The sequence below is a fragment of the Anabrus simplex genome, chromosome 1 (genome assembly GCF_040414725.1).
Source record: "Anabrus simplex isolate iqAnaSimp1 chromosome 1, ASM4041472v1, whole genome shotgun sequence".
In the NCBI taxonomy this organism is placed as follows: Eukaryota; Metazoa; Arthropoda; class Insecta; order Orthoptera; family Tettigoniidae; genus Anabrus; species Anabrus simplex.
This window is the reverse complement of record NC_090265.1, coordinates 1,616,771,959-1,616,916,137: the sequence shown is the minus strand read 5'-3', so window position 1 is coordinate 1,616,916,137 and position 144,179 is coordinate 1,616,771,959.

Genomic DNA, 144,179 nt, shown 5'->3' with positions numbered 1-144,179 from the left:
CAGAATTCTACTGGCTGATTTAACTGAATTTTATTTGGATAACACTGAGTGAATATCCGGAGATTCTTAACCTGCCAACACAAATATTATTGAATGCCAGAAATTTTGATCGTCCTTCAAGGGATCATGAATATGGTACTCCTTCACTAGCCTAGTTAGGTAGGTTGATAAGGTGGTGATTATTCAAAAGAAAATGCAAATCTACAGCCTGTTACCAGTCACTCGACTGGATCAGGAATGGAATGAATGAAGCCCTCATCTAGTGGCGAGGATAGGAACTGTGCCGGATCCCGAAGCCTGGTGCACTGCTATGGATCTGAGATTAATGTCTGAAATATGAAATGATATTGGAGAGTATTGCTGGAACAGAGGATGACAGGGAAAACGGGAGTACCCGAAGAAAAACCTGTCACGCCTCCGCTTTGTCCATCGCAAATCTCACATGGAGTGACCTGGATTTAAACCACGAAATCCAGCGGTGGGAGGGTCAGCAAGGCAACTATATCGTCTTATCTATGACCAAAATTTAAAAGTTCCTATAGTTCGAAGAACGAAGGTATAGGCAAAGATGAGGAAGGGTCACAAATAGCGTGAAATAAGAGACTCTCCAGGTCTCCCTAACCTAATGTCATTGGGTTGAATGAGAGAAACTATTGGCCAAGGGAGGTCAGAGAGGAAATATGAAAGTGAAGAGCCTGGTAAAAACAAGTGGAAGCAATGTCAGACACATGCTTGCCAAGCCATGTGTTCAATAAGAGTTCCCTAGGTCTAGTATCAGGGAAACCTTTCTGGACAAAAGTAAGGAATCTTAGGAAAGGAGGGTAAAAGAGTTGAGCAGTGTTTTGGGTAATTCAGGTTAACTCATAATTGATCCCAGGGAATCACTGAACGGGTGGAGGGAATATTTTAAAAATCTTCTCAACGTAAAAGGAAATCTTCCAGGTGGCGTCGCGAACAACCGAGCTCATGGGAAGGAGGAAAATTTTGTTGGTGATATTACGCTTGGGAAGTGGAAAAGCTGGTAAATTAATTCCATTGTCATAAAGCAGCAGACATACATGAAATTAGACATGAAATGGTGAAGTAAAGTGGGAAGGCAGGGATTGCATAGCTTCATAGAGTAATAAGATTAGAATGGATTGTTGGTAAGGTAAGATTGGACAAAAGCAGTAATTGCATCTACCTGCAAGCAAAGAAACAGGAAGGATTGTGAGAACTATCGAGGGATCACTTTGATAGGTATACCAGGTAAAGTATTCACTGGCGTTTGGAAGGGACGGTGCGATCAGTGTTGAGAGTGAAGTTGGATTGAAACCACTGTGGTTTCAGACCACAGAGGAGCTGTCAGGATCAGATTATAAAATATTACGAGAGGAATAAACAGTTATGTTTCGTAGATCTCGAGAAAGCGTATGACAGGGTACGGAGGGAAAAATGGTCGCCATACTGGTGGACTATGGGTTTAAGGGTAGATTATTAAAATCAATCAAAGGCATTTATGCTGACAATTGGCTGCAGTGAGAATTGATGGCAGAATGAATGTTTCGTTCAGGGTACTTACAGGGGTTAGAAAAGACTGCAATATTTCACCCTTATTGTTCGTAGTTTACACGGATCATATACTGAAAGGTATAATGTGGAAGGAAGGGATTCAGGCAGGTGGAAATGTTGTAAGCAGTCTGGCCTCTGCTGACGACTTGGTCTTAATGGCAGATTGTGCCGAAGGCCTGCAGTCTAATATCTTGGAACCTGAAAATAGGTGCAATGAGTATGGTATGAAAATTAGCCTTTCGAAGTCTAAATAAGATGTCAATAGGTAAGAAATCAAAAGAATTGAATGTCAGATTGGTGATACAAAGCTGATGTAGGAAGTTAATTTCAAGTATTAAGGATGTTTGTTCTCCCAGTTTGCTAATATATGTATAAAAACCAGAACACCTTGAATTACTAGAGGTAGGAATTTAATGTTCACAGGACATGTGCATTGGTATGTTCTGAAGAAATGACTAGCATTTGAACTAAGTCGGCCCTCAGGTTTAAGGTCCACATCTATCTCGACACACTGCCACCGACTGGTAAAATGTGCCTGCGGCTCTCGTTGTCGTTGTGAACTGAAGGTAACGGATCAGTGTGACTTGAGCAGACGTACAAGATATCTCGTAGACATATGCGACATATGAGAGAACCTGATGCATCTATCCTAGGAACTGTTGCTCGTGTGGGACGAATTGTGTCGGCAGTGCAACGGGTGTGTACAGAATGGTTCACAGAAAGCCGTAGAACAAGACGAGATGGGTCTGGTCGCACCACTCAGAAAGAGTCCTACAAGGTCGACACCTCTTCCGTATGGCATTGCAGGACAGCTCTGTGTCCTCATCAGTTCTGGCGCAACAGTAGAACAGTGTAACACATTGTACACTGTCAGGAGTGACAGTCAGTCACCGTTTATTGCAGTGTGGTTTACTAGCGCGTCGTACACTCCTCCGCCTACATTTTACTAATGTGGATAAACAAGCTTGACTGCAATGGTGTATGGAACGACTTCACTGGGAACAGGAATGGCAGCAGATAGTGTTTTCGAACGAATCCAGTTCTGTTTGTTTGAAAATGGTGGTCGCATTTCGATTCGCCTCAGACAGATGGAGAGGCATCACTTTGACTGCATTCGCACAAGACATACAGTGCCAACACAAGGCCTTATGGTGTGGAGTGCTATTGGGTACAACCACAAGTCACAGTTGGTGTGTTCAGGGCACTGTGACCAGTTTGAGCTATGTGAATGACAACCTGCGACCCGTAGCCATACCCTTTCTGCACGACACAGCAGACGCCATATTTCAGCTGGACCATGCGCGACCATATGTTGCTGCACGAACACGTGCCTTCTTGTTGTCACAGGATGTCAGACTGTTGCCCTGGCCCACCCGATCTATCTATAGTTTTTCAAGGTGTTTTTTATGTACATGAGTGTAGTAAGTGAAATTGAATCAAGGTGCAGTAAAGCGAATGCAGTGATCTCGCAGTTGCGATCAACAGTATTCTGTAAGAAGGAAGTCAGCTTCCGAACGAAACTATCTTTACATCGGTCTGTTTGTGATGAAGGCTAAGTTAGGAATGAAATCGATTGACGAAGCTGTGCACTTAAACCGGCTTTTTTGGTGAGTTCATGTGAGGCGAATGGATGAGGATAGGTTGCCTAGGAGTATAATGGACTCTGTTGTGGAAGGTAAGTGAAGTATAGGGAGACCAAGACGACGATGTATAGACGCAGTTTCTAGCAATTTAAAGACAAAAGGTAGAGAACTAAATGAGGCCACAGCCGTAGTTGCAAATAGGGGTTTGTGGAGGCGTTTAGTAAATTCACAAAGGCTTGCAGACCGAACGCTGAAAGGCATATCGGTCTTTTTTTTTGCTAGTGACTTTACGTCGCACCGACACAGATACCTCTTATGGTGTCGATGGGACAGGAAAGGTCTAGGACTGGGAAGAAAGCGGCTGTGGCCTTAATTAAGGTACAGCCCTAGCATTTGCCTGGTGTGAAAATGGAAAACCACGGAGAACCATCTTCAGGGCTCCCGACAGTGGGGTTCGAACCCACTATCTTCCGAATACTGGATACTGGCCGCACTTGAGCGTCTGCAGTAATCGAGCTCGGTACATATCGGTCTATAATCATGTATGTATGTATGTATGTATGTATGTATGTATGTATGTATGTATGTATGTATGTATGTATGTATGTATGTATGTATGTATGTATGTACGTATGTATGTATTGTACTGTAATTCTTAAAGAATGATTCCTGTTGAGCTCTATTTATGTCTCTAAAGCAGAGGTGAAACTCTACACTCCTGTTTATTTGGCTGTTGCTAGGCTTCCTCGTGGGCAATAGGAATTGAATCTGAGCATGGGGCTGACAGACACACGCGCTGTTCTAGTGAAACCAGTCTCAAGTATAATCGGTCATAAACATGAATAGTCCATGACCATCAGGGTATCTACATATTCAGTGCGTAATGCAATCTGATTAAGATGGATTCATGCTATGAACTTAAATAGGAGGTCCATTAACCGGCGTAACAAAGTCTATGACTTTAATGAACAATATATTTTAAAGCCTGAACTATGCATGCATGCCCAATATTTCATTACTTTTGTTAATTTTATCACCACATACATAATCCGCTCCTATCTGTTCATTAAATAACAGATAAACCTTTCCATTAAGCAAATGGAAACTGGACAAAGTGTATTCTGGCGTATCGAAATCCCACTATTTGAATAAAAAGACAGCAGTATAAAACCAAATCCAAACAAAGATAAACGGAGATAATATATAATAATTACATTTAAGAACCCAATTTGAGTGGCAATAGCACTTTTTAGGTACTATTGCTTAAATAATTAAAATAACGGAGCACCGGACGTCAATTTTATACGTAATACAAGAATAATCAGAATTATGAAGGGGAAGGATTTCCGATATAACTTCAATTCAAGTGACAGTACAATGTTCAAGGGAATGTAGCGTACTTTACACAGTTAATACCATAAAACGCCAGCCGTTTTTCTTGTACGTAATAAGTAATCAGAATTATAAAGAATAAGAATAGCAGCTATAAACTCAACTCCTGCCTGATAGGTAGAACATTTTTTATTGTGTTAATTTTCCTATCCTTAAGAAAAAAGGAAAATTAACCTTTCTTTAGCGCACGGGGATGTGCCTTGCATGACGTATTTACGCACTCTTGCAGTATAATGTATTTATAAGGTTCATTATCTTTTACACAATAGCACAGAAAAATGAACACAACGAAAAATACAGTATTTTAATGGACAGAATATCGTCGCTGCGTGAACAATACCTCGTATCCCACAATGCTCTTCCTATCCATTATCCTCCTTAAGACTGGCCACGCTTCCCAGCCATGCAAGGATATGCAATCCATCAGAACAACGTTCGTTGTGTTCATTTATGTATAAAGGAGAATTACACTGTAGAAGTGCGTAAATACAGTACACTACAAATTGGCGATGGTATAGTGTTTTCTTTCGATATTTCTATTCTGATTCTATTTAAACAACTTCATCTTTCGTTTCACCCTGTTTGGAATATGTTGAATCAATCATTTCTCTGTGTGTTGCCCTCTCCTTTGTGCCCAGTATTGTTTCATTCTTTCTGATCTTCCCTTCATCTCGTCTTCCTAGATAATATGCTTGTCTTTTAATGCAGATATATCTTCGAACATGATATATTTTCTTACTTATTATTTTAGCTGTTCTATCGAACAGTGAATTTTCTGTAATTTCTAATTCTACTAGGTCTTTTTCACTTTATTTCAGTTGGGTTTTGTTTTTCCCTTATGGAAGAAGTCAAAGATATCGTTGTATAATCTGTTACAATTTATTGTGAGAAGATGACCGTAAAAGTTATTTATCCTATTTCGCATAGTATCTGAGAGTTTTTTATTTATCTTGAAGTGTGTGTTGTTCTGGATGTATATAAAATTATTATCCTGAAATATTGGTCCTATGATCTATTTTAAAATTTTCCTTTCTTTTAGCCCGAGTTTCTCTATTTGTCCTTTGAAATACATGTTGAGAGTATAATGCTTCTGGTTTAATCACTGTTTTATTATGCTTCACTTTGGATCCCCATGAAAGGGAATTCTTCTTGCATGTAGGCTTTTGTTAGTTGGAAGGCCAGCTCAATTTTCTTCCCTCGATCACATTGCTGTGTATTCCACGGCATTCCAACTAATCCATTATCCAAGAGATTTAAATTATTTTACTATCTCAAACTTTTGTTCTTGGACTTTGAGATATTAATATAATTTTGGTATTAAATTATTATAGAGTATTATGAACTAAACATAATATATCTATATATAGAAAGCACATCACGTTTTATGTCCAGTCATCAACCCCCTGCTAACCTTAATTTGGGCACTACCACGAATCTAACTTGGGTCTCCGAGGAGAGCTGCCAAAGGCGTTAACCGTTATATTACGGAGATGGTCAGAACGAATATTGCAACCGCCTGATAGGGAAGGGCACTCGCATTAGCTGCAGAGTAAGGTGGCGATATAACGGAACGGTAATATACTCAGATATTTTGCCTATTATTTAAGAATTTTCGTTAAATTTCCAGAAGTTTTAATATGTTTCATTAAAATTGAAATGTACAGACAATAAGTGCGAATATTTTCAACTTCCCAGCTCGTACGTCAGACCACAGACACATGTTACACACAAATCTTTCTTTCTTTTGATTGCTTGTCTATGTTGGATTTTATGTACCTAATTATTATTATTTAGATGAATGGTACAGCTATATTGCGTAATGGATCCTAATAATAGAGATACAACATTTAGCAACAAGAAATTGCATTAACATTTGCTTAGCACAAAATCCAGCTAGTTCCATGAATCATTAAATTTAATTACAGAAAACGATGAATTATTTAATGTGATGACTCATGATATAAAATACGTCAGGAATTACACTGTGGTCTCGCAAATCAACACTATGCTGTGTGCACTCTAAGAACATACAGCTGATTGATTTAGTCTTGTTCAGCGTTATGAATCAGCCCATTGTTGGTATATGACGCTTAAATATTATGCTTACTGTTTTGTAACTGCAAGGATGAGCCTGTAAGGTTTTAATATTTATTTTAGTGAGCCTTCAACATTGACTAGGCCTATTTTTATATTCCTGCATGCAGGAAAATTTTATGTTACTCAATATAAAAGATAATGTAGTACACCATTTCAGGTAACATTGTTCTTAAAGGCAAATTTCACTCATTTTACCCTCCTATTAGTAACTTGGGTGGTTTCTGAACATAAGTTGTCTTGTTGCTACTGGTTTAACGTCGCTCTAGCACATCGAAAGTTTTAGGCGACGGTGGGTTTGGAAAGAGGTAGTATTGGGATAGTAGCTGTCGTGCCTTCATTAAGGTACAGCTCCAGTATTTGTCTGGTGCGAAAATGGGAAACCACGGAAAACCATCTTCAGGGCAGCCGATGGTGGAATTCGATCCCACCATCTCTTGAATATAAGCTCACAGCTGTGCGACCCTAACCGCATGGCCAACTCAGTCGGTCATAATGTGCATTCTTCTCTCGACTGATACTGATAACCGAAAATATAATATGACCTAAATGCTATGAAAGAGTTAGAAGTTCGACACTTAAGTGACATTTTCTTAAGTGATTGTGAATTCAGGTACGAAAAACTACAAAATAATTAAATGCAAGACAGAGGTAAGTGATATTTGATATAGAGTAGTTATAAATTAAATATATTATTGACCATGATTAGTTGTGTGCTACTTTTAAAAGTTTGGACTCAATTGTCAGATTTAAGAGAAGGTAATTTTTCAGTTTTCCTTTGTATTAAAAAAGAATTAACACTTTAAGTACCGCGCGTCAGTGAGCTCGCATCCGTGAGATAGTGGGTTCGAACCCCACTGTCGGCAGCTCTGAAGATGGTTTTCCGTGCTTTTCCATCTTCAACCAGGCAAATTCTGGGGCTGTACCTTAATTAAGGCCACGGGCGCTTTCTTCCTATTCCTAGACCTTTCCTGTCCCATCGTCGCCATGAGACCTATCTGTGTCAGTACGACGTAAAGCAACTAGCAAAAAGAAAAACACTTTAAGTACTGATAGCCCAATTTAGGTGTGACGTTCTCTGAAACAGCCTGGTCCCGAAAACTGGATCGTAAGAACTTCGATGGTGTCTAGATATTCATTGAGATATTAGCTCACTTTGTACTCATTGACCTAAGCGTTTAGTTAGTTACAGTATTCCTGTTTCGTGAAGTACGTCGTACACAGTTTGAGAGGGACGGGTTATAAATTATTGCTCCGTAGTCTTTGATTTGCATAGGAGCTGTGAAATTCGTAGGTTTTACTTTCCTCTAAGAGGGATTTGGCATATAGTGTGAACATAGTAAATTTTGAAGGAGTGATATACGAGATAACGGGCCACATTGTACCCTAAACATGTTATTCAACGCAGCAATATTAGCATATACCAATTCATGCACAATACTTTCCCAGTCTACATCACGCACTTCTCCTGAAATAACAATGTTTTTCTTTTATAGTCAGTTCTATAGGCTTCGTAATTGTCTTTTAAGCATTTTAAAATTGAATCGTTCAGCAAAGCTATTGCAGTGAGCTCATAGATACGACCAGCGGTATTGTGATAGAAGTGAGTTATTGGATGAAACTACATTTACATCGGTTTGTTTTCAGGACAACTTTGGTATACGAGAGTGACAGCTGGACGGTTGCAGGGCATCTCATTCAAAAGTCAGAAATAACTGACGTTAAAGGATCGAGGATGATTGCTGGTACGAACAGTTGTGAACAATGGCAGGAAGGGACTTGAAATGATGGATATAGTGGTTCCCCTGAATAGGTACACAGACTAGAATTTCCTGCATTGAACGGACCATCAGCAACCCGGAAATAAATTAAGGAGAAATATGATGATAAAAATGGTAATTTTCAGCGCCAAAACTGACAATAATTTCAATCATTATTGTAAGAGTAAGTCAGATGTGCCATGACCAGGAATATGACCTAATATGCAATCAGGGAACTCACCGAGATTTGAACCTTCGCCGTCCAAAAAAGTTTAGTTATTGAACATCCCCATCGACAATATGGCAGTACTATCTTTGCCAAACTTAGCATCCAGGTCCTCTCCACGGGAATTTGAGTACCAGATAACATTGAAACTCTCACAGTAAAACTCAGTAATTGTTAAAGACACCAGGTACTATATTTATATTTGCAGAGCCCAGTAACGTCCAGCAGCAACATGTCAAGTTTGTGGTTGGTGATTTCAAAAATAATGTATATATATATATATAAAATAACTTATCTTGACTGACTGTCTGACTGACTGACTGACTCATCATCGCCGAGTCAAAACTACTGGACATACAGAACTAAAATTTTGGGGATACATTCATATTAACGTGTAGGTGCTCGATAAGAGAGGATTTTTTGTTATACCGTCGGTACAGGGGTGAAAAACACGTAATTTTTGTTTTCGGAAAATCGCATTAAGTGGGGTGAAAATGGGGGGAAAGGGGTTGAACACCTTTTATGAGGAGACTTATATCTCAAAAACTGAAGGTGTTAAAGACATAAAAAATGAATTCGGAATCACCTTTGAAAATAAAGAAACACGTATTCTTGTGTTTTTGTATAATCCGATGAATAGGGGGTGAACAGGAATGACAAACGGGGTGAATTTAAAAAAATACTACATCTGAAAGTTATATCAGACACGTAACATATTACAGATTTGAAAACTGGTATTTGGAATTTTCTGTAAAAGTAAAGAAACATAAATATTTTTTCGGAAAATCCACTTAAGGGGAACTGAAAAAGTGGGTGAATATTTAAAATTAGCGTATCTACAGTATATCTCAAAAACTTAATATGTTGCAGAGGTGAAAATAGGTATCTGAAATCTCCGTTAAAAATAAGGAAACACGTATTCCTTGCTTTTCGGAAAAGACCTTAACGGCGGGGGAGGGAGGTGTGAAAGGATTGAAAAATAAATTCAATTATTTGTAGGAGAATGCATATATACATACCAAAAAGTCTAAAGATGTTAAAAGCGTGAAAACTGGTATTTGGAATCTGCTTTAAAAATAAGGAAAGACGCAAGCACTCATTTGCGGCGGGAGGGGGGGAATCAACTTGGTAGAAGGGGGATGAAAATGGAGATGAATTCCCATTACGAGGATACATACATCTCAAAAACTGAAGATGTTACAGACATGAAAATTTGCATTTGGAATTTTCTTTCAAACTAAAGAAACACGTAATCTTTTGTCTTTGGAAAATCCACTTAAGAGGGGTGAATGAATTGAAAAATTACTTGAATTCTTTGTGCGAGGATACTTATATATCAAAAAATTAAATTTTTTGTCTGGATCCATGGCTAAATGGTTAGCGTGCTGGCCTTTGGTCACAGGGGTCCCGAGTTCGATTCCTGGCAGGGTCGGGAATTTTAACCATCATTGGTTAATTTCCCTGGCACGGGGCTGGGTGTATGTGTTGTCCTCATCATCATTTCATCCTCATCACTACGCCGAGGTCACCTATGGGCGTCAAAGCAAAAGACATGCACCTGGCGAGCCGAACCCGTCCTGGCACCTCACCGCACTAAAAGCCATACGCCATTTCATTTCAACAAAAAATGTTGAAGTCGTAAACACTGGTATTTGGAATCTCTTTTAAAAATAAAGAAGCACGCACTTTTGGGGAGGGGGAATCAACTTAACGGGTAGGAAGTGGGGTAAAAAGGAGTTGAATTACTTTCATAAGTATAATTATATCACAAAAACTGAAGCTGTTACAGACGTGAAAGTTGGTATTTTGAATTTCCTTTCAAAATAAAGAAACAAATAATTTTTGTTTTCGGAAAATCCACTTAAGGCGAGAGAGGGTGAAAAAATTTGAGGAAGAAGAAATTGAATAATTCTTATGAGTATACATTTATCTCAAAGACTGAAGGTGTTACAGACGTACAGGCATGAAAACTGGTATTTGAATATCATTTAAAAATAATGAAACACGTATTTCTTTGCTTTAGAAAAATCCAATTGAGGGGCTGAAAAGTATTGGAAAAGCGGGTGAATTTTTAAAATCGGTACCGTTATATCTATATTATATGTCGTCCGGCTCCATGGCTAGATGGTTAGCGTGCTGACTTTTGGTCACAGGGGTCCCAGGTTCAATGCCCGGCATGGTCGGGAATTTTAACCATCATTGGTTCATTTCCCTGGCACTGAGGCTGAGTGTATATCTTGTCTTCGTCATCATTTCATCTTCTTCACGACGCGCAGGTCACCTGCGGGTGCCAAATCAAAAGACCTGCACCTGGCAAGCCGAACCCGTCCTGGGGTCTCCCGTCACTAAAAGCCATACGCCATTTCATTTTACATTATATGTCAATCACAAAACATGTTGGAAACAAGAAACTTGGTATTTGAAAAGTCTTTTAAAAAGACAGGAACCTGTACGTTTTTTTGGAGAGGGCATTTAACAGAGGGTGAAAAATAGTGAAAAATAGTTGAATGATTTTTTATGAGGGTACTCATATCTTAAAATCTGAAAATGTTACAGACGTGAAAATTGTTATTTGGAATCTCCTTTAAAAATAAGGAAACATGTACTTTCCTTTTCAGAAAATACACTGAGGTAGGGGAAGGACTGAACAAGAGGTTGAATTCTTTTATAGGGATACTTATGTATATCTCAAAAACGGTCTATTGTTCAGAACCTGTCGCTACAACAGACTACATTCCAACAACGCCTGGATCAGCTCGAGTCATACGACGACACATCTCAGCACGACCACGACGAAACAGTGATGGAAAACGTCGACCCAGCACAGCAGCCTCCTCGCCAACAACAGCAGCCACAGCCCTCCATCTGGCGCCAATTGAGACCTCGCGAAGTGACAGCAGGATGGCTGAACCCAGATCCAGCCAAAGTACTTCAGCTAGCACGGCACCTAGACCAGCAACTCCTGCTTCTGCCGGCGGGAAGGGACCGCCACGACATCGAATCGGTTCTTTGAGGACTGTCGGCATGGGATTCTCTCGACGGCCCGCAACGGACATACTTTGCCACCAGGGCAAATCTTCTCTACGTAGCCACCAGCCGCGGATGGGCACACGCCATCCAACTAGATCAAGCTACATCAGAGACTCTGGCATGGATGCCGGAGGGATTTTCGTTTCAACCTACGACTCGGCCGACCCCGGTCAGTCGCGGACGAGGAAAAGGACGGGGCCGCGGCACACGGGGAGCCAAGTCTACAACAGCACCAACATGAAGCCCAGGACCCGGGAGAGGAAGCGCCGCCGCAACCAACGGGACCCGTCTCCGTCGCCGGCCGGCATCCTCACACGTTCCCTGACGGGCCTTCCAGCCCCAGTGAACACCCGGACCTTGGCAATACCTGTGGCAACACCAAGTTCCACCAGTGGGAACAAGCAGCAGCAGACCAGGTTACTTATCTGAATTTAGCCTGTTTTCTAATTTTCTTTGTGTTTTCTATTGTTATATCCTTTGTATTCTTACTCTATGTATTTAGGCCACATGTATAGTCCATGTAACCCCTCAAATGTATATATATATATATATATATATATATATATATATATATATATATATATATATATATATTACTATAATAATAAAGCACTGACGGAGCCAGGCCTCACCGACTCCGCCGCCTTTATCCCTCACTGGCTCGCGGGCTTCGCCCGGTGCTTTCTCTCCACCACACACCCGCCAAGCTCGGCTATAAAAGGCGAGTGGAGAGCGAGCTCCGGGACAGTCTGCAGCCAGGGAGGGAGAAGGCTTTGAAACTCGAAAAATTACAGGAGTAGCCTTCATAGATCTCAATGCTGCTTATGAAACTGTCAACCACCGTGCATTGTCACATAAGATGTATGGGATTACGAAGAATTACGGTTTCAGCAAAGTCTACTTCAACACATGAAATTTTATGCGGATTTCCAGGAATAACGTAGTCGATGGAGATGTCAAAGAAATGGTTTACCACAAGAAAGTGCTCTATCACCAATGTTATTTAACATCTACACCAATGAAAAACCAGTTCCGGTGAACACGAGAAGTTTCCTTTATGCCGGCGATCTGGCATTAGCAAGCCAAGATGTTGAAACCCTCCTTAGAGAGACGTTCAGAGAATTGGATACCTATTCTTATAACAAATAACTTCGCCCAATTCCAGCAAAAGCCGTACTGTGTGCATTTAATCTTAAGGACAATCAGGCACGTCGCGAGCTTAACATTTTATGGCAAGGATTACGTTTCGTAAACACGTCTCATCCAAAATATCTGGGAGTCAATCTCGATCGTACTCTGACTTAATGGCAGCATTGGCGTACTACAAGGCTAAAGGTCGAAGCTAGGAATAACATCCTTCGTAAAATCACTGGTATCACGTGTGGCTCTGACCCAGTAACCCTGAGAGCGACAGCTCTTGCATTAGGTTACAGTACTGCATAATATGTGTGCCCAGTTTAGTACAAATCCACCGAAGCAAACAAAGTTTACAAAGCTGTCAATGAAATATATGGGCTTGTTACCTCCTATAGAACTCTACCAGCTTGCAGAGATACAGCCATCAGATATTCATCGTAGGGTAGCTGCAAACGCAGAGAGAACTAAGCAGGTCCATCAGCAATTCCATCCACTATATGGTTATGTACCAGCTAACTATAGATTGAGGTCCAGGAGCAGCTAACTGAAAACCAATGTGTCTTACAAAAAACATTAGACACAGCAAGAAAACAAATGTGGTTTTCACGATTTGAGAATTCCGGTAACTCTTCGGAAAGCCTGCCACCAGGGTATAAACAACCTTGGATTGGGTGGAGATCACTCAGTCGTCGTTGTTCTGGAGTTGGATGATCCAAAAGCATTCTACAGAAATGGCACTTCCTGTCGACAACGTTAACTGCGACTGCGGACCACCCCAGTCCAAGGGACATCTACTGGTTCGCACGCTGAGCCCTGCACCTTGTACATTAGAAGAAACTCTCCTGGCGTCACCAAACGCCGTTGAAGTTGTGACTTAATTTAAGGTTGTTTTTTGTATATCTAATATTTTGTTTCTGACTAGAAAAATTAAATGGATGAAACTGTAAGCAAAGCCGGCTTCGGAGGTGGGATTTTATGGGATTAATAGAGGAGTATAAATTACTTAGGAGAATAATGTACTCGGCCGTGATGGGGGAGGGTATGAGAGGTAAAGGGAGACCAAGGTAACGATAGCTGGACTCAGTAGCATTAGGCGTGGAACTAAATGATACTTAAATGCATCACGTGTTGGGACCTAGAGAAAGCATACTCTGTAACGAAATGAATTAGATTTGTAAACGGAGGATTTTGGAGGCATTTAGTTCGTTCATACGGACTTGCTAATTGAACGTTATATGGCATAAAAACCATAATGAAGACATATGATGGATGGATGGATGGATGGATGGATGGATGGATGGATGGATGGATGGATGGATGGATGGATGGATGGATGGATGGATGGAGTACAAGTGATTTAATACCAACCTAAGACCATTCTCTAAATGTTAATTGCGGATTAGATACTCAATAATTGTTCATTATTGTACATTCAAACACAACGTCGCGGCACGAGCAGTAGCTCGTATTTCACAATGCACGTCCTATCCATTATTCTCCTTGAGACTGGTCGCGCCCCTCAGCCACACATGGTTATGGAGTCGGTGCGTTCATTTTCCTACGCCAATTTGTAAAGGAAAATGAACTTTCTTGTTGCGTACTGTAGGAATGTGTACTGTATTTTCATAAAGCATTTACGCACTCTTGCATTATGATACATTTAAGATGGATATTAGATAGGAAGAGCATTGTGGGATACGAGGTATTGCTCGGGCAGCGACAACAGTTGCCTGCTTGTTAATAGATTTCCCTTCGTTTCAAATCTTAGGTCCTGTGATCCTAGTCTTGGATGTTACAATGGAGTGATTTCAATACTAGGGTTCAGGTATAACATGATATTATATGACTCAGATATTAAGAGTACTTCAGTGCATGCCGTGCTAAGGACCAAGAGAAAGCGTTCTCTGTAATGAAAATAAGTAGAGCAGTAAGTCTCCCGTTTAAGTCGCTGAACGAATATTTACGACTGCTCTTGCTTACAATGAGCCCGTTATACTTCCACCTTACTGTCAAAAGGCATTGTTTATGGGTGATCTCTCTTAATATATATTCTCGAGTTGAATGCGAAATTAAAACGTATGGCGTGATTTAGAATACTGTGTATATCTGAGAGTTCGCTTCTTCTGCTAGCAAAGTCAAGATGCAAATGAGTTCCTTCGTTATGTGATCGCAGAAGTTATTTAGAAAACCACTGTTGTGTAAACCAATGCATACATGCAACATTTTAAATATAATTTATTCTAGAAACATAGTGTTGGATTGCATGTAGGGATCTCAGTAACACGCGTTCGTAACGCAGAGAGGTCTACACGATTTTACACTGAATTTAACATAGTAATTTGATTTTATGATGACATTATATTGTTTTAGTTTAATAAGTAGTAAAATGAGGTACATATAGAAGGGAAAGAACATACGTATCCAGACGGTCATATCTGAAAGAGAGAAGAATTGCAGATAATGTAATATTATTTATTCGTTCCAATAACTATGTTTACGGAGTAGCTAAGGTACAGACATATTTAGATCTACCGACACAAAGCTGGCATATTTGAGTACCTTGAATTACTACCAGACGATGGTATTCACAGACAAACTGTACATCTCAGAAAAACTCTCTTTGTAAATACCCAATGTACACACTATATGGTATATTATGATAAAAATGACGGGATAAAGAGCAGGATAACCAGATTTTATTGTTTACCTTAATTGAATAATCAATAGTTTGCACTAGAATAAGGCATTGTGATAAAAATATAAAATAACGGTAACAAAGGTATTGAACACGATTCGCAATTACCAAGGAACATCCTTTTTTAACAACTGAATGGCCATTGTTTCATCACAACTGAACAGACTAGGACAATGGAAAGGGCACAAGGGATGTTGGCCGAACAAAAAGCACAAGCTGTTAGCTAAGCTATACAACTGTTCCCAGTAATTTCCACCTCTGTGGTTAAAGGTAAATGTCACAAGAACGGAACAATGCCTATCAAAGCTCATCTAAAGCCCCATACTTCTAATAACAGAACGAACACACGTTGCAATTTTATTAAGAAGATATTTTACAGTTTTCTTTTACTTCAGTAGCTAAAGACGATTATCTACAATGTGCTGAATGCAGCCAGAATTATCTGATGCCAATGAAAAGCAAAATAGGAATAAAATTAAATGAACTGTAACATATCATTATGTTCTAAATTTTTAGAGACCCCTCAAGATCCCTGTGTTACACATATGTAACACAGAACTTTAATAGCTCTACCTCCACTATACATCCTTCGTTTCACCGGGCGAGTTGGCCGAGCGCGTAGAGGCGCGCGGCTGTGAGCTTGCATCCGGGAGATAGTAGGTTCGAATCCCACTATCAGCAGCCCTGAAAATGGTTTTCCGTGGTTTCCCATTTTCACACCAGGCAAATGCTGGGGCTGTACCTTAATTAAGGCCACGGCCACTTCCTTCCAACTCCCAGGCCTTTCCTATCCCATCGTCGCCATAAGACCTATCTGTGTCGGTGCGACGTAAAGCCCCTAGCAAAAAAAAAAAATCCTTCGTTTCCACGAATACCCCGTGTTCTTTCTTTCTTTCTTAATCTGTTTACCCTCCAGGGACGGTTTTTCCCTGGGACTGAGTGAGCGATCCCACCTCTACCGCCTCAAAAGCAGTGTCCTGGAGCTTTAGACATTGGGTCGTGGGATACAAGTGGGGAGGATGACGAGTACCTCGCCCAGGCGGCCTCACCTGCTATGCTGAACAGGGACCTTACGGGGGGATGGGAAGATTGGAAGGGATGGACAAGGAAGAGGGAAGGAAGCAGCCGTGGCCTTAAGTTAGGAACCATCCCGGCATTTGCCTGGAGAAGAAGTGGGAAACCACGGAAAACCACTTCCAGGACGGCTGAGGTGGGAATCGAACCCACCTTTATTCAGTTGACCTCCCCAGGCTGAGTGGACCCCGTTCCACCCCTCGTACCACTTTTCAAATTTCGTGGCAGAGCCGGAAATCGAACTCGGGCCTCCGGGCGTGGCAGCTAATTCCACTAACCACTACACCACACAGGCAGAAATATCCCGTGTTACTCATCAGTAATAGTATCTTGCACACACCTTGGTCTCCATCCTTTAAACTGAATCACCCTGCAGTTGGTAGTATAGCACTTCAGTTCAGCTGTTTACCAGAAAACAAAGCACGGCTTCGAAGGTACGGTATAATTTATATTTTCTAAACAAAAATGTGTTTGTGTACTTAATTGTACTTTACACTGGTTCTATAAGAGTTAGTAGTAGTTGTAGAGCTAACAATTACTTCCGAAATCATGAAAATCAGCCAACAGCCTTGTTGAACAGTATACGTTATACCTTTGCAACAATGGGCAATAATGTTTTTCAAGTTCACGACAGATGATATTCTGGAACTCGTTGTAGAAGAGATTAATCATTACAGCAAAAAGAAGACTGACATATGCATTGAAACTAACTAGGAAGAACTTTTTTTTTGCTAGGGGCTTTACGTCGCACCGACACAGATAGGTCTTATGGCGACGATGGGATAGGAAAGGCCTAGGATTTGGAAGGAAGCGGCCATGGCCTTAATTAAGGTACAGCCCCAGCATTTGCCTGGTGTGAAAATGGTAAACAACGGAAAACCATTTTCAGGACTGCCGATAGTGGGATTCAAACCTACTATCTCCCGGATGCAAGCTCACAGCCGCGCGCCTCTACGCGCACGGCCAACTCGCCCGGTCTAGGAAGAACTGGAAGTACTTCTACGAATATACGTAATGATGGGCTTTACCAAGATTCTCATTGATAGCAGATACTGAGAAGTCGATTTTACCGTACACAATAGTGTCCGAAATCATGTCTCATAACAGATTTGAAAAAAATTAAGTTCTTTCCATTTCAAAAAACAATTTGACTGTGACAGAAAACGAAGATAATGCCAGTTTATGAAAAATTAGACCAAAGTAGGAGTTGTTTAGCCCATATCTGCCCAAATTATTTTTCTGTGGAATATTGCGGTATATTTCGTAATTACAGTTGTTTGTAACCTGAATGCAAGGGTTATGATGATTTTAGGTTTCATTAACATATTTTCGCGGAGATCTACCGTGTCGACATATGTCGACAGTGAGCATGGACGGGTAGGGTAAATAACATGCACAATAAAGGAACTTTTTCTCGCATTTTACACTAATATGAATGTAATAATTAATCAATTAGTAAATATTAGTCACACAAGTGATGAATTAGCACCAAATATTACAAAAAAAAATTCAAAATATAAATGAGGAACAGTTTTGTCTCAATTTAGAATGCACACTGTTTCGAAAAGAAAGGACAATATTCGTATGTTTGTAGTACTTGTTATACACACAATACCAAATTTTGAGCAAGTATGATCACTGAAAATAGTAAAAAAAAACGAGTAGAACTTCGAAACAGTTTAATCTGTGTTTTGAGGTTACATTCTGCTTTTCGTCATCCAGTCTGGTTTAGCGTGAGTGAAATGCCCCGAAGCAAAGGACGTGGCAGCTAACGTGACATTTTTTTGCACTGCTTCCTGGCACCTTTGCCACATTGAGCGCAGAGAACTTGCTTCTTTCTTGTTTCGAGGTAGTGGGATACCCCATCGAAACGCACTTCTGGCAACACGCCTGAAGATACTTTCGTACTCGGTCTTCCTGCGTTAGGACGCATAGCGGCACAAGATTGGATATATGCTCTAATGATGTACGGTGTGAAGCCGAGAAGGTCTAAATTTTTCCTCTTCGTCCTTTGGGGTCAAACAGAAAAGTTCACTTATTTTTGTACACACCAGTTCAGCACCAGCTCGGAGTTGATTACCAGAGAGTTTGTTTATATCTCGGTATGACTCATCATCATCGCTATCCCCACCACTGCGGAAAGCATTTTCAGGTGGTTCTATGTATATATTAGCATCTAGGATATCTTATGATTCCTCCAGTATGCTTACGGTCTGCTCAACGGTCAATCTGAGAAGAATAAATGAAAATCCTATATTATCAGTACTGAGGCAATCCCATTCGCGCCCACTGTCGACATATGTCGACGTGGAACTTTTGTGCTGTGCTAGACAAAAGCAACTATAAATCAGCCATAAATGGATTCAAAATCTGTTAAAGGCATGTTTCGTTATTACGTTTAACACAACAGTCCGATCTTACTTTCAACTGTAACAATATTGAAAATATTACTCACCGCGATGGAAGCGTCATCCTCTTGAGGGTATATGGAATGATATTTTATACGCAGCCACACGATAAGGCGCGAAGCAGAGTGTTTCTTGTTTTCGTGCTGTGCAGTATCATACAATGAACTGTAAACAATGCACCTCAAAAATTTTCTCGACAATATTCACTTATTAACGTCGACAAATGTGGACAGTGAGCACATATGGGTTAGGAATGTTGTCTGGTGGAGAAACCGGTGTAAAATCACAGGGCAGATGAAACAATATGCAACTGATCTGTAAATACAGAAAATTATGAAACAATAATAAATTTCAAGTTTATCCCATAATATTTCTCAGAAAAGACATTTTATCCTAAAGTGGCATTTTCATTGTAAAAGGTACTTCACCATTTAATGCACAGTGTTTTATACACTCATGTTCATAAAAAACAGAATATCTTCAAAGACTAGTGATAAGAAGTTCATATTCACAGGACATGCGCACTAGTATGTTCTGAAGAAATGATTAGTGTTTGAACCATTTCGGACCTCGGTTTCAATGTCATCATCGATATTCGAGCGCACCAACACCGACAGGTAAAATGTGCCTGCGGCTCTCGTTGTCACTGTACACCGAACGTAATGGATCAGTGTGACTTGAGCAGACGTGTAGGATGTCTCTCAGACGTATGCCTGAACCGTACCGTCAAATGAGTGAGTTTGAAATAGGTCCCATCATTGGCATAAGAAAACGTGATGCATCCATCCGAGGAAGTGCTACTCGTGTGGGACGAAGTGTGTCTGAAGTGCAATGCATGTGTACAGAATGGTTCACAGAATGTCGTAGAATGTGACGAGATGGGTCTGGTCGCACCACACAGACCACCCCCCGAGAAGATCAACACCTCAAACTAATGGCATTGCAGGACAGATCTGCGTTCTCCTCGGCTCTGGCGCAACAGTGGAACAGTGTAACACATCGTACATTATCAGGAGTGACAGTCCGTCGCCGTTTATTACGGTCTAGGTTACCGGCGCGTCGTGCAATTCTCCGCCTACATTTTAATAAGGCATAAAACGCCTAGATTGCAATTGTGTATGGAACGACGTCACTGGGGACAGGAATGGCAGCAGATAATGTTTTCGGACAAGTCTAGGTTCTGTTTGTTTGAAAATGATGGTCGCATTTCGGTTCGCCGCAGACAAGGGTAGAGGCATCACATTGATTGCATTCGCACAAGACATACAGTGCCAACACAAGGCCTCATGGTATGGGGTGCTATAGGGTACAACCACAAGTCAGTGTTCGTGCGTGTCCGGGGTGCTGTGACCAGTTTGACCTACGTTAATGGCATCCTGCGATCCGTAGCCATACCCTTTCTGCACGACATCCCAGATGCCATATTTCAACAGAACAATGCGCGACCACATGTTGCTGCACGAACACCTGCCTTCTTGTTTTCACAGGAAGTCAAGCCGATCACCGGACTTTTCGCCAATCGAAAATGTGTGTAATGGGGTGAAACGACGGGTGCGGCGCTGTGACCCGATGCCAACCACCAAAGATGATCCGTGGACCCAGGTGAATGCAGCATGCATGGCTATACACCAGGGTACCATTAGCGCCTTATGCGCGTCGATGCCATCACGCATGGAACAAGTTATCTGTGCCAATGGAGGACCCAGTGCCTACTAGGCAACAGGACACATGCTGAACCTAGGTGACTGAAATGCTAATCGTTTATGCACAACATAGTAATATACATGTCCTGTGAATATGAACTTTCTATCTCTAGTCTTTCAAGGTGTTATGCTTTTATGATCATGTGTGTATATCTTCGCCTAAGAAGGAATACCTTGCATCTCACTATGCTCTTCCTATCCATTATGTTCCCTAAGACTGGTCACGCCTCCCATCCCCGTTTGGATATGCAGTCCATCAGAACAATTTCCGGTGTGTTCATTTTGGTATGCCTGAGTATGAAGGAAAATGAAGCTTACATACAGTGTATTCTAGGAGTGCGTAAATACGTCATGCAAACGAACATCCCTACAGGGCTGTAAGGTAAGGTTCATTTTCCTTTACACGTTAACGAAGGAAATTAAACACAAGGAAAATTGTTCTGAAAGACTGCATATCCACAAGTGGCTGGGGTAGCGTGACCTGTCTCAAGGAGCACAATAGGTAGAAAGTGCATTGTGATATACGAATATTGCTTCTTAGGTGTCGATATATGCGGACGATTCATGTGTTATAGTAATATAAAAGAATTATTACTCAATATTTTTCCAAATTAGCTGGTGTAGTTGCATGACGTTACCACAAGATGATAGTCGCCTTTGGCAGTCGAAAGTCGTTTACCACATGGTGTAGCTTAGCATGTAAGTGTCACATAGAGACGAGTACTATGTAATTTGATGTGAGTCTATGAAATCTATTAGAAAGCACTAGAAAAATTTAAATAAGATTGAAGTTTTTGTCACGGAAATTGACGGATATTTGGCTTAGGTACTTTAAAAATATGTCCGAATACATTAATATTAAGTGGATGATTGTCTGTGCAAAACGTATGCATGAGAAAACTAGACTAAATAGGGAATCTATGTAGACCAAAAGTGCACCTACAGAACGAATCAGATGGCTACAGGAGCATCGCCTACAATAGCCTGCAGTGCTGTCTGCTTGTAAAAATAAACGACAAGGAACATCTAAGTGGGAAATTGGGAATAAGCGGCTCGTGTAAGTGGTTGACTTTTTATTTTATATGATTAATAAATTGCTCTTGTTGTTTTACTTTTTATTTTAATCTACAGAATGCTGTATAATAATAGCTTTCTGAAGAAATGACACAGTTAACCCACAATTTTCAGCTGCATAATAATTTTATAGGTTGAGATTTGGTATCATATAATAACATTTAATATTACAATCATACATAATATATAGTGCAAAAATGTACCCCTTAATCAATATCAGCAACTCTACGTTATATGGTTCTGTATGTTATAAGATAATAACAATATGTACAATTTCCTCAACCACCTGAGTGTTGGTCAGCCATATTTCTTTGAAGGTGTTGTAGGTTCGTATTGTACAGTCTAGATGACCGTACCAGTGTCAAAATGTGGCCTATCTGATGCGCTAAATTGTGAACAACACATCTTGAGGCCCCCAAAATTACCTCAATAGCCAAATAGAAGCTCAAAAATATGGATGGTACATAATCATACAGGTGGGTTTCGAGGGTTTAAGTCCAGCTCCTTGTGTGAATCATCAGCGTAGTGGCCACAGGTTCAGAGCGTCCTGGGCATCATTTACGTTCGTATCAGGGGAATTGAACATTACCTGTTTAGCTCGGCGGTTGTGTGGTTGTGAGCGTCTTAATATACATCTTCTTTTATATTCAACATAGCACAATACACACAACCAATAGTGAATAGATCCCTCCACATAAGTTTAGCGTCAAGAGAGGCACCAGACCGTAAAACTGGGCCAATTATATACAAAATTTCGACCCAAGCCAACTGGAAAAAGTTCAGAAAGAAGAAGTCTCAATGGCAAATTTTAAGTGGAAATGATACTGTATATTGTGTAGAATTAATAATGGCGGTCAGAAAAAAGGTGAATCACCAAAAACCGAGCTCAATAGCTGCAGGCGCTTAAATGCGGCCAGTATCCAGTATTCGGGAGATAGTGGGTTCGAATCCCACTGTCGGCAGCCCTGAAGAAGATTTTCCGTGGTTTCCCATTTTCACACCAAGTAAATGCTGGGACTGTACCTTAATTAAGGTCACGACCGCTTCCTTCCCACTCCTATTCCTTTCCTGCCCATCGTCGCCGTAAGACCTATATGTGTCGGTGCGACGTAAAGCAACTTGAAAAAAAAAATCCAAAATGACGGATTTGGTCTTCTACTGTTAAAGGACCGCATCTTCTTTATTCAGAAGACTTTTTCAGCCCTCGTTCTCGTTGACTGAAAAATTCTACTCATAAAAATAAAAGCCCTAACATTGCAATGCACACTTAATATCACATGAAGCTTACGCTATGAACAGAGTGAGAGTTAGGCAAATGTTTCCTCATCTAGTTTTAGCGATTATTGTTTCCCCTCTAATCTACCAAATTGGCCCCTAACAAAATCAAATGTGCTCTATTGAATAATTCAGCTTTATTACATTAAGAGTAACGGGTGGGGCAATCCCACAGTGAATGTTCATTTCCATTTCGAAGAGAGAAAAATGTATTTGATTTCTAATTTCCTTCCCATGAATTTTCATTCGTGATGACATTAATTCTGTGATGGTTAACACACAAAAACTGTTACCGGGTTCTCATTGTTTAATAAAGACACGTTACGACAACACACATATTAGCACACACATTTGAAGAGTAATTTCAGGTTTATAAAAACTGACGGTGGTAATAAACGCCTGTTAAAGACACACTGTTCCAGTCAATTACGAATTAGAGTTAGGAATTATATCCATATGGATAATGTAAGTTAAACATGCCATACTTATACCTTATTTTAGGGAGGAGCCGATGAAATAAAATACTGTAATATCGGATTAATATGATCATGAAAATCAGCATGGCCTAATGCTCAATTTCCTGGACGAAACGTTTTACCAGGAGGTCCTTGGTCCAAATCGTTCCTCTAAATAATGTCCTTCTACAGTTCCAGATACCTAATTCTTATTCTCATTGGTTGTCTTGTTCTCTGCTATTCTGAACTACCTGTTGCTCAGATGTTTCATGTTTGAGATCCAGCGACGTCCTGAAATTCACATCCCGAAGATTAATTTTTGATATTGTTTTAGACTACGTCGCACCAACACAGACAGATTTTATGTTGACGACATAGGACAAGGCTAGAAATGAGAAGGAAACGAACGTGCTTAAAAGGTACAAACCAAGCATTTCACTGGTATGAAAATTGGAAACCACGGAAACCATCTTCCAGGCTGCCGACAGTGGGGTTCGAAACCACCATCTTCCGAACGCAAATATCATAACGATTTGATATAGTGGTGCGTGGTAATCTGCCCACAGACTTATATGATGTCACCCTATCTTCCGCTAACATTTTTATGTCTGTTTAAGTACTTGTCTACTCTAATCCGTTTGTCACATTCATTTTCTTGGGCTACTCGTGCCATTCTTCCCTCAGAACGTAATTGCGGAAGTTCCTGGTGTCTCAATATATCGTGGCTGCAGAGCCAAAACCACGAATTCTGCAATGCTCCTCCTATCCATCATTTTCCTTAAGACTGGTCGCGCCTCCCAGCCGCATACGTATATGCAGTCCATCAGAAGAACTTTCGTTGTGTTCATTTTCCTATGCTGATGTGTAAATAAAAATGAACCTTACCGTACCGTATTGTAGCAATGTATGTTTGCATGATATATTTATGCACTTCTGGAGTAGGATGTATTTCATGTTAATTTTCCTCGTCGTCAATAGTCAGAAATACGCTTGATTTATAAAGTCAGTGTGATAATACGAGTGGATTTTTTCTTTGCTCCTGAAGACACCGAGGTGCCCGAACTTTATCCGGTGAGGGTTCCTTCACGTGCCGGTAAATCTACCGAAACAGGGCTGACGCATTTGAGCAATTTCGAGCACCACCGGACGGAGCCAAGACCAAACCTGCCAACTTGGGCTCAGAAAGCCATTTAGCCCGGCAATAGCTTAATCACTGATCTGTGTTTGCTTATTTCTTGGAAATAAGTATCTTTTCGCCTGCTTTGCACCTCCTAAAACAGAGAAATGTTACAGAGTGGGACATAGCCTACATAATGCACTACACTCAAGTCACCCTACCCCTCAAATTACTTTTTTTCACTGAGTCTGGAAATTCATAGGGAATATCAAGTATGACGTATGCTCGGATTTCGGCCAACTATTATCAAATATTTACTCTTTACCTAATCATATACGTATTGTAATGAAGTTAGGTCACTGAAAATCCCTCTTCTCGCTGGTCGAGTATTACTACCAGTCAGGAGGAGACAGAGCGGCACACAGACCCAGCTCCTGTAATGTTGCTATTTATAAGCGCTTTCTGACAACTGAACCAATGTTTCCGAAATTGAGCTTCAGATCAATACTACTTGGTATTCAAGAGGACGGCGGTTCACATCACCGCCTGGGCAGAGAGAATTCTCACCCAGGGATGGCAGCGTCATCTCGGCATGGAGACACGCAACCTTATTGATTAGAGATCTCTAACTAGAATATAAACCTTACCACTGCAGAGTCCTTGACACTGATAGACATCGCTGAAATTCGATGAGAATTCCTTTTACTGATACTCCTCCAAAATGTAGATGGCTTCGAAACGGCATTCGACAGAGTTTGATGTACGAATATGATGACGATACTGAAAGGGAGTGGTTGACAAGTATAGCCACATAATTACAAATCTATGCTGGGAACAGAATGCCTGTGTTCGAGCAGGATACGGACTCACGAATGAAGTTACAACCAAATGAGGCATGAGGCAAGACTGAATTCCGTTCCAGCTCCTGCTTAACCTATACTCAAATACCTTCTCCAGGGAAGCTCTACATGGTATAGATGTTGGCATCAAAGTGTATGGAGTGATGGTTAAAAAATTTACTTATGCTGACGGCAATTTATTCGTAGCCTACAGTTCGGATAATCTGTACCAGATCCTGTCAAAAACGGTGGAGGCATTTAAAAATGTGAACTAATCTTGAAAACGAAGAAGACCGAATGAAGAATTATGAGGAAGCGTCCTGTCGTAGATTCACACCTATGGGTCACAGTATGTCGCTGGTCGAGGAGATCACGTACCTAGACAGTAAATAATAATAATAATAATAATAATAATAATAATAATAATAATAATAATAATAATAATAATAATAATAATAATAATAATAATAATAATAATAATAATAATAATAATAATAATCTACAATAAAAGACGCCTATCCAAAAATGCAAAAATAAGGCATTACAACACAGTAGTGAAGCCAGAATGCCTATATGCAAGCGAATGTCTGGCATTAAACTATAATTTAGATAAACTAGAAATACTAGAAAGGCGAATCATGAGGAAAGTATTAGGCCCACAAAACACAGCAGAAGGTTGGAAATTACGAAGTAATGCTGAAATATATCATAAAATAGAAAATATATCAGATGTAATGAGGAAAATGAGACATATTTTTTGGACATTTATATCGAATGCAAGATAGTAGATTAACCAGTAAGATTTTCAGATATTTGTGGGGTAAGAAATCAACGACAAGCTGGGCCAATGAAGTAAGAAAGGATTTAGAAAAAAAACAATATAACACCAGAAGAAATAAATAATAGAAAAGGCTTTCGGGAAAAAGTATTGAAAACAGAAGGATTCCAAGGTAGGAAAGTAAAAAAGACTGGTTCAAAGTGGTCTGAAGACAGAAAGAAGAAACATAGTGAACATATGAAAGCGTACTGGAAGAAAAGGAAAGAACAAAGAAGAAGGAATTGAAATTGGCACGTGGTTCTCTGGTGGCCCATTCGAAAGAAGAATAATAATAATAGTTGGAGTAGGTTTGCGGCGACCCCATCGCCCAGTGGAAAGCCACTGCAGTCAGCCACCCGAGTATTGGCGGGAAAACCATAACCTTTTGGGTTAGGAGGAAATGCCTGCCCACAGCCACGAACATCCAGAGGCAACCCTCGATCTCAACAATTGAGTTGTATTTTCGTGATCTTTCCCAAAAGATCACCACTAGTTGTATTTTCAACTTGTAACCCTAGCATGATGGAACACTCGCTACCAATGCAACTACCTCAGGCCCCGGACGTTGGTCCGGTTTCTTCCGATCGTCGGATTCTGGGGGATCGGGAACATCATGCTTCATAGAAGGATCGGAGCTTCTCAAAATCTCTTCGCCCCAAAAAAGGAACTTCCTTGGTGCTATAAACATCAACGCCCTGCTGAAAACGGGAAAGCTTAAACAACTGACTGACACCCTGGACAAATTTGATATTCAAATCCTAGCGATCCAAGAAACCAGATTCCAAGATGAGAACCACTTTGAATCTGAAGACCTCAGGCTATTTAAGGGTAAACCAGCCATAAATTTTAAAGGGAATTTATCAATACTTGGGACGGCCTTTGAAGTAAAGAAAACCATCTTAGATTCAGTCATCGACTTTACATCACCAAGTGAAGGAATCTCAGTGCTTACAGTGAAATCAAGCAACAAAGCATATGCCTTGATAAATGCTCATGCCCCCACTAACATAGACAATAAGAAAAATCCTCAGAAAGTAGAAGACTTTTGGGAACTGCTTGAAGAAACTACTGGCAAGATCCCTAAACATCACGTGAAAATATTATTAGGGGATTTCAATGCACAGGTTGGCAGAGAGAAGAAATACAGATCAATCGCAGGACTTCATCCTGCACATCGGCAGACTAATAAGAATGGGGAACGTCTAGTAAGCTTTTGTACATCATTCATGCTGAGACTCAAGTCAACGCACTTTATGAGACCCTTACATAAAAAGGAAACTTGGAGATCACCTAACCCATTCCTAGGGTAATTCCCGATTTATCATGTTGCTATTTCCGTAAAGAATATACTTGAGATTCAGAATGTTAAAGTACGGAAGGGATTTATCGAATCAGACCACTACCTTACGCAAATCAAGGTTAGGTTCCAACCAAACAGATCCAGACCTAAAGGCAGTCGATTTCCAAGAGTTGATGCCGACTGCCTGAGGAAGAACGCTGACGTTTTCGTACGTGACATACACGATCAAGATCCTAAGGTATGGCCAGATATTCGCAACACATTACAGTCATCAGCAATGAAATTCGGACAGTCGCCCAGGAAACGTAAACACAGATGGTGGAACACAGCCTGTGATGAAGCTATCAATGACAGAATGAAAGCATGGAATCAATGGAATGGACATAGAACAGTCAACAGATGGCATAATTTCCTTAAGACTCAAAAACTGGCCTCAAAAACAATCCGCCGAGGAAAACGTACATACGAGAAAAACAGACTCGCAGAGCTAGAACAGGATTTCTAGAAAAACAACAGTCGGAGTTCCTATCGGGGTACAAACCACCAACATTAAGTTTTCGTCGACCTAAAGGATCACTAGAGACAAACAGTAAAGAAAATAGCAAGATACTGGCTTACTATTTCCAAAATCTACTAAACTGCGATCCACCAATTGAAAGACTACATTTTGAAAAACCTCCACCAAACCCAGACCCACAGCCCCCAATAACTCAAAAAATAAAAGAGATAATCCAGTCGCTCAAAAATAATAAAGCCCCTGGGAACGATGGCATAACTGCAGAAATGTTGAAGAAAGGAGGAGATAACCTCATCAGAAGAATTCATACGCTCTTAATATAAATATGAGAGACCATGATGATTCCGAAGGACTGGAAGAATGCCATTATCCATCCGTTACATAAGAAAGGCTATCGAGCGGACCCCAACAACAACACAGGCATATCCCTTTTAACAGTTATATACAAGGTTATATCTAAAGCACTATTAAAGGGAGTAGAACAAGAAACATATCATTTGTTTGGTGAATAACAAGCAGGCTTCAGAAAAGGTGGATCGTGTTCTGAGCAAATTTGGAGTCTGAAGACTATATTAAGGACACGCCGCAGTACCACCACATTTGTCACCTTTGTGGACTTTAAGAAGGCGTATGACTCTATCGACAGACAAACTGTTGTGGACATCCTTGGAGAGCTCATTGTGGACAAGAATACCATAGAAATAATCCACCAGACTCTCACAGACACAACATCTCAAGTGAAGTTTCTAGGTGAACTATCAGAGCCTTTCGAAGTGCATACAGGAGTTCGACACGGAGATGGCCTCTCCCCAATCCTTTTTAACTTAGTGTTAGACAAAGTCATCAGGGAAAGGTGAAAAGAAATCGAAGGTATAAACATTGGTGCTCGGGGACAAAGAATTAACGTGAAGTGCCTAGCTTTTGCTGATGATCTAGCTATCATTACCAAGGCTAGTGAAAGAAACCAGGTATGCCATAGAGAAGTTGCATGAGATAGCATCAAGAACAGGCCTCCCAGTATCGTATGAGAAGACTCATGTCATGGCTAATGGACACCAGAATATTCAAAGATCCCCACTAGAGACAAATTATGGAATAATCACACAGGTCCCTTCCTTCAAATATCTAGGAGAAATCATTGTACCATCCGGATTGGACAGGAAAGCTAATTTAGAAAGAGCCACCAAACTCCTGAAAGCATACCGAATAACATGGAACCACTACAATAAAATAATGATGTCACAAAATGCGAAACTTCGGCATTACAAGACTGTTGTTCTTCCGGAAGCCTTGTATGCCTCAGAAACCACATCTCTAGGAGGCCACTCGAAAATTGATGAAATTCAAAAACAAGAACGAAAAATTCTGAGGAAAATTTATGGCCCCGTTCATGTAAATGGTATATGGATCAAAAGGAAAACTGTAGATTTGTACAAAGCAATCGACAAGTTCACCAATACCGTACGTAGGAGACGATTGAAATTCTATGGCCATATCTGTAAAATTGATGACGCTAGATATGCAATAAAACTGCTTGGTATAATTAATTCGAAGAAGGTCTAAATAAGCTGGTTTGAGGAAGTAAAGCAGGACTTAAGAAAATGAACATCACAGAAGATATCAACTGGGATCGCAAGGCTTTTGGGAATCTGGTTGCAAAGCACACGTTCAGGAAAAAGGCTAAAAGAACCACAGGGAAACAATGGACAAAAGAAGGAACTAAACAGCATAGCGAGTTCATGAAGAGATTTTGGGAGGAGAAGAAGAAAGAAGAACCATCATCAAGCTAACAAGTTCCAACGCGCTCTGTAAACGGGCATAACGAAGAAAGAATAATAATAATAATAATAATAATAATAATAATAATAATAATAATAATAATAATAATAATAATAATAATAATATTTTTACGTCCCCAGACTACTTTTACGGTATTCGGAAGCACCGAGGTTCAGGAATTTTGTCCCGCAGGAGTTTATTTACGTTGCGGTCAATCTACAGACACGGGGATGACATATTTGAGAGTCTTCAAATATCATCGGACTGAGCCACGATCAAATCTGACAACTTGAGCTCAGAACGCCAGCATCCTAATCGTCTGATCCACTCAGCTCGGCCTGTTAAGATCAAGAGGCTCTCATTTTTTGATCACATCCTGCAAATGATTGTAATAGGAAAGATCGAGGTCAGAGGAGGTCTTGGAGACCCCGCAGGTCTTGGTTTGAGAAACTGAAAGGGTAGTTGGGAAAAACAACCATCTCACTATTCTGCACAGAAACCATAAAACTGGGCGAGTCAGAATGATCGCCAACCTCCAATGACAGCTCTGAAACAGGAAAACGGGGAAATGATGAACTGGGACAGCTGAACTTTGCAGTTGGTTTGCTGTTTGTTTTCTCTGTCCAAAATTGGGAGATGATAGTAAGCAAGCTTGTAATTTTACGTGAATGTTTATATCGCCATCATAGTCACGGGACATTCAATTTTACGTGGAATCTGAATCAATGGAACGTGAATATTCATTTCTAACGTGCAGGAATTTGAGTTGCAGCCATCTTGCTGAGAAGCCAGTTCCGACGCCAGTCGGCTACCACGCCCCTATTGCAACATCAAATCATTATTCAGTGTCATTTCTAGTAGCTATGACATCAAGTGTTGAATACCACATGATTATGGCAGGCAAAAATCAAGGCGAATATCTTTCAAATATTTGAGGGTTTTTGAAATTGTAAGACGTGTCTGATTGTTTCTATGTTGTAGCTGAGTCTGGCACAGCCTCCTCCATCTCGGGCTACTCTCAGTCATTCATGTCTCATAAATGCCCTTTCAAGGTTAATTCTTGTTTCTCTCCAGCCTCAATTATATTAGATTTATGTGGTCTATATAATTCTCATTCTACCACTCATGGCTGTTGCGTTTCTGCAGCTAGTATCCTACATGTTTTTGTGGGTTAAAAACTTTGTGCCGGGCTGAGTGGCTGAGACGGTTCAGACGGTGGCCTTCTAACTCCAAATTGGCAGGTTCGAATCTGGCCCAGTCTGATGGTGTTTGAAGGTGCTCAAATACGTCAGCCTCGTGTCGGTATATTTACTGACACGCAACTCTGGTACATCGGCGTCTCCGAAAGCCGTTAAAGTAGTTAGTGGGACGTAAAGCAAATAAACATTATTATTATCATTATCATCATTATTATTACTATTAACAACTTTGTGGGGAGAACGTGGAAGTAAGATACACGATCACATAGATCGTATTAGTGAGTAAAGGACTATTTTCTATCCCATGAAACATATGTGTTAAGTTGGTTGTATGCAGCATTGTTAGAATAAACAAAGGTAGATGCAAGCTTAAGTTCGCGCTTCGCACTAGAAGCATTCTTAAAGCTATTTCGTGAAACAATTTATTGTGTAAGGAAATATTATGTTCAGCATTACGATAGTCGAACACATTGAATCCACGTTGTCCCCCCACAAACTCCTTTCCCTTTTGTAATTGCTAACGGTGTCAAAACTGAGTGATCCGGGATTAGATTCCCAACCGTGGTTGTAAAAATAAACGGTTAAACGTCCCTCAATTGCTTTAGCTTTTAACACATATGAGAGTGTTTATTGTGTCTCCCACAGGAGTTATTAACATGCTAGAAACGAACGAACCGAATTTGTTGTATTTAAACTCAATGTAATAGCAGTGAGCTGAGCGAGGATCAATTATTGTCCTATCTTGATAACGAAAGGACAACGGCTAACCTACTATAGTACGGCAGTGTGGTCGGGCCTTTAGCCTAAGAAAGCAAAGACTGGTTTCGTTATTCTTACAAAGCGCTCATAAGTTTATTGCACCGTCTTTTCACGCAGATGTTTTATTTAAACAGCCCGCGTAATGCCGCATACACAGCAGTAAAAAACTTGCCGAATCGAGCGGTACGCGAGAAATACCGCGATCCTGCATTATCACTCGGCAACAAACTCTCCTCTTACTATTATTACCATCACCACCACCACCACCACCGAGAGAGTTGGCTGTGCGGTTAGGGGCGCGCAGCTGTGAGCTTGCGTTCGGGAGATAGTGGGTTCAAACCCCACTTTCGGCAGCCCTGAAGATGATCTTCCGTGGTTTCCTATTTTCACACCAGGCATATGCTGGGGCTGTATCTTAATTAAGCCACGGCCGCTTCCTTTCAACTCTGGGCTTTTTCCTATTCTATCGTCTCCGTATGGCCTTTCTGTGTCGGTGCGATACAAAATCAGTTGTATAAAACTACTACTACAAGTTTTCATGCCATTCCTGAAGGGGACGGTGGGCTTCCTGGACGATAATGCATTTTCTCAGGCCAGGGAATTTGCCTTAGTGCAGGAAAATTGAAAACCCACGAAAAACTATTCTCACGGCAGTCGATGGTGGGGAACAGTCCCTCTCCTTCCCCAGAATGCAGAAGTGTAGAGCCGTGGCCACCGATACTCGATCGGAGTGCAGAGCTTTCGGACCACGGTCCATCCGTGGCCACTTTTACCCCTAAGCCTACTCTGCATCTGCCGACCCCAATCCGCTGAGTGTCAATGCACCACCCAAGGACAATCCGCGCGCAAGTTTGAACTAGTGTGAACGGCGTTCGCGATGTCAGTGTCCTGTTGAGTCCAGGACAGAGCAGTCGTACTTAATTACCAAATGTATGTTTATCTGTTTTCAATTTTTCTGTCCATAGTGCAATGCAGTGGTCAAAAGAATTGACGGTTAAACTGATGAAACTCTACAGGAGCGTGGAAAGTATCTGAAATCGGAAAGATAAGGGCCATATTAACAAAATTATAAATACTGACTCTTGGAATGGAAGAGCGACAAAAATATCGTCGACGCATCGTGTGGAATACCAGTCGATGAATGCAACAAGAAAATGGAAAATCCTTTATCTACATGTAGAAAAGAGCGGAAAAAGAGAAAATATCTAGGAACCGGAAAGAGTGTGCATAAAAATTAATAGTAGGCCATACTAATTCTTTATTTTCTTATTGATTTAGTTGGTTAATGCAAAAATACAAATATAATTAAATAGCAATAATTAAGGTGATGGTTTTCTCTTTAAAGGTCAGACGATATTTACCCATCGACATGATTTGCATTTGATAGTCTGCCGTTTCCACTTCATAAAGGAAAGGATTCAATTCACAAATAATGATGAAACTGCCCTCTCATTCCTCGTGCTGTCTTCCTCATAATATTGTTCTACTTGCATATTGTTCAATTTGCTACCATCTTGTTTTGTTCCTTAGTCATATCGTCGCTGCCAGGACAAAACCTCCTCCAGCAAAATTTGGTCATCGCTTAATCGGATCAGAACTCAACATGGCAGATGCAACTTCTGGAAACACAAGTGGAAGATTATCAGCGACCCTTATTGCAACTGCTCTGACGTGCCTCAGACAGTTCAACATATCGTCACAGAGTGCCCACTCCGAAGATTCAGTGGGACAATAAAGGACATTCACGAGGCCAGTGATGAAGCTGTGAGTTTCATAACAAAACTGGACATTCAGCTTTAGCAGCAATGCAGATATTGATGAGCTCAAATGTACCAATATTGTTTGTTTTTATTACGTACTTCAGTGTGTATAAATGAAACATTTTTTAAATCCTGTAATTGTACACATTTGTAAATAACCAAATTGTGACAATGTATCCTATTGCCATACGAAATATGTATATTTGGAGATATTCTGACCCGTAGCACATACATTACGAAGAGCGAGAATGCCTTGACGAAAGGTTATTCCACTGAGGCTCCACTTGTAGGATTCCAGCAAGATATAGCAGATATCTTGGATTCTGGAGGTCAAATGGACTGTACAGCGATTGACCTGTCTAAAGCATTTGATAGGGTGGATCATGGGAGACTACTGGCAAAAATGCGTGCAATTAGACTAGACAAAAGAGTGACTGAATGGGTTGCTATATTTCTAGAAAATATATCTCAAAGAATTAGAGTAGGTGAAACTTTATCTGACCCTGTAATAATTAAGAGGGGAATTCCTCAAGGCAGTATTATCGGACCTTTATGTTTTCTTATATATATATAAATGATATGAGTAAAGGAGTGGAATCGGAGGTAAGGCTTTTTGCGGATGATGTTATTCTCTATAGAGTGATAAATAAGTTACAAGATTGTGAGCAACTGCAACGTGAGCTCGAAAATGTTGTGAGATGGACAGCAGGCAATGGTATGTTGATAAACGGGGTTAAAAGTCAGGTTGTCAGTTTCACAAATAGGAAAAGTCCTCTCAGTTTTAATTACTGCGTTGATGGGGTGAAAGTTCCTTTTGGGGATCATTGTAAGTATCTAGGTGTTAATATAAGGAAAGATCTTCATTGGGGTAATCACATAAATGGGATTGTAAATAAAGGGTACAGATCTCTGAACATGGTTATGAGGGTGTTTAGGGGTTGTAGTAAGGATGTAAAGGAGAGGGCATATAAGTCTCTGGTAAGACCCCAACTAGGGTATGGTTCCTGTGTATGGGACCCTCACCAGGATTACCTGATTCAAGAACTGGAAAAAATCCAAAGAAAAGCAGCTCGATTTGTTCTGGGTTATTTCCGACAAAAGAGTAGCGTTACAAAAATGTTGCAATGTTTGAGTTGGGAAGAATTGAGAGAAAGAAGAAGAGCTGCTCGACTAAGTGGTATGTTCCGAGCTGTCAGCGGAGAGATGGCGTGGAATGACATTAGTAGACGAATAAGTTTGAATGGCTTTTATAAAAATAGGAAAGATCACAATATGAAGATAAAGTTGGAATTCAAGAGGACAAACTGGGGCAAATATTCGTTTATAGGAAGGGGAGTTAGGGATTGGAATAACTTACCAAGGGAGACGTTCAATAAATTTCCAATTTCTCTGAAATCATTTAGGAAAAGGCTAGGAAAGCAACAGATAGGGAATCTGCCACCTAGGCGACTGCCCTAAATGCAGACCAGTATTGATTGATTGATTGATTGATTGATTGATTGATTGATTGATTGATTGATTGATTGATTGATTGATTGATTGATTGATTGATTGATTGATTGATTGATTGATTGATTATTCACAAAATATTGCACCTTAGATGGCACAACCTTACGGGCCAAAGTTGTAAGCGAAAATATTTGACGTAGGAGGTTTTGTCCCGACAGCGACGATATGTTTCTTCTTCAAGGTTCAGCGAATATATGCTGTGGCTCCCAGGGACATGTCCACTCGGTACAATGGCTAAGATGGACTAAATGTAAAATAGACGAACCCCACGCCAAACATATCCCTAACTACCGTCCTTAGCTCGCCGTACCGCTTGGCGTGCGACTCTGTGTTTCGTACGCTGGTGTGTTTGCAGCTTAACACAGAGTTCACTTCGGGTCTTGACCTGCTTAGACTACTGCAAACCAACAAATTTGCCTTCACATATTAGAGTACATGTAACAAAGCTAATGCATTAAGTTCACGGTTATGATCAACGGTAATCTGTAAGAAAGAAGTCAGTTCTCGGACGAAATGACACTTGCGTCGGTCTGTTTACAGAAAACAGAATGGACACAGGATATTTTATTCATAAGTTGGAAATAATAGTATGAAGATAGTGAGAATGATTGCTAGCACAAACATATTGGAATAATAGCAGGATGAACGAGATTATAAATATTAATTTAGGAATGAATTCGATATATAGAGCTCTCTGTATACAACATCTCAGTTGGTGGGGTCATTTGAGGTGAATGAAGGGGGATAGGTTAAATAAGAGAATAACAGACTCAGTTTCACAGTATAAGAGAAGTAGAGGGAGGCCAAAGTAACAAGAGTTAGACTCGGTTTTCAATTATTCAAATAAGTTTGGAACTAAACCAAGCCACAGAGCTAGTTGCAAATAGGTAATGAACACTTTCAACATTATATTATTCACGAAATAGGGGATTATCGAGACTCATACATAATTCGCAGTGAATTGCAGACTGAACATCGAAAGTCATAAGAGTCTACAAAGCATGTATGCAATAAATTCAACACCTATTTCGCAGTGGAGCTCTACAAACGAGTGTGTTATCCTCATGAAAACATCAACCTCTCTCCACCTCTACACAAACTTGGTGCATTGGCATCCAACAGACCACTACTCAGGCCAAGGACCTGCAATTTAAAGGATGAAATAAAATGAAATGAAATGGCGTATGGCTTTTAGTGCCGGGAGTGCCCGAGGACATGTTCGGCTCGCCAGGTGCAGGTCTTCTGATTTGACGCCCGTAGGTTACCTGCGCGTCGTGATGAGGTGAAAATGATGATGAAGACGACACATACACCCAGTCCCCGTGCCAGCGAAATAAACCAGTGATGGTTAATATTCCCGACCCTGCCGGATATCGAACCCTGGTCCATTGTGACCAAAGGCCAGCACGCTAACCATTTAGCCATGGAGCCGGACATTGAAGGGATGACGAGTGGCGTCGAATAATTTCGGCTGATATTCTTGCCTTTCTACACTGAAGCCGCTGTATCACATATCTCCTTAATTGTTCTCAGGTAGTCTTAGTGTACCTCGTACTAGACTTTAGGTCCAGGTAAAAATCCCTGACCAGCCCGGAGTCGAACCCGGAGTATCCGTGTACAAGGCAGATTCGCTACTCCTAGACCGCGTATTATTTTAATGAAAATTAGCATTACTTAAACCAGATTAAAAACTAATATGAACTACGATGCAAAATCCCCAATGTGTACTTTACATATGTGATTTAGAATTTTAGTATCTGCAAGCGGTATATGAAACGATTAACTTTCTGGTTTTAAATTATTTCCCACACGTTCACAGTTTTTCACAGGGGCGGAGTGTTGTGAAATGGGAGTCATAATTTTACGTTATCTTAAGAGAAAGCCAGATAATTTAAAAGGTTTCTTTTCCCATATTTTTGAAAGCAACGTTCTATGCAGATTAAACTTTTGAAGTGGGTGAATTAATGAAGTTTTCATCTGTTTTCATGCTTCCATGATTCACGTTATTTAATGAGCGGAGTGAAGTATTTAATGAGTTTAGCAAATATTGGTTTAAGTTACAGCAGCATTTTATCGTTCTACATAGTTAAATAATACGATTAAACGGTCAATTTAAAATTCAGAGGGTGGGATGCGATGTGGGCAAGTGATTACAAAGCACGGTTTCTCCAACGTAAAATCTGGAAAGCAAAGCAGGTAAGGCTCGTGATTTCTTCTCGAGTTTGAGTTTGAGGGACGGTCTTCGGACAACACTGTTTCATTTTTAGTATTACGCAGTTCTCCAGTTTATGCAGGAAAGCAAAAGTAAATTTTATGGCGTTGCAGCCCTAATGAAATTCAGCATGCCTAGAGACTTCTGCTCAGCCTGAAAACCTGTAGTTTACGAGATAACACGTGGTCAGCATGATTAATTCTCTCGACAGTTACTCTGGCGTTTGTAGACAGGGACCCTTATTTCAACATCATGTTATGACGTAGGATGAGCGGATCCTGACTCAGCACTGAGATCGAGATAAAACTCCCTATCCTGGCCGGGAATCGCACCGTGAATCCGCAGTTAAAAGATAGTTTTACAAAGGAGAACATGTCATGAAATCTTCTATACAGTGGGATACTCATTATAAGGTCTGTGGATTGTGATTTAATATTTAAGAAAGTTTACTTGCATTTAACGTAACATATTAGACGCACAGAAAGAAACTTGCACTCACTTTAAAGAGGACTGGCAAAGTGTTGCCGACGGTGGAAGCAACCAAAGAATAGATATAATCGCAATTGACCGAGAAAAGACTTGGCATATATTCAGGAAACCACCATTACATGTAAGGTCAACTCCAGTTAGCCAGCAGACGTAGACGCGGAGAAGCGATCATTGTATGAACCAACCATCAACTACGTCAAAGAATTATACAACATCTCCTGTATAAGGTTTCTAGGACTTCCCATCGGATGAAGAGGAGCCATTATCAAAGTTATTAGTAGAGTTTCTCAAATGTGTGGGCATTCCCAATAATCTGTACGTTACAGCCATTACAGGCTCCGTCCAAATTGTTAAAAATCACCTCTATAGTAATGCATACGACTACGATTAATTCCATAAAACCCTTCATCGTTAAACATAAATTGAATATTTAAGTGTTATGGTATACTTTGTCAGATCTAGGTACCCTGTACTTGTAGGAAGTACAAATAAATAAATATATAAATAGATAAATAAATAAATAAATAAATAAATAAATAAATAAATATTACTTTAAGTTTTAACTACCTGCGTTTTCCGTACTGCGAGGAAATTCGTAATTTATACGTTCACCAGTTTATACTCGTTAATTTAAAATTGGTTGCTTCCCTTCTTGGGGGTCACTCATCTGACAGTAATTTTGTATCTAAATTAAGCCTTCAACGAAAAAATATATACGATTACCATATGCCTTATGGTAATGAAGTGATATATAATTAGCTTTTCTTGATAATCCTATGACTGCAAGTTATTCAATAATCCACTAGTTATGAACAGTACAGCGGGTGTTAAAAACACTCACACACACACACACACACGCGTTGAGAGAGAGAGAAAGAGTTTTATGTACAGAACATTTAACCTCTAGTTGAATTTACATCCAAAAATATGAACTACATTTTTTCCATAAATTATCTTTTAAAGAAAACCTGTGTCAAATCTTATCCCCCAAGCTCCTATACAAAAATTTCAAAATATGTGAGGAAAAGCTTCAAAATCAAGATTGTATACTTTTCTACCTTTAATAGCACGCACAGAAAATGTCGGCAAATTTATCGTATCATATTACATTCCTTGATTTCTGAGACCCACATTTCACTTTCCTTAGAGAAAGATAATTAACACATATAACATAGGCTTTTCAATTATATGTAATTGTTGTGTGTTTTTCTGGATTGTATTGATATTATCATTACAGTGTTCGTTTTATTTTCATTCCACAATGGAAACAGTAAGCCTGTATGAAGGTCCGTTTCCGCGGTGTAGGGGGAAACGCGTCCGCCTCACACACAGCATCCCAGGGTTCGATTCCCGGTCGGGTCATGAGTTTTTAATTGTAAATGATTAATATCCCTGGCCTGGGGACTGGAAGTTTGTGTCGTCCTTAACGTTCCTTTCCTCACATTCAACACTCTACACTTCCGCCATTTACAAAATACACGCAGGTTCATCACATATAGTGCAAGAAGGGGCAAAAGATCTTTCTAGGTCGACGCATTTTTCTTTTTTCTAGCCCTATGTGAATCCTTTTAGTTTCGGCAGTTGAATAAATCTATGTTTGCCAAATTTATGGGGCCTTAAATGATATCTAAAAACAAATATAAAATTACTATGACGAGGCAAAACTGCCACAAAAACACGTGCCTACATAACAAGTGTGTAGAAATGCAACGTGTATTTAACACAAGTGCGCTGGGATTTCAATTCGTGAAGTGTTTGTAAAACTGTTCAAGTAAATTTACATTTATAGGAAGACTCCCAAAGATTTGTGAAAGCAGTCAGTACCCTGCTTTGAAGTCGAAACCATAGTGCTTTCAAAGTACATTTTAGTACATGAAAATGGGTCAAATTTAATTAATATATTCTCATAATGTGTTAATATCACCGTATAAAAGCGAAAGGCCTCACTCACTCACTCACTCACTCACTAATTCTCACACTTTTCACGAAGCTGGAGGCTGAAATTTGGCACGGCTCTACCTTGCAATGTAATTAGGAGAAGGAAGAATTGTTTACGAATTTTTGTGGTTTTTTGCTACTTATTCTTAACATGGAACTAACACATGATAGGTCTTCGGTGATGGAAGGATTGGGAAGGTAAAGGTAGTGGCCTTAATTAAGGTACAGACAAAGCATTTGCCTTTTGTGAAAATGGTAGTAAACAACGGAAAACCATCATCAGGACTGCGTTCAAGCTCAGAGCTGTGCGAGCCTCTCCACATGGTCAGTACACTCGGCTTTTGTGGTAAAGGAAGAGTAAAATTGGAGTAACTCTACTAAAAACAATATCATTAAGTCACTCGCATCTCACGAAGCTATAGAGCTACAGTTTGCCACGCATGTTTCTTTTAAGGCAAAATTAAGAAAGGTATATATCGATGGCTTTCTTGTCTCAATGCTCTTCCTACCCATTATATTCCTTAAGACAGGTAACGCCTCTCAGTCACATATTTATGTGCAGTCCATCAGAATAATTTACGTTGTGTTCATTTTCCTATGCAGAAGTGTAGAGGAAAATAAACCTTAAATACGTTATACTGCAGGAGTGCGTAAGTTAGGCATGCAAACATCATCCCTACAATACGATATGGTAAGGTCCATTTTCCTTTATACCTCAAAGAAAAAAGCCAAGCATATTCATCTCCGTGACAGGCCATGAAGGCCCTGGGAATGGTGGAAGGTAAAGGTAAGGGCATACGCATCTCCGGAAGTGGAAATCTCATTTCTTAAATTTTACGGCTTCCTGATGGGGATTCGAACCCACGTCCTTCCGGGTGAACCAAGTACGCCTTTACCGCCTCGGTCAGGTAGCCTCTCCTTTATACCTCAGCATAGGAAAATTAACACAACGAATATTATTCTGTTGGACAGGATATAAATGTCTGGCTGGAAGGCGTGACCAGTCTTAGGGAATATAATGAGTAGGAAGAGAATTCGGACATGCGAGGTCTTAAAAGAAAACCATCGATATGTTTCATTCCGATATTTTGTAATAAACGGGTAGAAAATGGGGTAACCATCCAGCACAAAATATCAATAAATGGTACACTTTACCCAAAAGGTAGAGGACTTCAATTTGGCACAAGAGTTTCTTCTAAACTAATTTATATTTTATTGGGAGGTTTATAGTTATAGGGTTTGATATTTGGGTTTGTATCGTAAACACAGTATCACTAACTTGCACAATTACCACAACACTACAAGGGATATCATCGGGCACAAGTAATACTTAAAAGTCAATGAAGGATGTAAAGAAGATTGATTTCGATGTTTTGTGGTTAGGTGCACTAAACGTGGATAACTATCAAAAGTGCAATATCATTCAATTTCACACTTCCCACAGAGGTAGAGGACTGGAATTTGGCACAAGTGTTTCCTTTAAGCTATTAATAAAATAAACATTATTTTATTACGATATTTTGTGAGTATTAAATAAACGATGACTTATTATGCCATGCAAACAACGGGCATTCAGCTAGTAAGTAACTAAATTTCTAAGACTGTTATTATCCTGTTCTGCATATTATCGTCTTTATAACTGTAAAGGAATGAAAGACCTATTTTTAATAGTTTGTTCATAATATTTTTGTAAAAAGTTGAGTGTCGGAAAAATATATCTTATTCAACCTTTCATTCAGTGATGATTCTTGAATGGAGAGTCCGACTCGTTGGCTGAGCGGTCAGTGTACTGGCCTTCGGTTCAGAGGGTCCCGGGTTCGATTCCCGGCCGGGTCGGGGATTTTAACCTTAATTGGTTAATTCCAACGGCACGGGGACTGGGTGTATGTGTTGTCTTCATCATCATTTCATCCTCATCAGGACGCGCAGGTCTCCTACGGGAGTCAAATAGAAAGACCTGCACCTGGCGTGCCGAGCCCGTCCTAGGGATATCCCGGCACTAAAAGCCATACGACATTATTGAATGGAGAAAGATGATATGGTTCTGAAATGAATAATTCGTCGTTGCCGGGACAAAACCTCCCATGTGATAATATTTTTCGAGATATACTGACCCGCAATACATACTTTATGAAGAGCGAGAATGCTTTGACGATATTCACACAATATTGCACCTTAGATGACAGAACCTTACCTGCCAAAGTTCTAAGCTAAAATATTTCACATAGGAGGTTTTTTGTCCCGGCAGCGACGATAACTCAAACCACTTTATTTTTCTAAAATATTTACAATAATTATTAAAATTCCTACATATTTAGCTATTCGGTTTCCCTCTGAATGTATCATACAGATTTAGGTAAGCTGCGCCCGATCCTGGTACGTTTTTGCCGGTTCTTTGTGATTATGAGCGAGATATGTATCAGGCATGTAACATCCCACAATGGTGTACCATTTTTAAGAGAAGCTAACTAAATGCCAATTGTTGTAAATTCACCCTTCATACGTGGTGTAGCAATCACCATAATATATTTAATCTATTTCAGATACTGCAAGATATCTAGTCATATATATATCATTAACAAATTTAGGAAAATGGAGAAGTGTTATGTGAAAGGAAGCGTTTCTGCAGAAGCCAATGCTTGCTTTTCAGCAACGACAAAACCTTTCAAGATTCCAGTGTGTCGTAGTTCTTATGTTCGCCAGCTCATAGTGCGTCATTCTGAAACCGATGTTGCTCAGTGTAACTGCATTTAAGCCCTTTCCAAAATAATTCAAATGTAGCCCAATCATTTCTGAAAGCAGTGCTCATGAGTTACACATATATTTGAACACAATACTGCATTATATCAATATTTTAAACGTATCACGGATATTGAAAAAGCTTGTCGGTATTTCAATACTAAACCCGAAAATGTTAGTGAGAAAATTTGCTTATAATTTGGAAAATTTTCTTAGTACACTCATTTTACACATGTTCAATATATCTATAAAATGTTAATTTTAAGTGATACAGCATGTTATTATACATACGAAATACAGTTCATTAATGTGTATGGACAGCCCTTAATACTAGAGAGCTACGAGACGCATCAACGTACGTACCGATTAAGTAAACACTTATTTAATTTACTTGGGGCACAGCTTATTTTTTCCCGATATATACGGCGAGAACCAGGAAGCCAAATACTCTTGAACAACAGTAGGCCCTACTATCTAATTTGTAGCTGACTAAGTCAATAAGAACGTCAACGCTGAGCTTTATTTAAATTTGCATCTTTTTTGATTTTTCTTATCCTTTATGTACGTTTTCTTCCTTATTTTCCATTTTAAGCATCACACACACACACAGGGTCCCGGAGTCGATAGGAATAACCAAATAAGGTTACAATCCCCGACCTGGCCGGGAATGGAACCTGGGGCCCTTTAACCAAAGGCCAGCACGCTAACCATTTGGCCATGGAGCCGGACAGGCTGAGTGACTCAGATAGTAGAATCGCTGGCGATCTGAACCGTAGTTGGCGGTTTCGACCTCGACTCAGTCTGGTGGTATTTGAAGGGGTGGCTCTTTTATGTTAAATATGCATTGTTAGACTTACCAGTATATAAACAAACTCCTGCTGGACAAAACTCTGACTCCTTGTTGTATCCGAAAATCGTATAATAAATTAATGGAATATTAAACCAGAAATATTGTTAATATTAAGAATATTCCCCTGAAGTTTCTCCTCAACAACTATAGGTATTGATATTCCCTTTTAAATACGGTTCGCAAAATAATAGTGTCCCCTAATTTCTGTGTGATTGTTAATAACAGATGTATCTATAATGACTCTTTTTCAATAAAACTGTGTGCAGTAGATTCCACCCACCAGCACAGCAGTTCTAAATTAAACAAATCCATCGGTGTTCTAGATTTAAACACGTCTTTTTTAAGCAAAGCAGTATTCCAAACTATGTGACTTCAGAAGTGGTGCGTATGTTGAATATTTCTCATACGCGCTGCCTCTTGCAATCTCTGATCACACAAAGTTTACAGCCTCGGTTTTTACTGCGGGACTTGTCGAATACCAAACATATCTGAACAAACTACATGCACAATTTTATAAATGCAATCAATCAATCAATCAATCAATCAATCAATCAATCAATCAATCAATCAATCAATCAATCAATCAATCAATCAATCAATCAATCAATCAATCAATCAATCAATCAATCAATCAATCAATCAATCAATCAATCAATCAATCAATCAATCAACCAATCAATCAATCAATCAATCAATCAATCAATCAATCAATCAATCAATCAATCAATCAATCAATCAATCAATCAATCGATCAATCAATCAATCAATCAATCAGCTTTACATGACTTCCGACGTCATGATCATATCGACAGATCTTCAGAAAAGTGACTTTCAATTCGAAAACCCTACATGTACAGTGTAGACTAGAAACACAACCGTCTTGCTGAGAAGACAGTGACTATGCCTCTCATCTATTACGCGTTTCGCACATTCCTTGTAACTTAAATTCGTTTTCAATTAGCTGGCGTTACATTCAAAAAGTCGTAGAATACTTCGTACTGTACAATGGCGTAACGCATATACCCATAGTTAGGTGAGTTCGATGGAACATATCCCATTCTTATCACTACAGCACGACTCATACATGCCCGCTACGACCTCTTGGTATTAAGTAACATCCAACATACGCGCCATGATTGTGAGAGTACCATTTGTAATACTGATACGTTGAAAACCAATTTATCACTAAAGTACGTAATTTAACTCGGCATTGCTGTCGGAAAAAAACTTTGTAAGTTTTCATTAAGAATTCAAAGTTGTTATGAACATCTCCATTTTTTATAATCCATTAATGCCGTTTAAAATACAAGGTGTATAACTTTGCTTCCGCCGTTTGCCGATGGATGGCGACGACGGTACGTAGCGGTCGAACGAAACAGATCGCAGACGTCAGGCAATTAGCTTGGACCTCGGTCAACATAAACCCATTCAAACTTAGTCGATGTGTGTCTGCATCATTAAGTTGTTCTCGATTGAACATGGCAGTGCACGAGCCAAATTCTCGGCATTTGCGGGAGGTGTTACTGTTTTGTTTCAATATGAAGAAAACAGCGCCTGAGTCTCATCGAATCCTCTCACGTACGTATGGTGAGGACGCTATTAGTGGAAGAACGTGTCGTGAGTGGTTTCAACGCTTCAAGAACGGTGATTTTAACAAAGACCGGCGTCGTGGTGGAAGAGAGATAGTTTTCGAAGATGCAGAATTCGAGACATTGCTGAGTGAAGACTCACGTCAAACTCAAGAAGAATTGGCACGATCAGTGGGAGTAACACAGCAAGCCATTTCAGAACGTCTCAAGACCATGGGCACGATTCAGAAAGAAGGATACTGGGTCCCGTATGAGTTGAAACCAAGAGACGTTGAACCAGGACGAAAAATGGGGCCATTACGATAACCTTACACGCAAAAAAATAATTGGAATATCCCGGCCATGCTTCAACGTCGACGGCAAAACCGAATATTCATGGCTCCAAGATCATGCTCTGCATTTGGTGGGACCAGCTCGGCGTCGTGTACTATGAGGTGTTAAAACGCGGTGAAACAATCACAGGTGCTCGTTATCGAACGCAATTAATACGTTTCACTGGAGCATTGAAAGGCAAACGGCCGCAATACAGCGAGAGGCACGATAAAGTGATGTTGCAACAAGACAACGCTCGACCCCACGTTGCAAAAGAGGTCAAAACATACCTGGGAATATTAAAATGGGACGTCCTACCCCACCCGCTGTATTCTCCAGACATTGCTCCCTCTGATTATCACCTGTTTCGATCAATGGCGCATGGCCTGGCTGACCGACACTTCCGATCTCATGAAGAAGTCACAAATTCGATCGATTCGTGGATCGCTTCAAAAGATGAACATTTTTTTTTCGACACGGGATTCGAGCACAGCCCGAAAGATGTGAGAAAGTCGTGGCCAGCGATGGACACTACTTTGAATGATACACTTGTATCTGTTTCATTAAAGCCTCCAATGTTGGGGACAAAACGGCGGAAGCAAATCTGTACACCTTGTATGAAATGAGAATGTCGATGACTTCAACAAAGCTGTTGACATTTGAGGTAGCCGTTCTGTTAGACTCTCTGTATATCCTCTTGCATCACTGATTCAAAGAGTTTTATGCCCGTAAGGATATTCTATCACTGTACAGTGTGTTGTAAATTAGCTTCTCTCTTTTTAGTACTGTAGTGTATTATCAGTCCTTAAAACTTAAATAATTGCAGAGAAAGGTGGTATGTTTTAGTATACACTACACGTATTAAACATTATTTACATTTCAATACACATTCACTTCCGTTTGAGTTTTGCACACAACACAATTCTTACTCACTATCGTAAGAGGCACACTAACACTCAAACACAAGAGTCTAATGTGGCACGTCGAACTGTTATGTTCCAACACGACTTCTCACAGAGGAGCCTCATTCCAGAACAGTTCTCTTCAGAAGTGGCAGTCTTTGTTGAACTACGCGCAGCTATCTGACGTACCCACTCCCAATTGCGATTGTCTTGTTCACTTGCAACTAACGTACTCGACTGACTCATTAGAGACTGACTGGCGTGCGCCAGTCGGACCCACAGACGGTTCTAGAAGTTTCCAATTCTAAATCAATTTAAGCAACTGGCTCTTGGTTATCAACTTCCAGTTTCTTCCAGAACATGCCTTATAGCGAGCCTGAACAATTTACCGATTCTGTTGTGTCGCTCACTGCTGGCTCCATACATATTGTCGCCACTGAACTCCATTTATTTTTCTCCTAGGCATTATTGCCGGCCACTCCGCACTAGGCTTCGATTGTCACAGTGGTTTTATTTGATACTAACAACTGAGAAATATCCGACTCGTTGGCTGAATGGTCAGCGTGCCGGTTCCGAGGGTCCCGGCTTCGATTCCCGGCCGGGTCGGGGATTTTAGCCTTCATTGATTAATTCCAATGGCCCGGGGGCTGGGTGTTTGTGCTGTCTCCATAATCCCTGCAACTCACACACCACACATAACACTATCCTCCACCACAATAACACCCAGTTACCTACCCACGGCAGATGCCGCCCACACTCATCGGAGGGTCTGCCTTACAAGGACTGCACTCGGCTAGAAATAGCCACACGAAATTATTATTAATATTAATTGAAAAATTTGTCCCTAATTCCACTTCCAATTGATTGACGGATTTATTTAAACGTAGCACATTCTGTTTAAATTATCACCGTCCCTTTTATTTTATATCCAATCTACGCATCCAGCATATGGCTAGTAAATATCTATATTTTAATGTATTTCAACTACGGTGACATCAGAAGATAACGACTAATATCTTCAAACACACATCCTCTTGGCCATTGGAAGAGTTCGAATTAGAAACCAAACAGAATCATTCCAAAAAGACCTAGAGCTTGATCACACCTCTATCCAGAAATAAATAGTAACCACAGCAATCAGCACTTCGACACTCCCAGCTATGCGGCCTGTGTTTGTATGTGGGAGTAGAAATTTTAAAACATTAATAGCAATGACTAATGGATGTAATGAGCAATAATGCAACACAGACCGCAGTAGAAATACATAAAATTGCATTGCTCGTAATATTTATGGGATAGTGTAACGATGGCGAGTTCTGGGCTCTCCTGCTATTTGAAACGTAGTAATGTTTGGAAGTAGAGTGTTTAATAATATTTCAATTTCAGTTTCTTATCTGCTTAAGGGCAGTGGTTTTTGACAGTAATTACTTAAATACTGATAATATATTTTCTCTCTGTGAGTTATCATGATGTACGGGTTCTGACAGAAAAAACGATCGCTGGAATATTTCTCCCCCTGAATACAAGCTCGACTGGAAGGATGGTGAACATTGTCCGACATTTCTTGACTGGAGAATATGTAAAGATATTGACCGGAAAATATATAACTTGGCAAGTTATTTTCAAATATGAGTACCGTAATAGTTTAAAATTAGGTGGAAATTTTTGGCATATATATGTCTTTTGGCCGGAGGCCATCTGAAAATTTGAGTCTCGAAATTAACGATACGAAATATATATACTTCGATACATTGAGGGAATGTTTAAAAGTTTTATTCATTGTATTTGGAAGCTATTTTTCGACCATTTCCTCTTCCAGCAGCTGGAAAATCCACAAATACCACTTGAGCTGTGGAATTGTCATGGAAAACGACACCGTACAAAAAATGCCATTGACGGATGGAATTCATAGTTCATCCGTCTGATAAAATGACTTCATACCCACTTCAAGGTGCTGTTACCTTGTTTGAAAAATACGATAAAACATCTAACTTTCAAATAGTCAGGATGAATATGTACTTCGAATGTTAGAAAAGAAAGAAATACTACATTTTATACGGCAAAATAAAAATATACAGCTATATATGAGAAACTGGAGACATCGACATTTATTTAGAACAATTTCTTACGTCATCGAAATGGACTGAAGGGCAACATTAATAAGAAAAACTTTTCATAGTAAAACATACTAATGTTGTACGTTTAAGACAAATAAAAAGCTGCATTAAAAGATGGGACCAGGTCTAACTTTTCGCGGATTAACGCCGAGCATAGGTCAACTAAACTCCTGTCGTATATGTTAGTACGACTCTATACGGTTGGTCCACCTCAAGATTGCATACAATTTTCCGAAGAGGGCACGCAGGCGATCTTCAGTCACGTACAAATTTAGAAAAACCTCCTCGAAAAGCCAATATTAAGTTGCCCGCGAAGCCATCTTATTCGCTAATTTCAGCAGCTGATAAAATTACAACTACAGCACGAGGTATCGATATTTTCCAATTATTTATCACAGCAAGCGCCTGGTTGCAGGCTTTGAAAAACACCTCAGCATGACCGACTGCCAACATACTGCGTGTGCGATGTTTATTTTGTAGTTCACTGAATATAGATCACTGAAGATTACGTTCCTAATATTATCATTTTAATATTTAAGGTATTTTTAAATGTATGTTGCCTGTGCTTATTCGTATATGTTTATTCAGTTATGCTATCTATGTTTAGTCTCCAATGGTTCATCAGTGTATGTTGTTTATGCTTAGTCTGAAATGTTTCTTCAATATGTGTTGTTTATGCTAAGTCTTAAATGTTTCTTCAATATGTGTTATTTTTCCTTAGCCTGAAATGTATCTTCAATATGTGTTGTTTATGCTAAGTCTTAAATGTTTCTTCAATATGTGTTGTTTATGCTTAGTCTGAAATGTTTCTTCAATATGTGTTGTTAATGCTTAGTCTGAAATGTTTATTCAATATGTGTTGTTTATGCTTAGTCTGAAATGTTTCTTCAATATGTGTTGTTTATGCTTAGCCTGAAATGTTTCTTCAATATGTGTTGTTTATGCTAAGTCTTAAATGTTTCTTCAATATGTGTTGTTTATGCTTAGTCTGAAATGTTTCTCCAATATGTGTTGTTAATTCTTAGTCTGAAATGTTTCTTCAATATGTGTTGTTTATGCCTAGCCTGAAATGTTTCTTCAATATGTGTTTTTTATGCTTAGCCTGAAATGTTTCTTCAATATGTATTGTTTATGCTAAGTCTTAAATGTTTCTTCAATATGTGTTGTTTATGCTTAGCCTGAAATGTTTCTTCAATATGTGTTGTTTATGCTTAGCCTGAAATGTTTCTTCAATATGTGTTGTTTATGCTTAGCCTGAAATGTTTCTTCAATATGTGTTGTTTATGCTAAGTCTTAAATGTTTCTGCAATATGTGTTGTTTATGCTTGGTCTGAAATGTGTATTCAATGTGTGTTTTTTATGCTTAGTCTGAAATGTTTCTTCAATATGTGTTGTTTATGCTTAGACTGAAATGTTTCTTCAATATGTGTTGTTTATGCTAAGTCTTAAATGTTTCTTCAATATGTGTTGTTTATGCTTAGTCTGAAATGTTTCTTCAATATGTGTTGTTTATGCTTAGCCTGAAATGTTTCTTCAATATGTGTTGTTTATGCTTAGACTGAAATGTTTCTTCAATATGTGTTGTTTATGCTTAGTCTAAAAATGTTTCTTCAATATGTGTTGTTTATGCTTAGCCTGAAATGTTTCTTCAATATGTGTTGTTTATGCTAAGTCTTAAATGTTTCTTCAATATGTGTTGTTTATGCTTAGTCTGAAATGTTTCTTCAATATGTGTTGTTTATGCTTAGCCTGAAATGTTTCTTCAATATGTGTTGTTTATGCTTAGTCTGAAATGTTTCTTCAATATGTGTTGTTTATGCTTAGTCTGAGAAGTTTCTTCAATATGTGTTGTTTATGCTTTGTCTGAAATGTTTCTTCAATATGTGTTGTTTATGCTTAGTCTGACATGTTTCTTCAATATGTGTTGTTTATGCTTAGTCTGACATGTTTCTTCAATATGTGTTGTTTATGCTTAGCCTGAAATGCTTCTTCAATGTGTTGTTTATGCTTAGTCTGAAATGTTTCTTCAATATGTGTTGTTTATGCTTAGCCTGAAATGTTTCTTCAATATGTGTTGTTTATGCTAAGTCTTAAATGTTTCTGCAATATGTGTTGTTTATGCTTGGTCTGAAATGTGTATTCAATGTGTGTTTTTTATGCTTAGTCTGAAATGTTTCTTCAATATGTGTTGTTTATGCTTAGACTGAAATGTTTCTTCAATATGTGTTGTTTATGCTAAGTCTTAAATGTTTCTTCAATATGTGTTGTTTATGCTTAGTCTGAAATGTTTCTTCAATATGTGTTGTTTATGCTTAGCCTGAAATGTTTCTTCAATATGTGTTGTTTATGCTTAGACTGAAATGTTTCTTCAATATGTGTTGTTTATGCTTAGTCTAAAAATGTTTCTTCAATATGTGTTGTTTATGCTTAGCCTGAAATGTTTCTTCAATATGTGTTGTTTATGCTAAGTCTTAAATGTTTCTTCAATATGTGTTGTTTATGCTTAGTCTGAAATGTTTCTTCAATATGTGTTGTTTATGCTTAGCCTGAAATGTTTCTTCAATATGTGTTGTTTATGCTTAGTCTGAAATGTTTCTTCAATATGTGTTGTTTATGCTTAGTCTGAGAAGTTTCTTCAATATGTGTTGTTTATGCTTTGTCTGAAATGTTTCTTCAATATGTGTTGTTTATGCTTAGTCTGACATGTTTCTTCAATATGTGTTGTTTATGCTTAGTCTGACATGTTTCTTCAATATGTGTTGTTTATGCTTAGCCTGAAATGCTTCTTCAATGTGTTGTTTATGCTTAGTCTGAAATGTTTCTTCAATATGTGTTTTTTATGCTTAGCCTGAAATGTTTCTTCAATATGTATTGTTTATGCTAAGTCTTAAATGTTTCTTCAATATGTGTTTATGCTTAGCCTGAAATGTTTCTTCAATATGTGTTGTTTATGTAGCCTGAAATGTTTCTTCAATATGTGTTGTTTATGCTTAGCCTGAAATGTTTCTTCAATATGTGTTGTTTATGCTAAGTCTTAAATGTTTCTGCAATATGTGTTGTTTATGCTTGGTCTGAAATGTGTATTCAATGTGTGTTTTTTATGCTTAGTCTGAAATGTTTCTGCAATATGTGTTGTTTATGCTTAGACTGAAATGTTTCTTCAATATGTGTTGTTTATGCTTAGTCTAAAAATGTTTCTTCAATATGTGTTGTTTATGCTTAGCCTGAAATGTTTCTTCAATATGTGTTGTTTATGCTAAGTCTTAAATGTTTCTTCAATATGTGTTGTTTATGCTTAGTCTGAAATGTTTCTTCAATATGTGTTGTTTATGCTTAGCCTGAAATGTTTCTTCAATATGTGTTGTTTATGCTTAGTCTGAAATGTTTCTTCAATATGTGTTGTTTATGCTTAGTCTGAGAAGTTTCTTCAATATGTGTTGTTTATGCTTTGTCTGAAATGTTTCTTCAATATGTGTTGTTTATGCTTAGTCTGACATGTTTCTTCAATATGTGTTGTTTATGCTTAGTCTGACATGTTTCTTCAATATGTGTTGTTTATGCTTAGCCTGAAATGCTTCTTCAATGTGTTGTTTATGCTTAGTCTGAAATGTTTCTTCAATATGTGTTGTTTATGCTTAGTCTGAAATATTTCTTCTATATGTGTTGTTTATGCTTAGCCTGAAACGTTTCTTCATTGCATGTTGTTTATGCTTAGTCTGAAGATTTTCTTCCAGGTATATTGTTTATGCTTAGTCTGAAATATTTCTTCAATATGTGTTGTTTATGCGTAGTCTGAAATGTTTCTTCAATATGTGTTGTTTATGCTTAGTATGAAATGCTTCTTCAGTATATTTACTTTGTATATTAAAATACTCATTCTTCTCAGGCGATCACATAATTATAGGCTTATACACTGACTGACAGAGCAAATGCAACACCACGGAGGAGTGGTTCGAAAGGGATGAAAGTTGGGGAAAAAACAGAGACGGCACGGACGAATAATTGATGTTTATTTCAAACCGATATGCAGGTTACACAACGCGCACGGCATCGACTCAGTAGGATGTAGGACCACCGCGAGCGGCGATGCACGCAAAAACACGTCGAGGTACAGAGTCAATAAGAGTGCGGATGGTGTCCTGAGGGATGGTTCTCCATTCTCTGTCAACCATTTGCCACAGTTGGTCGTCCGTACGAGGCTGGGGCAGAGTTTGCAAACGGCGTCCAATGAGATCCCACACGTGTTCGATTGGTGAGAGATCCGGAGAGTACGCTGGCCACGGAAGCATCTGTACACCTCGTAGAGCCTGTTGGGAGATGCGAGCAGTGTGTGGGCGGGCATTATCCTGCTGAAACAGAGCATTGGGCAGCCCCTGAAGGTACGGGAGTGCCACCGGCCGCAGCACATGCTGCACGTAGCGGTGGGCATTTAACGTGCCTTGAATATGCACTAGAGGTGACGTGGAATCATACGCAATAGCGCCCCAAACCATGATGCCGCGTTGTCTAGCGGTAGGGCGCTCCACAGTTACTGCCGGATTTGACCTTTCTCCACGCCGACGCCACACTCGTCTGTGGTGACTATCACTGACAGAACAGAAGCGTGACTCATCGGAGAACACGACGTTCCGCCATTCCCTCATCCAAGTCGCTCTAGCCCGGCACCATGCCAGGCGTGCACGTCTATGCTGTGGAGTCAATGGTAGTCTTCTGAGCGAACGCCGGGAGTGCAGGCCTCCTTCAACCAATCGACGGGAAATTGTTCTGGTCGATATTGGAACAGCCAGGGTGTCTTGCACATGCTGAAGAATGGCGGTTGACGTGGCGTGCGGGGCTGCCACCGCTTGGCGGCGGATGCGCCGATCCTCGCGTGCTGACGTCACTCGGGCTGCGCCTGGACCCCTCGCACGTGCCACATGTCCCTGCGCCAACCATCTTCGCCACAGGCGCTGCACCGTGGACACATCCCTATGGGTATCGGCTGCGATTTGACGAAGCGACCAACCTGCCCTTCTCAGCCCGATCACCATACCCCTCGTAAAGTCGTCTGTCTGCTGGAAATGCCTCCGTTGACGGCGGCCTGGCATTCTTAGCTATACACGTGTCCTGTGGCACACGACAACACGTTCTACAATGACTGTCGGCTGAGAAATCACGGTACGAAGTGGGCCATTCGCCAACGCCGTGTCCCATTTATCGTTCGCTACGTGCGCAGCACAGCGGCGCATTTCACATCATGAGCATACCTCAGTGACGTCAGTCTACCCTGCAATTGGCATAAAGTTCTGACCACTCCTTCTTCGTGTTGCATTTGCTCTGTCATTCAGTGTAGTAAAAATATAACGTTGAATTCGACGAGCAAGCAGACAAATTAATATGCCTGCACGCGGTAGTTGAGACCATATTATCATTATTTTTACATCCATTTAGGAAGGTTCAGCTTGTGCCCGTAATATAATGCGCTGACTCGGCTTCATCAAGGAGTTAGCCGTTTTGATTATGAAACTATACCGATGTCTACAAATATTTACAACATATATGCAACAAACGTGCACACATGATGTCCCTGAACACTTTTACATCAATCCTATTTGGGAATCTGCCCTTTAGTATCATCGAAATGGGGCCTGGATATTCATGATGTTCAGTGTAACTCAAAGGAAAAGTCGTTCCAAGAAACTTTCTCACGATGTGGCAGGTGCTCAAGAGAATGGCTTCCTGCAGTTCAACGTAGGTGTGGTGATGCATGTTTAATACAGCCGGTGTGCTGTGAAAGCTTTTTTTGGAATAACACCAATAATGATATCACTATTAGAACTGTGATGACTGATTCCAGTTCCAACACTCGTTCGTTTTTCTATTGCTAGTTCTGTGTACTTTATACCTTTGTAGCTATTCTTGTTTGCGGATTGGAGGTATTTGGACAAGCAGCTTCTATAAGGGATTCCTGAAAGTGACATCGATTATAATATCTCGGTCCCGTAGGAGCTTGCAGGAGGAGTTTTCGAGAACGGGTGTAGGTATGTATTTCCAATATGCAGTTGATGACTGAAGAAACCCAGATTTTACAGATTGATTTGCTGAATGACTCTTAGCTATCTGATCAGATCGGTGCTTATAATCAGCGATGGTCAAGTTTGGGCAATCAGAGATGATGTGCTGAATACTATCTGTATTTCTGGAACAGCGGCGGTATTTGTCTGTGACAACAGTTGAATCATTCATGATGAATCTACAGTAGTTACGTGTAGCAATTTGTTGAACATGGATGGTGTAAACAAATATTTCTGCTTCAGGGAAAGGACCATTGTAGGCCAGCCAATCGTGTGACGCAGGCTTGTCGATATGAGATGATCCAGTTCGTGAGAGTATTTCCCGTCAAGAAGATTTTGCTTCCAAGCGGCCGTATTAATCTCGTTTGTAGATACAGGCATTTCCATCCACGATACATTGAGAGGTGTGCAGCTTATATCAGCTCTGCAAACAGCTTGATGAAGATACGATGTTTCAGCTCTGGAGTGGAAATATTGTTATAGATTTGATATCTGATTGTTGTGTAAATATACAATGGATGAGAAGCCCCTACCACCTTCTAATTTCGGATGTATAGTCGTTCGGTTGCAAATTTAAGATGCTGCGCATGGTACCGGATTAATGAGACTGCTGTTTGCGTTTGTATCTGCTGAAGTTCTGTTCGGGTCCAATTTATGACGCAAGAGGAGTATGTAAGGAGTGGTAGGCGTATGGCGTACAGAGTGACTGCTTTCGTAAGGTGTTCAGCCCTCAGTTTCGATGATAGTACTTCGGTGAAGCGTGCCAGGTATTACTGTGTGACTTTTCTCTTGATATCGTCATGTTTCACACGAGTGCCCTCATGAAATCCGAGATATTTGAACATTTATTCTTCCCCCAGCTTTTGTATGATTCCGTAGTTTTAACTAGAATGTCCCTTGTGCTGAGTAGGATCCTATCACGCCAGTTTGGGCTCTATAGGGTTTTGGTAGAGGCATACAGCTTAACGTCATCCATATAGAGTAGGTGGCTGATTCTTTATAACTCTCCTCGCTTGTTCATAATATTAAATCCATATGCACTGATGTTCAACAGCTTGGATAGTGAATTTAATTATATGTGATTATTATTATTATTATTATTATTATTATTATTATTATTATTATTATTATTATTATTATTATTATTATTATTATTATTATTATTATTATTGAACAGATTATCTATCTTATCCACGTCCTCTGCAATGTTCACATTACGTTTCCTTCGTACGAGAGTCTGTTCATTGTTTGTACACTCTTCAATTTTTATTGCTGATGATCTATTGAAAAGAGGATTCCAAGCTGATAATATTCAATGTCCATCATTGCTGTGGTGTATTAATTTAATATATTACGGAGAGTTTAATTATTCAACACAACTTGCATTAACATTCGTGTCTGGCGCATTGATCAATATGGTTCTAAATGCAGCACGCTAATAATAATGCAAAGTGTACCGAGCACTAAAGAGGTCACTTGGACCATCTGGGTATTGTGTTGTGTTCGTGATTTCATTCAATTACAGTTTCAATTTATTTATCGATGGCAAAATAATTGACTTTATCGTCCAAAACTGGTCGTTGGCCTCCTTATGTAGCCCATTAATAGAAGATTAAAAATAAAAGACCGAGACTAAGCTCGATAGCTGCAGTCACTTAAGTGCGGCCAGTATCCAGTATTCGGGAGATAGTGGGTTCAAATTCCACTGTCGGCAGCCGTTAAGATCGTTTTCCGTGGTTTCCCATTTTCATACCAGGAAAATGCTGGGGCTGTACCTTTATTAAGGACACGGCCGCTCCTTCCCACTCCTGGCCCTTTCCTATCCCATCGTCGCCATAAGACCTATCTGTGTCGGTGCGACGTAAAGCAACTGGTAAAAAAAGTTATCCAATTCTTTGGTGACTGTTTTTGGTGGATAAACACATTCCTGTTTTTATATCAGGAGGTTGTAAACATTATTTTCAATTACAGTACATAATTATATACCATGCCTTTGCTGGCGAGATGTAGTGTTTACAGTGCACTATGTCTTCTGGTATGGGCTATATCAAATTTGTTACTTTCATTGATCTGTCTCAGTCTCATCCTTGGCTTTGACAATATGAAAGTGACTGAGGTACGAGTGATGCTAGTAATACCATTCCTTATGCAGCCAGTCCCTGTTATGAATGGTGTGAAAATATCGCTCATAGGGTCGGTTGGTGCATGCATTTCAGTGGGCTTGGCAGACTGATATGTAATAGCAACGGCTGGCTCGGTGAGGAAAGCAACGGGAAACTACCTCACTCCTCATTTCCCTAGTACGCCTCTTCAGTGACGCCTAGGCTGTTTATGACAGCTGTTGGCGGAGCTACAGAGGATCAAACCAGCCTTCGGGCTGACTACCCAACATACATAATTATATACCATGCATATGGGTCAGCTGCGTAGCTCAGTCGATATACAGTATAATCCATGTGTCATGGTTAAGGATGCGGTGTCGAAGCCGTAGATTGTTTATCGATATTTAAAATACTTGATGAACCATTCTCATAGGAAGTAACCGCAAGTTCTAAGAACTTGTTTAGGGTAGATATCGAAGTTTCTTAAAGAAATAGTAGCAACAGTACTGGCTGTTGTTGATCTTCTCCTTCATATTTATTTATTGCTAATCATTTAACGTCACACTAACACATCGAAGGCTTTCAGCGACGCAAGCATAGGAAAGGGCTAGACTTCATGAAGGACGGGCCATGACTTTAATTAAGTTAAAGCCCAATCATTTGCCTTGTGAAAATGGTAAACTATGGAGGCGTGCCTACGGAGGGATTCGACCCCACCACCATCTCCCAAACGCAAGCTCAGTCGCAGCGCAACGCCAGTGGTCAGATGAGTATTACGGCATGAAACATTGGAGCAGGGCCGATTTCGCGCAAATTTATTATTATTATTATTATTATTATTATTATTATTATTATTATTATTATTATTATTATTATTATTATTATTATTGTTTTAAGCATGGTGTTAATTATAAAAATAGTATAGACTGGTGAGAAATTGTGATCCTTAGATTCATAATGTCCTAGGTCATTCATCCGCCTTAAAAGTTAGATGTTACAGAAGGCTCAAGCCATGTTCTCGCTTCATCACAGGGTCCTAAGTAGCTTGGTGAGGAGCGGAGGGGCGATATTATTGAATTTCTCGTACGGTTTCTCATCAGTTTCATGAGGTAGATAGATAGATAGATAGATAGATAGATAGATAGATAGATAGATAGATAGATAGATAGACATGATTTATTTTAACTGGCAAAGTTAGGGACACGTGTCCCTGTCTTACACTTAACCAGTGAAATACATAATTAACATAAAAATATATTACATACTGAATAAATGAAAAAAGAGACTGAAACAAATTACTACGGTACTATGCTATCCTGCTGTACATAAAAATAACTACTATAATACACAATATAAATTAACATTTTGCTTCCTGCGAAGAAATTAACATACAACAAAGAACGAATTACAATTTCAATAATAATAATAATAATAATAATAATAATAATAATAATAATAATAATAATAATAATAATAATAATATAGATAAACCTACTAATATTTACAATTAATTTGTCCAATTCCAGAAGTATATCACATTGACGAATGTTCAGTTTTCATGTGTTTACTGTGGGTGAAAAACATTGCAAAATGGGGATAGGGATAAGGATAACTATGCAGGAAAACCACAGCTGAGTACTTTGTAACACTACTGATGAATAATAATAATAATAATAATAATAATAATAATAATAATAATAATAATAATAATAATAATAATAAGAGGAGTAAGAAGAAGGACCATGGGGAGAAGAAGAAGAAGAAGAAGAAGAAGAAGAAGCAGAAAAGAATGACCATTAGAATAATAAGAAGAAGAAGACTGTCGCACTACGAGTTCGTTTCATAGAGATATTTTGAACACATACTTTTAAATCTTCCGTGGTTTGATATCCCTCTGACCTCTTGCGGAAGGAAGTTCCATTCACGGCTGGCCACAACAGTGAAAGAATTGTTGTAGGTTGAGGATTTATGCTTAGGAATAGCGAGCAGTGTCGAGCTCAGCGCTCTGGTGTTTTTATCATCGTGTTCAGAAAGGCTATGAAATCGTTCATACAGGTAAGATGGGGATTGTAAGGTAAGGATTCGGTGCAATGAAGTCAGGGTATGCAGCTTGCGTCTGTCTTCCTGCGAAGAAATTAACATACAACAAAGAACGAATTACAATTTCAATAATAATAATAAGACTAAGACTGGGTAAGACGTAAGACTGGGTAATATGATCTGAAAATTTCAGATTACATATAAATCTTACACAGGCATTCTGTGCACGTTGTAGTTTATCTCGAAGCTCGGTTTTCACATCTTTGTAAAGTACGTCACAATAATCGAATATTGGAAGAACGAGGGTTTCAACTAGTTTCTTCTTTAAACTGAACGAAAAAGTAAATTTGAAATTGTTTAATGTGTGCAACGTAGCAAAAACTCGTCTACTCACAGATATTACCTGATCCGTCCACGAGAGGTGCTGGTCAATGGTTACTCCGAGATTTTTTACGCTCTTGCAAAAGGGCAAAACTTGATTTTGAAGTTGTACGTCGGGGATGGACATGCGGAAATTGTCGGAAATAAGTTTTGGGTGGGCAATTACTATAGTTTGGGACTTTTTTGGGTTCAAAATAAGTCCATGCTGGTAAGACCATTTACTTATGGCTTCTAGATCCATGTTAATTTTCTCGATTGCTGTCAAAACGTCTCCTGGTTTTGCGTGGATGTACAATTGTACGTCGTCAGCATAGATGTGACGTTTACAATGTGTCAGCTGTTTAGCTAAGTCGTTGATATAGACAGAAAATAGCAAAGGAGCAAGGGTTGACCCTTGTGGGACACCTCTTTTTACATATTGCCACGAAGAAAATGGACCTTGATTGGTGACACGTTGTTGACGTTCGTGTAAATAAGCTCCCAACCATCTCAGAGTACTGTGGGAGAACCCTAGGTGATAAAGTTTGGATAGGAGCAACTCATGGTCTACAGAATCAAATGCTTTGCTGAAGTCCAATAATACTAGGATAGTCAGTTTTTGCTCGTCAATAGCCTGCCTTATATCGTCAGTCACGCTTAGTAAGGCAGTACATGTACTGTGATTGCGTCGGAAACCTGACTGGTGTGGGTCTAACATGTCGTGGTCGTTGAGATAGTTGGTGATTTGATTATGCAGTGTCAGTGTTAGAAGAGAATGGTTTACAAAAACGATTGCATAAAGAGTTAAGAAGATTTATCACAAGCAATTGAAGTGGAAGGCTCGGTTCCTAATATTTATGACCTAGGATTTTTATTAGCTTCCCACGTATTTCCATATTTTTATTTAAAACCAACATTTGTAATCCAGAAGCATGACAGTTCAGAGAATTACTATAAAAGTGAACCAAATGGAGACAGGAGGAGGACGAATTCGAAATATATAGTACCCCATAGTTCCTTACCGTAAGTTGTGCGAAATCAGCCCTGCTCCAATGTTTCATGCCGTAATACTCACCTGACCACTGGCGTTGCGCTGCGACTGAAGATTCACGAAACCTGCTGTATCGGAAAACCAATCTGCTGTTTTCTCCTTCCTGTAAACCCACCTTAAACTGCCCCTGAAGTGATGCGCACTGACAATGAATGTCTTAGGGGACCTGGACTAAAATTCCAATTTTCCTAAATACAGTATCTCCATTATCATGCGTCGTCCTACAAAATATGTGCATGGCAGAAACGATTGGAAATTACATTTCTAAAAATTTCATTATTCTATATGAATATCTTCGATAGACATAATATTAAAGTAGATATTTGAGAATAACCGTTGTGATCTTCATCTCAACACCTGCTCCAGGTGATGATCTTGAAATCATCATGCAGATAACACAGCCGTGAAAGGGTAGATTCAGAATACGGAGTGAGTTTGACGCGTTGATACAGGATAATTTTTCCAAAACCCTTCGTTTGAAACATGTCACATGAAAAGAAAGCAACTAGATTCCGTCGAGATATGACTTTGATGGAGGATGACATGAACAAGTTAAACAGAAAGAGAAACTGAAAACTAAGTATTAAACGAGGTTAACAAAAGTATAACATTATGTTTACGTCACACTCATACAGAAAGGACAGGAAAGGGCTACTACAGGGAAGGAAGCGATCGTGGCATTAACTGAGCCACAGCCTCAGCATTTGCCTGATGTGAAAATGGAAAACTGCGGAAACCTATCTTGAGGGCTTCCAATAGTTGGATACGAACCCACATAGCTACGTGACACAAACCGTGAAGTCAGCTCGCTTGGAAAAAAGAAAATTAAGTTAACTGTATAGGTCATGTAATAGGGAGTGTACATATTTTGATAGAAGAAAAGGTTTTAGAAACGAACTCGACAAGAAGAAGAAAAATCTGGAAGATATTTAGAGCCGGACGGTTTTGGAAGTTCTGTGGAACTCATGAGGACAGCTGAGGGCAGAAATCTCTGGTTACAGTGAAAGGGTTTAGTCTTCAGGACTCGATTGATAAATAAGGGTATAAAATGAACATAAGGAAATTAAATGAGTAGTTATAATGAAAATCGAATTCTTGTGACACTTTGTAATTATAATAGGCATTAAAGAAGTTATTAGAGGCCAAGTGCAAACATGAATCGCCTCTAGAACGAACTTTTCCTTACCTAAATAAATGCAGACTTGTTGCGCCATGAAGTTTGAATCAATAAAGTATTTTAAAAGTATCAATGGGCTCCAGTCACATCCTAGAACACTTTACAAGTGAATATTCATGTAAGGAGAGCTGAGTAAGTAAAGTTTTCTCGTAGACGGAGAAAAGTTCCACCAAGAAAAAAGTAGCCGCATGTATAAGTTGTGTCTGTGAATATACTTCCTCCTTCTATCCGCATAGAACTTCTCAAGAGACTAAGCTGGCTTTCAAGGGAGACGCTGTCAGGCCAAGTGAAAATGGAGTGGGTTATAGCGTCATATACTTTAAGCTACGAAATCAAAGCCGGAAAGATCACTGATTTTGTCTTGCCTGGCATACAAAATCTAATTACGTTCGCCTTATTAACTGCACGGTTGAGGGCAGTCAGTATTAGGGTCGTTATTTGTACTTACAGTATTTTTCTTCTGAATTACATCAGATATCAAACTTGAATTATGTACCAAAATACAAGTTTATGTGATACTGCAATTTAACTTTATCTCAGATTTTGACTTATATGCACATGTACCCAGGCGTTCATGTAATTCTGATTCACTTACCTTATAAAGCAGTGAAGGCCTACTCGATCCCCACGGAAGGACGTGGGTTCAAACCCTGTGGAATAATTTACGGACGATAATTCAACATTTGGATACGTTCATAGCCCACTCAGCCTAGACCAGAAATGCAGTACGGATATATTGATAGCGAAATTGCATTCCTTCCATCTTAGCCACGCTGGTCTCAATTTGTTCCGCTTCCTACCTCCATAACCGACGGCAGTGTGTTGTTATGAATGATAAGAGAATGGAGTGGAAGTACAAAGTTAATGGTGTGCCACAAGGTTCTATACTCGGCCCCCTGTTATTTATTTTATATTTTAATGACATCTCTTCTAAGTTGGAAAACTGCAACTACCATCTCTATGCCGACGACCTTCAAATTTACTGCCACACAAAAGTGCATGACATAAATGCAGCTATTGAAAATATGAACTGAAACATAGAGCAGATCAGTTGTTATGCAGCTGAGAATTCTCTCTCCATCAACCTAACGAAATCACAAGCTATCATATTAGGGCAAAGAAAACTGCTTGCCCATTTACACAGTCTAAAAATTCAGTCGTTCAACTAAACGGTGTTGCTATCCCATTCTGTAAATCAGTAAAAAGCCTTGGAGTCACTATAAATGAAACCTTAAACTGGGATGAGTATGTCACTAACGTATGCAGGAAAGTTCATTCATCATTTCATCCCCTTAAGATTCACCAGACCGTATTACCACTCAGCTTAAAAATAAAACTGGTTCAAACATTGATACTTCCAATTTTAACTATTGTGGTGTTGTGTTGCTAGATGTTAACAGTGAACAAAATAGGAAATTGCAGACAGCTTTAAACTCTTGCATTATATTTATTTTTCATTGAATTTTTCCTCGCATGTATCCCCTTTTTATGCAAAACTTTCTTGGTCAAAAGTAGAGCAGCAGAGAAATCACCTTGTATCAACCCTTATCTATTGATTCTTGACTGAAAGTATACCTGAATAACTATCCAGTAATTTCCGTTTACTGTCTTCCTTTCATGACCGTGACACGCGATCTGGGTCAAAAATTGCAATACCTCCACATCATACATCTGCCTTCAGTAATTCTTTCCTTGTGTCGGGCGCTAGAATATGGCATGCTTTACCCCCTGAAATTAGAAATTGTTCCTCATTAATTACCTTCAAGAGACAGTCTAAAGATTTCCTCTTGAATACGTAGTTATGTGTGAATGTGTGAGTGAATGTCTTGAGTAAATAGTTCCCAAACGTCGACATAAATTACTGTTATATTATATGAATGCCACCTGTAGTAGTTAATATTGAATTTATTTTGCTTATTTTAGAGTTAGGATGAAATATTTTAGTTTTAGTCTATTATTATTATTATTATTATTATTATTATTATATACAGTGTGTTAAGTTTGAATATTAAGTTTGTATTCAGTATCACGCCGAAAAATGTGGTTAAGTGTAAGAGAGGGCCAAGAGCCCTAACGTCGCCACAAATGAAGGCATCGATAAATAAATAAATAAATATCAGGGTAATGCTCTTGAAAGCAAATATTAATGGACACAAAGTTAACTATCCAATTTAGTGCTGAGGTCACTAACAAAGAAGACCTTCACAGGTCTATTCTCCAAGTGGCTTCATGATCTATGCGGAGATGTCTTTACTTTGTTACAATTTGCTGTTCCTTTGGTGTTCCATGATGTAGACAAGATAACAAAGTTGTCGTAGAAGGACCGGATATATTTTGTTTTACTCACCGCACTGTGAGAAACAATACTCAGGTAATTCCTAAGGGACTCCGAAAAGAGCATTTTAAGGTTCTAAAATCAACCATTCCCGAGATATATTTTTTAGAAAGTACACCCAGCTCTTGGAAACTGATCAAAGAATGGCCAGCTGTAATCAGGGTAACGTCAGCTCAAGACTTCCCATAGAACTTTCCCTCCAGCGCTGTAAGCGGCAGAGCCCAATAAAAGGCGGGGCTAACTTCAACAACTGCTTATCTTGAGGCGCCATCCCTCGACTTCTTCAAGACAACGCGGCTAGCAGTTCATTTCTTGAAAAGTTAACAATAATAATGCAATTGGCGCTTACGTCCCACCAACAAATTTTACGCCGAGGTGCCGAAATTTAGGAGTTTTTTTACGTGCCAATAAATCTACCGATACGAAGCTGACGTACTGTGAATCAGATCACCGCCCAGTTGAATGTTGAGGTCAGGAACCCATTTCTACCTGGACCGTAAAGAGGTAAGTGCAATGCATAAACTTCACCAGTCGACGACCACCACCGCCTTCAAACATCACCGAACTGAGTCAGGATCGAACCTGCGAAGTTGGGGTCAGAAGGCCAGTGCCTCAACCGTTTGAGCCACTCAGTGCGACTGAACAATTAATGATGATTCCTTGCGTCATCCAAGTTGTGAGTACCTTGAAAGTTATTAATTCCAATGATAACCCTCTGTATTATTCGAGCTTGTTTACTTCCCTCTTTCTTTTTTAAAGTATCTTGATGATTGACTTTCTGTGTGTTTATGGGAATTTTCCCGTTTCTAAGAATTTATTTATTTTATTTTATTTTATTTTATTTTATTTTATTTATTTATTTATTTATTTATTTATTTATTTATTTATTTATTTATTTATTTATTTATTTATTTATTTATTTATTTATTTATTTATTTATTTATTTATTTATTTATAGTTCAGTCCACGAATTTCTCAGTTAAGGGTGTTTTACGTTACTCGTAAAAGCCATCCGTTTCTGCTGCCCTTCGCGGTATTTCGTACTTGCAGTTGCCTTCTTCATTTTTTCTGCGTAAATACACTGATTGGCCAATAAATCACGGGGATGGGTGTCCTATTAGAAAATACCCTGAGCGTTGCGGCTAGCTGCGACACAGCTGAGCAGTCTGTCATAGACACCAGATTCGTGAAGATGTCAACACGTCGCGAGTTAACCGACTTTGAACGTGGAATGATCATCGGCGCACGGCGCATGGGTCATAGCATTGCGGAGATTACATGTGAATTCGGATTTCCGAGGCCAACAGTGTCGAGGTTGGATCTTCATTATCTCAGAGAGGGTGTTATCACCCGCGTAAACCGCGCATGGGAGAAACAAAGGTGTTTAACGAACGGACAACACGTCGTCTCCGCAAAAAATACTAGGCGCTCGATGGCCAACTGTGAGTCAGATCACCACCCAGTCGAATGTTGAGAGTTAGGAACCCATTTCTACCTGGACTGTAAGCAGATAAGTGCAAAACGCATAGGCTTCTGCAGCCGACAACAAACTCGTGTCCCGTTGCTGACACCTCGACACAGACCTCAACGACATTGCATGGGCCCGCGAGCATCGACAATCATAGAGCAGTGGTCTGATGAATCCCGGTTCCAATTGTATCGAGCTGGTCGGCGCGTGAGGGTGTGGCGTATGCCCCATGAAGCTATTGATTCTGCGTGTCAACAAGATTGTGTCCAGGCGTGAGATGACTCAGTTCTGGTCTAGGCAGCGTTCTCATGTTCGGAATTAAGACTCGTTGTCCGGCTGCAGGGAGCGCTGACAGGTGCACGCTATATGGACTTTCATTCAGACCATCTGCACCCCTTTCTGGTCCTACAATACCCTGATGGAGATGCTAAATTTCAACAGGACAATGCGCCATATGGTGGCATGCAGGTGGTTGGAGGAGCACTCCAGTGAAGTGACGACCATGGATTGGCCATCTAGATCCCCCGATCTTAATCCTATCGAGTATGTACGCGATTCTGTCGATGCTGGTGCACAGTCCATGAACCCCGCACCAACAACACAAGACCAGTTGTGGGTAGCAGCACAAGATGCATGCGTTCAGATCACTCCAGGACGATTCCAACACCTCAGAGTGGATGGCTCGCCGTATTGCTGCCGTTTTGAGGGCTCGTGGAGGAGCAACTCGTTAATAACATCACATTCGGTGTCTTCTCATGAATTTTAACCAGTTAGCATATATGGCACTGTTCAATTTCTTCTTCAACACTATCTTCATAATATCCTCTGTATGCGCTCTTCCCATATCTCCATTGGTATATCTGTTGAAATGTGTGGTTGTCGTGTACGGAGTGCCCGGTTCAGGTCCTTTTCTGTTTTCTTGAGGATGTCCGTGCACATAGATAAGTTGTGGTAGGTGAATTTGGCAACTAATCATTTCACTCCAACTTATTCTTGAGAGTTTTTCACACTGTTCTGGAACATACATTCACCTGATTAAACTGTGTATCATGTTCATATATCTTGTTAACATTGTTAGAGAAAGTTATGAGACGGATTACAAGGAATCGCAGGAGTATTATATGCTGAGTGTAGGGAATGCGAAGGATGCCTCTGAAACGGGTAGAGTGGGGAGGGACACGCAGAGGAACAGTTAAATGAGGTTTTCCGTTTAAAATCCTGTGGAGGAAACTCAAGTAAGCTGCATGTGCAGTGGTGACACAATGTTGGCGATTGCAGAGTTGGCTTCGGCTGGTCCGATGGCTCTGCACTCCGACCGACCAACCGAGCAGGGGAGGGGTGGCCGCGGCTCTGCTGTGCCTCTACGCCTCTGCATTCTGGAGACGGATAGGGTTTGGTCCACACCGTCGGCTGTCTTGAGAACGGTTTTTCGTGGTTTTCCATTCTTCTGCACAAAGGCGAATGTCGGGACATTTCCTAGAATAGGCCACGGACACCAACCCTCTTACCTTCTCCGCACATCTCCTTCAGCGTGACAAATCTCCCGGCCTGAGAGACGGCGTCAACGTCTAGAAGGCCCACCTCCTCCTTCAGGAGAGGAATGGAAACAGTAGTAGTAGTAGTAGTAGTAGTAGTAGTGGCAAATGTACTATAGAAGTAACTCCAATGTAAATAAAATTGGCAAAAAGTCCTCAGTTCCCAAAAGTATGAAAGACAATGACGATTTGACCACACTGAAGTCATTGCACAAGAGTTAATGACTTGCTTTGCCGTAAATAAGAGGGCTGTGAATAAAGTAGCGGCAACGTAGTCCAGACACACGCAGGAGATCGGGCATGCGCAAATAGGATACGGGAGCGGACAGTTGGCGCTGTTGATGATGTGTAGTGTGCATTTGACGGGCATCCATTTAGAAGTGCTGTTGCTATGTGGCGTTGAAGTGAAGAGTGTCGACTTTGCAGTTCTAAAGCACGTTTTCGAAAGGTTATCAGCATTTGTAGATTAAAATCGAGGTTGTCTTTGGCAAAAATGCATCAGAATGTTGTCGAGGGTTACGTAAAGCCTGTGGCGAGAATTCATTACCGTATAGGACGGTTGCACGATAGGTCAAGTCTTTTCGTGCGGGTCGAAATGAGACTGCGGACTTGCGGCCGTCCATTCCTCAAGATCAGATCGACATCGCGAGTGGTCATGTTTCCGTAGACCATCTCTCGTGTGCAGGTTACGTGAGAGATATTAGATCAATATCCCCATGAAATTTAAAGGACGCTGGGTGGACAAAATTTTGTCTTGCGGCTGTAAGTTATCGTCACCTAAATCAGCAATATAAAGGCAAAATTTGAAATATAACATATTCTCAGAATGATTATCGAAATTATATTTACATTGGCCTACCGGAGCAACTATTTATTTACTACTTAAAAATTGCTTTAATAAGCATAAATATGCAGCAGTCCGGTAATTTGGAAACACGGCACGGCTAATTCTGCAGTAGTCTGCGAATTCATTGCCATTAACACTGAATATTGTAGTAATGAATATTGCAGAATTACTCATTTAAAATCCTATCTTTCAGACATAGTGTATAGGACAAGTATATAAGTTTCTAGCTCTTTAGTATTTGAGAAGCCTCACTCGGGATCTATCAAACACCTTACCGATTGTCTCACTGATGTCAGCCTTGGCGTCCTGCTCATAGAATTCGGCTGGCATAAATTATGAGCCATCCTGTTGAGAAATGTGCCCTAATCTGGTGTAAAACACTTCCTTCACTTAAATAATGGTAGCTTAAAAAGAATGTGTACGGATGAGATAGGTGCGGTGTGGTGCATTGTGGGGAATATGATCGAGCACTGTCTTCCGGCGTTCCTCTTATCGTCCTTCCCAGGTACACTCCTGCCCAGCTGGTAACAACGGCATGGCTATGTATATTTTCCCCTTTCATCAAGGCCCTAAGCGGCCTAGACCAACCGTAACAACATTTCACGGCCGCTTTTTCCGCCACTGTTATAATCCCATTATGTCATTACCATCGATTGCCGCCATGTTGAGGGGAACCCTGTTCGAAGTTGTTAGAGTGAAGGTAATGAACGCAATTAGCTCAGAGAACAACTCACCATCAAATGCTCGAGTATGTTTAACAATAATATCAACAACAATAATTTGTAGCAGTTGTTTCATATAAGGAGCGATGTGCCAAGCTATGTTTTCGGGACGTTAACATGAAACTGTATTCAGTCATTTCATTTTATAGGATAAAGTGGCTTATTACTGCATATCGTCGCTTAAGAAATAATGCCGCTTATCTGTCAATACTCTTTCTATCCATGAGATTCCTGAAGACTGGTCACGGTTCCCAGCCACTTGTGCATGTGCAGTCCATCAGAACAATTTTCGTTGTATTCATTTTCCTAGGGTGACGTGTAAAGGAAAATGAACCTTACCATACAGTACTGTAGGGATGAACGTTTGCACCAGGTATTTAGGCACTGCTACAGTACAGTATATACGGTTCAGTTTCCTTTATACACATGCATACCAAAATGAACACAATGGAAATTGTTCTGGTGGTCTGCATATCCGTACGGGGCTGGGAAGCATCACCAGTCTGCAGGAAAATAATGGACAGGAAGAGCATTGTGAGATACGAGGCATTGGCTTTTAGGCTACGATATGGATATGTAGTCCATCAAAATAATTATTATGTTAATTTTCCTATGCTTGTGTGTAAAGGAAAATTAACCTTACCGTACTGCACTGTAAGAGTGAATGTTTTCATGACCTATTTACTACAAATCCTCAAATGAAAATGAACTCAACGAAACTGTTCTGACTGCATATCCTTACGTGATTGGAAGGCGTGAACAGTCTTAAGGAAAGTAATGGATAGGAAAAGCATTCTAAGATACGCGGTATTCTTTCTTGTGCGATGATACGTATTCTGCATATTATTAAAATCTGTGTGCGTGCCTGTGTATGTGACATATCTGTACATCAGAGGTCATGCATCGTAACTCACAAAAATAATTTCCAGGAGAACAGAAAAACACGCCATTCGCTCTCCTTACCGGCTTGTTGTTAGGGATATTTATTCACATTCAGATATTTATTATCTTACTTTATTTATTGGATTTTGAATACTAGGGAATTACAACCTACAATATATGTAAATAAAGCTGGGAGATACTACCGTATACCTTCAAATAGTTTCTAGCAGCTCTCATGATACCATTTTAATAATGATTGAAAATGGAGTTATGTTTCTTGACTTATCAGTAACAGGAGCCTTTGAACATTTCACTAGTTCTCTCGTAGTTAGGTGGGGTGTTTAGATCAAAACAGGTCAATACAGTTCAGTCATCAATAATCTCCTTTTAAAACTGTCGCCCATGTGAAAGATTTTCTGTCAATTGTTTACCTATAACTTTATTAAATGTCTTCAAAGAACTTGTGAATTTATCGAACATTTTCCTGATAAATTATTCCAAACCCTTTTTCCTCTTCCTGCAAATGAATATTTGCCCCAATTCGCCCCCTAGAATGACTTCCTCAACATTTGTTTAGAACCTTAATGAATTTATTAAATACCTTCCCACTAAAATTTGAAGCAGCAATTAATAATAATAATAATAATAATAATAATAATAATAATAATAATAATAATAATAATAATAATAATAATAATAATAATAATAATAATAATAATAATCTATGTCCTAAGGGACCGCGGTGCACATCTTCTGAAGAGGTGCTGTTTAGGCGGCCTGCCTACCAATTTCTATATTTCGATTGTGCTGCTACCTACGAACGAAAGTGGAATTTTACAGGAACGAATACTATGGCTACGTGAATTTCATTCTATAGGGTCACAATGAGTACGCCATAAGAATGTTTAACATGTGAACAGCAGTGACATGGTGTGCTTATATTTTTTACTACCTTAGCCGGGATCGAACTCGTGAAAATGTAATCATGAATCAGACACACTCCAACTATGATGAACGGGTTGGCAACGCGGCTTATGTCACGTTGCTGTGAGCTTGCTTTCGGAAGGTAATGGGTTCGAACCGCACTGTCGGCAGCTCTGAAATTCTATTAACGTGTTTTCTCATTTTTACACGAGGCAAATGCTGGGGCAGTATTCGGACTCTTTCTTTCCATTCCTAGCCCTGGCACGTAAAAGAACTCTTGAAGAACAAACTTCCAGCACCTCCACGTCTTCGGAAACCGTTATTATTATTATTATTATTATTATTATTATTATTATTATTATTATTATTATTATTATTATTATTGGTGCTAAAATTAAAAACCTCAGAAAACTACTTTCAGAGCTGTAAGCAGTGGGATTTGAATCCCCTATCACTCAAATGAAATCTAAAGGTCACATGAGCTGAACCGGGCAGGCAACTCGCTCGGTCTGAAATATGGGACTTCAAACTCATATATGGTAATCAACATTCCATTAATATCCATGGCAAGTATGGCCTGCCAGTGTTATATTCTTGGAGCATAAGTCTTCGAAAATTGATATCAAACTTCAGTGCAATTACAGTACCAAGTTAAAAAATAGTGCAATAATTTTTCAAAAATTAATATTCTATTCAGCAGGGAAAAGCAGTCGATAGGACTGTCCATTTCAAAGGACGCGTTATTCTCTTTCTCATAGTTTGTCGTGTCGCGGATAAAAGCGAATCACAGTACAGTGAAGGGAATACACAGATTTAGAATTATATTAAAGAGAGCTCTGTGTTGCCGCAAATCTAAAGTTGTAGTTGGCTGGGCCAATTCGCAGTAAATCCCATTATACGATTCCCATTTCAAGAGACAGAGTTAAATGTTATCGACTGAGGTCCGAAGGTGAGCGTAGACAGCGAAGATCAAGACTTATTGTAACTAAACTCAGCGTGGCTTTAATATCAAAGAACTTCAGTTGATAACCTCCAAACTTCGCTCCGAGAGTAACGTTCACCACTCCAACTTAATCTTGCCTATATCTGCTACGTGGTTAATGGATTGGATTTGAATCATAGTGTTTGGTAATAACAACGAATTTATTAATTGTAATATTTTTTCATGCGTGCAATTACTTATTTACAATTCAAAATACAATAACGAAATATTCGAAATAAAATGCTGCAAAAAGTCTTAAAATATAAATTCTATAGAAAAATACCGTAACTTATTCCTGGAAATGTATTGTAATAATCAGACCTATATATTTTGAAGTACATATTTTCTAAGATAGACTCTACGATGTCTTCGCGTGCATATTCTTACTACTAGCTACTGTATAGGCATAATCTCTGTGTTAACCTTGTTCGTTGGTTGTTGTTGGCCTACAGGTAGCTACGGCTGGTCCGTGGTCTGACAGCTCTGCACTCCGATCGACCAGCCGAGCAGAGGAGGGCTGGCCACGGCTCTACCGCGGCCCTATACCTCTCCATTTCGGAAACGGAGAGGTGCTGGTCCCTACTGTTGGCTGTCCTGAGAATGGTTTTCCGCGGTTTTTCATTTTTCTGCACTAAGGTGAATGACGAGACAGTTCCCAGTATAGGCCACGGTCGCCTACACCCTCACCTTCCCCACAAACCATAAATCTCCTGGCCTGAGGGGCTGTACCACCGTCTAAGAGCCAACTCAAATGAAAACTACGAAGTAGTTATGCGGCTTCATGGCTAAGTGGTTAGAGCGCTGGCCTTTGGTCACAGGGGTCGCGGGTTCGATTCCCGGCAGGGTGGGGAATTTTAACCATAATTGGTAATTTCACTGGCACGGGGACTGAGTGTATGTATCGTCTTCGTCATCATTTCATCTTCATCACGACACGCAGGTTGCCTACGGTAGTCAAATCGAAATACCTGCATCTGGCGAGTCGAATTTGTCCTCGGACATTCCCGACACTAAAAGCCATACGCCATTTCATTTTTTTATGAAGAAGAAGTAGTAGTAGATCACTTTCCTTTGATATTCCTTTTCCACAACGCCCTGATAATATTACATACTTCTGAAATTATTCATACAATATTCTATTACTTACAAAATAATTTACGGGCACCTGTACCTAAAGCCTGAATGATTTATGGAACATTTTACAGGTTAATATCTAAGAAACCATTCACATGTTAACATCAATAGGGGAAAAATTTCATCAAAATTAGATGCAAAATGTCAACTTTTTATCTCCTGTAGTTCACCAATAGAAATCCATGTACAGTTCAATTATATTTAGAAATACACATCTTCCACAAAATTATGTATAATTTTCACAGAAGGTATAATTTTATGAGTTATAATTATTTTCGTACTAGTAAATAACCCTAGTATCTACAAGTAAGACTTACAAACATTGTACTAAATTGGCTCTCGGACAGAAACTATTTGCGGATAGTTAGTGCGATAATACTATGGGAAATATATCGTCCCTTAAGAAACAATACCGCGTATCATGCAACGCTCTTCCTGTGTATGAACCTGAAATATATTATAATGTAGGAGTGCGTAAATTCATCATTCGAACACACGGTACAGTACGGTGAGGTAAGATTAATTGGCCTTTACACAACGGTGTAGAAAAGTGAACAATAACGAAAATTGTTCTGATGGACTGCATATCAATGTGTGGCTGGGAGGTGCGACCAGTTTTAAGGAAAATAATGGACGGGAAGAGCATTGTCAGATATGTACGTGATATTGTTTCATAAGCGACGATATAGGCCTACTTGTTGCAATAATTCCTTGTAGCGTTTAGGCAAATAAAGTATAATTAGTTTTAGTTAACATCTGAAAACTGTGGATCAAAAGTAAAACGAATTGTCACTCAAGCAAATGTGTTGTTAACTGAGGCTGAGTGACATTGTTTGCGCCATATTGACATAGCCACATAAAAAAACACGTTTATTGCAGGAACAAAAAATAAATCAATATTTCTTGATTCAAGAAAGCTTACTCCATTCAAGGAAGTATAAAATCAAAACGTGAATGTCTGATGAGTTTCCACATCAAAGTGTCCTCAAAACCGGTGCGCGATTTATTTTTTAAAGTTATATCTATATCGCCGGTGAAGAAACCAAACCTCGTATGTCGCAATGCTCTTCCTATCTGTTGCGTTTCTTAAGACAGCACACGCTTCTCAGCAATATATGTAATTGCAGTCCATCAGAACAATGTTCGTTGTGTGAGTAATTTCGCCGCGCAACCATACATTACTACAGTACGGTACGCTAAGGCTCATTTTCCTTTGCACACCAGCATAGGAAAATGTTCACAACGAAAATTGTTCTGATGGACTGCGTTTCAATTTCTGTCTGAGAGACGTAGGCAGAAGGAAAATAACGGATGGAAAGAGCGTTATGACATAAGAAGTTTTGTTCCTTCAACGGCGATAAATTCCCCATCCATGTATATAGTAAATCCGAAATTTTCTTCTGTGAACTATGTTTTCAGCTTAAATTTGACGTCATAACTTATAACACTACGAAAATATAATTCCATGGTTAATGGCCACAGTATTTATCAAAAACTCTATTTTACGCCACTTTCCTTAGATTAGTTAAAATAACAGCAAAAATACAGAGAACTTACGTCCTCCAATATGAATTTGTCTTAGTGCGGTCACCTGAATACCTTAGGCTAGCAAGTAGCCCAGACAGGTACAGACTTCGTCGTTGCCGGGACAAAACCTCCTATGTGATAATATTTTTGGAGATATACTGACCCGCAGCACATACATTATGAGGAGCGAGCATTCCTTGACAATAGTCACACAATATTGCACCTTAGATGACAGAACCTTACCGGCCAAAGTTCTAAGCTAAAATATTTCACATAGGAGGTTTCGTCCCGGCAGCGACGACTTGTTACAGTGAGGACAGTTCATTGTGGGTGGTATTAAGCGTAAGAAAGAAGGGGAGGGTACTGTGATGAAATTATAGAGGAAAAGCAGACTGTAGTAAACCCATTTAACGCAGGCAATTATTATAAAGGAAGAAGTAAAATTATCTGCAGGTCAATCACAACAGCGTGAAGCAGGTTTCATAAAACAAAACAAGAATATTAAAACGTTCTAAGAAATAGCCCCCACCCATCTTAACTGAGAAATGGAAAAATGTACTTAACATAAAAGATAATACAAAAATTAAGTGCATCGAAAATTCAAGTAGAGATCTTGAATAAATTACGAAAGTCAGTTGCGTAGAATGCAGTAAGGAATGTCCTCTACGAACCTCGCTTTCGTAGACGAACAGCGCTTAGAAATCCATACAAAAAAATCCAAATTATGGAAGGGACTTACAAAGTTATAAAATAGCAGAGATGTGGACTTCAAGCTTTGAAAATAAGTATTCTTCATGGAGGAATATACACTTTTTTCAAGTATGATGCCAGAGTGACCGTATGAAGAACAAGAAATATTAAGATGGAGAAAGGAACTTCGCTGCTATTGTTAACAACTAATCTTTTTGTAGACGCTCTGAGCTACTAAATTTCTATGATATATTTGTCCATATGTAGTGTTTTCGTAGCACCGTAATGTTATTTCTTAAATGCATTCATTCTTATCTTCTTGCCACTTGTATTCTTTTTTATTTACCCCATTACACAGTCAAATTACCTCTTTCAATCCATTTTTAATTATTATATTTTAAGCAATCCTGGTAGCGTTTCTATCTGTTATATTCTGCTGTTATTGTCTGTGTTTCCATATATATTATCCTTTTTAATACCCGCCTACACACCCACTTGTGTCCCGTAGATAAATCTTTCTCAATAGCATGCCAGTTCAGTTCCATATAGCAGATTCCTCTTTCCGTCTGCTCGGGCTATCCAGTAACCTTCATTTTGTTGTTTAATTGATTGGTATTATCTATAATAGCACAGTATTTAAAATGCAACCTTTCACTCAAAAGTAAAGATTTGTACAGTGTTGCTCTGATGTGTAATTAGCTCAAATGGAATGAACTTCTGTTCGCAATTACGAGGTAAATAGATCAGAAAATGCTTTTAGCGTATTTCTGAAATATAGATGGAATGGAGTGTCGATAATCCGATAAAAGGTATTATCTGAGGCACGGGAGAATGAAGCACAGTTGTTGACTGTTAATAGGATCAGATGATCATGCCACTTCATTTATAACTGTTAGGTTCTTCAGTTTTCCGAAACTAATTTTGAATTAAATTCATAAACTATCTGTAAAAGTGAAAATGTTATGTTTTAATTTTATTTATTTTTCAGGTATAATTCTGTCACTATATGTGTTATTTTCCAGAGTGTTTATACATTTACTACCTGTTACATGCGGCTTCGCTCGCGCGAATTTTAAGGAAACGTGCAAGAATATGAACCAAGTACCCTGATTTGGTGACGGTCTGGTCATTCCCACCATTTTGCGGTTCCTCTGTAGGTTTGGTACGATGAGGATCGGGTAAGGTAAGGGTGTATTCTGCCCGAAGGCATGTCCGAACCTCCGCAGAAGTGTCCTGAGCCGGAGTTTACGTGCGGTAGGGTGGCCAGTTCCTTTCCGCTCCTCCTTTCCCTCAACCCCCACCAACAGCGCGTGGCAACCCATCCAAATCTTGACCACGCCCCATGTTGCTCAACGTCGGAGATCTCACGGGATCCGGTATTTCAACACGGCTACGGCCGTTGGCAAGGTAAGGGTTATTCTGCCCGAAGGCAGGTCCGAACCTCCGCAGAGGTGTTCCTGAGCCGGAGTTTACGTGCGGTAGGGTGGCCAGTTCCTTTCCGCTCCTCCATTCCCTCACCCCCACCAACAGTGTGTGGCAACCCATCCAATTCCTGACCACCCTTACCTTGCCAACGGCCGTAGCCGTGTTGAAACACCGGATCCCGTGAGATCTCCGAAGTTAAGCAACATTGGGCGTGGTTAGAAGTTGGATGGGTTTCCAATGCTGTTGGTGTGGAGTAAGGGAATGGAGAAGCGGAAAGGAACTGGCCACACTACCGTACGTAAACTCCTGCTCAGGCACACCTATGCGGAGGTTCGGACCTGCCTTGGGGCAGAATATACCCTTACCTTACACTGGAATATAAATGTGCCCCCAAATTTTCATTTCTTTGCGTCAAGTAGTTTTGGTTCGGCGATGATGAGTCAGTCAGAACATGTTATTTTATATAAAAATAGATTAATCGCAAATTAGTTTCTGCAGAATGAATAACCGAACAGTTATAAATTACATGTGTCGAAACTGAAAAGAGAAGGCTTTAAATATCACCAAAGAAAAAAGGCATTTCATACAATAATCACTAATACATTCTTGACAGCTAAAGTCCGGATTTTTGGGTGAATGGTTAGCGTTATGGACTCCAGTTCATAGGGTCCTGGACCAGATTCCCGGCAAGGCCAAGGGTCTTATCTTCATTTGGTTATTCAAAGTGTTCACGAATGCAGGATAGTAGAAGCGGGACTATTATGATCACACACGAACATAGACTGGTCACACCTCCCAGTCACACAATGGATATCGTCCCTGTTTTTTCCGAAACGGCGAATGTAACAATGCTCTTCCTATCCTTTTATTTCCCTTAAGACTGGTCACATCTTCCAGCCATATATTGATATGCGGTCCATCAGAACAGTTTTCGTTGAGTTAATTTTCCTATGTGCAAATGTAAACGAAAATGAACCTTACTGTACCATACTGAAGGAATGTATGTTTGCATGACATTTACCCACTCCTAGAGTGCGATGTATTTAAGGTTCATTTCCATTTTTCATTTTTTTTTTCGAATTTTATGGTTTTGAGTACTGGAATCAGTTTGTCTATGTCCAAAAACGCCCCGAAAATTGTTTTTAAAATGTTTGTTGTTGTTGTTGTTGTTTAAAAATTATAGCATGGGTCGTAAACGAAACCCAGGGACATATCTCCAACATGGGCTTTGGTTATTTTCATGTTTGGATTCATCATGGTATATTTTTAATGATAAAGAAGAACAACTGGTTAATTTTATGACTCATTATTATTGAAAAATGAAAATGAAATATTTCGTCGTTGCCGGGACAAATCTTCCTATGTGATAATAGTTCTGTAGATATACTGACCCGCAGCACATACATTATGAAGAGCGAGAATGCCTTGAATATATTCACACAATATTGGACCTTAGATGACAGAACTTTGGCGGCCAAAGTTCTAACCTAAAATATTTCACATAGGAGGTTTTGTCCTGCCAGGGACGATTTACTACTGAGGTAAGTATTATATAGCACATAGAAAATGCTATTAAGAAGTAGCTCTTCACTAAATACCATAAGGAGGAATCTTTCCTAAAAATTTAAAGAATACAAAATTTAACATTAACATTTAGCATTAAGAATATAAAATAGACTATCAGTCGAGTTTCCTAGTCATTCTTACACAATACTTTGAATACTCAGTACTGAAATGGCACAACAGGCTTTGGCATCATTATAAAAAATTTGAATCAGTCAAAATTACTAAAAATACGCAGCTAAAAATACGTTCTCCTTTACACAGTGCACTTTACTTCTTGTAGAATTCTCCAGAACAATAATGGAATAAGGCAACAGCACATCTTTGGCATGCTCAGACAGTTTTACTTTTGCAGACGCGACGTCGCCGGGGCTGATTGTCCACCAGAAGATGACCACCATGGCTTTCCAGCATGGCTTCAATCACTGGTGCACTTGTGTTAATATTGCGAGGAGGGGTTCCATACTTCTCTAACAAGCTGGTCACAATGAATAGTCGGAACGCTAGGGCGTCAAGCTTTATGCCGTGAGATCTCGACAGAATCCAAGTATTGCTCATCACAACGTCTAGAAGCCAGAGCAGAATTGGCATACACCATTTCTTGCCTCTTACGTTGATTCGGAAAGTACATACATTGTTGTCCGTTCGATCTACTCCTCTCATGTTCTTGTTGTACTCAGAAACAAAATGTTGTTGAGGTATTTTCACAGTTTTTTTCTGTGCTAATGAGTACCGCCCAGCTTCTTCAATAGGTTCTACGCCATGCTCGTTTGACAGGATGTTCACAACGTTGTTGTCTTTCCATGTCATAGCAACTATTTGGTCTTCTTTGTCAACTGCACTTTCAGAGCATCCCCTTTCTTTTTTATTCATCATCTTCTTATCTGGCAAAGGGCAGCTCTCCATCCGCTTAGCCCGAATCGTGCCAGTGCATCACATTCCTCGCTCATTTAACTCCGACAACAACTTTGGGCAAGTAAAAAATTTATCGCAGTAAAAAGAGAAGCATACACTGGGGTAAAACTATAATAAAACATCGAAGAAATCCAAAACAACGCTTTTCCCTAAGCCAACATCTTTAGAGTGTTTTTCGTTAGCTTTGCACCTTGATAGTCTTGTGCTTCAATCCCTAGTTGTGACCCACTCATTTTGTCTGGATTGCAGCAATCATCTTCGTCACCCGAATCGGCATCTGATATATCATCCGCTGGAGTGATAAAAACATCCACTAATGTTCTAGAAATATCGCTGGCAGTCAATATCACTAGCTCTGGCAGAATTTCAGCAGTAGTTAAAGTTTTCGCCTGAAAAAGACGAAATAATTATTTAAAAACTGTAATTTACTAATTAGTTAATGAATAAACGACATAAATGTGCTCCGAATGATTGATATTGCTTCAAAAACACGAATTTAGAACATTTTCCGCCAATTCCTAGTGTTGTAAGCATCTAAATGCAAAAATATACAAAAGTACTAGGCCTATTGTTCTGTGGTTTGTGCCCAGCGGGTCATTTGCGACCCACACTATGTTATTCGTGGTGTATTGTAAGAACCAATTGACATATAGAAATTGTAAAGCCATTTAAAGATGCGTCTGATATCCCCGAACAACATCAACACATTGAACACTACATTTTAAAACTTTTAACCACTGTACCTACCAATAACGGCGAGAGCGCGATGCAGGTTCCACCATGACTCAACTAGCTGCCGTGCAGCATCTGCGCTCTGGCCGCAAAGCTGCTCCAACCAAGACACGGTAATGCGGGCAACCTTAGTACACACACTGAATGGGCCACCAACGCGAAACAACAACAACAACAACAACAATACGCTCGGGAGAATTTTTTCTTTCGGGTGGGTCGTAAACGACCCACTGGGCATAAATGGGTTTTTAACAACTTACGCAATCCTTAGGAGCGAAGCCGTGGGTAACACCTAGTTGAAAATAAACCACTTATTATCATTTGACTTTCCCAAAGGGAATCTTAATTATTTTTGTTACCGTGTTTTGGTGGTAGTTATGCATGAAAGAAGATGCTGGATGGTGAATGGGTCTCAAGCTACTAAAGTGAAATTAATTTTAAAATTTAACAAGGTTATATTTTCTTTTCAAAATTAGGTAACAACAAATAGAACAGGTACTTAGTAGCCGAAACACGATTGACAAATACATTTACATAGGTACCCCATTTGGGGCTTCAAAAGTCAGAAACATAATTCTTGAGCAATGAGCCCAACCTTACAATGAACACCATACAACAAAGGGGCCGAAAACCCCCAAACATGCCAGAAACATCTGCTTCCAATTACATCCAAAAGCCTCCTTGAGGCAGAAACACAATTTTCAAAAAGGGCAACTTCCCCCTAAAATACAAGCCTATCATAGGCCACTCTGAACTCCACCTTTAAGCCGTCCTCAAAGGACATATACACAGGGGCAAAATACCCAACCTACTGAGGTCTGTTAAATGACAAGAAGATTAATACATGACCTCTAAAATACAATTTGAGAGGAGGCGAACTTGCACTCCTAATACACTTTGCTTAAGACCTACTTGGCACTAGGCCGTTAATACAAGGGCTAATCCCATACTACAGAGGTGACTTAATAGCAATTTACATTACATTACGGAAGAATAGGTTGAGAAAAATAAGTTCACCTCAGGACGATGTGAGTGGGAGCTCGAGAGGGTTAAGCACTCTCTATCCCGATATGTCGTTTAAAAGAGAATATATGAAAAGAGTAGTTACATTTTAGGAAAAGGTTACATGGTTGAACGCTTAGAACCCGCCCCGAAAGTTAAACTGCTGAGCTAGCAAAGAAAGAAGTTATTAATCGGCCATTACCTTGTTGTTGACCGCTGCCGAAGAAAGAGGCGCTTCCCGCCCCCTGCTATGTACTTAACACACTGAAAGATGGAACACAAGTGGCCCGGAGACCCAAAAATCAGCAGTTTAAATACTCTCGCGGAAGTTTCTAGGCGTTAGGGGAATGAAAACACCCTCCCACAAACACTTTATTGGGTAGGACACAGCAACATATTCAAGTTGGGGGAAGATACATCTGATTGGATAGAAATTAATTTAAGAAATTCGGGATTGGTTAGGTTCAACACAAGGGGAAAGAAGGGGTGAATATTGCCAACTTAAACAATGACAGAAAGAAATTTAACAAAGAACAAACTCTTGAAATTAAATTTTCTCCAAAAAAATAGTTCTTTGACTCCGCACTAGGTTGCACTATTGTAGATCTTCAGTAGTGTCCTCTAGAAGAGAAAGTTCACACTTCTTACTTCAAGCGAAACAAAAACACATCAAAAGTGACACAGTTCTAAAACTCAAAAATTTACAGGTAGTGACATCTTCTGAGAAGGTAGAAAATTAATACCGTCAATAAAGTTCAGACTTCCTCCAGCAGAGGAGTTTTAACTGGCGCGCATTTAAATTAGCGGCGTGGAGGTGTACCACCCGGTACAGACCTCCCCCCCCAAAAGTTCCTCCAAGGGGTAACACAGAAGAACCTAAACTTTTGTTTGAAAATAAGGTCCAAGTTTTGATGTTGATATTAAAATAAATTGCAGAAGTATTTGAGAAATTTCTTAATTCAGTTCCAAAATTTTTGTTGTAATTGGTAACGTAAGGTATTTATGTTTGTAGAAGGCGAATTTCTGAAGATAATCTTTTAAAAGGTGATGAAAAATTTTGCAATGTCCACCAAATATGTTGTTGAATTCCCAAGTGTAGTCATCTTTTATAGTAACTGTTCATGTAGTAGATGGAGGCTAAGTTGGATGGCCAGACCGGCCGTTGCAGCTTGCGTCCAAAGGAGGCCGCTCGGACCCCTCAAGTACCCTGAGATACCGCTCGCCCGCACTATGAGGGGAGCAGAGGTGTTGAAGCACGCCGCGCCCGCGGTGAACATATACAGGCTGCGGGCAAGTAGCAGGTCGTGCGCCGCACATCAGCCTTGGCCGGGAGGAGAGCTCCGGCTCGCCGTGCACACGTCGTCCTCGCTGGGGCCGAGGGGGCCCGTCCTCTGCTCCAGTAGCTGCACGGCGTCGCGCGGCTGCGGGGGCACTGAAACATTAAAGCTTGGCGGCAGAATAGTGTTGGACTATCATCTTCTTTGAGGGTACAGGCTTGTGGAGAGGTTGAGGGGCCAGCGGCGTGCAAATATCCATGGCATAAGTTAAGCCACTGTGTAAGGTGGAGCAGGAGACGGGAGCGTGGTAATGGCCGAGGCAAGGACAGAATGGCAGTTTAACGGATCGGGGAAGGTTTTACAAGAGGCTTACATATAAGACAAAATATTATAGAAGGGGCAGAAAGCCTTAAAAGTTGAACTAAAAAAAAAATATAACCTTCATATTCCTTTCAAATTATATGAAGCAAGTTGACACAAAATTTACACTGGTTTCACCTGTGACAGGTGAACCCTAAATATCCTCTCGGTGGCTGGATTGCTTAATAACAACGTAACCGGGGTGAGGAAATCGAGAATTATACAAGGCCCATGAAATCTGGGGGCAAGCTTGCCCGCGGGAACAAAATTTTTGACCATTACTTGGTCACCTACCTTTAAAGGGGTGGGTCTCCGTCCACGATCATACCTTTCCCTAACCTTTTCATGAGATACTTTAAGATTAGCTTTAGCCTTCTTCCAAAGATCTTTAATGTTGTCCGGATCTATTGTCTCGGGCAGAATGTCACTCAGAGACCAGAGGTTAGAGAGCGGCGTGTTGGGAACAAACTTAAACATCAAAGAAGCTGGAGTACACTTGTGAGATTCATGAACCGCTGAATTCAAAGCAAAAGCTAACCAATGCAGGGACGTGTCCCACCTGGAATGATCATCATGATGATAGGCAATCAGTGCGGACCTGAGATTACGATTAACCCGTTCAGCCAGAGATGGTTGAGGGTAATAAGCAGAAGTAGTTACATGAGAGATGGATAAATCAAAACAGAATTTACGAAATAAATTAGATGTAAAAGCCTTAGCATTATCAGATACAATATATTGGCACGGACCAAAAGAAGCAAAAGTAGAATTTAAGCAAGTAATTGTAGACTGAGTGGTAGCCAGCTTAGTCGGAAATAACCACGAAAATCTTGTAAAACCATCTACACATACAAAGATGAATTTGTTGGCATTTCCCTTTGACTGGGGGAAGGGTCCTACATAATCAATATACAGGCGTTCCATGGGGCGCGATGCTTGATGCGAAGACAAGAGGCCTACCTTGGTTGACATGGTTGGTTTACTGAGCAAACAAGATTTACAAGCTTTTACAAGTTCACGAATTTCGCCGTCCATACCTTTCCAGATGAACATTTCACGAATCTTTTCACGGGTTTTAAAGATTCCAAGATGCCCTCCTAATGGGGTCTCATGATAATACTTGAAGATCATAGGTACAAGAACCGCTGGAACAACAACTTTCATCAACTTATCATGCCTCGAAGGGCAACATAGAACACCATTCCTCAGAACATAAGGGACAGCATGTTCCGCAGAAGAAAGGGTTTCCATTATCGGAGCCAGCGTCGGATCTTCACGTTGGTATTTCTCAATATCCCTAAAAAGCATGGGAGCATCTGTTAAGATGGCATTAACACCAGATAGTATGGACTCGGAAGGTGATGAACTGTCGACCGGTTCGTGGGTCTCGACGTCGTTATGAAACATACGGCTGAGTCCATCAGCAACAACATTTTCGGTACCTCTGATATGTCTAACATCAAACTGGAAGGCGGAAATACGAATAGCCCAGCGGGCTATACGACCAGTACGACGCGGCCTACCTAAGACCCAGCTTAAGGCTTGATTATCTGTTTCCAGGTCGAATTTGACATGTTCCAGATAGAGAAGGAACTTTTCTAAGGCAAATAAGACTGCCAACCCTTCGAGCTCATAGATGGAATACTTGGCTTCTTGAGCCGACAATGTCCTAGACGCATAGGCGATGGGGCGCCTCCCTAGTTCAGTCTCTTGAAGAAGGACTGCAGCTACCGCTGATGACGACGCGTCCGTTTGGACGATGAATTTCTTTGAGAAATCAGGCATAGCAAGGACAGGGGCATTACAGAGAGCTAATTTCAGATCTTCAAAAGCGGCTTGTTGAGAAGGTCCCCACTCGAATTTGATGCCTTTCCTACGAAGAAGGTTTAAGGGCGCCGCTCTATTAGCAAAGTTAGGAATGAACTTTCTGAAGAAATTCACCATACCAATGAACCTGGCGATACCTTTAATGTCCTTGGGAGGTTTAAAATCACGGATGGCCTGTGTTCTAGAACGATCGACTGCTACACCATCGGGTGACACAATATGCCCTAGGAATGACATAGAGGGCTTAGCAAAGGCGACCTTGGACAACTTAACGGTTAACCCAGCCTTACGAAAGCGATCGAGAACTTCGCGCAGATGATCTAGATGTTCTTCAAAAGTCTCTGAAAATACGACGACATCTTCTAAATAGTGATATAAGTACTCGAATTTGATGTCGGAGAAAACCCTATCTAGTAGCCTAGTGAGCACAGCTGCTCCCGTAGGGAGCCCGAAAGGCACGCGGTTGTATTCATATAAATTCCAGTCCGTGGCAAACGCTGTAAGGTGTTTAGACTCTTCGGCAAGGGGAATTTGATTATAGGCCTGATTTAAGTCCAAGATGGTGAAGAACTTGGCCTTACGAAACCATGAAAAACAAGAATGAAGGTCAGGAAGGGGCACAGATTGCAACACCACCTTCCGATTGAGAGCCCTGTAATCAATGACAGGCCTGAAGCCTCCTTGGGGTTTCGGGACTAGAAATATAGGCGATGAATACGCCGACTTAGAGGGCCTAATAATACCATCCTTCAACATCTGATCGATAATTTCTTTCAGAGCCTTCATTTTAGGTGGAGATAGCCTATACGGTGGAAAACGAACAGGAATCGAATCCGTGATCTCAATTTTGTATTCAATAAGGTCAGTAACACCAAGAGTATCAGAGAACACCTCGGGAAATGACTGACACAGTTTGCGAATACTATCAGCCTGCTCCTCAGGTAGATGTCTAAGGTCTAACAACATCTCATCCTGGGTAGGCGAAATAGAAGAACATGACACAGAATTACACTTTAATAGTAGTATTTTACAACTAGAAGCAAATTTGAATGTGCACGACCTAGACTGGAGATCGAGCACAAGACCAGTGTGAGAAATAAAGTCAGCTCCCAATATAATGGGGCAAGACAATTGCTTTGCCACAAACAATTTAATTTTCCATGTAAACTTAAAAATACGAATCTTGACCAGTAAGGAACCTAGAATTTCTAATGGAGATGAATTAGCCGAAACGTATTGAACAGGAGAAGAGACATAGTCAGGAAGTTTACAAACCGATTTCAATTTAGAATACCATTCAGCCGAAATAATCGAACAAACACTGCCTGAATCTAAGAGAGCTGTTATAGGCTCGTTATTTAACTCAATCTTAAGAAAAGGAACAGGTGCGGGGGTATCCGCCGCAATCCTAAGACATTCTTTAGGGCATTCAAAAGATGAATTTGAAGGCTGATCGTTCTCTGCATTTACAACCTGTTTACTAGGGGCTGAGTCTCGGGAAGATGGATTAGTCGACTCAGCCGGAGCCACTAGTCACTTTTTATTATTGGCATAGGTGGAATTTGCACCAGAAGTTGAGCAGGAGGGGGTGCTATTTGAGTTGGGACAATTCTTGGCAATATGTGAGAAAGCCCCACATTTAAAACAGCCTTGTGATGACCCGGCTCCATTCCTTGTCCCACTTGACTTGATCAGCGGACACTTGTTGCGCAGATGGTCAGGCGACCCGCAAGCATAACATTTACGGGGATTGACTGGTCGGCGAGGTGGAGGCCGAGTGTTACTAAAGGAAGGCGGGGGTTCTTTCGCGACACGCAAAGAATCGGCGTATCTAACTCCTTCCGCTGAGACGGCCAATGCTTCAAGTTCAGAAAAGGTTTGCGGGCACGCCGCGAAACACAAATATGACCTATAGGGAGGTGAAATTCCCTCTACAATAGCCTGTACAATCTGATCTTCAGGAAAATGAAGGGCAAACACCCTAGTATAAAACTTAATGTCCTGTATGAAATCAGCCAAGTTTTCATCCAAGCGCTGTACACGATAATAGTACTTCTGAATAAGGGAGGACCTGGCCCTAGCAGGGATGAAGTTAGCTAGCAAATGGGCATGGAAATCCTCAATAGATGATTGCTCGGCAATGGCTCTAACTATTTTGTCAGAGAGAATACCAATAGCATACGGATAGATAATTTGCAAGATTTGGCATGGAGAAAGAGAAAAAACAAGGGCATGATCCTGAAATTCCACTAGAAATCTTAAAAATGAAATTACGTCACTGGTGGTATTAACGGAAAACTTAGAAATACCTCTGAGCAACATTGCCAATGGATGAGGCAAGCTACTAAACCCGGGTGACATAGTAGGTAAAGGTTTCAATGGCAAAGAAGTTAATTCAGAACGGATGTTACTCAGCGATGCACGGCGTTCAGACTCGTTGTCCAATGGGGCAGAGATAGTTTGAGCAGCGATGGTTTTCCTATTTACTTCTCCCTTAGGAGGTGCTTCCTCGCTACCTGCATTTACTATGGTGGGTTGATCAGATTTGGGAGGAACTTCCCCAGTTAACAATTGAGTGACCTTACTAGATAATTCGGAAATATTTTCCAGGAGCGTACTAGCTTCCTTCCTCTGAACGTCATTCAGTTTTAGAGACAACAGATCGTTAACCCTATTCGAAAAATGATATAGCCTGCCTTGCACACGCTTAATTTGATTCGGAGACGGATCATTTTCATCAAAAAAACTAACTACAGAAGCTAGCCCAGTAACATTCTCCGTGATCGTGGAAAGAGAATCGTCAATTTCTTTCTCTCCCAAATTGGGGATGGAAATGGGCAAATCCAGGGACTCTCTAAGCTTGTTAGTGTCTATTGCAACCGTGCCTCCAGATTGCACATTTCTGATAGTTAATTCATAGATCAACTCCTCCTTGCGCAAATAGTTAAGAAGGAGAACATCGCGAGGGCCGGGCATGATGACAGACCAATTTTGAAAAGGTCAAAAAATTCCAGCAACTGAGAAAATGGTTAGAGTTCGGATCAAAACAATGTGTAGCCGTCAAAAGGGGCTAAATTGAGACCCATTCAACCACGCTCTGCTACCACTTGTTACCGTGTTTTGGTGGTAGTTATGCATGAAAGAAGGTGCTGGGTGGTGAATGGGTCTCAAGCTTCTAAAGTGAAATTAATTTTAAAATTTAACAAGGTTATATTTTCTTTTCAAAATTAGGTAACAACAAATAGAACAGGTACTTAGTAGCCGAAACACGATTGACAAATACATTTACATAGGTACCCCATTTGGGGCTTCAAAAGTCAGAAACATAATTCTTGAGCAATGAGCCCAACCTTACAATGAACACCATACAACAAAGGGGCCGAAAACCCCCAAACATGCCAGAAACATCTGCTTCCAATTACATCCAAAAGCCTCCTTGAGGCAGAAACACAATTTTCAAAAAGGGCAACTTCCCCCTAAAATACAAGCCTATCATAGGCCACTCCGAACTCCACCTTTAAGCCGTCCTCAAAGGACATATACACAGGGGCAAAATACCCAACCTACTGAGGTCTGTTAAATGACAAGAAGATTAATACATGACCTCTAAAATACAATTTGAGAGGAGGCGAACTTGCACTCCTAATACACTTTGCTTAAGACCTACTTGGCACTAGGCCGTTAATACAAGGGCTAATCCCATACTACAGAGGTGACTTAATAGCAATTTACATTACATTACGGAAGAATAGGTTGAGAAAAATAAGTTCACCTCAGGACGATGTGAGTGGGAGCTCGAGAGGGTTAAGCACTCTCTATCCCGATATGTCGTTTAAAAGAGAATATATGAAAAGAGTAGTTACATTTTAGGAAAAGGTTACATGGTTGAACGCTTAGAACCCGCCCCGAAAGTTAAACTGCTGAGCTAGCAAAGAAAGAAGTTATTAATCGGCCATTACCTTGTTGTTGACCGCTGCCGAAGAAAGAGGCGCTTCCCGCCCCCTGCTATGTACTTAACACACTGAAAGATGGAACACAAGTGGCCCGGGGACCCAAAAATCAGCAGTTTAAATACTCTCGCGGAAGTTTCTAGGCGTTAGGGGAATGAAAACACCCTCCCACAAACACTTTATTGGGTAGGACACAGCAACATATTCAAGTTGGGGGAAGATACATCTGATTGGATAGAAATTAATTTAAGAAATTCGGGATTGGTTAGGTTCAACACAAGGGGAAAGAAGGGGTGAATATTGCCAACTTAAACAATGACAGAAAGAAATTTAACAAAGAACAAACTCTTGAAATTAAATTTTCTCCAAAAAAATAGTTCTTTGACTCCGCACTAGGTTGCACTATTGTAGATCTTCAGTAGTGTCCTCTAGAAGAGAAAGTTCACACTTCTTACTTCAAGCGAAACAAAAACACATCAAAAGTGACACAGTTCTAAAACTCAAAAATTTACAGGTAGTGACATCTTCTGAGAAGGTAGAAAATTAATACCGTCAATAAAGTTCAGACTTCCTCCAGCAGAGGAGTTTTAACTGGCGCGCATTTAAATTAGCGGCGTGGAGGTGTACCACCCGGTACAATTTTATTTATTTATTTTTGGTCGAAGTTATGGGAATTTTGGCATCTCTGGTTAAGTATTGAGACTTTTAACTATAATGGACTAAAATGGCTGACGGCCGAGTGCACTTGTGAAGAAGTGTGCAGCGAAATTACAGACGATAGTCAACCACTAGAATATTTATGTATTTGAAGTCGATTTCTAATATTCAATTGTTTCACTTTTTCATTCGTAACTGTTCGGTAACGAAATTATTGAAAAAAATGAAATGGTGTATGGCTTTTAGTGTCGGGAGTGTCCAAGGACAAGTTGCAGGTCTTTTGATTTGACTCCCGTAGGCGACCTGCGCGTCGTGATGAGGATGAAATTATGATGAAGACGACACATACACCTAGCTCCCGTGCCAGCGAAATTAACCAATTATGGTTAAAAATCCCGACCCTGCCAAAAATCGAACCCGGGACCCCTGTGACCATAGGCCAGCACGCTAACCATTTAACCATGGAGCGGGACACGTAATTATTATCTATCTATCAATATGCAGCTGTCAAAGCTAAAGACACAAGTTTGTTGGTTGTTGAAAAAGAGAAGAATGTTACACGCTGTTCATGATTCAAGAAGAAAATGTAATTGTTACCAATATGATGGAGGAGAGTTACTAGAATTAAAAGTAATATTAATGTATGATTTGCTAATAGCATACAATAAAAAGTATTTTAGTTTAAATAAATGTATGAAACGAAAACGAAACATCAAATCATAAAATATGCTTATTAACAGTAGTATTTCAAGAGGTTTCAGGCAAGTGCGTTTCCGTTCTAGTGCAACCATGGAATTTGCGTGTGTATTAAGGAATATCGTACGTTTTTCACAGTTCAGGTCCAAGAACAAAAGGTGGAATTTGAAAATATAATGTCGAGTGCAACTTTAAAGATGTCCGAGTAAATAAAGAGGAGCTGTGGAAAATCACAACTGATGGATATTTGTAATAAAGCCGATTCCTACATAAAATAAGTGTAAATCTTTACTTTTGTTAATTTAGTTTGTGTAAATTATTTCTCTGATACCCGATAGTCACAATTGACAGGTCGACCTCATTCATTTATTACAGTTGACAATAATCACCAAGCTTGTTTTACTAAATAACGAGAATCTTATAAATAACAATCTAGGGGGTCCGTTGTCTGCAATGTAATTTATTTCGCCAAATTTGGATATATTTATCCGTTTCAGGTCAATTCAAGATCGTATCAGTATTTTTTAGCTTTCGTGTCTGTGTCTGTTTGTTTGTTTGTTTGTTTCACCATCACGGATAAACAGCTGAATAGATCTCAACCAAACTTCATATTTAGAGTCTACTCAACCAGGACCATACTTCGATGTGCATACAGTATTTAAATCATTGAACAGACTGGGGTTTTATAGGAAGACTAGAAGAGTTTCTTTCAATTTTCTCATACACTATTGGTTATATCCCGACCAAACTTCATATTTAGAGTCTACTCATCCAGGGGCGAGTTGGGATGTGCATATCATTTAAAACTCACGTAACAGACTGGGGATTTATAGGAAGACCAATGGTGTTTTATTCAATTTTTCATTTACACTGTTGATTATTTCTCGATAAAACTTCATATATAGAGCCTACTCATCCAAGCGCAGGTTTCAATATACATATCAATTAAAAATAACTGAATAGACTGGGGGTTTATACGAAGACCAGAGGAGTTTTTTCCTGTTTTCTCATACTATTGTTTATATCTCCACCAAGCTTAATAGCAGGGTCTACTCGTCTAGGGTTTATACAGAGACCAGAATATAACTTTTTTCAAGTTTCTGTTACATTATTGATTATATCTCGACCAAACTTCATATCTAGAGTCTATTCATCGAGGAGCAGGTTTAGATATGCATATCATTTAAAAATCACTTAATAGACTGGGAGTTTATAGGAAGGCCCGAAGAGTTTCTTTCAATTTTCTCTTACACTATTGATTATATGTAAAATCAGTAGACTATATCTGATACGCCTCTTCATTTTAAATAATTTTTGTTACGCACGTAATTTCGATTACTTTTCAAATGACGGAGTACATTACTATTTTCCGCAGGCTTCATGCACTGTAGCCATTGACGGATACCCTCACAGAATTAGAGCTATTTGAAGGATCCATAACAAGAAAAATCACGGAATGCATCATATTTTTCTGGGCTTTAAAATTATCCTCTCCTAATATATTTCAACATCGAGGTAACATGAGGCAGAACTTTTCTCCTTGGTGTCTATCTGTCCGTCTGTCAGTCTGTTTGTCTGTCTGTCTGGTTATCTATCTGTTTGTCATTCCTACAAGTGGAAAACTGCTGACATGTTTCAACCAAACTACGTATTAGGATTCTAACCACTCAGAATTGTGTTACCTGGTGCACATGATGCCATGGTAATCACATGGAGTTGGTATTCATAGCAATTATTTTCGTTAAGATTAGGTCTATTAAAACACTGTATACAACAAACGTCTAAGAAAATGTTGTTTTCATAACTTTACGCTATGTACGTATTTATCGTACGACGTATGATAACGCATATGATTACAAAAAATTGGATTTCTAGTCCATGTAGTGCATGTCATTTCAAGATAGGTAACGGGAAAAACTAAAGAGCCATTTTACTCTGTTCGATAGGGCAGATATCAGGGAAGGTATCATCAATGTCAGAGCGCCACATTAGTGGTCAGAGATACAATATGAAACCTGAGGACCATGGAGAATTTCGCAAAACTTCGGACCTGTAGCGTATAAATAAATTCGAAAATCGTCATCATTCTCTCACGACTTTGTTGAGATTCATCATATTTCACGTTACTGCCACACGCTTTCGTACGAAAACATAATTTTAACATGTCGCATTAAACGTGTGAATAGAGCCATGTTACCTTGCATAAATTCTTGAAGGGAACATATAATCCACTGAAAATTCCCGTGCGAAGAACGGGTAAAAAATGTTAGTGTATAATAATGGCAAAACAATGTAATGTCATTTTCATAGTGATTAATGTTATTTACTTTACGTCCCACTAACTACTTGTACGGTCTTCCGAGGTGCCGGAATTTAGTCCCGCAGTTCTTTTACGTGCCAGTAAATCTACAGACACGAGGCTGTCGTATTTGAGCACTTTAAAATACCACCAGACTGAGTCAGGATCGAACCTGCCAAGTTGGGGTTAGAAGGCCAGCGCCTTAACCGTCTGAACCCCTCAGCCCGGCATTTTCATTGTTGTTTCCAGATAATCAAATCCAACTTAATTTAACAAATATTAGAATCTGTCCAGTATATTGACGTTTGTCATTTGTCTAGTAATTTGAGATTATATGTCTTCACCCAAAAGCATCTGTGGCTCAAGTGACAATGCGTCGGCCTCTCATCGCTGGGTTCCGTGGTTCAAATCCCGGACACTTCATCTGAGATTTGTACTTGAAAAAGCGGTGGCGGGGCAGGTTTGTCTCCGGGTACTCCAGGTACTCCGGTTTTCCCTGTCACCTTTCATTGTAGTAACACTCCCCAACATCATTTCATTTCATCTGTCAATCATTAAACATTGCCCCAGAGGAGTGCGACAGGCTTCGGCAGCCGGCATTATTCAATCCGCACCATTGTATGGAGGCTTCATTCATTCCACTCCTGACCCGGTCAAATGATCGGCAACAGGCTGTGGATTTTCATGTTCCTATCTTTATACAAGTTCGTATCATCCTGAATGCTTTAAACGTACACTCGTGCAGTATACCCAAACGCAGCTCTACGCCCTGGAGGTTAATTTTTATGACTCTCCGTTAAGACTGCAAACTTTGGGGTGGGAAAACTTGGGAGAAAGGAGACGAGATTCTCGACTAAGTGGTATTTCCGAGCTGTCAGTTGTAAGATGGTGTGGAATTATATTAGTAGATGAAATGCTTCAGCGGAGCTTTTAAAAGTAGGAAAGATCATAATGAGAAGATCAGTTAGAATTCAAGAGAAAAAATTGGGTCAATTGGGTAAGGGATTGGAATAACGTATCCATGGAAATGTTCGATAAATTTCCAGGTTCCTTGAAGACATTTAAGAAATTGCTAGGTAAACGACTGATAGGGATTCTGCCACCTGGGCGACAGCCCTAATTGTAGATTGATTGATTGATTGATTGATTGATTGATTGATTGATTGATTGATTGATTGATTGATTGATTGATTGATTGATTGATTGATTGATTGATTGATTGATTGATTGATTGATTGATTGATTGATTGGAAGCTACGGCATAAAAGTTTAAGTATTGACTGCATCGAGTTTGAAGATATGTTACTTTAAATGATAAATGTAAACAAAAATAAACTTAAAGCCATTTAAAACCTTCATTTTCTGTGTGTTTTGTAAAGGATTGACAGTAGCTCTGACACGTATAGACTCTCGGCCATGATGGGAAGAAAATGGGCGTAGCATTAATTTAGGTATAGATCCGGTAACTGTGTAGTGTGGGAATGGTAAATAATAATAATAATAATAATAATAATAATAATAATAATAATAATAATAATAATTTTATGTCCCACTAACTAGTTTTTGACGGTTTTCAGAGACGCTGGAGTGCCGGAATTTTGTCGTGCAGGGGATATTTTACGTGCTAAAAATCTACCGACACGAGATTGACGTATTTGATCACCTTTAAATACCACCCGGCTGAGCCGGAATCGAACCTACCAAGTTTGGATCAGAAGGTCAGCGCCTCAACCGCCTGAGCCACTCAGGGGAAACAGAGAAATATCTTCATATATGCCGACGGTAGGATTCGAACCTAAACTCTTCTGAATGCAACCTTATAAGCACACAACGTGTACCGCCTAGCCAAATCACTCGGGATGTAGTACTGTAATATTTTCATCAAACGCCTGCCTTCTCTCTGCACAACAGACTCTGTAATTCATACGCAACGTGTACTTCGCCGCAGCAGCAGCGTTCAGCAAACTATCACGCTAACAATTCACCTCATTCAGGCTCACTAACTCGATTCTATAGCTGTCATACACGCTAACGTGTCATCAGTAATGACTTCAACAGACCACCGGTAACCAAACACCGACTGATTAATCCAAAGTCGTAACGTAAATAACTGATTGTCAGCCACTTCGCGCTGACGTGTCTTTGCACAGGCTGGTAGGCCCAAAACCACTCCCGTCGACAATACACACTTCTCGGTAATGTCAAATTGTATGCTCAAAGTTTGAGTTACACATTCTGTGGTTAAATAGTGTGGTGTCATCAGTCTCCTTTAATTTTCCATTTTCTAAATCACTTGTAGGATTGCAGCATGAACATTTCTTTTTATTTATGTTACTGGCCCCTCATCAAGGCGGCCGAGATTAAATCAATCAATCAATCAATCAATCAATCAATCAATCAATCAATCAATCAATCAATCAATCAATCAATCAATCAATCAATCAATCAATCAATCAATCAATCAATCAATCATCACTGATTGCATTTACGGCCTTCGCCCAACCTTTTCTTAAATGATTTCAAAGAACCTGTTTAATGAGCAAAGATGGTTCTAGCAACCCCAGAAATATCTAGAAATTGCTATTTAAATGTTATAAACTCATACCCTTTTGTTTCCGATCTTAAATTATGAGAACTGGAGGTTTATAGCTATGACTACAACATAAAAAACCATGGAAAAATCTTCAGATTGATTGATTTTTCTTCTTTCTTGATTTTTGAAGCAAGTAAAATAATTTTATGAAATCAAATTCTAACAGAAGTAATGTGGTGTCGTGCGGCCTCCGAAGAGGCCTAGTTGGCGCATGGGAGACCTGCAAGTCTGGATGTGTGCTCATGAATGTGATGAGGTAGAGAAAGTGTGAAATCCTGTGTCGGCACATAGCTTCCTCCTATCGAATAACACTAAGGGGTCTGCTCAGGCTTAATGTCAACTTCCAAATAACGAATCACGAATCACTATCAATAGTATCGTAAGCTCTCACTCCATATATGAACATTGAGAAGAGAATCGGAAATGAACTCAGAATTTTGGCAAACAATCTTGTCATTAGAAATGATAAACCACCACGTATCATATCCTGCCGCCAACCATTCTGGTGGTGAAATTTGTTTCTAGTAATGGGACTCGAGCCAGTTAACTGCGGTCTCAAACCATGCAGACCTGACGCCACCATAAATCTAACGGGAAGGCTACGGCAGATGTAACGAACTATTGTCGCTTCTATTTACTCTTATCATTTTCTTTCTTTCTTTCTTTCTTTCTTTCTTTCTTTATTTCTTTCTTTCTTTCTTTCTTTCCTTCTTTCCGTTTTTCTTAGTGATTATCACATGGATTCTGTATTCAATGTCCAAAACTAAAAATGAATATGAACTGTGCAGTTACCCCACATACTGCCACGTCGTAGACATGAAGAGAAATAAAAAACCATGAATTGTTTTACGTGTCAAGCGGATGGCAGGAGTATAAGATACTTTATTTTGTTTTGAAAATTGTTTTATTCTTTCTTCAAGCAAATGCTGCCAAACACAAAGCACACAGTCGAACTAAATTAAGCTGCGACAGTCTTCTACTTCTTCATGTTCCTCTTCTTCGAAGTACCATATCAGGTTCCCCTGACTTTGCCGATTGTAGTGCGATCACTTGATAGATGGAAACGTCTTACAACACTGTGAATTCCAGTCCATTTTTTTATTTTTCCAAGCCTTTGCGTTTCTTTTCCTCCGGACATCTCTTCGACCCTTTATTCTGCCTTGTACAATCCGCTGTAAGATCAGGTGACGGCCATTTCTGAGGATGTGACCAAGGTAAGAGAGCATACGGCGCTTTATGGTTCGAATGAGGTCCCGACATGCGCTGCCTTCAGAGTACTTTTTCGTTCGTTAGTCTAGCAACCAACAAAATTCTGAGCATCCTATCCTGGGTTCACATTTAGGCTTCCAAGCGTTCCACTGATATGTTGATGATGTCACTGTTTCCATACCGCTTAGCACGAATGACAATATATATGGAACTTGACCATACTGTGCAAGTTTTAACATTTAGGTAGTCATTACAAAATAAAGATTACATTTTTGCAAATATTCTTCATGCTATTGGAATCCTCTGTTTTACGTCTTTCTTAGGATCAAATTGTTCAGTGACAATGGCACCCAGATATTGGAAAGTGGTTACTCTCCCAATCTATCGGTTGCTTAGTTGTAAGATTGTGTCAGCACTGGTATGTCTGCTGATGATCATTAACTTGGTCTTGTTTGCATTCATTTTGGTACTATTTCCTCATTTACTGTACGAAAGATTTTGAGCAGGAGTTGGGGACCATCGAAATTGTCTCACAAATTGACCTATTAACCGTATTTCTTTATCCATCTTGGTGATTTTCTAAAGCTCATTTGAAAATTTTCTCTAGGTAAAGGTTAAATAACAATGGAGACAAATCACAAACTTGTCTAACTCCTCTTTGGGTGGCTATCTCATTTGTAGTTTGATTTCCGATACGGACAATGGCCTTTCTTCTCCAGTAATGATTTTCAATCAAGCGGATATATTTGCTGTCAGCTCACGTACCTTTAGTAATCCTACAAGTTTTGGATACTATACCCTGTCAAATGCCATTTTTTAAATTATAGAAACAAACAAAATAGTCTTATTGTTGATCTAGACAGTTCTGAGTTAAGATTTTAAGTGAAAACGATGTTTTCCTTGTACAGTCTCCTCAAACTTTACAAACTGTGCAGTTTCAACAACAATTTCGTCAAATGATATACAGACAATATTTTTTTAAAATTTTGGACAGAGATCATTTCAATGCGATAAGGAAAAAAGCAGTCCTAAAGGCGTTTCTCCTTAAAAAACTGTAGGAAAAGGCGGGTTACTCCTATCTCGATCCCACTATCAAACCTCTCGCTTGGATGGATTTGAGGAGATATTTTTTGAAGATTGTAGGGGATGGTGGTCTCGGAGATTCTGCATTTTCCTTCATGGCCTTCTTCTGGCTGAAGTTCAAAGTCTTCAGTCCTTAGTCTGGAGTGGATCGAATGTGGAAAAACTCAATTAAAGTTCAATGCAATCTCGCTCTCCAACGACTTATGGCTATGAGATCTGGACACTGAATTAACTTAGAAACGAGAAACGTAGATCAGCCCTAGGAGGTATAGAGAGCTCATTGTGGGTAGAAAGAAAATAAGGAAAGGCAGAAATTATCAGATTATATACAGTAGTTACAAAGGTAGATGACCAACCGGAGAGATCACTCACCTTGAAGTGGCAGAACACTGGCCATGCTCCCTGAAGAAAAGTTGAAAGATGGATACATCAGCTGCTGCTGGAGTAGAGTTCAAGGGACCGAATCTGAACTGACATGAGGAAATTGCCCATTTTTTCGGACGTTTTAGAGGGCCCGGATTCAAATCACGGCCAGTTTTGGGGTTTTAGACACATCAATATAAAGCCTCCCACTCGGGGACTGAGTGTTTTAGACAGACAGCACATCCTGATGTCAAATATTGTACCCATTCTCGCTACTGACGAATAGGTTCAAAATAAGCTATGTATCACAGTTGTGAGGTAATCCTTACCAAAACAAGCCTCATCGTCATCTCTTTATGAATTTCTTTATATAGCCTATTATTCCGCTTCGTTTGTATAATACTGGCATAAAAAATATTCTATCCACATTTCCGTACATGAATGATGTAAGTTGATTATTCTGCCCGAGGATGGTTTTCTCCTATTTTAAACTTTGTAATACTCAAGGCAAACCAGTTATTATTATTATTATTATTATTATTATTATTATTATTATTATTATTATTATTATTGTTGTTATTCATACATACATACATACATACTGCACCCATAAGCGAATGTGCATAATAGATGCATAAATTAAATGTATAATAATTCGCATATGGGAATACTGCAGAAGGCTGGGAAAAGCTTGCAGTCTCACAAAGCAACATTCAGGCGCCGTTCAGACTGAAAATATATCCACAGAATACGTCTTAAGGCACGAAGAGGAAATAGCTGGCTTGAGTGGTACGTCCAATTATGTTTATGATGCCGACGAGAGGTGGAAACTTTCTATCCAGTTCCCACGTGAATCCGCACATCGGAATGTGCCCTACCTACATGTGGGACAGAGAAACGAATAATGCCCGTCATGCCTTAGCAGAAAGTGGAAGAATCCAAGCTACTAAGAGCGCGAACGTTTCAGCCAATCACAAAATTGCAAATTTTAATGTCTGGTCATAGCGGGAATCTACAACTAGTATTTCGCGATTTGGTGCTCGAAGTAGCTGTGAAAGATTGTGTCCTGACTTCCAAACAATATTTGAGGATTTATCAGTGCAAATGTGTGGTTAGTCAGTGGTTAAATAAGAAATTTTCAGTTTTACATGGAAGAGTGGTATCGCCCAGGAAATGAACAGTCATGGCGCGAAGGTGCCATACTCTTGCAGAAAATAGAGCCAGTGACGCGCGCCATCGTATAAATTAACCTGTGATCGTTTCTCATAACGCAATGTAACACGTAAATCGGACCAAAATTGGGAATGTTTAGAACACATTTGCTAAAATTCTAACCTACGGACGTATGGTAAATCGGTACCAAGTGCAGGATTATTACTCCACATCCCTTCCACAGAACTATTTTCGAAGTGGGGGGAGGACAGTTTACAAAACCAACGACACCAGTGTGGTGAATCTCAGTCTTGTGAGAATCCTCAGTCTTGTAAGAATCCCCGGTCTTGTTTGAGAATTTGCTCTTGTCCGACAGTCTTGCGGGAGAACTTAAATGTACGGAGGCGACTCTACGGAACGCGATAAGAGACAGTTGTTGGCACCCGAGTGAGTAATGTATTTACTTGTGTGAGTAATATTTTAGCCGAAATGAACACTTTGATAAACTTTTATTCAACTTTAGTTTATGCAAAGATAATCAGGCAATTAAATTAACAAATGACAATGATAGTTATGTCCTCAACACTTGCCTTAAATGAACTTATAACGTGCTAGGACCGAGATGAACAATGAATCTCTTCGTAACACGTAGCTGTATAACATTTTCCCTAGTTCACGTCTAGCTTGTATATTTTGTGGAAAAGTCATATTTTGGAGGACGACTATTATAAAAATTCTCCACATATCATTGGGAACATTACATCTAATTTCTCCACACTCTCATAGAACTATTATTGCAAGTGAGATATTTGAGAGCAGAATTAGTCAAGCCAGTTACAGGGAGAAGGACTTTGTTTTCGCTAGTGGAATGCTGCGGCACTTAGACCTTGAGTCCAGTGTTATGGTCAGAGAAGGTGAATAACCAATAATCCTTTACACAAACAGAGAGGGGTGAGAGAGACGACAGTAGGAGGCTAGGCAGGTAGCGGAGTCCAGACTTTCAACTTCACGTCAGATGCTCAATGCAGTGTCACTTAATAATCTTCATAGGAGTGTTAAAATGCGAGTGCTAATATAAATGTGGACGTGTGCAACGCTATCGTAAAAATGCATCAAGTTTGTGCGTGTGACATCTCGGATAACCACATCAGCTTGAAGATGGAGTACTAAATTCATCATGACCGAGGCCGGAGGGTGATCCGACCTGCCTCCAGCACAAATAAGGTAAAAGAGCAGAATATAAATATGTAAATATGTAGGACTATGAACAATCGATGATCAAAAATGTAGTTTAGAATTCTAGATAGGATTGTAAATAATTCACGTGTCGGATGGCGTTGATATCATTTTCATTTTTAAGTTAAACGTGAGTCTACGACAATTACATTTGATGACTCGAAATATAAATGCCATAGTGTCACAATAATAGTAATTATAAAAATCATGATCGTAATAATAATAATAATAATAATAATAATAATAATAATAATAATAATAATAATAATAAATAAGCGTTAGCGAGTTTTATTTGCGTAGTTTCCTTAAGTAAATGTTTTTCATATTATTTCTGGATCATTTTGAAGTAAGTCATTTTGACATATGAGAATCATATTTTACTAAGAAATTTGCATACAGTGTAGTGCAGATATTAAAGTGATGTTAACAATAATAATAATAATAATATTAATAATAATAATAATAATAATAATAATAATAATAATAATAACTGTGGTAATGAGTGGTATTTTTGTTGACGTTTTGATTTTGTAGATGCCGCCATGTTAGTTTAAATGTTTACTTTTGCTACTAGCGCATCCAGTTTATTACTTCATGTTATGTAATTATTATTCAGATGACCGTTTCCGGTAGCTCTCATACTTTCTATTTCGCGACGGTATGGTTGATACGCAAAAGTTCATTTCTTTATGTAAACGTGGTTACACATTTCGATAGCCGTGTTTTTGAGAGGCAATCTCGTTATTTCAGTTAAATGATTAGTGACAGGAAGACATTGATAAGTTACCTCTGATATTTCATAATATGTGAAACGGTAGATGAACAAAGTAACGAGCAAAGTAATAGTAATATCCCTGATGATTTGCGTTGAAAAATGGAAAATGTGATATTTGGACCATGTCATGAATAATGTCGTAGAAATGGAGATGTGAACGACACAGTTATTTCGCCCGCCTGATACGAGCGAGGCCGTACTATGAGTTACTACGTCGAGAATATTGATGAACAAATAGAATTGAGAGATGCATAATTTAACCGAGAGTGTTAAATATGCGACGACATGTGTGATGGTTGTAGGTGAAAAGCCTGTATCGTTTCAAATAGTTTCCAGGGAAAATAGATGCTCGGAAAATATGCAAATTAGAGTCCGAGGTGAATTGTGAACAGAGCGACCGATCAATGTGTGTTTCGACAGTCATGTATAACCATTGATGACATGTAATACCAAAAATTATTGTCCGTAAAGATTGAATAGTGTCATGTCCAGACATTTTTCGTCTGAGGTTAGAAGATTACCATCAAATTCACATAAGTTTGCTACTTAAATCAGTGTAGGGTAATATTTTATACTTCGATATTGCGCATTTTATTTAAAAATTTTATTAGGCAGCGATTTTTGGGATCTGGATTTTTGTTATAAAATCCTTTCCTTGCATATATTTTGTCACCGTATTAATTTAGAATCTGATGATACGTGAATAGTGTTTGTATTAAATTTATGTAAATAAAATAGGTGTAGTCAGGTTATTTTAATTTCATTATTTCTTGGGAGCAGTGTTTCTCCATTGACAAGTTCATTTATGTCAATAAGATTTCATATGTTAGGGTAATAGATCATCGATTAGTTCGTAGTCAAAACCATAGTAGTGGTATGCTCACACCAGAAGACAGTTAGTAATCACCAAGCCTTAGAAATCTACTACATTTCAGTTAGGCAAATGAAGCGATCTTTAATAAGCAGTTGTATCACGAGTGCCGCAGATGAGTTACATAAATAAGATGGAATCTGCCTCCATCTAGAGTTGGTACAACACAAATATGCATTCGCAATGAAAATGCAGGCAGCGGCAAACTAGGCAAAGTTAACGATGTAAAGGGATCGCTTTCATTTGAGATGTAAACTTGAGGCACTTGGCCTAATTAATTTAAGTATTTTAAGCGTCCAGACTATCACAGTTAAATAAGTAAGGGTTAACAAATTAAATGAGTGATGGTAGCACTCAGGTTTTTGGTTCAATAACTTTCTTGTTTTCAGCCACGAGTAGTTTAAGTATGTGGCAAATATTATATAACGGATAAAGTACCATGTTCATGGTTTTTTCTTTTTTTTTCTTGTTACACGTGGTTAGTGCATTCTATTATTATTTTAGAGTTGGGTGTTTCCCAACTGAATTTGAATATGGGTTAAATATTTGATAGACACCTCAAAGTCAATGTCAATTTGATGAATTAACAAATTAACTAATTAATTACTCAAATTCATTTTGAGAGGACATTTTCCAAGGTATTACAAATCATTTATACAAATGAGGCTGTATTTCTGACCAGTGTTTTAAATGTGGTCACGTCATCGTCATGGAGGCAGTGGTTCGATGTAATCCAGAATATTTAAATCTAATCGACCTTCGGTCGAAATTTATTAAGGCAGATAATTAACTTATTGTAATGCAGATATTTTAATTGTTTTAAATTTTAATTTCATTTCATATTATTTTATCTTACACCATTTTACTTTCATTTTTCACTTTTGCAAATTTTGATAAATAAATCATTTTATTTATTTAAATTTTAATTCAGACTTTGGGTACCTTCATTTAATAGTTTAGTTCACCCCATCCTTCATTTCCTCACCCCCGATCGACGTGTGGCCCATCAACCCGAGGGATCCAAGAACGCACCACGCCTGAGGAGAAGAGTCTACATGAGGCGGTAGGTATTTTTAAATGTCATTATTTGCAGGAGCAGCGGGCGCACATATCAAGAAAGAAGACCACCGCATTGGGTGCCTTGAAAAGGGCACAATACATACATACATACATACATACATACATACATACATACATACATACATACATACATACATACATACATACATACATACATCATTATAGACTTATGCCTTTCAGCGTTCAGTCTGCAAGCCTCTGAGAATATACTAAACGTCTCCACAATCCTCGATTTGCAACTAGTGTTGTGGCCTCATTTAGTTCTATACCTCTTATCTTTAAATCGTTAGAAACTGAGTCTAACCATCGTCGCCTTGGCCTACCTCTACTTCTCTTACCCTCCATAACAGAGTCAATTATTTTCCTAGGTAACCTACCCTCCTCCATTCACCTCACATGACCCCCACCACCGAAGCCTGTTTATGCATAGAGCTTCATCCATCGAGTTCATTCCTAAATTAGCCTTTATCTCCTCATTCCGAGTACCCTCCTGCCATTGTTCTCATCTGTTTGTACCAGCAATGTATTATCGCTACTTTCATGTCTGTTACTTCTAACTTATGAATAAGATACCCTGAGTCCACCCAGCTTTCGCTCCCGTAAAGCAAAGTTGGTCTGAAAACAGACCGATGTAATTATTATGATTATTATTATTATTATTATTATTATTATTATTATTATTATTATTATTATTATTATTATTATTAATATTAGTGATTTAAGCCCACTAGGGAGCGCTTATGACAAGCTATTTTGCGACGCTCGCTTTTGTTCCCAATACCTCTTCAGTCATGCTATTAATGTTTTCCCTTTCTTCTTTGAAAACGAGTTTTGCGCGATTCAAAATCCTTTGTTAGAGGAGTCCACGAATTTACTTATTTACAAAATTTAGGGCGGTCTGAGGCTTTAGTATCAGATATCCTAGAAGAAGCTAAGGCTCTTTTTACTTCATTTAGCGACTTTTTTCCCGTCTTGTAGCTTTCGATGGGTGAGGAGCTCTTCTTCGTAAATGTGCCGTTGTCCATTCTCAGAAGGTGCCTGTATAACTTTAGCCGCGTACACCACATGCTAGTGTTAGCCGTTTCCAACTGTTGGTACAGTTCAGAGTTCACTTTCAATCGGCTCCACCGGAGAGCACTCTTTACCCATGAATTTTCCCGAGGATACGTCTTTTTACTTTTTCCAGGTCGTCCATGATACCTTTTCTGTTTATCAGTAAGGTTTCCACAGCACATGAGAACTGGGGTCGACAACAGTTTTGTAATGCAGATTTTGGCGTTCTTCGAAACGCACTCCTTGTTCTAACGGATTTGCGACAGTTGATATGCGGCGTCGAGTTTGGCACATCTATCTAAGATAGAGGTTCCGTCTCTTACCATTGAGGTGGGCTTATTCGCCAAGATACAGTATATGAGCTGTACATGAATTGATTGTGTGTGTAAGTACAGAAGATATTATTAGTAGAATTTTGTAAATAATATAAATTTATTAAGAATGAGCTGTGTGTTTAATAGAAAACATGTTCATGTAAATTGTATAATACTCTATTTTAGGAAAAAGTCTTCTTTTCTTTTCAACTTAAAATGTAGTTGTTGATAATAAAGTATTCTTGTGCATCATTTGCCACCGAGGTAGAAACCTCATTTGCAAAAAAAGTAATTTGATTTGATTTTGAAACGGAAACGATTAACTTTTCCCATCTTTCAATTGATGGTAGTCAAAGGGGCTTTCCCGGTATGCTCACTCTCGAAGTACTTGGACTTCTCGTATGATATTTGTAGTCCTCCCTTTACCGCTGCCTCGTGTATGGATTGAAAAGATACTGCAGCATCCTTAGAGTTGTTAGTTAGGAACGCGATGTCTTCTGCGAAGGCCAGCCTCCTGATCTTGATCTTTCGTGTTCCGGCTCCAATGGTAACCGATTTGATTCTGGGATTGGTCAGTGTAAGTTCCCACGTCATTGTGACTTTGTCGATCACTAGATTGAAGAGTTTAAAATGTTTAAGTGTATGTTCTTCAGTTTTCTAACTTCATATTTTAGGTTGATTTTCCCCCATTTTTTCTGCAATAATTGACTGAGCATTGTTTTCAATGCGGATGCTATATAAGGGGACTCATTAGCCTCAAAATTCAAGTTGAAACAGTCTGGTTGAATCGCACCATCTCCCTAGTGCAAACTAATAACCACACGGATTGTATCACGCAGCCAAATTACTCGGTGAAAATGAAATATTCCTCAGTCCATGACAACCAAATGTCGTCGATACTGAAAGAGCAAAGAACATAGGATAAGCAAAAAGAAAAAATGTATGGAGCCTGTCTGAAGCAAGTGTACGCAATGTCAGACTCTGAGCAAAAGCCTGTGGCCACCACCTCACACTTGTATGTTGTGAACTTGTGGGGATTTGTTCCTTTCAGTCACTTCTTACGACAGATCAGTCAATTGACACCAGAACGGATACATGGGATGGAATTTCACACATGCCTCCTCTATGTGTAAACGTTATGCCTGGTATTTGCATTGCACCAGGCTGTACACTCTTCTGCTAATATCACAGCATAGCTCCGATGGGAATCGGGAACCTGAGTTATTGGCTGCTCAACAAGCTATGCTGGCTAATTCCAGCAGGAATTCATTCCATTACCTCCCATTAGTGAGTCTCTCTTCCCCAGTTCGCGATTCTAGTCGCCCACTGATATGCATCTCGCATTAATCATGGCGGCTTCTGATCTTCTACCAATAACATCGTAATTGTAGACGTAATTAACATTATAGGTTCCACTGTGACCAAACTACAAACGATTTTACGTTCCAGTAACCTCATTCATTTCTTCACCTTGAAATAACAGTTTCTATTATGGCGACTTTCCGCGGAAATAATGATTGCGGAATGTGCACATACTTCGTATCTTGAGATTACTTCTAATTCTAGAGATTTAGTAATGTAACTTTGCTCATAGCACATTCAATTTTTTTCTTAATAGTGGTTCTGTCCTGGACGCTATCTCATTTCATCATCCTACCAATGCTTTTCCTAGAGTCCCACTCCCGATGAATTTTACCTTGATTCCCAGAGGAAGGAAAGAATATTATAATTTTTGTGTACATATTTTGTATAACAGTGTATGATTACCATATATTTGATTAGGAATTGTATCTCTTCTTTTTAACATCAACTGAACATTTCAAGTATATGATTCTACACAGAATACAGAAGTCCCTATATTTTTATCGAAAAAAGTGTATCAGGAGATGATATGACATTCGTAAGAATGAGCTAGTACAAATTTGTTTCCAAAATAATACGCTACATTTACTAAAATAATACTAACGTCAAAATGATTGTTCCAGAATAAAAACAACCATAATAATACGAATAATAATTTAAATTTTTTTTGTCGGATGAGCACCATAGCGAACTGAATGTAAACATTTCTGATTATGCTTAAAATTTAAGTTATTACATCAAATTTAGAACTAGTGTTAGTTGAAATATTCTCTACTATATGTGGTTCACTATCCCCTTAATCTCTATGAGAATTGATAGTATAATTATTGTTTTGTGAATACTCATAACCTAAGATACCGCTAAATTATAGTTCATTGGTATTAACTTACTTACGCCTAAATACTGAATAAATTATCAATAACAGAAAATATACATGAGCTATCATTTCCTTAGCCAAACCTCGTTCTTATACATAATATATTGAGTTAAGAATATTTACTACTTTTCTATGCATCTACAATTCATTGTAAATCTCGGCCTCTTCAACAATCTTCCGCCATTTGCGATCCAATTTCTATAGCCCATTTCCCCAAAATCTACAATCACTTCATCCATCTATCTGGTTCTCATTCGACCTGGTTCTCTCTGGATGTAATATATTTTTAGATACTTCCGTATCACTCATCCATGCTATGTGCCTGGCCCCATCTCAATCTGGCTGATTCCACCATTCTTCTAATAGGTGGATCTTTATAAATGGTGTACAATTTATGATGACACCTTCACCATGTTCCTCTTTCACAGATTGGGCCTATGATAATTCGATGTATCTTTCTTTCGAAGACATCCAGCATTCCGGCATATTTTGTTGTTAATATCGAAGTTTCCGAGACATATGTAAGCACCTGTCTTATAAGAGTTCTGTAGATGGTTAATCTGGTGATACGAATCAAGAACCTTGAGGACAGAAGTCTTGTTAGAGCAAATTAGGCTCTGTTGGCTGCTAATAATCTCTGTTTAACTTCATAGGAGGTATCATTTGATTAGGTAACTGTCGATTACATATATTTAAACTGCTCATCTCTCTCAAAGGTGTAATTTTCCACAGTTCCTGAGGCTGGCATGTTCTCCTTACATGATTTACCAGCTCTATATCTTTAGTTTTCTGCTGGTAGATGCTCAGTCCCATTTTCCTACTGGTATGTTCAAGGGCGATGAATGTCTCTTCCATTGCCTTTCGAGTTCTTGCCACTGTATCATCAGAATAAGCAAGTATCTGTACTGATCTATGTAAAATTGGCCTTCTATTCAGGAGGTTTGCATCTCTCATCGATCTCTCCAAGACAACATTTAAAAGGTGGCATGCAAGCGCATCTCTCTGCCGTACCCAGTTTTGAATATCTAATGTTTCAGAAATAATTCCACCCGTTCCGACACTGCTTCGTTTCTCACTCGTTGTCATTCTAACCAGCTATAACAAATTTCCTGGAATGACAAGTTTATCATAGCATGACACAATTGCTCTCTGTCTATACTATTTTTTTTCTGCTTTGTAATCAATGAAGAGGTGGTGCGTGTCAATCCCAAATTTGATTGTCTTCTTTAAAATTTGCCTTAAGGTGATCTACAGCTAAATTTTCTGGGATACATTCACATTGATATGACCCAGTCTCTCTCCGAACAATTGGGAGAAGACGGTCAAATTGTACGTTAGAGAAAAATAAACCATTCATTCAGTGTATTCCAGTTGTGATATAAGATCTAAGTGGGCACGGACACAGTGTTAAAGCCCATAATAAATGCTGTTATTGCTTTCTTTTCGCCTCTCACTCGTTGCCTAGGAATGTAGGAAATTAAGTTTACACTTTTGTTATTGAACATACGACTGGTAGTTATCATCACTCTAGATCGACCAGTGTGACACAACGCTGCTCGGTATACTGGCGAGACAAGACGGGACAACTTTCAACAGGAAGCATGATACCTTCAGATGGAAGCTCTGGTATAAGAGACGCTTCAAAAATGTATTCGACCGGGCGAGTTGGCCGTGCGTGTAGAGGCGCGCGGCTGTGAGCTTGCATCCGGGAGATAGTAGGTTCGAATCCCACTATCGGCAGCCCTGAAAATGGTTTTCCGTGGTTTCCCATTTTCACACCAGGCAAATGCTGGGGCTGTACCTTAATTAAGGCCACGGCCGCTTCCTTCCAACTCCTAGGCCTTTCCTATCCCATCGTCGCCATAAGACCTATCTGTGTCGGTGCGACGTAAAAACCCTAGCAAAAAAAATGTATTCGACAGCTACGCAAGCGATAACTATACTTTTTGTGCTTTGGACACTTAGAGTGATGTTTTAAGATTTATGACGGACCGTCCATCAGCCTTTCGTCTTGAGCCCGGCGACACAGGAAGCAAAATGGCTTACTTTGTATTGCAAAAATGCGTTATCCCGACAGATATATTCCAGATTGCCCTGTAACTTGCATTCAAGGCCTCTCTATCAGGTATCGTTTCTTTTCGGAAAAATCTTCCTTTCATACTACTTCAGATGAGAAGATGTAGCGCATTTGGTTCTTACCTTCAGGACCCCGATCCGTTTCCGTGTTCGACCAGAGATATTTGTATTGGACTCAGACAGGTTTCACTCATGGGATATAAGAGGGAACGGACTCAGTAAAGGGAGCCTATCAGTACGATTGAGAAAGACATAACACCGCCTAGAGTTATACAATCACCTTCCTCCACGCCATCGTTTCCATGTGTGGGACTAATTTTGATTTATTTGCCTACATTCATCTCGAAAGTATAGTTTACAACAGTATTTAAATATATTAACTGCATTTTCAGGATATTGTAATTCATAACCAGATGTCTCCTTTGTAAAGAAATTTGGCATAACCTTACACTCACCCGGCTTAGCTAAGAAGCTAAGTCATTAACATTGTAACTAAACTTACACTCGGCTGTTACATCGAGTTCGGTCTGCGTCATATATGCGTTTTTCATTAACTGTGTGCCTTATGTGGTATTCTGAAAGGCGTATTTAATTCAATTAATAATAATAATAATAATAATAATAATAATAATAATAATAATAATAATAATAATAATAATAATAATAATAATGGCGTGTGGCCTCCTGCGAGGGGCTTAGCGCAGGTCATTCGAGTTGGTATCTTGTAGGTGACCTGCGCGTCTGTTAGGATGGGGTCCTACCAACGATGAATCCTAATGCTGAATGAATGAATGAATTAATTAATGAATTAATTAATATTACAGTATGCACTCATATGTGTGCACAAAAGTACTGAAACAGGATAGTTTTTTAAAAAGTTGAAAGATAACACAATAGGAGTGTCACAATATTAGGTCCAGCATTACAAGCCAGTGGTGAGGATCATGAGATAAAATGATCATATCATCAACAAGGAGAGTTTTTGGACCTCACGACAACAATCACCACGAAACCTTCGAAAGTAACTGGTGTGAAGCGCGGTATTTCGCTATCATCCGCAACCTCTAAGACCGGGCTGATGAAAGTATGGCTTGCAGTGATAACGTGCCAACCCTCTGTTCTTGAGGGCTTTGTCACTGTCTGATACTGCGCATGCGTGACAGGCATCCTAATTTATGCAATTCAGCGACTGATGCTTCAACAGTCACGTTCAGGCCTTTTTATAACGAATATTGTTTAAGGAGTACCGGTATGTCTATACTGCTATGTGTTCAACGAAAGGAGTTATAACCCTCATGCTGTGATAGAGATACTGGTGAATTAGGTGATGCGGATTTACCAAGCGGACTCCAAGCTTCCTACATACATTGATAGGTGAATTGCATGGAGGTGTTCAGTCACTGGAGCAACATGTCTGTGTCGGCACTGTCATGGGGAATGATCAGACATTGTCGTACGATGGTAATGGGACGACGGACACTTCATCTCAAGATGGCAATGCGCAGGGGATTCCAGCACACAACGTAACATCCAGTTCCAGTTTCTATGAACTACGTCCCAGAATGAAACGAAAATGTATCCACAAATAATTTTATGGGAAAAAATATTTATGAGAGTGTCAGTATTGCAAAGAAAACCGTTGCAGCAAAGATATCACGTAATGCAATGAGGCAAATGTTAAAGACGCGTGAGAAATGGGACGTTAGAACAGAGAAATCTTCGAATCCGTGAGCATATGTACATCAAACTCCGGAATGCACGTGACATAAGACAAGCAATTCACTAGTGGCATTTAAAGAAGTGGGAAAAAGAAGCAGCTATCTTGCAGGGCAACCCCAATACTCAAGTTAGCAAGTATTATTTTCACCAATTCAAAAGCCACTATAAAATAACATCATACAAGAATAAACATTTCGTTCTCAGGTGCGACGTTACTACTGACACCACCGCGGGGACCAGAGCATTGGAGTTTATACGTAAACATACGACTTTTTAATGCTGTCGATACCATCATGGTGTTAAACACGGGCCAAAGTTAGTTTGAGTAAAAATTTAGATCAAATGACCGGTAAAGAGACGAATGAAGCTATTGTTCCATTCCTATACCACTGAGTTGGGCGGCAAATTTGGCATACATATTTCCGACACAAAACAACGTAACCGACCGCCAAATATATATATATAAAATAACACATCCAGACTGACTGACAGATTCATCATCGCCGAGCCAAAATTACTGGACATAAAGACATGAAATTTTGGGGATACATTTATATTACAATGTAGGTGTTCACTAAGGGAGGATTTTAGGATATCCATCGCTAAGGGGGGAAAAGGAGGGTACATTATATAAATGAGTGTATCTACGGTATATCTAAACACTTAATAATGTAATGACGTGGAAATTGGTATTTGGAATCTCCTTTAAAAATAAGGAAACACGATTTTTTGTTTTCAGTAAATCCTCTTAAAGGGGGTGAAAAAGGTGAAAATGGGGTTGAATACCTTTTGTGAAGATACTTATACCTGAAAAACTGAATATGTTAAGGACATGAAAATTGGTATCTGGAATCTCCTATAAAAATAAAGAAACGCGTATTTTCTTTGTTTTCGGAAATCTACTTAATGTGGGGTTGAACAGGAGTTACGAAGGGGATGAATTTTTAAAATGAGTATATCTCAGAAACGTAACATGTTACAGACGTGAAAATTGGTATTTGAAATCTCATTTAAAATAAAGAAACACGTATTTTTTGTTTTCGGAAAATCCAATTGTGGGAGGGGTAAATGAATTGATAAATGAGTTGAACTCTGTATGAGATGCTGGGATTTGGAATCTCATTTATACATAAAGAAACACGTATTTTGAAGGGGTAGGTGTGGAATCAACTTAAGTGGGTGTATTTAAAAGGAGTTGAATTCTTTTTACAAGGATACAAATAATAAGTGGAATTAAATTAATACGTTCCTGCGGAGGCAATAGGAATGATGATAAAAATATGCATTTATATGAAACCGTTTGAATTACGAAGTTAAAATTTCAAATCTATATCCCAGGTGTTAAATAACAGAAGGTCTGAAGCAAATTTTGCCCCTCAGAAATTTAAATAGGGGTTACGATCCGAAAACAAACATATTCATTTCCTTCCTCGGAAACGGTTTAACATACGTAGACGAAATTCCAAGTAGCGGCATATATTTTAAATTCTAGGTGTGAAATGGGATATATTTCTAAGCGTTTCATCCCTAAATGAGGTTAGATCCATAAACGAAATTATTCATCCTTACACAACCGTTCGACTTACAAAATTGTAATTTTACAAGAAAGGTCTTCATTCTGTACTAGGTGTAATATATCGCATACTTCAAAATATTTCACCCCTAAGGGGTTTAGATGGCGGTTGACACTCAGAAACACAATATCCATTCTTCCAAAACCGTTTCAAGCATGAACTTAATTTTTTAATGAATGGTCTTCTATATCTCAGATGTTAGTAAATGTTTAAAATCATTCGCCCCTTAAAGAAGAATGCATTCCTCCATTACTGTTCGACGCACAAAATCAAAATTTCACAGGTTAGTCGCTTTTACATCCTAGATGTTAAATAAAATAGAGTTTAAAACATTCAAATTCTTCCGTATGGGGTTCAAATGAGGGTTAAATCAGAAAATAAATTATCATTCCGCAAAATACGTTTGACGTACGAACTGAGGACGTATTATACAGGCTCAGCCGACAGTGGACTCTCTATAATATAAAACTTTGAATATTAACTTTCAGTTTAAAACCGTAGCGAAGCACGGGTATCTTGCTAGTATATAATACGACTTCGGTGCCAGCCGTCGACAGCTATCATACTGTCCTGGATGCGTGAAGTACTGGAACCTGAACTAAAGGGGGTATCGCTTCTGTTGTTGTATCCATAGTTCGGTCAAACTGATACTACTTTGTCGATCGAAGATTTCTGACACAGGGATGTGAATTTTGCACACGAAAATCATACTATAATAAACCACAAAGTATTGCCACTCTCTAGATGTCCATTTGTTTTGTCAGTTCAAACTATTTTCCAGGACGTCAGCCGAGTACATACGTTATGATGAGGAGAATTCCATCAAGTTCTTCATTTCCAAGTCACATTGTTTTATATACAATCCGCTGAGTGCATTACAGTACAAACCTATGCTTCGTCATGCGAGGGAGGCGTCTCGGTACGTGACACAGAACAGGCCACTTTTATTCAGTAATGCGTCGGACATCAATTTTGCTGTGCTTGGCACGTGCAGCTCCCCTGACTGTGATTCACATGCAGTTATTATTTGCTCCTGGAGTGAGATGCAACTTTGTTCGCAGTACAGCCTTCTCATAGCACATCACGACGATGAAAAATGAGGTGTGAATATGACATTTGAAAATTACAGATATGCATAATCTGAGAACATATGAGTAGAAGAGCAAAAATACATCATGCAATCATACATTCCTACTGCGCAGTACGGTAATTTTTTTTTTTTTTTTTTGCTAGGTGCTTTATGTCGCACCGACACAGATAGGTCTTATGGCAACGATGGGATAGGAAAGGCCTAGGAGTTGGAAGGAAGCGGCCGTGGCCTTAATTAAGGTACAGCCCCAGCATTTACCTGGTGTGAAAATGGTAAAACACGGAAAACCATCTTCAGGGTTGCCGATAGTGGGATTCGAACCTACTATCTCCCGGATGCAAGCTCACAGCCGCGCGCCTCTACGCGCACGGCCAACTCGCCCGGTACGGTAATATTTAATTTCCTTTACGGATAACCATAGTAAAATTAAACAAAAACGAACGTTGTTCTAATGGACTTTTCTTAAAATGCTATTTATTCAGGGCGTCGACCTGAGAAAATCTTTTGTCCCTACTTCGCACCATATCTTGTGAACCTGCGTGTACTTGGAAATGTCGGAAGTGTTAAGTGTTGAATTTGAGAAACAGGGCATTAAGAACGACACAAACACCCAGTCCCCAGGCCAGGGATATTAATCACTACAATTATAAACCCCTGACCCGGCCGGAAATCGAACCCGAGACCGCAGGGTGACGGGTGGACGCGTTTTACCCTACACCGTGGGGCCGGACTTCTGAAGGACGACATTTTAATGTGTGGCTGGGAGGGGTGACGAGTCTTAAGGAATGAAATGGATAGGAAGAGCATTGCGAGATTCAAAGTATTGCTTTAACAGGGACGATATATTTGATTTTACTTTTTCTTTATTTTTCTTTAATAAATCACAAAGTCCACCTGATGGGTGACAGTTTTTGAGTCATAGAATCTGCTTGCATCTAAACAACATCAAGTTAGAGACCATATGTGGTCCCTATAAAGCAGTTTGTCTTGGAGAAGTCGAGGAAATTCACAATGATCGTAACTTCGTGGCTCCTGATTGTAACGAAGATAGTGACGGAGCTTCATATGCTAGGACCAGATCGCAGATAAGTGAATTCGGACTTAGAGGATATTGACGAAACTGTACTGGAAGATACGCTCCAAACTAGCGTTGAGTTTCGGATTCAAGCAATGGGCCATATCTTCTTTTTCTTAATATGTTTACCCTCCAGGTTTGGTTTTTCCCTTGGACTCAGCGAGGGATCCCACCTCTACCGCCTCAAGGGCAGTGTCCTGGAGCCTGGGACATTGGGTCCGGGTATACAACTTGGGAGGATGACCAGTACCCCGCCCAGGTGGACTCACCTGCTATGCTGAACAGGGGCCTTGGTGGGGGATGGGAAGATTGGAAGGGATAGACAAGAAAGTGGGAAGGGAGCAGCCGTGGCCGTAAGTTAGGTACCATCCCGGCATTTGCCTGGAGGAGAAGTGGGAAACCACGGAAAACCACTTTCAGAATGGCTGAGGTGGGAATCGAACCCACATCTACTCATTTGACCTCCCTAGGCCGAGTGGACCCCTTTCCAGTCCTCATACCACTTTTCAAATTTCGTGACAGAGGCGGGAATCGAACCCGTGCCTCAGGGGGTGGCAGCCAATCACACTAAACACTACACCACAGAGGCGGACAATGGGCCATGTAATGTTCTCAAAATGGTTACTGTTATCACAAGTCAGCCTATGAAGGCAAAACGAATGATGTAAATGATATTTCACTTGTATGACTTAGTGTGTCAGTGTTACTGAAGATTATTTCCATGCTGCAATCACCACAACTGCACAAAATTTATTTTGATTACTTTGTTACGAGTTTCTATCTGAAGAAATCACCAACAGAAATAGGAGTGAGTGAGGGCAACAGGAACCATTCGAATGAACAGAATGAACAGCTAACCCACCCAAAGTGCGAGAAACATGAAGAAAAGGTATGACTTCAGGTTTGACAGCAACAGAGATCTTGGCAGTGATATGGAAATATAACAGTTGCGTAAATATGCTATCAAACTATGAGACATTACAGCCAGTAAACTTAGTCTAGAGATGTATCTAAGCCCAAAAGAAAGATATGAAAGTCCCAAATCCAAGATTGGTAGGGCAATGCCACAAGCACACGGGGGATGTCGATAAACTGGACTATAATGAGCAGATATACCGCGTCAGAATTCGAGGGAAGAAATGCTACTTTCCTTTACTAAATAAAGCACTATGTGCCACTGTAGCCAATGCCCACGTCACCTACTGCCTAAAAATGCATGTATTCCTCTGATTCAGTTCAAAAGCATACCTTGCTGAATCGTCTGCCATTTCCAACCCCAAGCGGGCTGAAGAGTTAAATGTCCGTCATACACAAGCGATCTACTAAAAGTATTCCAGTACAGGTTAGAACATCCGGGAGCGGACATATTATCGAACGTACGGACGTGGGAAAGCAAAAGAAATGAGCATTTTTCAAGATACTGTGTGTGTGTTGTTGAACTACACGTTGTTGAATTGTTGCTTTGCACAACAAGTAAAGACGCTTAAAAATGAGTGGTATGTGTCATGATCACTATTTCGAATAGCCCTAAATATATTATTTGCTTGAAAATCATTTTAGGTTTTAATTATTTTTCATTTCCCAGACGCAGTGTTCACCAGAATACTCAGAAGAAACCAGTGTATTTTCCAAAAACATTTGCCAATTAATGGGTTAATAAATAAACCTACCGAATGACAAGGTGTATAATATAGGGGTAACGCTGTACAAATTTCGTCTACAACTAAGAACCGTTATATTACTTGCCATAAAAACTGTACGCATCACCACGAAGTCTCATATTATATTTGTCTCCGTTTCTCGCAAACGACGTTTACATAGCGAGCTCACATCCCTGACTCAATTGGAGGAACGTTTGAAGTACAAGCAGATGGATAAAAGTACACAGTTTTCCCTTCGTTCATTACTCTTCGGAGTGGCGTGTTATTTTATTTACCCGTAATTTATCACGCTTACAAGAAACCTTCTAATAAGGCCCACTATGTCAACATTTACTCCAGCTCTTCTCTATCGATACCCAGAGATGACAACTCCTATAGTAATGAATACAGTTGACAAACATACAATGCTGAATTACTTTGGTTTTATTTAGACACCGGGTAGTGTAACGTAATTTGCTGGTCTACTGTTTATATTGCTCAAGGTTTGTGATGGTTATTTCTGTTAAAAGTCGAAACATAATGACATAGTTTTCATCTAGTTCCTTGGCTAAGTCGTCAGTGTATCAGCCTGCAGTTCAGTAAGTAAAAGCAGAGCAAAGTCATCTCCGTACAGGCCATGAAGGCCCATGGAGGTGTGGAAGGTATAGATTTCTACTATCCGTAACCTCGGCACTTGGTGTGGTAGAGTGGTTAACCCTACGCCCGGCCGCCTTTGCCCGCAGGAATTAACCTGGTATTCATTCTTTGGTGTAGGCTGAGTGAACCTCAGGGCCATGTGCACCTACGGAAGTGGAAAACTCGTTTCTTAAAATTTTCGGCTTCCTGAGGGGGAATTGAACCCATGTCCTTCCTGGTGAATCGAGCACGCCTTTAAAGCCTCGGCCAGGCAGCGCCGCAGTTCAGTAAGTCCCGGACTCTATTCCCGATGAAGCTGAGAATTTTAGCAACACCTCATTCCCCTGTTTTGGGGACTAAGTATATATATGGATGATGATGATGATAATGATGATGATAGGACATATAGTATTACTAAGAACTTTTACTATAAGAAGTATTTTTCCAAAAGTCTCAAAATAACGCACTACAGTACAGCAGTGAAACCGGAAAGTTTATATTCGAGTGAATGCCTAGCATTGAATTAGAGATTAGATGACCTTGAAATATTAGAAGGAAGAAGTATTAGAAAATGTTTGAATCCACTAAAAACTACAATATCATGGAAATTAAGAAGTAATACGGACATCTGTCATAACAGAAACAGTAAAAATTAATTTCGTGTGGCCATTTCTAGCCAAGTGCTACCCTTGTAATGCAGACCCTCCGATTAGGGTGGGCAGCACCTGCCATGTGTAGGTAACTGCGTGTTGTTGTGGTGGAGGATAGTGTTGTGTGTGGTTTGTGAGTTGCAGGGATGTTGGGGGCAACATAAACACCCAGGTCCCGAGACATTGGAATTAGCCATGTAAGTTAAAATCCCGGACCCGGCCGGGAATCGACCTCGGGAGCCTCTGAACCACAGGCTAGCACGATAACCATTTAGCGATTGAGTCGGACAACAGGAACAGTAAATGAAGGATATCGTCGTTAAAGAAACGATACCTCGTAGGTCACAATGCTCTTCCTATCCATTATTACCCTTAAGATTGTTCACGTTTCGTGGTCACGTATGTATGCGGAATTCATCAGAACAATGTTCGTTGTGTTCACTTTCCTATGCTTAAGTGTAAAGGAAAATGAACTTTGTCGTACCGTACCGTAGCATACCGAACCGCCCTACTGTAGGAATGTGTGTTTGCGCGATGACGTTACTCACTTTTTTTGCTATTTATTTTACGTCGCACCGACACACATGGGTCTTATGGCGACGATTGGATAGGAAAGGCCTAGGAATGGGAGGGAATCGGCCGTGGACTTAGCTAAGGTACAGCCACAGAATTTGCCTGCTGTTAAAGTAGGAAACCACGGAAAACCATCTTCAGGGCTGCCGACAGTGGGGTTCGAACCCACCATCTCCCGAACGCAAGCTGACAGCTACGTGACTCAGACCACGTAGCCACCCGCCCGGTGGAGAAAGAAAAAGTACAGAGTAACACTTTTTTTTTTTTTTGCTTTACGTCGCACCGACACAGATATGTCTTATGGCGACGATGGGAGAGGAAAGGCCTAGGAAGTGGAAGGAAGTGGCAGTGGCCTTAATTAAGGTACAGCTCCGGCATTTGCCTGGTGTGAAAATGGGAAACCACAGAAAACCATCTTCAAGGCTGCCGACAGTGGGGTTCGAACCCACTATCTCCCGATTACTGGACACTGGCCGCACTTAAGCAACTGCAGCTATCGCGCTCGGTGGGAGTAAGTCTTAAGTGGTTTTGGAAATAAATAAATAAATAAATAAATAAATAAATAAATAAATAAATAAATAAATAAATAAAGAGGAAACATGAAAAATTGAAGAACTGGAATTGGCACATGGGCCCTAGCAGGTCATAACGGGAAGAAGGAGAATATGTATAATTTAAAAAACAACAGAAATATACCTTGTTTTTAGTCATGTTTTTCTCTATTAACAGATTAGCAATCCTTATTTTCTAACTTGGCGAGCTTATCAGATGATCTCCCACTGCTAAGTAGCGTCGTACCAGTCCAATGGACGAGCCCAAATTGCACCACCCTGGAGATATACTACACACTCATTGCCTAATAACCCAGTCTACTAGTATTCATTTTTATCTGCGGTCGTGAAAGTTTCAACTGACAGTAATAATAATAATAATAATAATAATAATAATAATAATAATAATAATAATAATCGCATCCTCTCATCTGCTGCGTGCAAGCATTATGATTTTATGTCATGCGTCAATTTCGGTTTTCCATTCTCCTATATCAAATGGGAGAGTAAATTGGATCACTTTTGAGCGATCTACAGCTGAATGTTAATGCATTTTGACGGGTAAACACCAAATGTATCACCACAGATCCCTTACATGCCGACAGAGTACGATACTGAATGTTGAATTCTGCCCTTCAAGGCTGAAGCGAAATGGTGATCGGTGGTACTAAAATTTGACTCTGTTCTAGTGGAACAACACTAAACTAATAACATAATTGTCGTCGTAGTAAATTATGTTTGTACAGAGAGATATCTTGTTTTTTATATCATTTTTATACAACTATTTATAGAATTATCGGTATATTTTAACTGTGTATACGCAGTCATTCTACGTCACCATAACCTAACTGCTCAGAGCCACCAGCCAATTTTTCAGAAATTAATTTTAATACCACTGATTTTAAGGCAAAATTACTGTATTATTAGTCTTGAATTTAAGATATCGTTACCTATAATTTACCATAGTTTGAAAAAATTCTGTCCGATCTAAACTCAATCAGTTCATTTGTTAGTGTAGAAATTAGTAGTAGTGGAACCCATTGCTCCAAGAGCCTTTATGGCGTGTACAGTAGTCCTTGCTTTGCTAAGATCTAATTTAAATTTAATCATGACTTTCCACATCCCTTACACAAATTAATCAGTTTTTAAACTAAATTTCAGGGACAACGCTGCTTTCACAGATATAGTGGTATATTTTGTAAAGATATGAACACACTACATCGCTTACATCACTACGGAGTTCAAAGCTCTTCGTTATAAATATTGGAAAGGTCAGTGAGCGCGGAGTTGATGACCGGTTTGCGTGCAGATATGGAGCTAAATAATGTAACCACATGTTGTGAAAAGTAAGGGAAACGTTTCTTCTAAAACGGTTCTTATAGATGTCATATTGAGACCGCCGCGGTTAATACACTTCATATTTAACTCAACATGCGGACAGCAGCCAGTCTCATTCGTTAACAATTGCAGCCTAAAATAAACATGTTTAATCAAACTTTGTTGAGCAGTCCGAAACATGTCAAACAAGCACTGGGCTATGACAGGCTGTCCTTGGGTACAATTCACGTCCATGTACGCCTCCGTAATTCTGTATATCGTCGTTGCCTATGTGATAATATTTGTTGGAGATATACTGACCCGCAGCACATAGATTATGCCTTGACAATATTCACGCAACATTGAACCTTAGATGACAGAACCTTACCGGCTAAAATTCTAAGTTAAAATATTATCACATAGGAGGTTTTGTACCGGCAACGACGATATGTTATTTGAAGACGATCTGTTAACGTAGACTTACGTTCCTGTACAACGTGTATATCCCGAGAGCATTTACTTTACCAGTATGTTCAATATCTCACTTGACAGAAAAAAGAGGAGGCTGCCTGTTGCAAAAAGAAAATTGAAAATACGAACCTTAGTTTTCACGGAATAGCGCTTCGAATTAAGGCATGGCGCAACATCCCCGAAGGCCTGCAGATTACGAGGTGTCTTGTGGTCAGCACGACGGATCCTCTCGGTCATTACTCTTGGCTTCGTAGACCGGGGTCGCCATCTCACCGTCGGATACCTCCTCGATTGTAATCACGTAGGGTGAGTTGACCTCGAACCACCTCTCAGATGCGGGTAAAAATACCCTGACCTGAACAGGAATCGAATCCGGGACCTCCGGGTAAGGAAAAATTTGTGTTAAATATGTGACATCACACAAATAGTCTATTACAAGATGGCGCTGTGTTGACTCGGGGCCTCAGTTAGCTGTCGTTGTGAATACATCGTACTCACTTGTATAGAATAACAAATGTAATAATAGAAAAGAAAGATTTGATTAGGATTCGACAAAAACGTGCAAAAGGAAGTAAGTAAATGTACGAAACCATCAAAACCCTGCAGCCGTTACAACAGTGACAGCATACTGCGAAATTTTTCTCAGTTATCTCGGGTCGATATTAATTTGCATTAAGCCTAGTTTTACGACAGAATGCCCTCACTGAAGCCAACCCAATTTGATGGAACGTATTCTCTACTGTATGTTTCATTGGTGGTTGTTAGTACGACATGCGTGTGTAAATGAATACAATAAGACGATAACAAACACCCAGTCCCTGAGCTAATGGAATTAACGTTGTTAAAATACCCGCCCCGGCGAGGAATTTTTATTCGAAGATAAAACCAGTGCCTATAAACAGTTTTAATACATTCTTCCGCGTCATCATACTGAAATACTAAATATAATATACTTCATAGTCTGTCCCCTAGAGTATTATCCATCAGTAAACATTACGTTAGGGAAATAAATAAATAAATAAATAAATAAATAAATAAATAAATAAATAAATAAATAAATAAATAAATAAATAAATAAATAAATAAATAAATAAATGTAATGTATGTATGTATGTATGTATGTATGTATGTATGTATGTATGTATGTATAATTACTCTACAGTCCGTAAGATCATCATCCCATCGTGGACTTCGGTACTTGTTTGTACAGATCTGGACTTTAACTCTGAAGCCATCTGAAAATCAAACAGGAATAAAGGTGTTAAGATACTTAATTGGCGTATTGCGTGCAACAATCTTCATTTCAATAATGAAAACTTTGGAAGGTCACCACCTTCTACGGAGGAGCCGGTAAATCCTAGCTCCACGATCATTACACCATCCCCCGATGATACGGATCTCTGCATGCAACGCGGCTAATTGAAGATGAAACAAATTAAATCCGAAATTAGCCTTGTTCTCACAAGCAGTGGAACGTTCACGCATTAATCTGCTCGTCGTGGCACGAACAGTAATAAAGTTTGTAGGTCATGGGTGTCACACTGAGAGGGAGTTTATGTTTATTAGCCTCATAGTGTCAGCGTATTCTTAACTTGTTATTCTTGGAATCCTAATATAACTGGCACTGTACTGCTCATTTGTGGTTAAGAATATTTTCTGTCAAGCAGTTCCGCCTATCCTGACAACTAGTTATTAATTGCAGACTGTCTTGAAAACTTTCAATCTAAAATCTTAGAACGTGAAAAGAAATGCAGTGACCATAAGAATAAAGCTATGCCATTTGGTAAGGAGTCTAAGAGTGCTGAATGTCAGGTAAGATTATGAACACCTTCGTCCTAGGTCCTCCAAGGGCCTTCATGGCCTGTACGGAGGTGACTATGCTTTGCTTCGTCCAAGGTCTAAAGTATGAACGTTCCCGTCCTTATAAAGTTATTTGTGTTAATGACATTATGCTTGTAAGTAATGAAAAATCTACAACCTGTTTTCCAGTCATTTATTTATTTATTTATTTATTTATTTATTTATTTATTTATTTATTTATTTATTTATTTATTTATTTATTTATTTATTTATTCATTTGTTTATTTATTTGTTTATTTATTTATTTATTTATCTATTTATTTATTTATTATTTTATTTATTTATTTTATTGACTTGTTTTTTATGACGTGGCTCAGGCTATGAAGCCTGCTGTTATGCCAAACCATCTTATATGTGCTAAATTGTACAAACAACAGAGTATCAAGATTTTTTTTTTTTTTTGCTAGGGGCTTTACGTCGCACCGACACAGATAGGTCTTATGGCGACGATGGGATAGGAAAGGCCTAGGAGTTGGAAGGAAGCGGCCGTGGCCTTAATTATGGTACAGCCCCAGCATTTACCTGGTGTGAAAATGGGAAACCACGGAAAACCATCTTCAGGGCTGCCGATAGTGGGATTCGAACCTACTATTTCCCGGATGCAAGCTCACAGCCGCGCGCCTCTACGCGCACGGCCAACTCGCCCGGTATCAAGATTTCTAATTACATATAATTATAAAATTAAACTTAAATAATAGTTATAAACAAAAGGTAAATTTCTGAGTGTTACTATAATGTTTAACATTCCTTAAGTCTATGAACCATTTATAACATCTTTTTAAATACATTTCTACTATGTACGATATGTCTCTAATTACAGCCGGAAGGGAATTCTAGGAGAGTATGGTTGTAGATATGAATGAATTGCCGCGATTGACCGGGTCAGGGATGGAATAAATGAAGCACCCGTCTTGCGGCGAGGATAGGAATTGTGCCGGCTGCCGAGGCCTATCGCACTCCTCTTGGGCAATGATTAATGACTGAGAGATGAAATGAAATGATAGTGGAGAGTATTGCTGGAATGAAAGATGACAGGGAAAACCGGAATACCTGTCCCGCCTCCACTTTGTCCATCATAAATCACACATTTGAAACACGGAACCCAGCGGTGAGAGGCCGACGCACTGCCACCTGAGCCACGGAGGCTTTTGTAAGCTATATAGACTCATCTTCATTATTTAGTCTGTAAGTGTCTGTAAATAAACCATGTCGTCCAAAATTCTCTACCTGCAAGACGGCGGGTGCAGACACAGGGTGGCCACGGCTCTAGTGTGGCTCCACATCTCTGCATTCGGAAGACGGACAGGGGATGGCTCCCACCGTCGGCTGTCCAGAGAATGGATTTCTGTGGTTTTACATTCTTCTGCACTAAGGCGAATTCCGGGACAGTTACTAGTATAGGACACGGCCGCAAAACCCACCCACCTCCACCATATCAAATCTGCATGGCCATAGAGAGGACGTTACCCTCTAGGTGGCCCACTTCCCCCTCGTCCGGCTCCATAGCTAAATGGTCAGCGTACTTGTCTTTGGTCCAGCAGGTTCTGGGTTCGATTTCCAACGGGGTCGGGGATTTTAACCTTCATTGCTTAATTACGATGGCTCGGGGGCTGGGTGTGTGTGAAGTTTTCAGCATTAGAAATCACAGGTAGAGTTCCACACTCACAGACGCGCAGGTCGCCTATACGGCGTCAACTCAACAGAACTGCACCAGGCCTCTTAGGAGGTCATACGTCATTATTAATTCCCCCCCCCCCTCCACCTTCAGGAGAGTAATGAAAACTTTCATTAGGTTAGGTCTGTTTTTAGCTAGTGCTGTGCTGTGATTTCATATAGGTCCACGTGTCGTGAAACAATAAAATATTATATCGTAACCTTGGTCCAGCTCTGTTTCACTTAACCTTCATGAAGGTCAGCGGTAATAACGCTGAGTCTTGAAGTGAACACCGACAGTAATTAGAAAATAGATAAGCACCGAAATATTTCTCATGATTAAAATCAATTGCTTTTCTTTATTTCCGTATTGTGGTATTTCATGTATTGCATGCATTTTATGTATTAGTACATGACGTTCTGCTGACTTCATGGCTACTTGCCGAATACCAAAAAATGGAAGAAAAAAAAAGGACCTACAACAATTTCAGAGTAACATGAATCATAAATAAGCATAATACGTGTTACTCATTTGATATACAATTCCCTTCATCACATTTGTAATAATAATAATAATAATAATAATAATAATAATAATAATAATAATAATAATAATAATAATAATAATAATAATAATAATTCCTTGGTCACCTACACAGAATGGACAAAGACAGATTAACAAAACCAATTTTTCAACACTGTACAAATAAAAAAGTAAACTAGCATTCAAAACTACTCAACATTAAAGAAATAACAAATTACATACAGGAAATAATTTACAATAACAATATTTGATGGTAGATTCCAGAGAAAGCGAAGAATAAATCAGGCACTAAAGATGAGAAGAAAGTAGTTTCATGTGGTCCCAATATGGCTTAAATGAATGAATGAATGAATGAATGAATAACCATGTCACATCCCGCTAAGTACTGTAACGGTTTTTCATAGAGGTGCCAGAATTTTGTCTGACAGGAGGTAAATTACCCAACACCTTCAAATACCACCGAACTGAGCTGGGATCTAACCTACTAACTTGGTCTCAAAAAGGCCTGTGCTCTACCTCCTGACCCACTTAGTTTGGCCTTGATCTATTCATCTTAGTTTGTAAATTAGGATTCTATACTAAAAATACCCGTCTTCTCAGACAAAATTTATACCGAAAGTTGTAAAATGAGACCAACATTTAGGAAATTATAAGAAAAGGAACGTGATGGAGTGAGTGAGAATGTATTGAAGTTTCAAGAAGTTAATAGCCTTCCTCGTTTCTTAAAACAGCAATCCCACGGCCATCTCATTCAGCACCGTCTTTCAAGTTCAAATCATGAACGTTCTAACCATGTACTTGAAGGATTGAATAATGGTACTGTTAAACAACATTCCGGTTTAATTGACAACATATTGGCCACGAGGTTGTAGCTGTGAGTTTGCATTCGGGAGATGCTGGGTTCGAATCCCTTTTTAAAAAGAGGAAAAGTTAATCGTACAATGTTGTTGGTTGTACCTTTCTACCAACTATTTTAAAGCTTTCTGGAGAAAGAAGAGGAGTTCTCTGAGTTCTAGTTACCATGCTGTTGGAGTGAAAGTAGGAGTCACTATGAGTACCTAGGTGTTAATAAAAATATAATTACATAAGGATGTTATAAATAAAGGTTACAAATAACTCTACGTGATTATGAGGGTATTTAGGGGTTTAGAAGAACATAAAACAGAGGGAGTGTATGTCACTGGTAAGACCCCAATTACAGTATGTTACGGTATGGGAGCCCACATCAAGATTACTTGATTTGGAAACTGGAAGAGATCCAATGAATTAGATTTTTTTTCTGGGTGATTTCCAACAATATTTTTACGAAAATGTTGCAAACTTTGGGGTGGGAAACTTTGGCTTGCCGAATGAGAGGCTGCGCTGTTTGAGTCACGTAGGTTTCATTTTGTACTCGGGAGATAGTGGGTTAGCAGCCCTGAAAATAGTTTCCCGTGGTTTACCATTTTCACATCAGGCAAATGATGGGGCTCTACCTTAATAAAGGCCACGGCCGTTTCCTTTCCACTCCTAGCACTTTTCTCTAACATCGTCGCCGTAAGACCTATCTGTGTCGGTGCGGCGTGAAGCAAGCTTGTAAAAAGACTGGGGCATAAAGAGACGAGCTTAATTCCATTGTGGAGTTTTATCTCCCGTATGCAGTTAACAGACTGTGCCTCTTATAATGGGCTCCTGATAAGTTCACCTGCATACACCCCAGCGTCAGTGGGTAGGGTCTGACACATCCCACTCTGATGAGTCTAGTGTCAGACCTAAGACGAAACGCTGGTTAATAGAGCAAATGCCTGAAAAGCCATACATGTAATTCTTGATCTGTTCCGAGCTGTCAACGGGGAGATGGCGTGGAAATACATTAGTAGAGGTAAAACCTTGAGTGGAGTTTCTGACAGTAGGAAGGATCATAATATGAAGATAAAGATGGAATTCAAGGGGACAAATTTTTTCAAATACTTGTTCATAGGATGAGGAATTATTTATTACAATAATTTATCAAGGGAGATATTGGATAACTTTATTAATTATTTTAAATCCTTTCAGAAACGGTTTCGTTAGCATTTCGTACGGAACCTACCATCTGGGCGACAACCCCAAATGTAGATCAGTGGAATCTAATTATGTTAAGTGATGAATTGAATGGATTATCGAAATCAACTGAAGAAGATAACGGGCATCTTCTGTTACAAAGTTTGCTATTCCTATGGAAGAAAGCTGTACCAAAGGAAGGCTAAGGAAATAGAGTACAAGTTAAATTACTTACCTGCACACCGAGCAAGTTGGTCGTGCGGTAAGGGACGCGCGGCTGTGAGCTTGCATTGGGGAGATAGTGGGTTCAAACTACGCTGTCGGCAGGCTTGAATATTGTTTTCCGTGGTTTACCATTTTTACGCCAGAAAAATTCTGGGATTGTTTCCTAATTAAGGCCACGGCCGCTTCCCTCCAACCCCTAGCCCTTTCCTACCCCACAGTCACCGTAAAACCTATCTGTGTCAGTGCGACCTAAAACAACTTGTAAGCTGCATTGACTTAAGGAGTCATGTCATGACCAGTGACGAGAATGAGTGAATACTAGGTGAAAGTATTGCAAGTGAAATTTCAGAGAATTGTGTTTCAGAATACACAGGCCAGACTGCAGAAGTGTGTTAAAAGAATATAAGTTTATGAAATAGAAATTTCTTTCAGAGGGTGTTGATGTAGCTAATATCTCGAGTTAGTTCAGAGAGAATCTTACGAAATTCAATTACTGTGTGAAGGTTCGACTACAGTGTACTTGGGCTTCGTTATGTTAGCCAGCTGGTCTCGGTCGTAGAGGACAGCGATCGAGTCAAGAGTGCAGCACAGCTGTTTCGTGAGGCTGCGGTCGATATTTCGCGAGTGAGTTCGCCCTGCCGTTGTTTCAGTTCCTCCTAAAGTGCCTCGTATTCCTGACAACACACTGGAGTAGAGAGGATATCCCCTCTCTCGTCATTCTAGCATCCTTTCACTTTCAAGAGCAAGAAAATAAAGATGTAATATAAAAGACGTTTCATTAAAGGAGTCGTCTCGAAAGTTTGTACCTGATACTGCTTAGATAATAATAATAATAATAATAATAATAATAATAATAATAATAATAATAATAATAATAATAATAATAATAATAATAATAATAAAGATTATTTGGACATATAAAAAGGATGAACCCAGATAGACTTACCAAGCAAATAGTTGAATTTTATGAAAACCGAAGTAAAGCCAAAACGGATACAATAAAATGGATTGGCGAAATTAAAACAGATCTCAAACTGGCAGGAATTACACCTGAAGACATCCAAAGCCGGGTTATCTTCAGAGCCAAAGTTCATAAGTGGCAAGTTGACCAAGAGGAGGAACCAAGGAAGAAGACCGGAACAAGAGAGAAAAGAAGCACACAGCAAACGAATGAAGGAAGTGTGGGCACAAAGAAAGTCAAATGCCTGTCTCTAAGTACTTTGTGTAGTCCTAATGGGCTCATTCGCAAATAATAATAATAATAATAATAATAATAATAATAATAATAATAATAATAATAATAATAATAATAATAATAATAATAATAATAATAATAATAATAATATTAATAATAATAATAATATACTGGCACGTAAATGAACTCCTGTGGGACACAATTCCAGCACGTTGGCTTCTGCGAAAACCGTCAAAAAAGTACTTAGTGGTACGTAATAATAATAATAATAATAATAATAATAATAATAATAATAATAATAATATCAAAATTGAACAAAAGTATGTGGTTGTACTGATGAGAATGGTGAGCGCACACTTGTGGATGGATGCACACCTGGTGGCCATAATTGTTAAGTCATTTATTCGCTATGGTTTGAGCCGGTTCCAGTCTCGTACGCATATACATTTTCATTATATACTCTTTTGTCTTTCAGCATTCAGTCTGCAAGCCTCTGAATTTACCAAAACGCAGCCACAAGCCGCTGTTTGTAGCTAGTTCTGGGGCCTCTTTTAGTTCTATATCCACCGGGTGAGTTGGCGGTGCGGTCAGGGCTACGCAGCTGTGAGCTTGCATCCGGGAGATAGTGGATTCGAATCCCACTGTCGGCAGCCCTGAAGATGGTTTTCCGTGGTTTACCATTTTCACACCAGGTAAATGCTGGGGCTGTACCTTGATTATGACCACGGCCGCTTCCTTCCAACTCCCAGGCCTTTCCTATCCCATCGTCGCCATAAGACCTATGTGTGTCGGTGCGACGTAAAGCAACAAAAAAAAGTTCTATATATCCCTTACCTTTAAATTATGTCTAGCTTCATTCCTAAAGGGCTATCACGCTTGCCTTTGATCCAGGAGGCCCCGGGGTTCTATTCCAGGCCGTGTAGGGTATTTTAATATTCATTGGTTAATTCCAAAGGTTCATGGACTGGGTGTGTGTTTAATGCTCAGCGTTAGAATTCACCTGCATCAAGCCTCTTCCGAGGCTTCACGCCATTAATATTATTATTATTATTATTATTATTATTATTATTATTATTATTATTAACTTTCAATCATTAGAAACTAGCCTAAGTCTAACCACCTTCATCTTCGTTTCAATCTATTTCTCTTACCCACCATCTCCGAGTCCATTAATTTTAGAGATTACCTATCCTCTTCCATTCTCCCCATAACCTAAGCCGCTTTATGTGCACAGCCTATCAATCGAGTTCATTCCTAACTTAGCCCTTATCACCTCATTCGGAGTACTATTCTGCCATTGACCCCACCTGTTTGTACCAGCAACCATTATCGCTACTTTAATGTCTGTTACTTCTAAATTGTGAATAAGATATCCTGAGTCCACCCAGCTTTCACTCCCGTAAAGCAAAGTTGGCCTGAAACAGACTGGTGTGAAGATAGTTTCATCTGCGAAATGACTTCGTTTTTTCAGAATACTATTGACCACAACTGCGAAATCACTGCATAAACATTGCTGCACCTTGATTCAACCTCACTATACTACTATCATGAGTTAATATACAATACATGAATTAATCTATCTGTTCCAGATTTGTATTCCAACCTGACATTATGTTCTCTTAGCTTTCATATCTGCTGACATCACATTAGGTTTTGAAAGACTAATTTAAATTTCATCCTCATTGCACTTATTTTTAAATTCCAAAGTATTAAACTGCAGGCTTTCAGGAACATCTGCCACAATCTCACTGGTGGTAAATATTTCACTATCAAAGAATCGGCCGGCATGATTGGAGAGTAGTGGTATACATTTCGCAATTGCTAGATTGAGTGTCAATAGTCTGGATTTAAATCCACAACTCTCCAAAGAACTCATATAGTGTGAAGGCGTACTACGCTATTGATGGTTAAGCCTCTGGTATTTCTCGACAGCAGTTGTCTATGTCCCCTATCGGAGAATTCGAAAAGGTCTCATTAGTCGCAGCGCAAAGTCATACAGTGAACTTTAACGTAACCTAGTGAGGATGGAGATGAATCGGCTTACGAAGCGAATCGTCGTTCCATCTGCAAAAACTGTTATGTGAAACATTTCAACTTTGGCCGGTACGATTCTGTCATGTATATTGTTAAAGTATATTCAAAGAATTCTCGCTCTTGATTATATACGTATATACAGTAGAATTCCGTTTATCCTAAATAAAGGTAGCGGAGACACTTCGGTTGACGCGTATTTTCCATTGACACATGGTAAATATTTTCGGAAGTTAAATTTCAAAATAAGAAATGCATAAACTCTGTTAAGCAAAGATGTATACTGTATATTAACATTAAAATGTTTACATAATGCCACTCATTGTATAAAATCAGTGATTCTCTTCTGAATTTTCTTGGTACAGCTATGTCGCGCTACTGTTTAATCAACAGTACATCAGCTGGTGTAGATTCGTTGCTAATCTGAAATAATGAAACAATTTCATTTGCATTGGGGTGAGAAAAGCATTGGAACTACAGTATAAAACCGCAAGGTCAGTGGAACGACCTTGGGTGAAAGGAAAATATGAATGGAGAAGGATCCCTGGACTTCCCTGGTTTCCTAACAGAAGTCGCAGTATAGTCCGAGCAGTAAACAAGATGAAACTCCAGCAAATGAAGCAATGCTAATCACAGTCTACACGAAACAAACTGCTTTGTTTTATGCTACACGTGCATTCTGCTATAAGTCATGATATAAAAATAGGGTTTGCCTAGTAGCTCTCAGCGCATATATCAAGGAAAGAACGAGAGGGTAAAAACCACATATTAAAATACAGTTTTTCCAGAGCATTTCGGTTAATCCGGGTTTCGGTTAAGCGGGATTCTACTCCATATATATGCCGCTGGTCAGTATTTCTGCCACAACATTATCACATAGCAGCTTTTATATGCGCAACGACGAAATCATTGGATTCCTTACAGAAGGTCTAACTTGATTTGGATGAAATTGGGTTGAATGAAGACAACATCGTGGGCAAAGGTTAAATCAATAAAAAAGTCAAGGAGTTCACAGAAGATAAGCAAGTAGCCACTAAAAAAGTTAATGTCCTACACTGGATAAAGGTAAAGTCAGAGAGGATGCAACACAAAAGCTGTCGAGGGTGGTCTATGGATAGCACACATGGGGAAGAAAAGAAGGAGAAGAAGGAAAAGAAATAACATTGTTCATATGTATATTTTCAACAATCAGCTGATCGGTGTAAAAAATCTCGCATAACGTGTACAACGATTAATTCCGTTATAGAATTCATTTCTGTGTGTCTGTAGAAGTATTCCACCCAAACTACTGGAATGATTAGCATGGATGTAGTAGTTAATTAAAAGCTGCTCTTGATGAAAAACTAAGCTAAAAATGACTGCAATATTATTAAACAGATGAGAGGTTTACAAGTCCGACTCTTCTAGCTTGATAATTACCGATGTTATATCCAATTAAGTTTGATGATGTGTTTTTGGTCGTCGAATGTCTGCCTGGTAGCACATAAATTATTATTACTCTGCGGCACTCCCTTGGTTAATATTTCACCTGCCTCAATGATTTCCATACCATTGATTTTCACTTCTCTCTACTAGGCAAAATCTGATTAATTCTCATCCTTATCCATACTTATTTAGCTTTTAATCTTTATTGCCATGCTTTCCCAACATCCACTTTCACTCCGATATAGAAACACACTCTTCTTCTTTCTCTATTTCTTCCTCTACCGCTTTTTTCCAAACTTTTCTGGGGTTTTGGATTCAAACTGTACCACACATGTAGAATTTCTCCAGTTTTGCGGCCGGATGGCCTTCCTGTCACCAACTCTATGTGGAGGGACCTATTTACTGCTGCGTACTTGCTGTGGGGTTTCGTTGTGTAATGTGTTGCGATTGTACGAAGAGGAGAGTACTGGGACAAGCACAGACTCCCAGGCCCCGAGTCATAGGAATTAACCATATGCGATTAATATTCCCGACCCCACCGGGAATCGAATCCGGGACCTTCTGAGCCGTGGGTATCGACGCTGACAATTCAGCCAAAGAGCCATAATTACTACTACTACTACTACTTATTATTATTATTATTATTATTATTATTATTATTATTATTATTATTATTATTTTGCTCCTTCTATCCCAAATACTGTCCCACGTAGCAGAGTCAGACCTTCAGCACGTTTGTCTCCGTGTGGTGCAGTCTATACCATATTTTGTATTTGACATCGTTCGCTTACATTACTTCCACGTCTCTCGGGGCGCCCGCGTAATCTCTTGCCTCTTATACTGAGTACAGCTCTCCTCTTGCCCTTGTGTTCTCGCTACGCTGTATTACATGCCTGTATCAACCCAAGTGAACTTCTCCCTTCGTTCAAGATGTCGGTTATGCGTGATGGGTCTTTCTTATAATGGCATTGGTGACATGGTCGAGTTTTGTTAAGCCTATGAACCAGTACAGAATCCTCATGTCCATGGAGTTCAGCATGTGTTTACATCTGTTGTTTACCGGCCAACATTCAGCTCCATATAAAACCACTGTTCAGATCTCAAGCTGCTATATTGTACATTACAGAAGTACACTTTAAAGACAAGTATTTACAAAGGCCGTATGTGTTGTTCTGAGTACGAATTTCTTTGTCAGAATATTTTTAATTCCTTTGTCTCACTGACCTTACTTTGTCTTCAGATATACTTCTGTAACCATTCCATAGTTACATGGGAGCAAACCTCTTTGAGGAAGAGTTAGCCTTTTATCTCAAGAATTCATAACGACTGTGCTCGGAGGCAGTCATGGTTTTAACCTCCTGTTAAGGTGAGCTGGAATGTTACATCACGTCAATACCAAAATTGCTACATTTATATTCCTGATTCTCTAAAATATCCACAGTTGGATATGTGAAATATTAGAGCTCCTTTTAGCATCTTCTGTATGTTTTTTGGACTTTTAATCTAAGTGCCATTTATGGATGAAGTAAGATAGCGTTCGTTTCCTTACGCCGAACAAAGTTTAAAAAGAAAATATCATACAAGTTTTACTGATTCAGGATTTTTTTCAATAATGTTGGTTCAATGACTTATGATTTTATGTAATCTTGGAAAATTTAATGTTATTGGTATATTCGTTTGCGAATCGAAGAGATACGTTACATTAAAAATATCAGTTAGAAGCAAGCAAGTTGGAAGTAGTTCAGTAAGAAATGTCACACAACCAAACCCTGAATTACCGATACAAACAAACTGCCGAGATCCCGGAACTACACTTGTCATTTCAATGCTACTAACATAAGGGAGTTTTCTTCGAAATATGGTGTAAACTACAGCTTCCTACGCCACGTCATTTTGGGAATATAAGCGTTTAAATAGGAAGTAATTTTAAACACAGGAAATGTGTTTAAAACTCGTGATTCTAGAATGGTTCTCCCGGAAGGGCGTGGGTTCGAAACCCCGTCTTGATGTCGTAAAATTTAAGAAACGAGATTTCCACTTCCGGAGGTGCATGTGGCCCTGAGGTTCACTCAACCTACACCAAAATGAGTACCAGGTTAATTCCTGCGGGCAAAGGCGGCCGGGCGTAGAGCTAACCACTCTACTCCATCACGTGCCGAGGTTAACAATGGTGGAAGCCTTTACCTTCCACTCCTCCAAGGGCCTTCATGGCCTGTACGGAGGTGACTTTTCTTTGCTTTGCTTTTTGATTCTAGAATGAGATACTTAATAACTCGTGTATCAATTTCCTCTTCTTCCGCAAATTTCTTCCACAGCATGGTAGGGCATGGGTGCGAGGTGGGTCTCACATGTGAATATGGCTCTGTTTTAAGGTCTAATTCCCTTCATGACGCCATCCGAATGAAGTGAAAAGTATTTGATATTGCGTGATTTTGCGATGATTCGTAGTGTGTGTTATATGAAATGGCATGTAATCAGACGAACACAATGATACATTCCTCGAGCCAGCGGAATTACTGGGCGTGGTGAAAATCCCTGAACCGGACCGAAATCAAACCCAAAACATTCTAAACCGAATGCCATGACGCTGACTAGTCAACCTAGTAGCTGGACAATAAATAATATAAAAATTAAATTAGCAAATTCTTCAATTATTCCCTAGGATGAACATTTTTGTAAAGGGTTTCCAACAATGGCAAACAGAAATTTGACCAGGTAGGCAGTTTTACGTACAGTGGCTAGAGTTGCTTACATGAAACGTCTATTGCCTGTTGTATTTAGAAATACGGTAATAAGAAAGTAGAAATTTTCGATTTACTTAATAACTAAGTTTTTATATGTAGAATACATGGCAAATCGACGTTGAAATAAACGAATCTCGTATGTCACAATGCTCTACCTATCCATTGTTTCGCTTAAGACTGGACACTACTGCCAACCACATATGAATATACTGTCCATCAGAACAATTTTCATTGAGTTCATTTTCTTATGCTTATGTGTAAAGGAAAATGAACCTTAAATACATTATACTGTACGAGTGCGTAAATACGTCATGAAAACCCACATTCCTATACTACGATACGGCAAGGTTCAGTTTCCTTTACACATCGGCATAGAAAACTGAACACAACGAAAATTGTTCTGATGGACTGCAAGTCCACATGTGGCTGGGATGTATGACCAGTTTCCAGGGAAATAATATTGGAAGAGCATTGGGAGATACGAGATTTTCTAATTAGGCCACCGACATGTTCAATTATCAGTGTTTCAACTATGCTTAACATTCAGTTCCAGTGGAAATAGAAAATATAGAGCAGGATATTATTTTTAACTTGCATGAGTCTAAACAGCAGTAATTTAGAGTATTATTTTTCTCCAGCTTTGTACTCATCCTGGTGGGGTCGGAGTTGCGAATAGTACTGCACTTATGGACCTGATACTGTTTCACAGCCAAATGGCCTTCTTGACACCAACCCAATGTGGAGGGTTATATTCACTGTCGTATGCTTCAATGGTCCGCCTCTGTGGTGTAGTAGTTAGTGTGATTAGCTGCCACCCCCGGAGGCCCGGGCTCGATTCCCGGCTCTGCCATAAAATTTGAAAATTGGTACGAGGGCTGGAACGGGGTCCACTCAGCCTCGGATGGTCAACTGAGTAAAGGTGGGTTCGATTCCTACCTCAGCCATCCTGGAAGTGGTTTTCCGTGGTTTCTCACTTCTCCTCCAGGCAAATGCCGGGATGGTACCTAACTTAAGGCCACGGCCACTTCCTTCCCTCTTCCCTGCCTATCGCTTCCAGTCTTCTCATCCCCCACCAACGCCCCTGCTCAGCATAGCAGGTGAGGCCGCCTGAGTGAGGTACTGGTCATTTTTCCCAGTTGTATCCCCGATCCAATATCTCAGCCTCCAGGACACTGCCCTTGGGCCGACAGAGGTGGGATCCTTCGCTGATTCCGAGGGAAAAACTAACCAGAAAAACTAAACAGATTAAAAAGGAGAAGTATGCTTCTATGGAGGATGGAAGTGTGGTGTGTTCTCTATAAGCTATAGGATTGTAGGAAACAACGAGAACCGGATATACGAGCGTTAGAGAATTGGTCGTACAGTTACAAAATTTAAAAGTAAGTAGTTATATGAAATGAAATGGCGTATGGTTTATAGGGTCGGGAGTGTCCGGGGATATCTCGGTTTGCCAAGTGCACGCCTTTTGATTTGAAGCCCGTAGGCGACCTGCGCGTCGTGATGATGTTGATATGATGATAAAGACGACACATACACCCATCCCCCTTGGTAGCGAAATTAACAAATGATGGTTAAAATTCTCCTCCCCAATGGGAATCGAACCCGGGAACCCTGTGGCCAAACGCCAGCACACTAACAATTTAGTCATAGAGCCAGACAGTAGTTCTATATCTCTCGCCAATGTCATATTTCAGCTGCTTAAGTTGGCGAATCAGTTCGTTCGAGGGCGAATTAAAATGTGCCTTGCGAAGCGATGTTGGAAACTCTGTAGGTGACGTAAGACAGGTTTGAGAGTCATGCCGAGAAATCAGCGTCAAATACAAACACACTGTGAGTTTCAATCGGTGTCACTGGATGTGGCAAGATTCTGTCAGCTCGGAGGTTCGTGTTCAAATCCCTTCCCTGGCGATTTTTTATTTGATTCAAGACCGAAAAATCAAAATTCATGGCGCAACAGCCCCGAAGGGCCATGGTCTACCAAGCAACCGATGCTCATCCCGAAGGCTTTCAGATTACGAGATGTCGTGTGGTCAGCAAAACTAATCCTCTCGGCCATTATTCTTATCTACTTAGACCGTGGCCGCCATCTCATCGTCAGATAGCTCCTCATTTGTAATCACGTAGGCTGTGTGTTCCTCTAACCAGCACTCAGATCCAGATAAAAATCCCTGCCATGGCCTGGAATCGAACCCGGGGCTCCCGGATAAGAGGTAAGTACGCTACCCCTGCACTGCACTGCCGGCGTTGTAATCGAAAAATGTTCTAAATCCGGCCATAATCCACCTGTATATTTAGCAACATCGCCCAACAAAGCCCCTTTGAATTCAACTTTGAAGCGATCTGACTGGCTAACTTGAGCAGCTGATAATATCACAGCGGTGTGAGGTACTGACTCATTCCTTTCCATTTATTCGCCTCTGTTAAGAATCCTCGGTGTACGTTGTTTCCGACCATCCTGTATATTAAGAGAAGTGTATTGGGACGGACAAAAATATCCAGTCCTCTAGAGAGAGGAATTAAGCCAGGCACTTAAAATCTGAAACAGAGCCGGAAATAGAACTCTGGTTCCTATCAACTGAAGCCCAGTACACTGACCATTCAGCCAATAAGGAATAATTTGTAGTGTTCATTAATATGCGAATATATATAAGTCAATGAAAAGATATTAAAGAAAACGTGAGAATCATTACGATACAGCAAAAATGAAGGTACTAATGTGCCTGTTTTCTAATGAGCTTAACGTACTTTAGGGTAGCTGAACAGAGTATGTCTTCAGTATTAGATCGATCGTAGTGTAACATTCTGCAGCACAAAATGCTCTGCTATGAATTATCCTAGTTATTTAGCCTTTGTGTGTATGCAAGAGCAATAATTTAGCAACATGCAAGCTATTTCCAGGTTTATTAATACCCCTGCTTTTGATGTACTCTGTTTCCTTGAGCGCAAATCGACTTACGAGGAACCACAACGGCATATAAAGCACAATACATGAGCCATATTACAAGGCTGTCGTGTGCAGCCTGCAGGTGTACAGAACTACAATTGACCGCCACGCTGTGCAGGTCAACATAACACTTGACCTCACTGGGCTGGCTCAGCCACAAATTGCTAGGTGATATCGAACTTACTAGAATGCCGTTCTTAGTTTGCAGATCTGTGGCCTGTAATTGAAAGAGAGGTATTGTTGTCGTTTATATTTGCTACCAGCAGTGTCTAAAGTTGCCTCCGTGGCTCAGGTGGCAGCGCGTCGGCCTCTAACCATTGGTTTCCGTGGTTCAAATCCCAGTCACTCCATGTGCGATTTGTGCTGGAAAAGGCGGAGGCGGGACAGGTTTCTCTCCAGGTACTCCGGTTTTCCCTGTCATCTTCCATTCCAGCAACACTCTCCTGTATCATTTCATCTGTCAGTCATTAATCATTTCCCCAGGGGAGTGCGACAAACTTCGGTAGCCGACACAATTCCTATCCTCGCCGCTAGATGGGGGCTTCATTCATTCCATTCCTGACCTGGTCAAATAACTGGAAACAGGCTGTGGATTTTCAGTGTCTAAAGGTTTATTTTAATACTGACTGAAGAGAGAAATTCCTTTCTGCACGGTTTTAGATATTATGACTACAAAACAAAATATATATTCGTTGAGGAAAAATCCGCGTCCGCCACAATGGTCTTCCTGTCCATTCCTTTCCCTAAGACTGGTCACGCCTCCCAGCCACATATGGATATGCAATCTATCTGTATACCATAGGAATGAACAAATTCGTCGCGCAAACATATATTCCTACAATACGGTATGGCAAGGTTCATTTTCCTTTACGCGCCAGCATAGGAAAATGAACACAACGAACTCTGTTTTGATGGACTGCATATCCATATACGCTCCGAAAATCGTAAAAAGTAGTTAGTGGGACGTAAAGCAAGTAACATTATTATTATCCATATACGGCTGGAATGCATAACCAGTCTTAAGCAAAAAAAAATAGACAGGAAGAACATTGTGATATACGAGGCTTGGTTTCTTCAACAACGATCTATAGGATGTAATAGGTAGGTAGAAATGAAAAGATCATGGGAGGGTAGGGTAAGATGGAGGTCTACATCAAACCTGCATATGGAGTGATGACCCATGCAGAAACATTTCTTTGTTGGCGATTCGTTCATATCAAATAAAATAAATCAGAATATCCTTTACTCATAAAGTTTAATGAAACGTTGAGAATAGCGTAGAAGTTACAATTTATATTTGATGAAGCCAAGTGTGTGGAATCACTGACACTTTATTAGAGCACAGCGTGCTGCTTTAAAACCAAATCACCCCGCATATTGAGATTATCCTTGGTCTGAGTTGCTGAACATCTTCGAACTTACGTTCGTTGTTAGAAGTTAATAGCTTCACACAATTCATAAGATCTCGTTTTCAGATAATCATGGTATCAAACACTTAAGCTGTTTGAAAGTTCCCATCTTCTCCGCACCACAACTACTGCACAAACTTCGCAGAAACAAGCCAGCTGTTGGCGTCCGGCGAAATGCCAGACTCGTAACAGTGCGAAAAGGAAAAGCCAAGATCTTATCAAATAGAGGCGAGAAAGCCATCACATTTACACTCTGAATTGACTGAAACGGAGAAACTGGAGAGAACTGGTCTTTATATAGCTGTCTCCAGATTACATGCTTTGAGTTTAATTAATTTTGAGGAAAAATAGTAAGCAGTGTTCAGCACGGAACTGAAACCGAAGCAATTTGCCATTAAATGTCGGAATGGTTTATTAATTCAATATAAAAAGCATTACTATATTCCTCAATGAGACCTGATCTCATCACCAAATTTTGTTATACCTGTTGATTGTGTCATTTAGGTCATCAAACTAAAGGTTGTTTAGAGTCATTTCTCTATACCAATCTATTCCGAACCAATCTGTGTTACCTCCAAGTAAAAATAGCACCCCTCATGTGATGGTCGACTTTAATATTTTCAAGTGAAGTACAAGATTACTAGTTTTACTTTCCACTAACCACTTTTACTGTTTTCGAAGGAGTTTATATGATGGGATATCATCTCACAGGAAATCATCTTCAAATACCACCGAATAGAGCTGGGATCGAAAACTCCAACTTACTCAGGTCTGCCTGCCCTTCTACCAACTGGGACACTCATACTGGCATATAATAATATTTCGTTAACTTTCCTTACGGAAGAAATAGGAAGAGTCTTCCCTTACAAGAATGAATAGATGGTGAGAAGATATGAAAAGGCGTAAAATTCATGGTAAAAGGTCAGTTAAACTAAAGCCATACGGGTTGGAAAAGAACAATGGTTAAGGAAAGGAGATTAAGTTAGATAGATGAAAATGAGAAGCCGGGCTGAGTTGCTCAAACGGATGAGGCCTTCTGACCCCAGTTTAGCAGGTTATATGCTGGCTCAGTCCGGTAGTATTTGAAGGTGTTCAAACACGTCAGCCACATTCATTGTTTACTATTTATCAAGAAGTGTGGACATTCTCTCATAGATGTCTCTACTAAAAACCTATGATCATGCACCCTGGTGCGAAGTGAAGGAACTTTATTTGAAGAAATTTTGTACTCAAAAGTTTTTGTCCTTACTATATTTCGTTCTTTCATTTGTGGGTTGGCAATATTAATCTTTCCTTCCGCCAGTTTTAAACTTAGCCAATCCAGAATTTCTGTAATAAATTTTTGACCAATCGTGTCTTTCTTCTTCGAGTTTGATGTGTAACTGTAAGCTACCCAATAAACGCCTGTGGGTGTGTCTTAATTGTTAATGAAAGGTCTCGAACCTTCCCCGAGGGTATAAAAACTGCTGATTTTCTTGTCTCTCGGCCACTTCATCAAAATCTAACTTAGTGTATGGACGTGTAGCAGGAGGCGGGAAGCGCCTCTTTCTTCAGGCAGCAGTTCTTCAGTAAGGTAATGGCCGCTTAACACCTTTATTTCTTGCTAGCAGTTTAACCCGCGGGAAAGGTCTGAAACTTTTACAATGTAACCTACCTTTCTAAAAATGTAAATTTGTGCCGGCTTATTTAAAAACTTCATATATCTTTAACTGTAAATCGGGGATAGAGAGTGCTTTACCCTCTCGAGTTCCCCTTCATTTTGATTTGAGGTGACTACGTTTTGGTAACTGATTTTCTACTCTTCCTTAATGTGTTAAATGTATTCATTATACGAGTCACCTCCATAGTTCGGCAATAGCCCCTGTTTCATCGGCCTAGTGCCTGTTAGGTTTTAAAATGTGTATTTAGGAGTGCAAGTACTCGCCTCCATTCCTTTGGTATTGCGGGCTATTCACTTAACCTGTTCTTTTTCTGCTAAGGCCCAGTAGATTGGGTACAAGACACCCCCGTTTCAGTGGTGTAATTTGTGCCTTGATGGCAAGTGATTGTAAAGTATGGTATGGCCTTGAAGAGGCTTGAAAAACTGAGAGTGTGTCAGCTCTTTCCTAGTGTTGGAAAAATGCCTTTAGGAGGCTTGATATTGTAATTAGGAGCATGTGCTTCTTGAATGAAGGGGTTTTCTGCCCTTGAAGGTCTTGTGCTTGGTATAGTTGAGCTATGAGCTCAAGAGAATTGTAAAGCGAGGGGCGTAAGGCCCAGAATGATTCTGTATCTTGGATTTTCTTGGTCTTGTACCTGATTGTCCGTTATTTGTTGACTTTTTGTTATTTGTTAAATTTTAAAATTATATGTGAAAATTGTTAAGTTTTGCTATTTTCGAAAATATAACCTTCAATGAAATTTTAATTCATATCTCGGCTTTGTAGTTAGACCCATTCACCCCGGCACCTTCTTTCACCTCTGCTGTTCCACAGAAACCTCGGAACAATAATAATAATAATAATAATAATAACAGCGTGTGGTTTCCAGAGAAACCTGCTGCAGGTCTTTCGAGTTGACGACTTATAGGCGACGTGAGCGCCTGTGAGGATGGGGCCCAAAGATGACCTGAAGACGACGACATGTTGAAAACCCAGCCCACGATTCACAGGAATAAAGTAATGAAAAATAAAATCGCCGACCCAGCCGGGAATCGTACCCGTGAACCCTTGGACCAAAGGCCAGCACGCTAACCATTTAGCCATGGACTCCGTGCACTATGGACGATTTCAAATGTAAAGAATGAACTTAATATATTTCAATTCTGTAGCCTTGGTGGCTTATATTCACAATATTCGCGTAAGCAACGCATCAGTTTTTGAACTGTAACTTGAGGGTTTCACCGCAATTTATCACCGCTTATTAAAATATTCTAAGTGAACCATCATTATGCAATAACCGTGATATAATGTAGACGTAACTTTGAATATTTCCATAATGAGATTTCTCATCAGTATGCAAACTTACCTCTATATTTTGTATTCTGGATCCTGTTCCCCTTACAACGCATTTGTCTACGGCACTACACTTCCCAGTCCTCACATATATGCAGATAGTGTTCGGGGGAGTTTATACACCTTTGCACGCATAACGGAAAGTAGGACAGTCTAAATAAGTATCATGAAATGATACGACACTAAATTTCCATCGAGAGGCAAGGATCACACTTTCATTTGCTCAGGAGCAATCTTAATTTCTTTTGGAAACATTAAATATTTATTTATTTATTTATTTATTTATTTATTTATTTATTTATTTATTTATTTATTTATTTCTATGTACGGATGAGTTGCCTACCCAAGGGAAAGGAAGGCGTGCTCGGTTCACGGAGAAGGACATTAATCCTTTTCCCGTCAGGAAGACGAAGTATTTAGAAACAAGTTTTCCACTTCTGGAGAGCTGTGTGTTATTTCGTGCAGGAAAGCTTCACCAAGCCTCCTACGGGTGAAGTCCTCCGCCCTTAGCCGTTGGCTCATCCTCAGTCTCTCGGGTTTGGTAGCGGCCACTCAACTCACGACAGGACAGTCGCAGGTAGTACCGTCTACTGTCACATACGGTAGCAGTTGTTCAAGACCTGATTCTTCTTTCAGTTATCTTTTCCACAATTTTAACTGAGTGGGAAAGTATAATAATGGCACTATATACTGAGTTGTCACAAGTCACGGGAAGGGGTGTCCCATTATTAAATGTGCTGTGCATGACCCTGAGCGTTGTGGCTAGGTGCGGCGTAGCTGAGCACTCTCTCGCAGTCACCATAATCATGCAGATGGCAACACGTCTCGATTTAACCGACTTTGAACGTGCGATGATCACCGGCACACACTGCATGGGTCATAGCGTTGCGGAGATACGAGATTTCGAGGTCAACATTGTCGAGGGTGTATCTTCAGTATCGCAAAAAAGAATGTTATCAGCCGCGCAATCCGCCGCTCGGGAAGACCACAGGTGTATAACGGACATCACGTTGCCTCCGCAGAACCATACTGGGCATTCTACGGGCTACTGTGAGTCAGATCACCGTCCAGTTGAATGTTGGGAGTCCGGAACCCATTTCTACGAGGACTATAAGGAGACAACTGCACCGCATAGCCTTCATCAGTCGACGACCGACTCGTGTCCCTTTGCTGATACCTCGACACAGAACTCAACGACGTGAATGGGCCCGCGAACATCGGCAATGGACCATGGAACAGTGGAGGCGTATGGTATGGTCCGATGAATCCCATTTCCAGTTGTATCGAACTGATGGGTGCGTGAGAGTGGGTGTATTTCCCATGAAGCTACGGATCCTGCGTGTTAATAAGGTTGTGTCCAGGCGGGAGGACGTTTAGTTCTAGCTGACGAATGAGATCCCTCATCGAGTTCAAGTGCGCTTCCGCAGAGTGGCGCTAGTGGAGCTAATCACCAATGCTACACGGTCAGCTGTTTTAGAGGAAGTTTCACTGATACGCAAATAACCATTTACAACACCCAATTGTACAGACTGACCAATAATTTTGTCAGAGAGTTGTAAATACTATTCCTAGTCCCCACGATGAAATTTCTTTGAACATAAATGAGAGAATACACGACATAAAATGGAACATTAGGGAAAACAACAAGCAAGATAGTGGTATACATACTTAAAGACTTTTTAAACAGAATTCATAAAACATTAAAGACTCCGTGTTCATAATCTGCTCCTAGGAAATTAATCTTAGTTTTGACTGAGGAAAGAGACATTTATCTCACACTAAATTACAAGTTGCGTTCTTTTGTCGCCTTTTCCAAGACACTATTGTCTTGTGGGGATCGGTAAGAGGATTATACTAGCCGTGAAATAACTACAACCAGACTGACCTTGATCCTTACCGCTCACTGCTTCGCTCACATTCGTGATTCTTGTTCCAGATCTTCTTGATACTGTCTCCATTATTTTTCCTACTGGGTGCCTTTCGCGATTTTACCTCAGTTGATAGGTATTTCGATAAATTTAGAAAAATAGGTGCACCGCACCTGGTTTTAATTTACACCTCACAATGAAACAGTCCGCTTTGATGAGTTAATTAAATGTGTCGAAAAAATTGAGGTCACATATTCTGCTTTTGGCTGAAAATTGCTTATGTTACCGCGGAAAAACTCTCGTCCTCATCGCACTATACAAAATCGTCTATTATCAGGCTCCCTTCCGTAACCCTATTTACAACCAGGAACGAAACAGTACGACATTTTCTCTAAATAATAGAAAACTAGTTGATTACACACACAAACCATTGCACAGATATTAATACAGACTATCTAAAAATATCAAAACAAACAAATTCCCTCAATAGGAGTTAAAGTTGTTCCCATGACTTCACACACGCACGTTATTACCTAAGTCGACAATTTGCAGTTGCAGCTGGTTCATTGCGACCACACTCTGGCGGGGCCACCAACGACAATGTTAAGAGAGCGGAGTGGTCATACTATGTATTCTATTTGTCATAGTTCTACTCTGGGTGGCGTTCTTATGGTCGCAATTAGGCACCATTTTCCGGCTTCAGTGAGCGCTGACAGGTGTACGTTCTTTCAGATCTATCTGCATCCCTTTCTGGCCATAGAGTGCCCTGATGGAGATGACATGTTTTAACAGAACCGCTCTGTGGTGGCACGCAAAGTGGTTGGAGGAGCACTCCAGCGAAGTAACGACCCTGGAATGGCCCTCCAAATCTTAACACAATCGAGTATTTGTGGGATTCTTCCAATGCTGGTGTACGCTCCATGAACCCGCAACAACTACAAAAGACTAATTGCGGATAGCAGTTCAAGATGCGTAGTTCCAGATCCCTCCAGAAAGATTCCAACACCTTGTAGAGTCAACTCGCTATTAAAGTCACACTCATCGAGCTCGATAGGTGTAGTCGCTTAAGTGCGGCCAGTATCCAGTATCGGTAGATAGTAGGTTCGAACCCCACTGTCGGCAGCCCTGAAAATGGTTTTCCGTGGTTTCCCATTTTCGCACTAGGCAAATGCTGGGGCTGTACCTTAATTAAGGCCACGACCGCTTCCTTCCCACTCCTAGCCCTTTCCTGTCCCATCGTCGCCGTAAGACCTATCTGTGTCGGTGCGACGTAAAACAACTAGCAAAAAAATAAGTCACACTCAGTACCTTTCCACGACTTTTGCCCACTCAGTGTATTTTCCACAGTATATTTTTGTTTCCCTTTGTATACAGGTAGCCAACGGCCGTAGCCGTGTTGAAACACCGTATCCCGTGAGATCTCCGAAATTAAGCAACATTGGGCGTGGTCAGGAGTTGGATGGGTTGTCACGCGCTGTTGGCGGGGGTAAGGGAATGGAGGAGCGGAAAGGAACTGGCCATCCTACCGTACGTAAACTCCGGCTCAGGAACACCTCTGCGGAGGTTCGGACGTGCCTTCGGGCAGAACAACCCTTACCTTACCTTTTATACAGGTGTTAATGATACATTTCATCCAGTGCTCTGGTATCCTGTTCTCTTTCCAAATGATAGAGAGTACTCTTTACAACCACTGTATTCCTTGTACTCCGGCTGTCTTTATCAAATCAGGAGTGAGTTATGGGACGAAATTCTATAACATTGTAATGATCTACGTCAACAGTGCCAGAGAAATGTAAACCGCAAATAATATATTTCCAGTAGCGAAGTCAAAATTTGTGTTATGTCTGCAGACTCTAAACATACGTTCAAGAAGTTATTGGATAATTCAGTGTAGTTCAACTTGACCACCGTAATCACCATCTAAAGATAGTAAATGTTCATATTACGTAGAGTAATTAACCAGAGTCTATAAGAAAAGGTCGCTGGCAATATTGTCCCCATAACTTCCAGTTGTAGTAGTTGTTGTTGTTTTTATTGTGTTGCTAGTTGCTATCCCGATGATGCTTGTCGATACTGAATAAATATTTACAACATAACGAATTAATGTTACCAAACTTGCTAATAACTTAGCTGAACATTCAATGGCTGAAGTAACCTCACAAAATAAAAACTCCTGACGAGTCTTAGTGATTGCTTCAGTACACATCACGAAGTAAATTATTACCGTAACATAGAACGTTGAAATTACATGGCATTTCTTGGAAGTGATACGCAGCAAAGAGAATCTATATGTACATGCATCATAAAAACTTCAACAACAAAGAAAGAGAAAAGGTCCTGGTGCTTGTTATCTATTGCTTTGATTCACTGCACGAAGTAAACTGTTAGCTAATACGTAACTTAAACTGTTGCTATCTCGCGGCAGATCTAAAAGAAAGCAATCCAGAGACACAACCTTCGATCTAGGTTCAGCGCTTTTCAGTTACACAGTAATTCTCGGAGAAGCGAAGAGTATGCAGACGTAAAATGAAAGAAATGCAACTCTAAATCTTCTATATCAATTAGTCATTAGCTTTTAGACATCTGAACGGAAGTTAGGGAACTGAGTGATGGCAACATCTCTTATATAAAATCAATAATCAATGCGACCATGCATCTGTAGGCAAAGACCTCATTTTTTTTTAAGTACGTAATTTTTTTATGTAGAAACAGCAGTCGGCTGCCCGAAGACATGGCCATGTGTTTAAATATACAGATATACTGACGTGCTATACGGTCCTTGGCTTAATTGTCTGAGTAGTGTTCTTTGGCTCAGAGGGCCTCGGGTTCGATTCTCAGCCAGGTCTGCTGAATTATTCTAGGTGGGTGCTTTTATTCATATTAATGAACATCGTCGCTTACATACAACATATTACAGAACAAACCAACACAAACACCCAATAGTGAACTCTTCCATTCATGTAGAGCTGAAATAAGGAAAGACATCCAATAGTAGAAATGGGCTAAATTCATCCAAAGTGTCGAACAGAGGTAAGCGAAAAAATCAAGGAAGATTGTGTTTCTTAGTGTTTGGTTTACGTAGCACCGACACAAATAGGTCTTATAGCGATAATGGGACAGGATAGGGCTAGGAGTGGAAAGGATGTAGCAGTGGTCGTAATTGAAGTAAAGCCCCAGGATTTGCCTGGTGTAA